Genomic DNA, 143,789 nt, shown 5'->3' with positions numbered 1-143,789 from the left:
ATGTACCTGATCTTGTCAGATCTCGGAAACTAAGGATGGTTGGCTACGTACAGCGTGAAATAAATTATCTACCTATGTACATGATCTCTCAGGGCTTGGGTTGGCGACTATAATCATGTGTTTGGCGGCTGGGGGTATCGTTGTCAGCCGAGGGCAGTGCATCGAAACATTTTTGTCTTTTACTTTGCAACAACCTTGCGTGCCCCCCCTTACCCAACCCACAATGACCAGGATGGCAAAGTATGTTCGAATAACCCCCAGGACCCACACAATGTGAGGACACCCTCATCCAGAAGTTGGTTGACAACAGAGCTGTACATGTACATACATTACAGAAACACTTCACTGTTGCGGTCCTTGCAGCCACCAGAGGCGCCTTACTTACCGTAATATAAAAAAAACGATTCTTGCATAAAATCACGCAATTTATTGAATCGCCGTGGGAATTCATTGTCCTTCCCCTAGTTAGATTGTTCACCTCGGCTGAAGATGTGGAAAACTATCTGGCTTATGACCTTTCCTGTGGTCACCAGCTTAACCGCTGCTCATAGACACATTTTTGAGTGAGTTTTGTCATCTAGTTTCGTTTTGTAATTGTTTTTAACCGTCAGTTAGGTTTTGTGCATTTAGGGTCTGCGGTGAAGTCCACACCTTCCACAGACCCCCTAACACCCAATGTAAACAACTGCGAGGGAGACGATCTGCGGTCGAGTGATTCATCAATGGGCCGCAATGGCGTCATCTTAAATTGTTCCTCGTTTGTCTTCCAAACTATCCGCAACAACTTTGGCATTGTCAGATAAAAATGAGGAATGCGCGCTCGTCCACTGACCCCCATATTGGGAGTCGCGAAGAAGAGGACATGTGATGAGGTGGGCTACGTTCCCTGCGGACTAGAGAGAGGCCAGGGGGATTTCTGTTCTTCCTTATGTGCCCTCGTAAAATGTGACACTGAGTACTTGGCATTTGAAGCCGGAACAAGCTCCCCTCCCCCCCCTGGTATACGGTGTTAAATAGTCGAGGGAATTTCAGGTACTTACATGAGCTACTTGCAAAATGTGAGGCGTTTAGGTTGATGATTTTTTTAACCAGGTAAAAGTCCTTCGCCATAGCAGTGGTGCAGTGATTCATCAGCTGCGCGATGAACCCCCCCCCTCCCCGTGGCGTAAGTTTCAGTTCTTGGCCACGCCTAGCAGCATTGGCGACCAGCCCTGGGCACTGCTGCCACCTTTGCCAATCCGCACTGACAAGCTTGTTCACTTGTGGTTAAACAAATCTCATGATCAGCACTGCATGGGGGGGGGGGCTCCATCCAACAGTGGATTGGCAGCGATTGACAATTAGTGCATTGTTATGAGAAACCAGTTTTGAGATCTTTGTCAAAGGAGCCCTTGGGTGACAAATGTGGACCTGCTTTGCATTAGCATCACTACTCCCACGTGGGAGAGGTTTCTTGTTTTTAATTGAAAGCACAGCCCAAAAGACGAACTCTGACAGGTTCACAGCAAGGCTGTTTGAGCTCGCTGGACTGAGTCATCCAACACAAGTGTGATGCTCAGGGAAATGAGATGTTTACTTTTGTAGTGAAATCCAATGGTTCAAGGGTGTGGCTGATATTGTGCCGCTATAGGCCACACCCTAGTGTGACTTCACCAGGGTGTGGCAGGCCCACATGATATATGTAGACGAGAGAGCATACGAGTATAAAGTAAGGAAACCGCTTTGTCCCCAACACGTTCACACATTTGTATCTTCACGTGCTCATGCACTGTGCAGCTGCACATTGAGGCACGTGTGCAACCTCAAACCCTATGCATACCTGCGGCGAAAATCTTACACCTCCATTCGCAACTACGTCACGATGCATGGTTCACTGTAGGTCACTCCGGACACGTGGGAAAATGTCTAGGTGCATCATTTGTTTTGGCAGACCATTGTTATCCATTTTTTAAATTGCTCACATCCTTTGAATCCACAGATATTAGGAAGAATTGTGGGTTTGTTGGTCTGCAAATTGTTGGTTGAGCCGAGAAGAGGATGGCAGATAGGAGTTATAATCTTTCATCTTGTGTTACAACCATATTGCTTGCTTTGTGGTTTAATTCATTTCACCATCAGTCTCAAAAGTATTGTTTTGCTTTATGCAATATGCAACAATTGTGTTACTTAGCACAGTCCTTTTGGAAGAACGTAACATACAATTTAAGTAAACTAAAGAAAGTAAAAAGGGTTGTGCTTTTATCAGGGTAACCAGTATTGATCTCAAGTTTTTATTTGCCACCATCTTCTCACCACTGCTGCAACAATTCAGCATCATACATCTTAGCACATGTTTTGATTTTATTTTACAAACTCACTTGTGAATCATTTTCCGGTGTAAACCACACATGGTTTCCATTCTTAAGTATCTGTCGCGAATGTTGTGCAATGCTTTTCCATCGCATCTCCTTTGCAGCCCGTACTGTGCAAAATCCAGGCCGGGGGAGCGCTTGGGCCCTGCCCTTCACCCTTGCTTGGCGTTTCTGCCATGGGAACACGTGGAGAGAATGGGGATCACGAGGAAGGCTCCGAGGGCACGCACAGGACGGAGCAGTCGCCCGCGGCCGACCACGCCTCCACTTCCACGGAGCAACCATCCACCGGCCGGCCCGGTGGCTCCCCCGGTGCCGCCTCCTCGCGGACAGCTCAGCCGCAGCCCCAGCCGACGGTAGTTCACCCTCGCAAGAAGCGTCCCGAGGATTTCAAGTTCGGCAAGATTCTTGGCGAGGGATCTTTCTCCACGGTCAGTCTCCGGGGTAGACTAGCACAGAGGACTGTGAGCGACGCAGAAAATGAAAACGCACGTGGCGGTGCCAATGGGATTGAATGTCCTTGATCGTTGCGAGAGGGATCCTCCTATTTAGACAAAGAATCGCAACTATGGGCGGTAAAGAAAAATACATAAAATGAAACGATACGATTGACGACATTTGTAATGTGCTGAATGTTCCGAATATTGTGTTCTCGTAAAAACAACATTTGTATGCCAGCCTTTAAATAGTAGATGACTGTTTTTGCAGTGGTAGAGATGCACAAATCCCAAAAAATGCACCTGTCGTTTAGAAGAAGGTCCATTTCCCAAAACAGCCTATGATTATATATATATATCTGTTATAAGGCAGTGATATTGACAAATGTGGTTAGCTTTTATTTGTTCTGGTGCGCATTACACTTCTCGCTTGCAAAATAGCTGTCTGTGAATGGATTATAATATAAATTAAATAATCAAGGTTATTCCCAGTGTATGCCTAAAGCCATTGACTACAGCTCTGCTTGCCTTTTGTTCTCTTGCAGGTGGTGCTTGCTAAGGAGGTGGCAACTGGAAAAGATTATGCCAGTAAGCAAAGACACGCATGCCAATTATCATGAAAAAAATCCCTTAATGTGCAGTTGGTTAAAATATTACGCAAGCCATGCATACACACTTTTAATTTTAGTTGTGCATTGGGAAAGGGAGACTTTTTTTCCATGGAATATTTACATGGATACTTCTTATCCACATAATCTTCTGCATCTTAGTGTTTAGCACTCTATGATGACTTGGAAAGGCCTTCAACTAGCAGTGGATTCATCATAGCCGACTATGATGATGAGAGCTGCATTACACCCACGTTATATGTTGTCTGCTGTCGTATGATATGTTGCCGGTCCAGTGACCTGTCACGAAAGCTTATTTTACAAAATGTATAGTTTTTTTTTACTCAATTTGCATTAAATCCCTTCCTGGATTTCCCCTCTTACCAATTAGGAAGTCGTGGGTTCTATTCCGTCCCTGACAACTGTAGGTTTGTAGTCTGCATGTTCTCCATGTGGTCACGTCTATTTTTCTCCAGGTCCTCCGGTTTTTCAAACCACATTTAGAAACGCGCGTTTTAGAGTCTTTCGCTGCTCTATATTTCCGTGTGATGAACCACTACGTTCAGCTGCCGTTTGTGGCCAGCTCTCTTCTGAAAAAGAGCTACATAGCTTCGTGGGCCTTCCCTGGTCAAATAACATTGTTGCATTTTAAAAGGTTTTTTTAGACGTTACAAGGTTACCATTATTAACAACTTTAATTTATGTTTTTGCAGTTAAAATCTTGGAGAAGCGACACATTATAAAGGAGAAGAAGGTGCCCTACGTGAATCGAGAGAAAGAGGTGCTTTCCCGGCTGAACCACCCCTTCTTCGTCAAGCTTTTCTTCACCTTCCAGGACGAGGAGAAGCTCTGTATCCCCTCTGCGCCTGCCTGCTTGTTAATGTGACACCGACCTCTGATGTCGATAATTGGGATAGTTCATGACTTGAAAAATCAGGTTGCAGTGGTGGCGTGGTAGTGTAAACACGCCGCACCATGAACCCAGCCAACTTAGTTCGATTTCCAGCCATGGTTAGCGTTGATGGTAACTCGTATAGGAACCAATTCTGGCCCCATCCTTCAGCAGTCTGTGTTGACAAGCATCGTGAAGTTTTGTCAAACAACCGCCACGACTAACGCTGTTTGGGGAGCCCTTCATCTAGCAGTAGATTGGCAAAAGTGTGTAAATTAATACAACTACCACATACCACCTTTGAGTCTTTGCATTCAAATGTGGACTTTTCAATGTGCGTCTTATCCAGAGACTGGTTATTTGGGGTTTTCCGTGCCAAAGAAAGCCTTACATAGTCGCTCTAAAAATAATTGAAGAGGGCATGAGAGACTCCACCCACTGAATAACTCGTTAGTTGCGCAATCAAACACTATTTATTGCAATTGTGCATCCTGATTGCAATCACCCATATATGATGCAGAAAACTTTATATCCGTTGGATACATTGCAAGTAGTCTAGGTCACATGCAAACGGTGCGCAGTACATTACACCCAGGGTCACTGAGGTTTTCAGAGCTGAGATTGTGGGCTGAAGGAAGCGTGGCTGCCATCCTCTCAGCCGCATATCTCTATGGGAAAACGTATTTCTGAGTCTCTGACACAGCAACATTCCCTGACCATAAGGAGTCAGCCCGTGCCTGTTTTTAGTATTTTTAGTACATGGATGCCTTTCACGGCGACATATCTTGCCTGTGACGTAATGCTCATGTCTCAGAAGGAACTTAAAAATACTTAAACTAGGGGGTGGAGACTTTTTTTTCTTCCGTTAATATTAAGACAATTAGTGGCACCCAATTGTAATCTTCTCATTTGTGTGCACTGGTTGTAGAGTGCACAATGTTACATTTTTTTAATGGGACTATAACTTGGCGAACTGAGGCAGACAAGAAGTTATTCTTTGAATGGAGTTACAAAACCGAGACGGTCAATTTGCAGGGAGAGGTGTTAATCCTTACATGCCTAATAATAACGGAGACCCTTAAGAATCTCCACCGTAGACTAAGTAGTAATTATGAAATTACCATCATGCGTGACTGACCGTGACCACGAAAAAGGTGCCACTCTTAAGGTTTTCGCTCAGGACAGCCTGATGGTAAAGTGGACCCCTCGGCATTTTGCTCGTGCAGTGAACTTAACTTGAGCTTCGCAGACTTTGGGTTGAGCTACGCCAAGAATGGAGAGATGCTGAAATACATCCGCAAGCACCGTTCTTTTGACGAGAACTGCACTCGATTCTACTCGGCCCAAATTGTGTCATCCCTGGAACATTTACACAGCCTCGGCATCATACACAGGTGAGAGCTCGTACCGCAGCATGGTCAGCAGGTGTGCATGGGACACTGCTGCTGTTTCCTCGTGTGTAGCTAGGGACATTAGCTAAACATCACAATCCGGGATACGTAACCAACTCAGTCCTATCAATCACCATATTGTGTTTGCACAATCCTGTAAAATGACTTCATAATCACAGTCTTGTGGTGGAAATTGTTGTTGGTGATGGATACGAAAGTTTGGTGGCGCGCACAGGCCCTGTGCTAGTGGTATAATAACATCGATTAATATTGATTCTTGTAATACGTGTTTCGTGCATCGATTTGTTTGTAAGAATCGATGTTTAACGATACAGTTTGTTCTTATGTTAGCGTCTTAATGTGATCACATCACAACTACGTCTCGACACAGTTTGTAAATATATTTCATGGGTTCACCTGACCCCCCCACCCCTGGCCACCAAACATTCACTACTACAATGTAAAAAAAATTTTGTTCTAGAATCGTTAACCTGAATTGCAACAATCCGTTGAACCCTGAGGGTGTGAATTGTGAGAATACTAATGGATTGCCTTTTGTAACATTTTTATTTATTATGCACGGTGTTAGCTTCAGTCTTGTTTGACTTTATAAATCGTGAAGAAGAGAAGCTCCAAACAATTACGAATTATGTAAATAACTCATTTACAAGCTGCATATTACCCTGGTCATAAATCATTTGCTGAGCGTTTAAAATAATTATTGTTGCATATGTTTACTAGTATCATTAAATACGTTTTATTTGTGTGTGTGTGTTTTAGGGATTTAAAACCAGAAAATATCCTTCTGAACGAAGACATGCATATCCAGATCACTGATTTTGGCACAGCTAAAATCCTATCTGATAACAGCAAGCATGGTGAGAAATGTGACTAAATCTTGGGTTTTGGAAAGTAAACTAGTTAGAAACATTTGATATTTTGTTCACGAAACATTTTGTTAAACACCTCGCCTATAAGTTTACGTTAATTAGTGGACACACTGAGTTGCCTCCAAAGAATCTATACCATGTCAAAGAACGGAACAGTTAGCAAGGTTGTCTACGTACAGTGTGAAAGAAGTTCAACATACATATATACAACTCTGGGTTTCAGCCACCCTTGCATAAACCAACTTCTAGAATGTAGTGAGTTTATGGTTTTAGGCCTGTCACCAATGACTACACAATAAATATAAGACTTTGGTTTGGTTGACGTGTAGCAACGCTCTTTACAGGGCGTTAAAAAAGCTGCGACCCTCGTGGGTAAAGAGGCCTACTCAAATTAATGACTTTACAAGTCTGTGACACATTTTGGGGCCATTCTCTTAAACAAGGTGGTGCACTGCCTACTTAGATTTTATGAATGAAATAGCTTTGTCTCTCGGTGTGTCGTCGATAGCACAATTGGATTGTAATTGGGGGGGAAATAAACCAAAAATCACAAACCGCGAGTAAAAACTTAACTACAGTTTTGTTCACCGTATGATCAACCGCAAGTGCCAGCTCTGAAAAGCACAGTCTGTTGTACAATTCATTGGTTCTATAGGTGCCGATCATCCACAATTTTGAACTTTAAAATAAAAAGATTGAAATATAAACCAATGTTTTCCTTGTACTTGGGCAATTGGTTAATCTGACTTTCGCACTGATTTGGTTTGCTGTACGGGCAACTGACCGTTGCAGAGTTCGTCGTTTAAACACTCGCGGAATGGTTTTGCATTGTACGTTGCCCGTTGTAAACCGTGTTGTACTTTTGCCTGACCCCGCCCTGCAGCCCGGGCAAACTCGTTTGTGGGTACAGCTCAGTACGTGTCCCCAGAGCTGCTCACCGAGAAGTCCGCCTGCAAGAGGTGAGCCCACCACAGTGGCTTAGCAATGCCTCGCGGTCACTGGAGGAGAGGCATAATGAGAGCTGCTTGAGTAATCCTTAGAGATAATCTCTCGATGCCATCCAAGTGGTTCGTCGTGTTTTATTACTGCGTTTCTAGATGTATTGAATGCCTAACATGTTTGCTCGATAAAGTTCGTGTTTTTTTGTGTAGAATGCAATGTACACTTATGTATTCGTTGATAAATATTGCTCTTTGTCTCCTAGATTAACAAGAGACATGGCTCATTATATTTAGACAGACATAGCAGTTCAGTTTCATTTATTTGAAATAACCCTGTGAGCCATTCGGCTCTTGATTCGGGTGCAACCGCAACAAACAATAAAATTACAAAATACATTAAAAATTTACGGTATGCAAATTGAAACATCCCCTACAAAAGCAATAAAATCTTCCAGAAAAAGCACCATTTGTTTATGCTGCGGTCAAAAATGTGCAAACAATCCCATTTTGATGTTAGATCACAATAACAATCAATACAATCTAGATTAAAATTTTAAGTATAACTCTATACTACATTAAAAAATCTGGCTAAACTAAACCTTTCACCTCTGTCCACCCAGCAGTAATAAATGTGCACACCTACGTGAAGTTGCTCGCACATTTTACTCCCTATTCACCAACTCAGTCACCAGCGTGGTGATGTATGCACAAATGTCCCCCAAAACTGACACGATGAGGAGAGGTCTCATTGAGCAGTGGGGGTTTACAAAGTGCTTTTAAACTATTACCGTGTTTTTCCAGTCAACTCTTGATAATTATCGGGGGTGGGGATGGGCATGGCCCGAATAAAAAAAAATCCACAGGATAATGCAAAACACATGTAAATTAGGCTTCGCAAACGTTTACTGTGTAACTACGTAAAATGGGGGTTAAGATGTCTTCGTAGGGCATGCCACCTGTTTTTCTTGCTTCCGAAAGCAATCGAATAGCCAACTTGTTTTGTGGTCACATGTGCCACCAAGTCACTGACCCTCTATGAATGAGGAGCAACCCCAGTAAAGATTGTATGCAATTATTTTTTCACAAGCACGGTTAATCAACAACCCATATAATCTGCCCACGGATAATTGAGAGCTAACTGTTAATTATTTTTCAGTGCAAGAATCGAGTTTTTTTTTTGCCCCTGCGCTGCACGTTGAATGGATAGCACCCACAAGGCTTTCCACTATAATCTGCACAGTGTTTCTATGAATTCATCACAAACAATATCAGAAATAATCGATCATTGTACACGCTATTCGATGCTTGTAGTCCTGAACATTTGGTTTGATTTTAATGTGTGAATACGTTTATGCCAAATTAGGACATTTGCCTTTCAATTGGCTTGATAAACGTGCGTGTTGATCCCAATCCTATAGTTCAACGGCATTCATAGTAGCCTTTGCCAATCCTGATTGCGTCGCTTTTTACGGAATGCTTTAGGGGTGGGGGGCAGGAAGTGTGATGTGGAAGAAGGTTGTGAGATTAAAAAAACCTAAATTCAGACTTCAATTGCTTTTTTAAGATGCTTATGGAAAATAGTCCCGAGAGCCATGGGAAATATGCGTGGGCAAATAGACCTATTATTGGGAGAGAAAGAAACCCATTCAAGTGTGATAAGGGTCTATCCTTGACGGGCAAATGATCTACCTTGTGTATTTATGCTGCTTAATTTGGTTTATGCATGTTGCCCGGGACTGAACAGCCCATGCTGATTGATGTGCTTTGCTGAGTAATCTCTGCTCTCTCACTTTGCTTGCAGTTCTGACCTCTGGGCACTTGGTTGTATCATCTACCAGCTGGTAGCCGGTCTGCCTCCCTTTCGTGCCCCGTAAGTTGCCACCCCCACCGGGTGTCTGCACTTCTGACTTTTAACAGTGAATTAGATTTAGACCAATTCACTCTGCCGTTTTTATCAGCCGATTACCTATTCATACGGAACAATTTCAGTGGACATCGAAATGCACCCCCCTCCCTTTAGTATCAGTTATCGAACATTACTGATGTATGTTGTTATCGTAAAATGTGAAATGCTAGATTGATATTTGTTATCCCCTGGCGTGTGGATGAAATTGGACAAACATCTCAATACAAAACTGTCATGAAAAAGAGTGAGGCTTGGTGAAGCTTTACTGGATACATATGTTACTTTATTACTATTTATTATAGAGTGCACCAAATATATTGTGTGTCTCCATGATGTAAATAAGCATTGCCTTCCCCATCTCCGAGATCATGAGTTAATTAGACAGCTTCCTATCTCCTGTGTAAATGGATTAAACACATTGGTTGCAGTGCACTGTCCTATCTTGGGTGAGATTTCATCATTAATTTGGAACGTGTGTCTTGGTTGTTTTGTTCTCAGCAATGAATATTTAATCTTCCAGAAGATCATCAAGTTGGAGTATGAGTTTCCGGAGAAATTCTTCCCAAAAGCAAAGGATCTAGTGGAGAAGCTGCTGGTACGGACGGCCATGCCAGACTATTCTGTTATATACATTGACGCTATTCTACAGATAAAATACTTTCCTAGTATACCTACCCCGTTACATTTCCATATGAATGAGAAATACAAATGTAATGATATATGTGGGATGTTATCTGGTTTACACAGGACTAGGATGGTAGCTGTGTTTGTCTGGTTTCCCCACAGTGAATGTGTGTACATGTTGGTGTCTCTTTGTGCAAATAGGGTTATATAATTACTTGTGTAAATCTGCATAGTTATTGGTGTTTATCAGCACCAGTGTGCTTTAGTACTTGCACATCTGGGCATGTGTTGCAGTGTTTTTGTAGTCTTGTTATTGTATGCGTGTTGTAACGTTTGTGTGTAGTTTCCACGAGCACGTTCGAGTGCGTGTAAGCTGACTTGGCCTTAATCTGTGCTCAGTCAATACTGTAAACAGCCGAGCTCGGCTGACGCAGGGATATTTGTGTTGTTTTGCACCCGGGCTTTTTCCTGTGTGCTACTGATTTACCTGTTTTGGCACAGCCTTCTGACTCGGCCTGCCATGATATGACAATACTACGATGTTTTTGTATGACATAAGAGTCACAATAATTGTTATTCCTATTGAGAAATATTGTCACATGATTAGCGTTTCTCACTTTGTTAATGTTTTCAAATATTTAACAAGACAGTATTAAATGACTACACTTGAAGTTGATAATAATAATTACATTTCTAAACAACATCTTTCACACGTAAAATGAGTGCTTTCTATAAATAATTCCAGATAAATTGTTGTTGGTTATAACGTCATTATATTCTGACAACATTGCATTTCACATAGGGTTATAGATTGCAAAGTTACTCAAACTTATCGCAGGCTTATTTTGAGTCCAGTCGAATAACTTTAAAAGCAATCTGTTTTTTTACCTTGAAGTATATCACAGCACGTAGACAGGACTACGTGACAACAAAGTAACGGAAATTTACATCGCTGTAGTTTGATATTTTACATCGTATGGGGTCCGTTACGACGTCGTGGCAATACCCAACCTCTTAACGCCGCTGCCGCACTCGCTTTAGGTGAGTGACCCAATGCAGCGACTGGGCTGCGACGAGTGCGGAGGGTACCCGCCTCTCAAGAGCCACCCCTTCTTCTCGGAGATCAGCTGGGACGACCTCCACCTGCAGATCCCGCCCAAGCTCACCGCCTACCTGCCCGCCATGACGGAGGACGACGAGGATTGTTACGGCAATGTACGCCGTTTGTTAGGACTTTGCAACTGGTTGCTACTGCTGCTGCCCGTTGTTGTTCTTGTTTCTGCAATTTTATACCAAAGCTGCAATCCTGGTGCTTTGTGTTGTCATAGGAAAGGCAATAGTTGAGTGGTTTCTACTTTGCAGTTCTTGACGCAGTTTTGTTTTGAATCTTTACACGGTGGGCAGCAGAGGGCAGTGCGGCAACATCCATTGGTGCAGTGTACTTCGGTGCGTCCACGTCAATGCAACCAACTTTCACCAATTTGAACCATTGTGGTGAAGTTTGGTCAAATAATACCCTTACGGAGGGGAAGTGTGACTGGGGGCTTAGAAATCCTTCGTTGGTAGAGCAGCAAGTGTGCAGAGCGGAGTCAAGTGAGATGAAAGGCGGGATGGGGGAGGGTAGGTTGAGACGAGTCCATTGAGAGTCTCATATTTATTCCTCTCTTGTCTTATTGAATCCAACAGTGACTAATTTTGGTGATCTAAACTAGCCTTGCCAGCCTATCTGGTCACTTCACTTTGACCTCTTCATTCAGCCGGTCTCTCTCCTGCCTCCCTAATCTCCCTCGTTCAGTACGACGACCTGCTCAGCGGTTTCGGCAACATGCAAGTGGAGGAGACTCAACCCATCCCCATCCCCTCTGTGGCACGGGTGCCTTCGAGCGGCGGCAGCAGCGGCGGCGGCAGCTACCGGGATGTGGGCGTGTCGCCCGGAGCAGGCGGGCGTGCTGAGAGGGAGGCCGGCTCGCTGGGCGTGTCGCCACGCGACGGAGAGAGGGTGCGCACCGGCGGCGTGGAGCAGTACATCCTGGAGAACGAGGATGAGCACTCGCTGGAGCTCGACTTCAACCTGGCACTCTCGCAGGAGGACCGCAAGCTGCTGCTGAACAAGCAGGCCCGCGCCAACCCATGGTACCGTTTGTTCCGATGTAGACACCACGGTGGAGAGTGAGGCTTAGGTCACGGCGAGTTTGGGGATTAAAACGATTTGGATTTCCGTATTTTTAAACACAATTTTGGATGGGAATTTTCTTCACATTTTTGGATCGTTTACATTTTGTCATTATTTAATGTGTCTTAATGCTAATGAAAGGGATCTCCACCCTATGCCGCTGTTGGTGGGGAAACGCATGTGACAACCATGCATGTGACACCTTTGGATCCGTCTGAAACAAAAAAAATCAGAAATTTCGTATCTTGGCCCTAATTTAATATTGCCGACTGCTGATGCATGTAGCTGTCGCCACACTGCCAAGGTTAGTGTGTGTCCTAGCAAGTCATTTGGGCACGTAACACTTCACCTATCTGGCGATTGTTTCTCCCCATTTTATTATCTAATTTTTGCAGATTTGATTGTTTCTCACGTGTACGATTTGATGAGTGTTTTGTGAGTGTAAGCATTGATTTTAATCTGGATCAATGCATTGTTGCGTGCCTAAAGTAAATTAGAAATTGACAACCCAACTTTTAGTTGGCTATATGGCACATCGCAGTAGTGTGCACTTTCTGGAATTATTTGAATATTCCCATGGATATGGAGAAAGTAAGTTTATTCTGCATTCTACTTAGACCTTGCTGATTTCTACTGTCCCCGTTGTGTCCAATATGTAGTGGGTTCAACTCAGTCGCAGACGTAGACTTTGGAGGCAGCGCATTTATTTAGTTCCAACACACGGGGTAAACTTCCCCTTAACACAACAACCACAATCTAGGCTGGTGACCACCCGGCTAACTACACTAGTTACCACGTAACTGTTACTCTGGACCCGGGACCCGAGTCCACGTGCTGGAAGGCTCGTAGAACTGAGATCGGAGACGAAGGGTTGCTTTCCCAGGATGACCAACAACCCTGGTCCCTCTCGGGACTCGGCTTAGATTCTTTGCGGCTCCAGAACCATCGGGAATGACCCGGGTCCCAATCACATGACCCCCCCCCAGCCCCCTCTTGGGGGGTCCCCCTGCCATCTTAACCGGTCACGTGTCCTCCCGGGTCAACCAGAGTGCCATGGCCTCACACGACCCCTTCTCCTTGGGTCGGCACCCACACACACCGTGTCCTGTAGGGCCGGTACTGCACTTCCAGCATGGTGCCATCCAGCGATGTCACTACACATACATGCAAGAAGCCTGCACTCGGAAGGAATGAGCACCTGTGGTTAACGCAATTGACCAACGGGAGATGTAGTTCAATAAAGTATGTGGTGTGTGACTGGAAGATGGGTGATCCAGGCGAAAACTAAGAAGCAGTCAATTAAATAAGCCTCGTACATTATAAAGTTTCTCTCGATCAGCCATTTATGACCCTAAGTGGTGTTTACGGGCAATTTTTTTTACCTTTGACACCATGGGAAGGAGAGTAAAATGAAGGCGATAACGTACGGGTGAAAAAAACGGGAAAGAAAAGAGAAGAGCGAGAATCAGAAATAAAAAATGGGGAGCAAAGGGTCAGGAAAAATGAGGATAGGGAGGGCCGCATCGCTGCACGGAGCAGCGTCTCTTTCCACAGGGGGCGATGTGGGGAGGGGAAGGATTCAGATTGGGGTTGTCCAGGTAGGGCACGTGATTTAGGGGAGGCTTGAGTTATGATGACATAACTAGATTTGTGTTATGTATTTCACACAGGCACCCATTTGTGGAGAATAACCTCATCTTCAAAATGGGCCCAGTGGACAAAAGAAAAGTAAGTGATCTTAGAAGCACCACTGGTGTACTGCCCTTGTTTCAACCGACTCTTAATTCCACTGGATATTTTGTTTACAGTGTTATACCACTGCAGATAATCCCCACTCACCCACTGATCTGGGCTGGCCCTCGCTGCTGTAAACTGTGACGTTTCATGCCCAGCCACCTGTAAGGTGTGAACTGTAGCTGCTATAATAGTTTTATTGGCCTTTTTAATTTCAAATTCAGTTAACTTTTTATGGTTTGTATATTTAATTATGCTTGTTAAAACAATTGTTATTTTTACTGATGACCTTTATGTGCAATGAAGCAGGGCCATTCCCTAAAACGTTGTCGATTAAATGACATTTCTATGAAAGCAGTGTTATTGACGAATGTTGCCTTTTTTGTTTGTTAATTTTACTTGTGCAACACTGCCAACGCAGCATCACGACGTAATTTATCCAGGAAGGACTCGCCGAGTCTAAACATTTCTTACGGAGGCTGTTGCATCGGGTGATTTGTCCACTTCCACCTTACGAGTGTTATCCTTGTTGGAGCAAACAAATTTCATCATCTTACAATGCACCCCAATTTCTGATCTCAAGTTCAAGTTCATTTATTAGGTATAGCCCTGTGAGCCATTCGGCTCTTGAATCGGGTGCAACCGCAACAAACAAAAAACAAAAACATGAACAAAAAACATCTTAAAGTGAATATGTAACTGAGTGCAAACAGAAAATCCAAAAAGAGACAGCAAAATATTGCAGAAAAAAACACCGTACACCAACACTGTGTGCAAAAATCCCAGTGGGATGCAAGTCAAACAACAACAAGAACCACAAGAGAACTTAGATTAAGGCCATTAGTCTAACTCTGTACTACAACAAACAATAGGATAGCAGGAGTGGAGTATGCATTTTTACGCACACCTTTAAATTGACTATCTGAACGCAAAGCGAGTCGTTTGGTATGCCCCGCGTAAACATCTGTTCCAAGCAGTGGCATTCGTGTGCACGTCTGTTGAGTGTGCCGTTGTGTTTGTGCCGCCCAGGGCCTGTTTGCCCGCCGAAGGCAGCTGCTGCTCACCGAAGGCCCTCACCTCTACTACGTGGACCCTGTGAACAAGGTCCTGAAGGGCGAGATCCCCTGGTCCCGCGAGCTGCGACCCGAAGCCAAGAACTTTAAGACTTTCTTCGTACACACAGTACGTGCTTGAGCATCACTCAAGCATAACCGGCTTACAATGGCTTAAAATGTTCAGGACAAGTTCAAACCGAGTTTAAATTAATTTTCTGATGCAGTTGACTAGCAAGAGCATACAAAACTTCCAGTCGTATATATGTATGTCGAACTTATTCCGTGCTGTACGTAGCCAAGCACGCTAATCGGAGGTGCATTTATGCTTTACACCGTGTATGTGCGTTTGCACATTGTGTTCACTGCGTTATTGTGTGTGCACGTGGCCACAGCATGCCTCGGGTACGTACACCGCGCTGTACACGCGCACACACGTGCGTGTACACACCGTTAGGTCTGCGCGCAATACACATCTACAGTCGCCTCCCAGCAATTCTACACACATCTGCGCTGCGTCACAATTCTAAGGTCGTGAATAAATATCCTGGTTTGGGGGTTAACGTGACCCATTATTTATCCCACTATGGTGAATAAAATGAGTATCTGTTTGTGGAATGCTATCAGTGGGTGTGGCTTCTGCCACGTGGATGTGAAATGTGCACCGCTGGCTCTCACAGCCAGCGGGCGAAGGGAAATGCTGCTCCAATTCTTGTTTGAGCAGGGAGATTTTTTGTCGAACAATCATCGTCAGCAGCCATGATCAATCCACTGCTTAATTCGCCATATTCGAAACTTTACCAAATGTGTTAGCGAATGTGGGTTATCAAATTGCGTGAAAACGAATGGCTCAAGGAACTAATGCTCTGCATTGGAGCACAGTTGGTATCGCACAGATTATGGGTTGAATATTGGCCCTCCCACGTAACCATGTACCAAACGGTTACACTACACTAACAAGCACCACAATACCAATTGTTACACTTTCTCACTCGGATGACAGATGGCAAAGTTCGATAAAGCACATATGAATGGGGAAAGAGGAGTTAATCTGCATGATTATATTTGCTGGCGTAACAATATAAATGGAAGATGCACAAATATATGTCCGCACAATGCAGCTCATTTTATTGCAGGCTGAGATTCAATGCAAATACATAAATAAGCAATGCTTTATTAAAATAATTTAAACAACATCTCTGCCTATTTGAATAAAAAGATCCCCCGTATAGCCTTAACAGACTGTCGGGGCAAGTGCTGTTAGCGAGCACCTATAAAGGCCGGCACAGCACACGAGGGGGTGGGTGGCCAACACCACGCCCGGCCGCCTTTGTCTTTCTAGTGGCGATGTTTACACTGCACCAGGTACTCATTTAAGGCCGAGTCGACCTAGGGGAGGCCCAGGACCGGTTCAGATAATCGTCACTGGTGTTTGCCGTGAGCGGGAATCGAACCCGGGTCTCCAGGTTCGTAGTGCAGCGTGCTAACCGCTATTGTAGTCTGAGATTCAATGCAAATACATAATAAGCAATGCTTTTTCAAATAATTTAAACAACATTTCTACCTATTTGAATAAAGACATGCAGACACCCACATTGTTCGTCTTTAGACAGTGTTGCACAAAATCAAGGACGGTTTACTGGCCCTTCAGGCAAATTCACCATCAAAGGAAGCCGCAATATGTTTAGCCTAATCCAACTCCTCACCTCTTTCCAGGGAAGCCATTAGCTAGCCTCGTTGGGTTTATGACCCAGAGTGCTCCGGTTTAATCAATAGACATGTACTTTTAGCACTGTAGCGAGAGCCATCTTAGTGTTCCTGTTACTGCCTTTGTAAATAAAAGCTGTGCGTGTGTGTGTGTGCCTTCCAGCCGAACCGAACCTACTACCTGATGGACCCACGTTGCAATGCCCACACCTGGTGCAAGAAGATTGAAGAGGTTTGGAAAAGAACCTACAAAAACCACCAAAAGCAGAGCAGCAAATGAAGGGCAAATGCGCTTGTGGATGGCCGTGTGTATGTCTAAGTGGCTGCCACACACGTACGTGCACGCTCCCTCTGGGAGGGCCATTAGGACACGGAGTTGAAGATTTTGACCTCAGACTTTCTGCAATCACTGTCCATTACCTCCAAACAGGAGCATGGAGCATACGTGTAATGTACACCGTGGGCTTTGAGCTTACTCTGTCCTGTGGTGCGAGCTTGTATGACTAATATCTGTAAAACACTTAACAGTTTGAGACTGCCTGTTGTGGCCAGACATTGATAGCGACTGTCTCTTGTTTCACTGTGCACACCAGACCCTTGCTGTGCACCCACACACACTCAGCTGCACCGTGGGGGGCGTTTGCGTGCTGCCGCGTTTTTGCTGTGCTGTGATGCTGTACGAATTCACGTGGATCCTGCAACTTGGGGGGAATTTGTAAAGGAAGCTGGGGAAGCCGTTCATGAATCACTGACGTCATGGACGCTTAGAATGATATATTTGGCAAAGTATTGATTTGTTTTAGTTGATATATCTGATTTTAATATGACAATGTAGGCCTTATTTTTTTTTTATTCCCCCCCCTCCCCCCCACTTTTATGTAACCGTGACTGTGTGACTTCAAGATCAGCGTTCCATATTAGAGTTATAGAGAAAGTAGATTGTTTTATTTCACACACATGTTGGGAGACTCAAGTTAATTTTCTGACTTTGTCATGAAACCAAATGTAAACAACACAAGCTTTGCATTTTGCATACAACATGCAAACGTCGTGTAGGAGAACTTATGAAATTCAATACAAAAACAATCTGTAGCTCCCAATATGCCATGCAGTACACTATAATACAACTACAAATCCACACAAAATATTAACACGAGATAAGCTACAGGCATATTGCAGTGCATAGATGGCACACAGTACCAATGAACATTTTAATTGTGAATAATACATATCAAAAATTTACAATCAACCCTTTACAGTAATTAAGCAATTCTAAAGTGATACAATATATAGGCATAGACGTATGTATGACTGCACATCAAATGCTTCTTTTGTATTGTAGTATACATCAATTATAATTAACAAATCATAGTCCTGGAAACACTAAATTTTAAAGCCAGTCTCCTTATTCAAATGCTTTTGTAAACTTATACGATGAATGTTTAACATACTTTCATTTTAAGAACATAAAATACCTTCACATTGGCCTAAGGCAAAATGCTTATTTATAGTTGCACATGTAACAGGTCTGCCATCATTGCTAGGTATTTCTAAGAGAGAAGTCATTGTCATGCACATAAAATACTTGTCTTCCATTCTTTGTAAAAATGTAGGCGGTGGGTGGCACAGCAAAACATTACTAAACACAACCAGTTCCCTGGGATGAAATTTGCTTCAAATTGTAAAATCCTACAATGTGTAATGGTACTCCTCTAAACCTATGCTTGTGTTTGGCTTGGATGCTAGCGAGTGGTGACGTGTTGAATTAGAAGGTGTAATGATGTCGTGTTCGGGAGCGTCTGCTGAGAACCAAACTGTCCATGATGAGTTGGTGACCATCCCACTGCAGCCGTTGCTCCACCTTCCACTATATATTCCAGTCTGCAGAACACAGGGCCGATCCATGCATTTCGATGCACTGGCGTTCACAGGAGGCTTCCAGGTTTGCCACCAATTCCGCCGCGTCTACGCAAGTTTTCTTGTCAATTTGAAGTGCTTATAAACGATATACCGTTAAGTTAAAATGTAGAAAGTGTTCCGTGTAGGCAGTTGAGTGGCAATTTAAATTGACGGGGGGTTGGGTGGGTGGGACTTTTAGGGAAACATGAACCTGTACAGGCATGGCAGTTCCATTGGTAATGAAAGCAGCTCTTGCAGTAATACATTGTTGGACCATTGCTGTTTAAGGCAAATGGGACATACAGATAAACAACAGGTTTCATGATGCTAGCTACTGACGGTCATATGGTCAAATCTGCCAATGAAAGTACACGTGCAAGTTGCTGTTCTTAACGCAGCATGTCTTCATCGCGCCGATTGGATGGGTTCTAAAGTCAACTTTAAAGTGCGTGCACATTCATGGCACACCCGCTGCATTTGACGTGCGTCTGTGAGCAGTGACTAGATCTGATTCGTTAACTTGCGGAGTGCTCTGGACATTGTATGTTTAGTGGAGCAGTGAAGCATTGTTGATGAGAATTTTAGAGTTTGCAATTGTTAACATGTAGAGAACACTTCATATTTTTGACTAAAGTTATTTACTGGCTAATGTTTATTTAGCCATCAGTTTGTGTTCTTGTTTTATTTAAATCTAATATATAAATTCTGTACGGATTCATTTCATGTTCAAGGGCAATGTTGTGTAAGTATTTCAGATGTATAGCCTTTGAATGTGGGTTATTGTAAAATGTCAACATTTTAACCAAGCGCTGTTATGCTTTGTGTGTTTGATTTGTGGTAATATAATTGCGGTGGGATTGTGTTGGTTTTTAGCACTTTGCTTTAAATTTCCCAACACTTGCAGGTTCTCTGTATGATATGCATGTGTTTAGGCTTCATAGTGTGTAATAGCGATATTCAATCGTAAATAAATTGTTTTGTTGCTTGTCAATTGGATGGTCTCATGCAGACGAGCTTTTGTAAAGGTAGCCTTGTGCGTTGACCCAGAAGGTGGGGAATGTGGGATGATGGAAGTTGGTTTGTCCAGCTCTGACGTACACAAAATGACACGTGCGAAGAATATATCACGATAATAGAAGACCAGAGAATCATTCTCGATTATTTTGGTAAAGTCACGTCGAAGGGAAAGAATAAAATAATAAAAATTAAACAATACAATTCTCTCTACGTCTCGACTGCAACACAAGCAACACAATAAATCATCACCTGATAATGATTGCAGTCAAGAAAGCTTTAAATCGAAATTTAAGACCGGAGATCTCATTGTAATTACATCGTGTGTATGGTTATTGCATGCATCATCAGGCAACCCGTCTTGGCTGTTGATGAGACTTCAATGTGAAACCAATTCAGGGTTATGGTTCGTGAAGACGGACGAAGGCATTTTTGTCAAGTCTGAAAATAATTTCCCGTATAATGAATTATTAAACGCTAAATCTATGTAACACCGTTGAAGGCATCCCACTGCGTTCAGGAAAATAGCTGACCTTTATGACCAGGTGTGAGCCAATAGATCTTATTACAAGAAGGCCGAGAAATATGGAGACACGTTTAAATAAATAATAAAATAATTGGCCATGTTACAGTCCTGTAATTATATACGGCTAGTTATTGTATTAACAATGCCTGTTAGATGGATATTGAAATATTGTCAAGTGGTGCCATGTGATGCGCATCAAGTCCGTTAACCACGTGCAGAAGAAGTGTTGTGCCGATCAGGAATATACAAACCAAATCCCACGGGGTTTGCTAACCGCATGTTCTAGCTATATCTTAATACTGGTAGGAACCTCCTGGTTACACCAGCCTACAGGGGATTATTGTGTCCGTCCGTCGTGCATCCAAAAATGGGAGGGGTGGGAAAAAAAAGATGGAAATATGGTTTTAGGGGGGGGGCAGAGCTTTGTGACGTCATTTGACGCCGTGTGACGAAGGGGGGGGGTCAAAAATCGTACAAAATCGCGTGACGTCATTTATGGACGGCCCCTTACCCGCAAATTCAACGATGGCATAAAAATGCAACGTACCGGGCGCGGTATTATCCAGCATTTTATGTCTTATTTGAAGCCACGGTTCACTATCATTGACAAGCCACTAGGGGCGCTAGTGAATAACTGCCGCGGATTACGTAACGCAGCTGTGGCGACGTCACGAGTCGCGGTGACGTCACGCCGATGAGATCGTCGACACGCCTGTAGGCGGTGACGTCATTTCTTGTCCCGCTGAAATCAAATTGGAGCAGTTGTGCTCAATCAGCAAATTCCTTAAATAATAATAGGCGACGTTTTAGACAACGACCCTTATTCATAGCACAAAGAAACAGGCCAGAGAAAAAGGACAATTCGAGTTTGAAATTGCAATGTTACACGGTGATAACAATTGACAATGTCTTCTGATAAGTTTTTAAACACGCGTATGAATAGTTAATCGAATTGCGACTGAGTAACAGACACACCAACCTTCAATAACAAATAAAAACACGAATATTACTCAATAAACTCAACCGAACTAAAAGTTAAATGCAGACGTTTGCTGGCATAGGGGCCGTCTATAAATGACGTCACGCGATTTTGGACAATTTTTGACCCCCCCCCTTCATCACATGGCGTCACAAAAGTCAGACCCCCCCCCCCTCAACTATGACGTCACAAAGCTCTGCCCCCCTCCCCCAAATAAAACATGCTTCAAATCGCTTTAAACTATTGTCATTGTAGTGCGTATTTAATGTGGCGCTGCATTCTGATGTAGGAGAAAACATTTATTACCAAGTCTATTTAATTAAGTAGAACGTGTTTATATTTATTTAAAGATGCGCATTTTTATGTGACGTCACATTTCTCAACCCCCACCCCTTCGTCACACATCGTCACAAATGTCTGACCCCCCCCCCCCTAGGCGCGAGACGTCATTTATATTTGAGGGGGGGCGGACTTTTTGTGACGCCGTGTGACGAAGGGGGAGTTTAAAAAATCGTCCAAAATCGCGTGACGTCATTTATGGACGGCCTCTGAACAAGTACTTATATATCTATGACGGCAAAGGTCACCGTAGATATAAATAAGTTACTGCTCAACCCGAGTCATCGCTGCTTGTTGTTGTTCATCGTTCCGAGTCTCCCCCTCTCGTCTTGCCCCTCGTTGACCAAAACCGCTACCCGCCATTCGCCACCACGGCGCGCCTGTGCCAGGCCACGTGCACGTCCACTAAGTTGCGACGAGTTGGGGTGACGTCATAACCCCCCTCTCCCGCGCCGCCCGTCGGATGACGTTTGAGTGCCCCCCTCGCCAGCGAGCATGACGTCATCCGTGCAATGGCGGCTGACGTAATTTCCGGCAAGTGCGTGCTCGCGGCGCGGTGACGTCATCCCGGCTGGTGGTCGAGGAGGAGGAGGCGGCAGCGGCGAGCGGCAGCAGCAGCAGCGGAGGCGGCGGCGGCGGTAGCGGTAGCGGCATGGCCGACACCGGGGCGCAGCGTTTATTGTTCACCGAGGACCTCGTCTCTGCGGGCTCGGTCTCGGGCGAGCCCAGATACGGAGTCGTCGGCCTCATCCACGGCGACATGAGCAGCGGCGAGAGCTCGGAGACGGACGACGAGGAGAACAAGGCCAAGCCGCTCAAGCGCGGGTTCGTGCGCGTCCAATGGTACCCGCTCGGCAGCCGGCAGGACGCGAAGGAGTGCAAGGTGAGGGGGGGGGTGCGAGGTGAGGGGGGGGGCACGGGCCTGGGGGGGGGCACGGGCCTGGGGGGGGGGGGCACGGGCCTGGGGGGGGGGGCACGGGCCTGGGGGGGGGGGGCACGGGCCTGGGGGGGGGGGGGCACGGGCCTGGGGGGGGGGCACGGGCCTGGGGGGGGGGGGCACGGGCCTGGGCGGGCGGGGGGGGGCACGGGCCTGGGCGGGCAGGGGGGGGGGCGAGAGACGTGGGAGGGGGAGACGTGGGGACACCGGGAGAGACGTGGGGACACCGGGAGAGACGTGGGGGGGGGAGACGTGGGGGGGGGGGAGACGTGGGGTGGGAGACACGGGGGGGGGAGACGTGGGGGGGGAGACGTGGGGGGGGGGAGACGTGGGGTGGGAGACACGGGGGCAGCAGCAGCAGGAGACGATGTGGGTTTCGGGGACACGGGGGAGCCACGGGGAAGACAAGAAGCTGGGGGGGGGGGGGTGCGAGAGAAACGTGGAGGCGCGCGGCGAGAGGCGCGATTCTGTTGGTGGTGTGGCAGGGCCATGCCGAGGGGATAAGGGACTTGGGGGGGGCATTACGGGCGGGGGGGGCATTACAGGGGGGGGGGCATTGGAGGCCCTGGATGAGAGAGATGCGGGGAGACACACGGGGGTGTGTGTGGGGGGGGGGGGCAGACGGCGAGGCACGGGGAAGCGCGCGGGGGAGAGGGAGCCGCGGGTAGGCCCAGGAGCCTGCGGGGAGTCCAGGCCGAGGCGCCGGGCTGGTGTCCGCGTCGTGGGGCCGGGTGGCGGCTCAGCGCTGTTGGCTCGGGGAGCCCGCGGGGAATCTCCTCGCTTGGGAGACGAGAGCCCCGGGGGGGGGGGGAGGGGGGGGGTCGTTGAGGCCGGCACAGAAGCCGCGGAGGGGTCCAGAGTGGCGGCCCAGGCCCTGAGGGCCCGGCCTGCCCCCCCCCCCTAGTCCCCCGTGTTGTGCCGGGTGAGACGCGGACAACGCAACGCCTGCTGCTGCTGATGGATTGTCGGTGATCATTCCTCTTCTTCACAAATGTGATCACAAAGGTGATCACAAATGTGATCACAAATGTGATCACAAAGGTGATCATTCCATTGGATTGTTTTGTTTCTCGCTTCGTCAGGCACCACACAATTGTAATCGCCGTTGACGTCTGTCTGGTCGAGGACCCCCCCCCCCTCTCTACGTACTCGATGACAGGGGAGCGAGGCTGCGTCTACCCCACCCCCGACCATTCTCCATCCACTGCTGAATGTCGACAACGGCCAGCACATCGTGTAGTAGTAGTCGTATACTGCATAGACACACACACGTTGACAGCGGCCGGCCCCCACGTGGGGATTGTTTGACCATACTTCACCACGCTGGTCCCCCGTCTGTGTGGACGATATCCAGGGGGGTGGTTCTGGTATCGGCCGGGGATTGGAACTGGGGTGGGTTAGGTTCGGTGTTGAGTGCGGCCACCACTGCAACACCGCTACTGTCAACTCGTGTCGTGTGCGTTTTAAAGGTGACCTGGATCACACAATGGGAGATCGAATACGTGAAATAAACTCAATACATAAGTATAAATGCAGAAGAATACGTTGGACTTTTTTGGAAATTATACAGGAGTTGTGTTAAGATGTTAAAACACCAAATAGAAACCTTTTGCAAGGAATCACATACTTGCATTAAGCATATGTACTTAGTGGTGAACATGCTAACAAACATGATCTGATAATACATGGCGCATTGTCTTCGAAACTGCTTGGCCTACACCAAGTCTCACCAGTGTCACACCAGAGAACGCCAAAGGCGAATAGTGTAGCAATACACGTACACTACAACACAACAAAAGTTAGCCATACAACACGTGCACAAATTACATTCAAGTTTAAATCAAAATAAGCTACTCTTCTGTAGACGTTAAAATATTGGTGCATGTTTATGCACTTTCATTTCTAATTCATGATTCAAACGCCCGGCTAATGGAATTTTCTTAAACATCCCCAATGTTGGGTCACTCTGAACGAGTCCCGGCTTCTCATTGAAGCTCAAGCTTTGTCATTATAACGTCATTATTCTGTCTCAGTTGTGAATTCATGCAGGGCTTTGTGCGGACAAGGATGATGCCTAACCCAGGCCTTTCAAACGGCCTGGGTTAGGTGAAACCTAATCAATATTCTTGTCTTTGGTTCTTGAGGTTGCGGCGATTCCTCAGAAGTCAGAGTGAGTTTTGGCCCCTCCTGAGATTCTGGAATTGAATCGAGGCAGCTGCCTGTGATGATGAGAGGTGATTGTTGCATCACCCTCATGGGAAAGTCGGTGGACCCCCCCCCCCCTTTGTGGACCGTAGCTCACTGAAACGTATCTCAGTGTTGTGGTGAGGTGGTGTTGTGGTTAGAGTGGTGTTGTGGTTAGAGTGGTGTTGTGGTGTTGTGGTTAGAGTGGTGTTGTGGTGAGGCGGTGTTTGTGCCGAGCTGCTCGTTGTGGTTTGTTCTCGTGAACCGGCGAATGGCAATGGATGGCTCCAACCATCTTCCTACCCACGGCACCTTCACTCACGCACTGCCATGCCTTCACGCCGATTATGTAATCACAGTGGCTGTCGATACCAAATTGCACGTGTCGTTTTTGCAAATCGACAGCAGCGTAATTTGAATCGTCTACTTCTTAATGACACCAGGCACTGCACCATCTCTCGCAGCCCTGGTGGAGGGTGAAGTTAAATGTGTTGTACGAGAGTATTGTGTTTACGCAATGCTTGCTCGCGCAAACAGCAGTCACAGTAATATGCAACGCGTTTTTTTTCTCTCTCTCTCTCTCTCCCATTTTGCTGCTTTGCAGCAAGTTGATGCCAGCGAACGTGAACACCGCTGTTTTACACTCATTGTTTTCAAATTGCTATACAGTGTTAAAAAGACAGGTTGGTTTACCCCCCCCCCCTCTCTCGTACATGTGTACCAGCCCTTTGGCAGTCCCACTGCGGGGTGTGCGTACGTGCGTTGAACTTCTTTCGCACCCTACGTGGCCAACTTCGCCGATCGGAGGTGGATGCCTATCCACGCGGTGGCGTGTCGTCGGAGTGATTTGACCACGTTTTACCAAAACTGCTCGGGGTGGTTTGGTGTCCATGAGGGAGAGATGCCTCGGAGGGCTTCCTGCACCACCGATATAGCCCAGTTGTCTACGTACTGTGCAGAAGAAGTTCAGCATGCGAACATATCACGCTCGCCACTGATGTGATGGTCAGATAGTCGTCCTCTCCCTGTCTCACCCCCTGCCCCACAAATTGATTAATGATTAGTATCTGCATCAATTCGAGTTGATGTAGTTAGTGACGTCTAGGTTTTTTGTGGTTGAATATTTTTGCCGTATCCATCACCAATGAGCCAAAATACATTTTTTTTGCATGCTACTTGCATGCCGTCTGCGTGTAATCGATTCGTGCATCATTTGACGCGTGCATCGTGAGGGTAATAATCAATGTTCATGGATGCATTGTTGCATGACTGATGCGTGATGGTATAATTAGTAATCTGTGCTCGTGTCAAAACCATAATATACTGCGCCAGCATTGAACCATTGCGGCATTTGTTCAGTAAATTTTATCGTCAAGTACTTATATGTAGCAGTAATGTATGGTTTTAAGGTTTTCTTATCTAATGACCAGCCATTCTGAACCATTATTAGCCACTGCTAGATGAAGGCTTCCCCTAACCGTCATCATTCCTCAGGTCCTTTCAATGCAGAACTCAGCGTAGCCACTGCATATAAACGAATGTCATTGCTCAATCTGTGTGCTAGACAATCCTTTTTTCCGTGTTTACTCCTTCGGCTGCCTCCGTATTTCTGAACACCACCGTCCCCTTCTCACCGTAACGTGTCCTGCCGAAAGGCCACTTCCGTTTCTTGACACCTTACTGGTGCATGTATGCGTCTCTCCGTGCCTCCTTCAGCACTTGTGAAAACTGGATCGGTGAAATAAAGGCATACACTTTCAATGGAGAAAACATCAACCGCATCTGAGTGTCCTTGCTGGAAAGGTCATCATAATTTTCAGCGTTGGAAGATAAATTTACACTTATATTGGCCATTTAAATCTCCCACATCCTAAAATGTTTTCTCAATATTTCACTGCACCTTCTATTTCTCCTTTGAAGAAGGCGTGCTTTCAGACACATTCGCATATGTGTTTTTATTTCAGCCATAAGTGAAGTGTTTTCTAACGATGTTTTATTTAGCATATTGACTGGTGATCTTACTGTGCGTGAACACCGACTTGTCTTTCAGCTGAAGCTCGTAGACCGATCTCTGATGCCGAGAGACATCGTCAGACGCGGCGGGAATCAGTTGGTAAGTGCCTCGCGCGGCTCCACGCAACACTGCAGATGATGCATTGAATGTACAACAACATTCCACTTGTGTGGTTGGGTGAATTGTTACGTCGGTGATTATGATCTGAACAGAAGATGATCTGGGACACCTAGTACAGGTGGCAACTGTTAATTCACACATTCACTACACATGCATAGAAATGTGCATATGCCAGATTCGATTACACTGCAGGAAATTATTATCACGAAACACTCTCCTCTCCGTTGTCACCCGCTGAATTTGTTGAAGCAAATTATTCGATTGTACTGCATTTGGCAGCAGTGAAGAAGCAACAAATATCAGAAAGCTCAACACAATTGTCAATACCACTCTGGCCATAAAAGAAGACGTGATGGGTGATGCTTTGGCAAGGGGGCTCTTCATAGCACACATAAATAGGGCGAGAGAGTGAATACGATTTGGATGCTGCACTATACACCATGAAAGCATGATATGAAATAAAATGTGAAAATGTTTTCTGATGAACAGTTTTAAATTGGCATATGAACTGTTACGCGCCTAGTAGATATTTAGCAACGGGTGCACACCCTTTGATAATAAAAATGTACTACGAGATGTTGGCACATTTTTGGTAACCCTGTTGCAGCGTGGTCTCTTGTTTATCAACTGAACGCAAAATCATTAAGCATTATCTGCTTAGCGACTCATCATTCCTGGGCTCGGTTATCATTTCGGTCGGATCAACGAAGCTGTCGAGAAACCTACCGATCTGCCAACCCTCTGGATATACCAGTTATAGTCGCTCGAATGCTCACCGATGGGAGGGACAGAGCAGTGCAAACGAGATCGACAAATCTAGATTTGAAGTTTAATCAAGATTTGAAGATCGACAAAACCTGAGAAACATTGCAAAACGATTTAAAAAACCACAATAAAATAGAGAAACGATTATCGAATTAAATCGTAACCACAAGCAATTATAACTCATAAAGTTTATTTGGTCATGCCCTTGAGCTGTTGTCGCGAATTTTTTTTTATAAAAATGCATCGTCACTCTCACTACAAGTCCCCAGGGCAGAGCTTGATGGGTGGTTTGTCATCGCTGCTCAGTGGAGTCTCATTCACGTGAAGAGCGCCAGCAGCACTGGGGCACGCGGACGCCTTTCATGTTTGAACCAAAAGAAACTGGCCAACCCACTGCCGAGACCCTGTTGCATGGAACAGGAAAGGAATTCACCGACTTGAACCTTTTAATGAGCGGCAGAGACCGAGACCTTGACGTGAAACTCGGCTTCACCCTTTGCCCAGCTGTGTTGATCTTCGATTTAAAGCTTTCGTGACTGCAGGGATTCATCTTCTTGGTTCTTTCGGTAAAGTCACGTAGAAGGGAAGTAATAAAATAATAAAAAGAAAACAATATTATATTATATTATTTTATTATTTTTATTATTTTATTACTTCCCTTCTACGTGACGTTACCGAAAGAACCAAGAAGATGTGTTGATCTTGTCGCCACTCGTGGTGTTTCTGCGTGCGCGGGGGAGCTGTGGCGCACAGTTGCAAACCCGGCCACCTGAGTTTTGAGTTCCCGGCCAGACCTATGACAGCGGCGAGCGAAATATCTCACGCAGGTCTGGGAAAACTCGCCTATAAATAAGCAGCTAACAGAGGTGGACAGGATCTAACCTATACGTTATTTAATCATGTAATTTTGTTACACGAGTAATTGGCACCTTAATTACACAGCTCAAAAGTAATTGGTAATATGTATCTTAATTACATTAGACATACAATTTTGATTTAAAGCTTTCGTGACTGCAGGGATTCATATTCTTGGTTCTTTCGGTAAAGTCACGTAGAAGGGAAATAATAAAATAATATACATATATTATATTTAATAATATAACCAAGAATACATTAGACATGGTTATTTGTATTTTAACTACATTCCCTCCAGCATTTTCTAATTTTAATCCTTTATGTTGATCTTCTGCGGCATACTGCCTGGTGCAGAGTGTACCAGAATCAGAATCTTTATTTAGATTTCAGGAGGAATCTGATGAGCTATAAAACTCTTGTTTTACAGAAGGCCATGAGGGGCGGGTCAGAACGTTACAACAGCAAATAAAAAAAAACGATAGCAGCACGAAGTAAAAGTATAGCAAGATAAGCAAATCACAAGAAATATATATAAGTATCTATGTTTATTTTACTAGGTAAAGCCCACTGAGCTGTTAGATTCTTCTTCAGAAGCGATCTGGCCCACAAGTGTTAGCTCAACGAAGTGGTTTATCGTGTGCAAATCTATCGCAGCCAAATAATCTAAAGGCATGTTTCTACATCAGCACTGGAAAGATAAAGGCGTCGTGACGGTTGGTGCTGGCCACGTCACCCACCAATGGTTTGCTTTGGCCCTAAATAGGCGCTTGCGAACGCCACTTTTCCCAATCCTTCTATGTCGGCTATACGGTTGATGCGTGCCATTTGTGCGTGCTGCAGGAGGCTCAGTCTGGAACTGTGCTGGATGTCAAAGTTTACTGCACCGTTGTGCTGCTCGGATCTGGAGAAATGATCTACCCCGTGAACACCAGAGACCTTAGCTACTTCACGGTGAGTGCGGCAACGCCCAACGTGAACTTTGTCGCTTGGTCAATGGAATGTGTTCTCGTCATCCAGCGGAAGTGTGCCAGAATGAGTGACTCTTGTACATATCCGTCGAGTTAACTCACTCGCCTGGGAATACCGGAGGTCGTGCGTTCGACACCTACCCTCTGTCGTCTGTAGATTTGGAGTTTCCATGTTCTCCATGATCACGTGGATTTTTCTCCGGGTCTTCTGGTTTTTCCCCTCCACATTTAGAAAATGCATTTAGAGTATTTGGCTGCTATACATTTCCACATTCTAAGCCACTTCGTTGAGCTATCATTTGTGGCCAGGTCGCTTGTGGAAAAAAGCTACGTAGACCTTTGACCTTGCCCGGTAAAATAAAAATAGTGAAATAAACTGTAAAGGCATTGCAACATAACCGTACCTGTACGTGGGACCCATATTTTGAATGCTGCTTGAAGCGCGGTGAATGTTTCCTGTTGTGATAGCTGTACACCCCGTGTTTTCCGCTTCTCACGAGCTTCATCGGTATTCCTCAGCCGTATGCGTATGGGGACTACGTGGAGATGGATTGCTGGCTGGGACGTGTGCTTGACGTCAAGTCGCAGTTGATCATCACACTGTCGAATGGCGCCAGGTGAGACTCAACTCAACGCCAACACTGGACACCTCAATCCAGATTTGAAGTTTTCGTGACTGCAGGGATCCATGCTCTTTGTTCTTTCGGTAAAGTCACGTGGGTAGAAAAAATAAAATAAATCAAATCACGACGTTTCGATTGCAACACAAGCAATCGTCATCAGGTGGGAAAAAGACAGCGAGATTTTTTTTTTTCCTCCCACTTCAGCAAAAAAAATTCTTGCTGTAGTTTTCCCACCTGATGATGATTGCTTGTGTTGCAATCGAAACGTCGTGATTTGATTTATTTTATTTTTTCCTACGTGACTTTACCGAAAGAACCAGAGTACTGTACACCTCACCCCCCTGGATCAACTTCGTGACCTTCACGCACGTCAAAACAATTTACCCCCCACCCCGCCTGCGCCCTCAGAATTTTCAATGAATTGTAACGATTGTGAAGTTTTGATGTCGTTGAAGAAATGAATCATTCTTGTGCTCTCCTTTCTAGTCGCGATTGATTTGCCTGCCTTGTTTGTACTGTCTGTGGCGCCCATCTGTACTGTGTGTCATTCGTCTTTGATATATTTTTCTGGGTCAGATCCCGTAAGTAAAATTGCGTGTCGTAAACCCTCCGCCCGATCCTGGCTCACTGCCTGAGGATGCCGGTTGTAACTATCAACAGAACGTCGTACCCATTTAAATGCTGAGGTTTGACCCACGAAATGGATTACAATTCATAATATTGGTTGCAAAAGCCTACCCGTCGGTACTGTTCGCCTCGTCTGAAATCTGTCTTTAATGTACCATCTTGTTGCCCCCGGTGAAGCTTGGGGTTTTTTCCGACAATTACAATTTGCTCCCACATAGAGCCAAACGCTTACTAATGGAATTGGCCAAACATCCTCATCCAGCACCCTCCTGAAAAAAAGCTTACAGACTCAGTCTTGCTCTCCTGGATATATAAATAAATAAAACATGTGACAAGCGACTGTGTGACTAGCTGCCAGCACACGTGTGTGTGTGTGTATAACACGTTACCGACGTGTATTGTTCCATGAGGCTAGTCCACCTCTTTCAGATTGTTTTAAACAATCACTCGTAGCGCATGTACGTATGTACGCTGACGTAGCCAAACCGTGATAATCGGCGGTGCGGGCTGTGCACTGAGATGACCTTTCCCTCACCTCTGGCCACCCAGCAGTGTGGATGGGTAACCACAGTCGATTGGGCAGTTCTCGTGCAGTGGGGTAAAGTGTGGGTACTCCCCCCTCCTTGAAGATGTTTGACCAGCATGGAAGAATTGGCCAAATACTGCAGAAGTGTCATGAGCAAGTAATGGCAGGGCTGCACATCTTAATGTTTGTTAGTTCAACCAAGTTGGTTGTTAATGCCTCATGGTCATGTTTCGGTTTATTTATAATCCTCATCTATGAATAAGTCGCCTACATTCAGGGGGCTGGTGTCATTCGTGCAGGTGCCGGTGTGAACCCAATCTCCTCATTACAGTCCCCTTACTACGATCTGTCATACCTTGACCGTAGCCGTGACAGGCCTCCCGCGTAGAGCAGAGTTCCATGATGCCTCGTGTGGCACGGAGACCTGGGAGCCCATTGCGCTGATAAGCGTGCAAATCCTTGAATGCATTGCTCACACACTGTAATCGTGTATTTGCTATTGTAGCCGCCTTCACCTACCCACTGTGACCAGCGCGGTGAAGTATTGTCCACGACCCACACGGCATGGGGGAGGCCCCGCTTCCAGCAGCAGATTGACAGAGGCTGTCCATGTACGATGTTTGTTAACAGTGGTATTGTAGTTTTAATTTCCCCTTCCCCCCCCCCGCCGCCCCTCGTGGTCTGGTGGCAGCGATTGGGCATGGAGTTGCCATTCACTGGTTGGGCTGCCTGTAGCTACACATCAACTGCAGTGGCGGGCACGGTTACATTGGGAGTCTGGGAGAAGCCTGTAGACAGTGGTGGTGGTGGTGGCAGCAGAGGGAATGTACTGGCTGGCGCCTCGTGATGTATTGTATGGGAGGAGCATTTATAAATAATAAACGATGATTATGATGATGAGTGTGTACTTAAGCCTAGGCAGGTAGCCCCCTCTGCCAAACCCGACCCTAACCTACCAGCCAGACGACTGCCCCTCCACCCCACTAAAACGGAAAGGACTGCGTTCTAAACAATTGTGAGGTCCGAGGAATGACAAAGACTGGAGACGAGTTAATGGATAGTTTAATTGGAAGAGATTTGTCAAATTTTTGTTACGCCATTCTGCATACGAGCCTGCAGAAAGACCTCGGCAAAGATACGCGCAACTAGACCACAAAAGGGTGGCGACTGACAGCCAATGGATTGATAACCTCACAGAGGAGCAGAGTGGTCCCAAGGTAAAACAAATGCATCATCAGGGCAGAGGACAAGAAAGTGGGGATCCTAGGCAGCCACCCAAGCTCTCGCAAAGAGATCGCACGATTGATTAATTTATTTGAAAGGGTTTCAGGAGAATCACTTTGTCAAGCCGTCCTGTGCAAGGCCTTCTGCGCCGAGGTGGCCTGGTGGCTCCGAGGATAGCGCTGGAGCTCTGAGCTTAAATCCTGAGTCTGATCGGAGTTTTCGGCCACCGGTGATTACACTGAGCCGTCAAGTTTCATGAGATGATGCTCTCAGGCCTGGTTACCAATTATTTCACAACATCTATCACAAAGTGTTTTTCACTGAATTGTATTTCTTTAAACTTTTATGATTAACTTTGATACGGGGGGGGGTGGGGAACTATTTACAGAATGTCAAAGTGTGTTTGCTGCACCTTCCTCATACTGGATTTGACGTAATTTCTTAACTTTTAAATGTTGAAATTTACTTTTCATTCGATTACCAAGTTACTCATGGTCCATAGGCAGGAGTAGCATGTGCTCAGCATGACGGACAGTGTGTTGATGTGATTGGTGTTAGTGGGTGTGTTGATGTGTTTGGTGTTCTACTGGTGTGGGGTGTGTTGGTGTGTTTGGTGTTCTACTGGTGTGGGGTGTGTTGGTGTGATTGGTGTTCTATTGATGTGGGTGTGATGGTGTGATTGGTGTTCTACTGATGTGGGTGTGATGGTGTGTTTGGTGTTCTACTGATGTGGGTGTGATGGTGTGTTTGGTGTTCTACTGGTGTGGGGTGTGTTGGTGTGATTGGTGTTCTATTGATGTGGGTGTGATGGTGTGTTTGGTGTTCTACTGATGTGGGTGTGATGGTGTGTTTGGTGTTCTACTGGTGTGGGGTGTGATGGTGTGTTTGGTGTTCTACTGATGTGGGTGTGATGGTGTGATTGGTGTTCTACTGATGTGGGTGTGATGGTGTGTTTGGTGTTCTACTGATGTGGGTGTGATGGTGTGTTTGGTGTTCTACTGGTGTGGGGTGTGTTGGTGTGATTGGTGTTCTATTGATGTGGGTGTGATGGTGTGTTTGGTGTTCTACTGATGTGGGTGTGATGGTGTGTTTGGTGTTCTACTGGTGTGGGGTGTGTTGGTGTGATTGGTGTTCTACTGGTGTGGGTGTGATGGTGTGTTTGGTGTTCTACTGGTGTGGGGTGTGTTGGTGTGATTGGTGTTCTACTGATGTGGGTGTGATGGTGTGTTTGGTGTTCTACTGGTGTGGGGTGTGTTGGTGTGATTGGTGTTCTACTGATGTGGGTGTGATGGTGTGTTTGGTGTTCTACTGGTGTGGGGTGTGTTGGTGTGATTGGTGTTCTACTGATGTGGGTGTGATGGTGTGTTTGGTGTTCTACTGGTGTGGGGTGTGATGGTGTGTTTGGTGTTCTACTGGTGTGGCGTGTGTTGGTGTGATTGGTGTTCTACTGGTGTGGGGTGTGTTGATGTGTTTGGTGTTCTACTGGTGTGGGGTGTGTTGATGTGTTTGGTGTTCTACTGGTGTGGGGTGTGTTGGTGTGTTTGGTGTTCTACTGGTGTGGGGTGTGTTGGTGTGATTGGTGTTCTACTGGTGTGGGGTGGGTTGGTGTGATTGGTGTTCTACTGATGTGGGTGGGTTGGTGTGTTTAGTGTTCTACTGGTGTGGGTGTGTTGATGTGATTTGTATTCTACCGTTGTAGGTGTGCCATGAGCGTGGACGACGCCTGCAAACTTCAAGACGTGAATCCTCACCCAAGTGACTCGGTAAAGCTCTACCAATGTTCACACGTGATCTTTGTTTTTAAAATGTATTGCCATTGCACCACAAGTTAGTGTATGACCTTTTTTTTTTAATACCTGGTGTCAGTCTTTTGAAAAGTCTATCTAAAAGTTAAACGTTAAATGCTTACATTTACGCCCGGGCAAATCATCCTCAATGTCGCAGATTTTGTCAGGATTTCAGAATCCAAGCAGTTTTAAGCCTCAATAACACTTGGATGGATGACTGCATGGGAATGCCAGGTATTGTAGGGTTTATCCAGTGAGGCAGCCAGGTACAATGGATTATTTTACCCGTTTGTGGCCGAGTTTTGGGTATTTCCCGCTTGTTTTCTTGGGTTTTCTCTGGGTGTACCCTGCGTACCTCACACGTGGCAAGCACTCGCAAATGGAATTGGTCAAATGCGTAACCCTTCTGAAAAGTAGTCTGTAAAAGACTAAGACTCTTCTGGGTAAACGTAGACCATTATGATGATTGTTATTATTTGATCAACACCCTCAAATGTCACTTCACTTGTATAATAATTATGTACGCCCCTTTTGGCAATCCACTGCTTGGTGGAAACCTCCCTGCTCTGTGTTTGGCAAGGAGGGTTTGTTTAGCCATACTTCACCACACAGGTCGATATGGGTTGCTGAAGGGGAACGGTGGACCAAGGACCATCTTGGATATCACGTGCCGTCGATGTTAGCCATGGCTGGCAATTGAACCCAGGTCGCCGGGTTTATAGCACAGTGCGCTAACCGCTGCATCACCACTCCCCTCGCTTAAATTCATCATCCTGAGCCCTTTATCAATCTTCTACTGAATGAAGGCCTCCCCAAACCGTCGCCGTCTCTCATGATCCTGCCACGCAAAAGCCACCCAGTACCTGCACACGAGCACATTTAAAAAAAATATATTACATAAATGTAGCGCTTCGAATTTTTTGCCAGCATTATATTGACTGGTTCCTAAATCCTCATTGTTTCCCGAGCGCACGGCATGAACCGGCGTAAACCACTCACTCTGCTCTTTTGTTGCCACTGCGTGCCGTTTCGTTGTGTGCGCGTTGTTCAGGGAGTGTTTTTCAGCGAGCACTCGGGGTTCTACCCCAGCCAGTTGCTCATTGGGCCATCCAAGTCCTTTGCGAACGTGCAATGGTTGTCTGGTGTGAAGCCAGTTATCCGAAAGAAAAGCAACTTTAAAGCTCTGGTGGAGAAGGTAAGAGCTGACCTAACATCCTTCACTAATTATCACGTCGTTCAACATGCCGGCAGCCTTGATTTGAAGCTTTCGTGACTGCAGGAATCCATACTCTTTGGTTCTTTCGGTAAAATCACGTAGTTAGGAATAAAATAAAACAAATCACGACGTTTCGATCGCAACACAAGCGGTCGTCATCAGGCAAAGGAGTCAGCCTCTAAAGGCAAACTGTTTATAAAGGTTTGGGGATGGGTGTAGCCCAAGTGCATCAACAACACCAGAAGCACGGGCGGTGCACGAGTGCCAATGCAGCAGCAATGCCAATGCAGCAACAATGCCAATACAGCAACAATGCCAATGCAGCAACAATGGCAATGCAGCAACAATGGCAATACAGCAACAATGCCAATGCAGCAACAATGGCAATGCAGCAGCAATGCCAATGCAGCAACAATGTCAATGCAGCAGCAATGCCAATGCAGCAACAATGCCAATATAGCAACAGTTCCAATACAGCAACAATGCCAATGCAGCAACAATGCCAATGCAGCAACAATGCCAATGCAGCAACAATGCCAAACGCTGAAGATGCAGAGGGAAATTAACTAGGAAAAATAGACGAGTACCCGGCAGATATGATGGAACAACCATAAACAGTTAAGGTTTTACCTGGTTAATAACATCCTTCCAATGATTACTCAATTTGTATCCAACTTCTCGGTTGAAGTTATGTCTGTTTATGAAACCATCCGGATACATAAACTACGTGACTTTACCGAAAGAACCAAAGAGTATGCCGGCAGCCGCATACAGTTATCTCTCGACTTATCCGTGGGTGGATTATCCGGGTTGCGAGTGAATTAACCCAGGGACCGGTTGTGATGTCACCAACGATGCCTCGAAATGGCGTCGCTGCAATCTTAGCGCAGCATGCGAACAACCGCATGACGATGGTCCAACTTAGGTTATACTGTACACTGTTGGCAGGATTCTAAGAAGTCTGTTGATTTTTTTTACGGTGGAACATATTTCTGTAAAAATTCAAGCGTGAATGTACACCGTTGTCGTCTCCCCTTGCAGGTGGAAGTGGCCACGATGGAAGTGCGGTGGATCACCATGGGTTACTCTTCTGGGAAAGCAGTCTCTTCCATAGACCCTCCGAGTTCAATCGTTACGCAAGAGCTCCTACCAAGGTACCACCATCGGCATTATGCATATTGATACACGTAGCCAAGTGTGAGGCTGGTTAATGCCTTTCATCTTTGTCCCCGGTCAACTATCATCGACACACACACCTAATAATATTTAAGAAGGAAAGAAGACCCTGCCAGTTTATTTATTTTGTTATTCATATTCAACACAGCGACGATGATGATGCTGATGATTATTTTTTGTTCTGCATTGCATAAATTTGCGTCAGACTAGGGACTCCATGTCGAAGAGAGGGTCCTTGCCTGTAAGATGGGCAGTTCAGTAGCATTGCTTTAAGAAATCTGGACTGCTGATGAGACACTGCATATCTTTGCAGGAATTCATATTCTTTGGGTCTTTCCGTAAAGCCACGTAGATATAAAAATAATATTATTTTATGTGTGTAAGAATGTTTTTTATCTGGGAGAGATGGATATGTGAATGAGATGCTCGCTTGTTTATTTTGTGAGTAATATTTAATAGGAGTACCATATTTTTCGATTTAAAGCTTTCGTGACTGCAGGGATTCATCTTCTTGGTTCTTTCGGTAAAGTCACGTAGAAGGGAAGTAATAAAATAATAAAAACAAAACATAATAAAATAATTCTCACGACGTTTCGGCCACAACGCAAGCAGCCGTCCTCAGGTGAAGAAGCTTGGTGGTGTTTCATTCTTCACCTGAGGACGGCTGCTTGCGTTGTGGCCGAAACGTCGTGAGAATTATTTTATTATGTTTTGTTTTTATTATTTTATTACTTCCCTTCTACGTGACTTTACCGAAAGAACCAAGAAGATGAGTACCATATTCTCCAGATTAGTAGAGGCACATTTCCCACGTGTATATTTGACGAAAAGTTGTCGGCGCACGTTATAATCCTGCAGGTGTGTGTATGTGCGAGACCAGATCGGCGTCGCTTTGTTGTCACACGTGGTACAAGTTCTGGATGCATCTTACTTTTTAGAATATGTTAAAGTATTTTATATATTTTTTATCAAAGAAAGCTTTATTTTCATTAATTTTGATGTTTTACCTACGTGACTTTACCGAAAAAACCTAAGAATATGAATAAAAAAGCTTCACTGCGTCTAGAAATTTTTAGTAAGGTCTTGGATTTGTTATGAAGATGACAATTTTAATTTTGATACGTGTTTGATTTATTACATAAGTATTTCTCACAATCCACCCAGGATGAGCATGATGCAATTTGTACAGTTTTGCTGTACTGCTTTTAGCAGAATGCAATCTCGCAGTTTTTATTTCGGTGGCGAGACTGCCGATTGGCCTCGCAGAGTCTACACTGGTCATAGAGCTTACCTGATTCGTAAAAAAAAAAGATGCAAAACATTGGTCCAGAAATCTCACAAACAGACAGATATGAATGTCTTTCATTATTTTGTGGGAGTGATTCGTACCCTTGTCTGTTTTCTCTGACCATCGTCGGATGACTACGTGGTGTCCCACTTATCCTTCGCCGCAAATGCTTCGTTTCTCCAGAATTCAGAGATTAAACTTCTACGACCACGCACGAATGATGATGGGGGAGCGCGTCATGTACAACATCAGCTCCAGCGCCAAAATCTTGCACGGCAAACCAGACAAGGACTTCTTTGATTGGAACCCGCCGTTGAATGAAAATGTTGACGATGACAAGGTAGGTGTCGTGATGGAACGTCGTGAACACGCAAATAGCGCGCATTATGATCGTCGGAGGGTGTGTGAAACGTTACAGTTGCTTGGCGTGCTTTTGTGCTTTTCTCACTCTCGATCGTGCTAGCCAGACTCAACTTGCTTAGCTTCCGAGATACGACCACATTGTGAGGGCATTTCTTGTCGTTTGGTTGTAACGCGAGTGTGGAGCACGGCGTATGTTGCTGCGGTTGCACGTGGCAATCACTGTGTAGTTTACAGGAGCGGGCAGTTGTGAATTTATATTGTCGTGTGTTGTTGCAGAGCGAAGAGCTGCATGTGGTGTGCATGTCTCCCAGCAACTCGGCGAGCCGGCTGGCTGGAGACTTGGCTGCCGCGGACGATGTAAACGGTGAAGGGAAAGAGTCCACGGTGGAAAAAAACGATGAAAATTGCGAAGATATTGCAGACGAGCAGCGAGGGGCCTTTGGGGAACATGAGGTTGCGCTTGGCGACAGGAGTCTAGTTTGGGAGAACCACACCCTGAGCATCTCCAATGACTTGGTGACGATTAGCTGCACGCCTTTCTGCCACAGTTTCTCCGTTGACCACTTCACGGAGCAGCCAGGCGGGCGGGCGTTGCTCGCCTACCTGCACGGGAAGAAGGAGGAAGACGAGCAGCTGCCGGTGTTGCTCCAGAGCTTCGTCAAGGAATACTTAAAAAGCAGAGTGGCGGGCAACGAGAATCACGTCGTCGTGCGCGAAGCCGCTCGCAGCGACGGCGCGGTGGTGAACGACGACGGTAAGAGGCAGGGAGAGAGCGACGGCATGTTCAAACCCGTCTCCGGCTCCAAGAGGGCCAAGGTGTCCCCGACCGGACGCACGTCGGAGCTGGAGGACGGCGAAGCGGATTGGACGGACGAAAGCGACGAGACCAGTTCCGTTTCCTCCATGAGTTCCACGGCATCCTCCCAGGGCTGGCCGCCCGGCAGAAGGAAGCAGCCGCTTCCGCTCAACGTGAAGAAGCTCAAGAAGAAGATGAAACAGAAGCGCAAGCCCAAGGTCACCCGTGAAATCCGTTGTGGTGACAGGTGAGCGCGCGCCGTCCGTCCGGCGGAAGTGCGTGGCGCTTGAGCCAGGAGAGGTGCCCGCATCCCGTGTAACTGACTTGTTTGGCGAGGTCGCCGCTTGAACACCGTGAAGAAATCGACTCCTTTTGAAAGGGCTGCCCAAGGCAATGCGTTGTCTGCTCATGGTTTTTTTAAAGTTCCCATCAGTAAATCCATTTTACGGAGCTTTATGGGCTGTCTTTTCGTGACCCTCACATGGCATGTAACTATCGTATAGTGGCAACACATGGACCACACCTGCCTGCCGCCCCCCATCGTTGACTCTCCCCCTCCCGTGGCTGAACACGACAGGCCCAGACACAATAGCCCAGTGTTAAGGCAGTTGGTGGTGGCAGTCGTTGGCATCGATAGTTGCCCGGACCATTTTATACGTGAAAAAAAATGCCTGTCAGTTTCTCACGGTCCTGCAAATGCCATAATGCATGGGCGCCGCAGTGGTGAGATGTTATCTGCTTGGCATGGTACGCAGGAGGTTGTGTTTTCGATCCCGTCCCTGACTCCTGCTGTATATTTGGAGTTTGCATGTTCTCCCCGTGGTCGTGTGGATTTTTGTCCGGGTCCTCTGTTTTTTCCCTTCACAATTAGAAACAACATCGCCCGTTTAGGAGTATTTGGCTGCTAAAAATTTGCACGTGATAAGCCACTTTTGTTGAGCTGTCACTTGTGATTGCCAGGTCGCTTCTGAAAAAGAGCTGCGTGGCTCAGTGGGCCTTACCTGCCAAAATAAAATTAGTTGATCGTTTTTTTTTTATTGTTTCCATCACACTCCCGCACACGAGCCAATGCCATCGCTCCATCTCTGTGGCGGTCACCCCCTTGGACGTGCTATCTCCTTTCCTTTGGCTGCCACCACTCCATCACGGTGCTTCTCTCTCTCCGCCATCGTACCTCCCCGTTCACAGCACGCGTCCTAGTCTCGCCACGTCAATGTGGGGATGCTTCTGATTTGTGTTTGTTCCCCGACTATCTCGGTGTAATTCACAACGTGAATAACCTATCTACGTGACTGTACCGAAAGACCCAAAGAATATGATACTGCTCTTGTACTAATACCACCCACGTATATTTTTACTTGGACATTAGCCGACAACAGTCAACTCACGATTATCTGGAGTGGAAATACAAATCACGGGTTATGCACACATGTAAATATGTATTGTTTTATTACGTAGAATGGTGGTGATGATGATGATCTAGACCGGCAGTGTTGTTTTCATTGTTTCTTAAAGTGATTGGTCACTTGCCGGTGTGTTTGTGGTCACTTGAGTACCGAGACACAGATGCGCACAGAGCGAGGAGCAGCTTGTATAACTAGAGACCGGATTACATACCTTTATTCCGCATCCACGGAAAATCCATCCACGGATAATTTGGAGTTGGCTGCTTAAGTGAGTTTTTTCTTCTTCTATTGCTGCTGTAATTAGCGTCTCCCTCTTGCATGTTCCAGGCTGGCAGTGGAGGTGGTTCACACCAAGACGTACGCGGACGTGATGTGGCAGAACGGGCAAGTGGAGGTCAACATCCGATCCAATGACTTGATTCCTGTGCAACACATGGATGAAAATGAATTCTGGCCTGGGACATTTGTTATGGACAAACGAGGTGAGCATCGATCATAGACGGACATCCGATGTCGCGTTCGCAGCTCGTACGTCGAATATGGTGGGACGGTGGTGGGTGTGCGCGCCCGAATTGCAGCGCTGTGGAAATGAGGGTTGGTGGATCGCACAAATGTTGCGAAACTCCCTCCCTTGTAGGGGGCGTCGAGGTGCCATACCCTGGCATGCCAGAAGTGTGTGATACATGAAAGTGTGTGGACTAATCTTTCCATCTCGATTCCCTATGGAATCGAGTGTTGCCCCCTCGCACTTGTGAGTATTTTCCGAGTGCTCCGGTTTCCTCCCACCTATCTATTAACATGCATTTATTGGCTGAAAACATCTTTATATGTATAGGACCACACAGCTTGGGCAATTGTTACCGGCTCACCGCCTTGACTGTCTACCCGCTGGTCTGTGATTACTTGGCAATTGTGAGATGCAATTTGCATGAACGCCACTTTTTCATTCTTGTTTGTAAAAAATCGATTATTTAAAATGGTTGCAAATTATTTGTAATGTTACATACATCGGTTTGTGCATCGATTGTTGATTGCCAAGAATCGTTTCTGCGTCTATGAAACTTCTTTTGCCAGTATCAAAAAAAATGTGAAAAATAAGAATATATTTGACCCTTTCTGACAAGAAACCAGGTGTCAAGATATTGTCCTTTTGGCGTTTTATGGTCTAACACTGGTGATGAGACAAGGCCATGAAGCAGGCTGTCTCTGGTATAGGCCAATCCGTTTCAAAGAAAATGCGTATATTATCAGAACATGTTTGTGTGCATGATTTGCCAAAGGTATGTGTAGTTAATGCAGACTTGATGCTTTGAAAAAGGTATCTATTTGGTGTATGAATCGTTTATACAATCAATTATAGATTCCAAAAGTCACGTAATCAATAATCGAATGCACTTCACATGCTGTAATGGTTGAACTGATAGGCAGCCGAGAGTGTTCAAACCGCACGGTGCATTCCCATGCTGTTGATCACGTGACAATCCATGACGTCCAATATATTAAAAAAATCAGTTCCACCAGTAGATCACGGCCTCCCCACACACCGTATTGGGCGTGAGATCTTGCTCGGCTATACTTCTCTGTGCTGGTCAGTGCGAGTCGGTGAAGACGCGAGGCCTAGGACCGTTTTGAATATCAGTCGCCGCTGACGAAAACCATGACCGGGAATTTAACTCAAATCCGTCCGGTTCTCAGCGCACCACGCTAATCGCCATGCCACGTTTCTACCCAGCCACCACTGTCTACGCAGTTTTTCAGTTTGTTTACAGAGTTGTCAAAGTCCCTGTCGTAAATGTTCCGCAGAGTCAAAGATCTATAACGAGCCCAAGGAAGTGTACGGCGTGGTCAAGTCTGCCGACCACAGGGGTCGAACCTGCTGCATCGCATGGTACACCTTGGATACGGACCGCTTTGGCATGAAGGTGAGAGCCCAGCGTTGACGTGTATGGTACCGGCATGCCCCTCCCAGTTTTTGCCAGAGAGCTCTTCACGTGTTGCTGCCTATACATTCAACACATTTGTGAAAAGTTGTCTTAGACGTAATGTGATTGTACCGACGTGGGAACAGATGCTGTTCACGTCCAAGTGTGTTTCTTCGTCATCACTATCGTTATCGTCATCATGTTAAATCTGCTACCGGACGAAGAAATGAAGCGAATTGATAATTCTTTACAATCGTGCCCCACCGATTCCATGTTGTTTGTCAGAGGATGCAATGTACAAGTGGATCCGATCTAAACTCGTTGGGCCTCACTGCAAAACGAGTTGTGGAGCACGTGTGAGGCATTGTGCTTTAGTGGCAGGAATACTATAAACCTTCCCCATATGGAGTTTTCAGAGTGGGTAAGGCAAAAAAGATTGTAAATGTTGTGGGTTACTAGTTCAGCACACCGGTGTGTTGGAGAGTAAAACCCAATTGTAAATGTTGTGCATTTACTCGCCAACACATCCGTGTGCTGAACTAGTAACGAATTGGTACGTTTTGCTTGCGTGACAAACCTCACTAATTGCCTGTGTGTGTTCGGGTCGTGGCGGGTTTAACGACACATTTATATTTACGCGATCTAACCAAAAAAACCCCTCTATGGACAGTAATTGGTTGTCGTTGAAACTGTCTCTCTTGGAATCTGTTCACAGGACCCGGAACTGCTTCATCATGAAGAGGATGTCAGCGTTTACGATATCTCTGACCACGTAGACTTTCAGTTCCAGATCTCCGACACCGTTATCCGTTTGAGCAAAACCGGGATGATAATCCCAACCACCGAGGAGGTAATTGTGCAGCCGCATGTGCGTATATATATATGTATGTGTGTCGTATATTAGACACGGATGCTGTTTTCAAATTGTTTTTTCTTCGTACAAGTGTTACTTAACATGACTGAGGAGATGGCTTGTGATTTAATAAAGCAATGAAGTATTGGAAATATAAATGCCTTTGTTACTACAGAGGAACGTATTTAAATTGTGATGAAGGGAGAGACCAAACCCACAAATATTCAAAAATTGTGGACTAATGTTTTGAAATATTAGGAAGCGGAGTCCACTTCCTACCATTTCCAAAAATTACTCCTGTGATCCGTGAGAAAGGTCATGAATAAATACAGACTTGTATAATTTCGGCTTGCGGTCGACTACCGTGCCTGTGGTCTGTGATAATCACGGATAACAGGAAGAGACTGGACTCCGATACAGTAACTTGCCGACCTTCCCCTACTGGACATGTGTGGAAAAAATGAACTTCATAGCTCATCAGATTCCTCCAGGATAAATAAAACATTCCGATTCTGACACGCTCAACGTGTTTCAACCAGAACTTGTTTTCTTTTACATTTGCCGGCACTTACATCGACAGCCTTGGTTAAGCTGGCTCAGGGGGAGTTGCAAGGGACGGCCTTTATTCGTAATTTCACGGTCGTTTGTCAAGCCTCCCCGCTTGAATGGTGGTCGTCTCCCCATGCCCTGTGGGTCGTGGGGGTTGCTTGTTGGACCTGCTTCACCATGCTGGTCCTTGTGGCTTGGTGAGGCAGGCCGGAGCTGCTCCAGATGTCGCCCATGTTGCCTGCGGCCGTGAATTTAATTTTAAGTGACCAGGTTCCCTAACCCCATTGCACCGTCGGTCCATGGTATATATATATACCATGGGGAACTGTAGACCTGGTAAAAAATCTTAAAAAATGTATTAATGACGATGGCAGGATGCATGTCTGCTGTCGTCCAATTAAGATGTTTTACATATTATATTTGTAATTGTTAATGGGCAGAGGAGCGTAATTCCGTATGTGTTCTTTGTTAACCTCTTTCAGCCATGCATTGGGCAAGTTGTGAACATGGACGACTCTGGGAAAGTGAAGGTGCGGTGGATTAACAACACTATCTCCAGCTTGTATCCACAGGTGAGGTACATGCAGCAGCCTCCCTCAATGGCAATTCTTAATTTGCTACGAATTCATGAAGTTCGTAAGCGTCTTAACGTTGCATTTGTTCACTGTATTGGTCCACTTCAAATGACACCTTTTGAATGAATACGTCTGTGGCCAAATGTAACTATTAAGAATGAATAGGAATCGGATGTTCCTAAATACGTGTAGCCATTTATGCTGGTGCAGCAGTTTATGTGAATATAACACGTGGCTTTCCGCATTCAAGAAAGTGTAAATCGTACAATGAACATAATCTATTAGGAACTAAACTTTCATGTAGAGTTCTGTTGCTTTTAGGGACTTGTTATACACTGTTGAAATTGATCAAAGGGGTTGTCCAAAACTTTTGAGATAGAACCAGAGCAAAAATCAACCATTGACGAATACACAAACGCATTCCGCAACCGCTGTTTTATTTATTTGGCTATTTATTTATTTACTTATTTTGCGCCCCCGCCTATCAGGAGCTCTTTAAGGTAAACTCGGATTTCGAGGACTCCGACCTCGACTCGTTGGAGGAGGAGTGCGAGGATGATTGGAGCGACGACTACGACAGCTGGGAGACGGACGAGGATGGCACCGAGACGGAAAACCAAGCGCCGGCTGCCACCGTCGAGGACCAGGCCAGCGAGGGCCCCGCCAATGCGGTGCCCCCTTCTCCCGCAGCCGACAAGCGCTCCAAGCCCCAGCAGCACCTCTCCGAGGCGGAGGCCGACGGCTCGAAGGGCGCGTCCGGCGGTCGTGCGGGAGCCAAGAACCCCGAAGCGAGCGCCAGGGAACCAGCCGGAGCCGAATCTGGAGCCACGGCGTCCGCGTTGAATCGGGCCAGCATGGATTTACCGGAAATTAAAGGTGAGGCTTTGCCTCTTCGATCTAATCAGGATGAGAGATTTGTATTCGTACGGCACTTAAACGTGGCAACTCGGAGCGTCCTTGCATCGTGGCGTCTCCTCTCCACCAATTCCAGTGGCCTGCTGTCGTCTAGCCAAGGGGACTTTTGCGGTGGTAGCTGTCACTGAGTGGCGTAGGGTGATGGCAGCAGCAGCAGCAGCATCCTGCAATGGGCATTAGTCTGCCAGTAGGAGGACAAAATTGCAATGTTTAGTGTTTTTTCACACGTACGTCATCAGAACTGGAACAGGGTTAACATCTCCCCACCGCCCAACTTAACTTGCGCTCATGTCACCTCGCCTGCAGAGGCGACGGTGCGTCTGCTGGAGAGCCTCAAGAACATGACGGTGGAGCAGGTGCTCGTGGGCTCGCCCACCACCGCGGCGCAGCCTTGCCCCGAGAGGCCGAGCCGCGACCACAAGTTCCTCAACGACATCAAGAAGCTGCAGGAGCTGCTCCGGAAGACCATGGACAGCATGACGTCCGCAGAGGACGACGAGGAAGCGGAGAAGCCTTCCAATGAGGCGCGATTGCATTCACTACGACACCACACACACTACGCTGTACGCGAGACACCATGCTATACACTCCACACCACCATTATACACTACAATACACTATTATATACTAAAATACGCCATATTCTTGGTTCTTTCGGTAAAGTCACGTAGAAGGGAAATAATAAAATAATATAGATATAAAACAAAAAAAATTCTCACGACGTTTCGACTGCAACACAAGCAGTCGAAACGTCGTGAGAATTTTTATTTTTTATATTTATATTATTTTTTTATATTTATATTATTTTATTATTTCCCTTCTACGTGACTTTACCGAAAGAACCAAGAATATGAATCGCTGCAGTCACGAAAGCTTTAAATTAAAATACACCACTCTACTAACTTGAAAACTCATTTCTTTAGAACTGGTTTTTGTGTTTATTTTGTATGTCCTTCCCCCGCACATCCGATGGCCACAAATGATAGCTCAATGAAGTGGCTTATCACGTGGAAATGTATTGCAGCCAAATACTCTTAAGCACATGTTTCTAAATGTGGAGGGAAAAACCGGAGGACCCGGAGAAAAATCCACGTGACTACGGGGAGAGACACATGCAAACTCCAAATATACAGCAGGCGTCAGGGTCGGGATCGAACCCACGACCTCCTGTATACCAGGCGAGGGAGTTAACATCTCCTAGCCACCGTAGCAGCGTAAACCACTGGGCCCTCATTTACATTCATCATCATCACCAACATCACGTTGGTCAGCAATGCAGGCTGGTGAGATTTCTGACGGTCGTGTAAAACTAAAGCTACCCCCTCCGCGTCTTCTTGAACGGACCCCCTAAACGCCGACTGCGTTTGCCTTGCAGAAGGAGGAAGCGGCGGTGTTCAATCCCAGCAAAACGGCCAGCGACGCGCCCGTGCTGTGCGAGTGTCGCGGTGCCCAGCCCGGAGTGATCCTCACCAGTGCACAGGGAGAAGTCTTCTCGGTGTTCGAGACCGCCCCAGGTAAATGCGGCGGCGGAGCGTCTTGAAGAGACGCGGAGAGAGAAACACGCGGGATCGGGCGAACGGCGTCATTTTTTCAAATGAACCGCGATTCCTCGCTGATGGCTCGTCAAGGAATGTAAACCGTCACGCGAACTCCGGTCATCATCGCAGCAGCAGCGGCCTTTGGCTGGCCATCGAACAGAGATGGTGGTCACCGCATCGCGGCGCTTTCGGATGCGCTTCTGCGCCATCTGGAACGCTCTTTCTGCCGATATTAAGGAAGCCACTGGAGCCATGTACTTTTAAATCATTTGGATTGAAACTCATTTCTTTAGAACTGCTTTTTGCGTTTAGTTTGTTGTCCTTCCCCCACACCTCTGATTAGCGTGGCTGGCCACGTACGGTGCGAAAAAAGTTGAACTTACACATGCGTTCTCAGTGGCTGGTCAGTTTTTAAGAAAGGCACGCGGGCTTGGGCAGGACACGTCTACGCAAGGGACGGTGGCCGACGGTCAAGGATAATGGCAGCCTAGGATTGTAAACTCAAAACGCGGCGGGGGACGTCCGCCGGTTAGATGGAGCGGTTTAAATCGCCTCTCGAGCGGGTGCCGGGCGGATTGTTGAATTGTGGGATCCTGAGAGATGGGGGGGGCGGCCCCTTGGGGGACGGTGTTCCTCCAGCAGCTGGATTGACCGTCGCCGATGATGATAGCAACTGAATGCTTGAAGCATCTCCAGACAACTGTGTTTAGGGAAGTAATACAAATAATAATTACCCTCCCTATACTCTTTGGTTCTTTCGGTAAAATAAAATAAATCACGACGTTTCGAGCGCAACACAGGTGGGAAAGCATGGTCTGCTGCTTAGGCAGACTGTTTTAATAGGTTTGAAATGGGTGTAGCCCAATGGGTCATAAAGAAGTGGCCGGGGCCAATGATGTTAATGTGAGAGATTAGCATGTAAATGTAAACTAGGAGAGCGGCCTCCCCTATGTTTGATGGCAATTTGGAGGATGGCGTTAATCATGGATTAGAATTTAGATTTAGACTGGAGGAATAGAATGAGCTATGATATGAAACTTTTTTTTACGGATGTCCAGTAGGCTCCCTGATGCCACGTAGGTTTAGCGTCCCAGCATGCTGGAACCAAGGCCGCACTTTGAGAAATACCCCCGCGTGTTGTTGAATCCTCCGTTTGATTTCCGTCGCCGCGAATGTTTTAATCGGCGCACGTTTCCGCTCTCGCCGTAGACTCGCACATGTTCAAGAAGACCGAATTTCAACCATCGGATTCCAAAAAGTTCTTCGGCTCCGTCAGAAAGGAGATGGCGCTGCTGGCAACGTCGCTGCCAGAGGGCATCGTCGTGAAGACTTTTGAGGACCGCATGGTGCGTCCTCCCATTCCACGCTTTCTCGTTAGCGCATTTGACCGAGGGTGAAAGGGGTTCATCCGTGAGCTCTTTCTGCCTCTCCATTCGTGCATCGGTACCTCCGTCTGTCCAGCCTGTCTGCAGCGGGGGGGGGAGGCGTAACTCTCGTACAGATATGACCCATTATGAACGAAACTTTAATAAAGATGCTTTGCTATTGGGGACATAAAAAAGATATACAATAAATATGTTTCAGAAATTCTCAATACACCAGTGGATGAATGACATCCACACTGCATGTTGGTCATGGAGAGGTTATTTTTTGGTTATACCATACTTGTACATGCCGGTCAGTGTGGTTTTATGAAGGGGAGGAGGGCTGGACCGGTTCTGACGTGACGCCAACTCGGGTCTCCGAGTTCACAGTGCAGACGCTAACCAAGCTACCACCATTCAATTTGACCGGTTTTAATTTGACACATCGTGCACTTCGCTCAATGCTTTTGGTCACGGGAATATGGTGGTACCCCTACGATTCGATGAATAGTGCTAATTGTAAAGTGGGGGTGGGAGGAAGGGAAGGTGGAGGAGGAGAAGGGGAGGTGGTGGGGGGAGACAAGGAGGGGGGGAGACGGGGAGGTGGGGGGGGGAGAAGAGGAGGTGGGGGGAGAAAAGGAGGGGTGGAGAATGGGAGGGGGGGGAGAAGGGGACGCCTGGAGAGAAGGAGAGGCGGGGGGAGGGAGAAGGGAAGCCGGGGGGGATTTGATGTAAACTAATAATCCCATGCCCGGCCGTTGACACGTTGTGTGTGTTGTTTCACAGGACCTGTTCTCGGCGCTGATCCACGGCCCAGCGAGGACTCCGTACGAGGACGGCCTTTTTGTCTTCGACATTCAGCTCCCCGCCATTTACCCGTCCTGCCCCCCTTCCTTCCAATATCTCTCCCAGTGCAGCGGCCGCCTCAACCCCAACCTCTACGAGAACGGGAAAGTGTGCGTCAGCCTGCTGGGCACCTGGGTCGGAAAGGTATAACGCTGCTGCACGTGTGCACGGGCTCCAGCTGAAGGGCTTTGTGGAGTTCGTTTGCGTCCACGGCAGTTCGGCTCGGATTGCGGTTCGGGCACGGCGGCCGCCCTGGTTAGTAACGGTGGAGGGGGGGTGCGTTTAACCAAAAATGCACGCCGTCCGTTTCACGTTGGACGTCGGATCCCCCGCGATGTGATTTAGTAGCATCGCCTCCTTGCTGGTAGAATATCCCCCCGGCTCTCCACCCCGCTTAGGCAGGCCATCGCTGCGTTTCAACTTCTGCTGAGTGGAGGCAGCTGTCACCAGTGTCACATGGGCGAGACTGGAATGGTTGAGATGAGATGTGATGATGCAAGGCGATTTTGAGCAGTGGTCCTGTGCATGCAAAATCCCTCCAATCCACCACCATCTATCTACAAGTGGACGTGGAAGCCCTAGCCAGAGAATATTTCAACGACCTCATCCACTTGGAATTTCATTTCTTGAGTGTCTTAACATTAGTTACTTTGTGGTTTGAAAAGGTGTTTTTTATTTATATTTGTGGATTTTCTTCAAGTCTGTGCCGTTAAGAGGGTTTAAAGTAAAACCTCTTGTTGTTCGTTTAACACGTAGGCTTTCGTTACCAAATAACATTTTTTGGGTTAGAGATTTTTTTGGGCTTTGATTGCGTAAATTTACACGTAAAACTACGCGATCCAACCCAAAAAAATCTCTAACCCAAAAAACCTCTAATTGTTGCTTGTTGTTTTTTGCACGATGTTTCAGGGAACGGAGAAGTGGACTAACAAGTCAAGTCTTCTTCAAGTGCTGATTTCTATCCAAGGTAGGACCCCCCCCCCCCCCCCCATGAGATGGTGAACTCGGCCGTACCGTTGTTGCAAGAAGGAATCAAATGTCCATTTGTAGACCACATGCTGTTGTCATTTAAAGTTCATAGCTATGGCCTTTATTTAAAATGTATATAATTTTTTAAAAGACCACGTTTTGTAAAAGCATTTATATTTTATGTTACACGCTAATCCATTAAAGTATCGCCCATTATAAAAAATATATATATAATGGCAGGCTAGTTTAAACTAGGTCAATAGAACAAGCTGGGTGGTGTGACAATGTTGTTCATACGAGTCGCATCCCTCTAAGCCTCAGCACGTCCGCCACTGGCGATGGCGAGACGCGCCTGGAATGGAGATTCGTGACCGTTTTGAACCTCCGCCTGTATCATGTTCGTAGTCCACTTCGTGGGGGTCATTTAGTGAACCGTGCTATGGAGAATACCCAGTCTTGCAATAATTTGTACGGTGCCCTTCAAAACTAAACGTCGAAATGCCCCTCGCTTGATCTTCAGGGCTCATCTTGGTGAACGAGCCGTACTACAACGAGGCGGGCTTCGAGAGTGACCGAGGCCTGCAGGAAGGCTACGAGAACAGCCGCTGCTACAACGAGATGGTGCTCATCAAGCTCGTGCAGTCCATGACGGTGCTGCTCAGCCACCCGCCCGCCGTCTTTCAGCACGAGATCCGCGAGCACTTCCAGACGCGCGGCTGGCGCATGCTGCACCGCCTGCAGGCCTGGCTCGACCTGCACCAGCTGCTGCAGCAGCAGCAGGAGAGCCTCGCGGCGTCACCGCTGTCCGCCGAGGACCGCGCGGCGCCGCCCGCGCTCCAGCGGGGAGCGTCCCCGCACGGCGGCTGTCGAAGCGGCAACTCCGAAGCCGCCGACGCCCAAGTTGTGGAGGACGACTGCGCCATGGAGTGCGACTCCTCGGCCGGCGAAGGAGCCGTCGGCGGTGCCGTTGGCGGTGCCGTCGGAGGAGCCGTCGGCGGTGCTGTCGGCGGTGCCGTCGGCGGAGCCGTCAGCGGAGCAGTTGGCGGTGCCGCGGAAGCCGGCGCTGCGTCCACGCAGGAAGAGGGGGATGCCGAGGAGGGTGCCGGAGCGGTCTTCGGTGGCGAGCCGACGGGGGAGAGGGCGCGCGCCGAGGGCAAGGCGCTCGACAAGTCGGGCGAAGAGGCGGAGAGCGCCGTGAAACCCAAGAAGCGCAAGAAGAGCTACCGCACCTTCCTGCAGGGGAGGAGCGGCTACCCCGACGTGGGCTTCCCTCTCTTTCCCCTTTCCAAGGGTTTTAGCAAAAGCCTCAAGACTTGTCTGCAGCAATATCAGTCCATTCTGGTGTCCTTGGGCATCCCCGACAACATCGTGGGCAGGCCAGAGAGCAGCGCGGCACGCACAGACGCGCAGATGGAGACGGAGCCGGTACCAGAACATGAGCAACGTGACAGCGGCAGGCATTAACCGTGTCCCCCCAGGCAGCTTTATCGGTCCGCTATCAGATTTACCAGGAACGCAAGACACAAACTAAAATATCAATGCATGTTTTGAAAGGTCACTAAAGGACGGTGCATCGTTAAAAAAAAAAAAAGCCGAACGTGGTTTGTGGGATACCTCAAGCAGAGCTCTCGTTATTAAATTCCCAGTTCGATCGCCAATGTTTGTACGTGCGCAAATGTACAAATTCTCAGTAATATTTTTACTGTTGAGGAAAACAAATGGGAATGTGTTGATAAACCGCATTAAAGATTAAACGTGAAAAACATGGTAAACCGCTTGTGATGCCTGTTATCTGAATGTCACTTTCTGATTATAATATTTTTTTTCTATTGCCACAAGCGTGTGTGAAATACTTATTGAAATGTGTTGCCGATTGTCATGGAGCGCACAAAGCTTTGCGTGCTTAGACGGCACAGTTGAGCCGACGTCCGTGACCAGGGTTCATCCTCACAATAGTGAAGGGGCGGTGGGCCTGTGGGTCACCAGCCTTGAGCGCTGAGGCAGCCAGCACCGCTGAGAACCTGGTATCTAACTCGGTTCTCAGGCGTCTCAAGCTGCGATGGCATCTGCCCTGGTCACAAGCGCTTTATTTTGGCGAAATTCTCGCTTTTGGAATGACAAATGTCACTGACGATCACGCAAAACAAATATTCCCATTGCAGGGAGCGTGAGAGAGTGGGTGACCCCTCTCGTATAAAGAATGAAAACGCGACAGAATTTTTCTGGAGCAACGAAAAATCTCTTCCGTCGTCAATCCTGTGACACGGCCAAGCGCCGCATTGCAATGTTTGCGATTTAATTAATCTCGACACAAAGATGCCGAGAGCACACATTAAGAATACATTTTTGGGGAGGGGGGTGGGGAAGTAAAAAACATTGGAGCCTTGAGTCACTTTTCTGGAGGCGCGAGGTCCCGAGTATAATGACTGGTGTCACCCAAGCCGCTGATAGATTTTCTCTTGTGCTTGCGTCACGGTCATCGATCCAACCGTGACATTTACACGATCCCAATTTAGCATGTCAGAAATCACGGCGGTGGTGGCGCCGTCGGATGCCTGACATTCAGCACCGGAGGTGGCGAGGGTTTGGTGGGTCGAACAAATGTTGTGAAACTCCCTGGCACGTGGTTGTCCGGAGTGCCCCGTGCCCTCCAACCTGTTCCATCTGCACGGGATCGATTATTGGACCCATCGCACGCGCGGCTTTTTCGCTGGGTGCTCCAGTTTCCTCCCAACTGTAAATACTCATTAATTGGCCGATAACACCTTCAAATAAATCTAGATGTAGGATCGCAGAGCTTGTGGAATTGGGCACCAGCGCACGCCGTGGCTGCCGTTGCCGCTCGACCTGCACTCCCTCGCGCCTCCCGAATTGTTCTCGCGTCGGAAGCGAGCGGATGCCGCGCGGAGCGTTACACGTTGGAAGTTATTACAATAAAGAGACTGAAAAATATATATGCATTTCTTTTTGAGGTTTACAAGGCGATGATAACTTTGGGACAAAAAAAAAATGACATCTCCGTGATGATTTTGTAATCGCTCCCATGTCGCTGTCGTTTCAGGTTGCAGTGCGGTGTCCGTTCATAAACAGTGATGCGCCATGAGCACGCCTCGTTTCGCGTGTTTGTTCTCCACATGCGCACTGCGACTCGTCACCACCCCCCTCCCCCCCCTGGAATCGAGCGCACCGCTGAGTGACGATCCGTTCGTTGCTCCTCCGCACCGCGGAGTGGATGGGTGTCCCTTGACCGAGTGCACGTGGAATGATGGGGGGTGGGGGGGGCGGCGTTCGTTGTGTTGGGGCTACCACCGAGTAAGGGTCAAGGTTCATATTCACGCCCGAACGAAAAGGAGACAAAATCGCAGTCGGCCTTTGCGATCAGGAGAACTTCTGGCGGCGAATTCACCGCGGTTCCTCTTAACCAAACCTCGGACCGAGCGCGATCGTTGCCAACTCGGAAGGTGACCTGCGTGGTGGAGCCCCATGGATGCGAGTTTAGACCACGTGTTGATTGTGATGTGTGAGGGGTTGCCACCTTCGGGGGCACAGCTGCTGTGCAACTGCCAATCATCTCAGCCAACCCATGGCACCACCTGGGTCTGTCCTGTGACCTCTCGTTGAGCCTTCGACACTCCACGTGGCCTCAATGTGCACCTGGCCTGGCACCAGCTACGTGGTGACATCACCGCCACTTAGCGGCGATGGCGACTGTTGTTGCTGTTGTGAAACGTTGACTCGATATAGAACTAATGGTTATGAAAATGGCATACGCATGCTTTGGGAGAATGAATGAAAAACACCGCTCGGGGCAGCTGATGAATTCGCACCGCAGGAAACGCAAACATCGCCCCCTGGGGTGCACAGAAGGCTGTACAAGCTTAGGGAGCTGAATGTGCGCCATTCCCAACGGAAATTGTAGATTTGAAAGTTTGTCCGCGAGAGGAATACAATATTGGAATGAAATCGCAGTGTTTTAGAAGTTCCACGGCACTTTATTCGATAGCTTAATAGGCGTTCCATATGCATGATTAATCCATTTTAAATAATGTTATGCAAAATGGGACCTTTTTTGGCAGTATCAAAAGTATGAAAAAATAAGAATAGATTTCGATTTAAAGCTTTCGTGACTGCAGGGATTCATCTTCTTTCGGTAAAGCCACGTAGAAGGGAAATAATAAAAATAAAAGATAATAAAATAATTCTCACGACGTTTCGGCCACAACGCAAGCAGCCGTCCTCAGGTGAAGACCAGGTCTGTCGGGTAGACAGACCTGTTTTATTTTTATTATTTTATGATTTCCCTTCTACGTGACTTTACCGAAAGAACTAAGAAAATAAGAATAGGTTTTACCCTTTCTGACAATATAACCGGAGTTGTGTTTAAGATGCTCAAACACCAAGCAGAAACTTTTTGCAAGGCATCAAGTTATTATATTCGCCACACATGCAGGACGTGTGGTGAGCATGCGAACACACACGTGGCTCTGATCATATTTGGCACGGTCTTTGAAACTGATGGACCTACACCTCGTGTCGCCCGTGTCAGAGCGTGCTCGTCTGCGTGTTCACCACAAGTACTGCATGTGTGGTGAATGCAGTCTTCGGTTCCTTGCAAAAGGTTTCTATTTGGTGTTTAAACATCTTGACACAACTGTTTTATTGGCAGTATTTTATTTTCTACCCACGTGACTCTACCGAAAGAACCAAATAGTATGGATTCCAGCAGTCACGATAGCTTCAAATCGAGATTGGTAAAACCGATGTTTAATGTTTTATACAGTATTGTCTATTTCCAACTTGGATTATACAAAGGTTACCCATAAATGCCTCCTTTATCTCCCAGTCACTTTTGATACGAACTGCTACAAAATGTAACATTCATCCTTGAGAATGTCACAAACGTTTGGCTTGTTTTTTTTTACGAGTCTACATTTTTGTTTTATTGTTCTACACAATTGCATCGGCGTGTGGAAGCATGGGACCAGAATTCCGTAACAACGAAAGAATTTCGTCTGCGTCACGTAACCATTCACAACATCCGCAACCTCCGTGTAGTTTTGTTTTAATGTCGCCGAACTAATATTCCGGTTTGCCGAACGAATAACATTGAGGTCGCGCTCATTACACACAGGGTGCTTGCCACAAATTAACCACAATACCTTGCCGATCTCATCGAGTAGCATGAACCATCGCTTGAACTCCGGTCGTCATGCTCGCAGCAGCAGCAGCTAATGGGTAGCCATCAAACAAAGACGGTCACCGTAAAGCGCGCTTTCAAATGCGTTTCTGCGGCCGTCTGGAACGCTCTTCCGATATTCGGAAGCCGCTAGAACTATGCACTTTTAAATCATCTCGATTGAAATTAATTTCTTTCGAGCTGATTTTCGTGTTTGCTTTGCCCTTCCCTCACACCTCCCATTAGCACGGTTGGCTACGTATGGTGCGAAAGAAGTCCGAGGAATACGATTGGCGAGTGAAATTTAATTGGGTCCTGAGACTCCACCCTTAACCGACTCGCACTGGTCACAGTGGTGAAATGTGGTCAACACCACCCCATAACCATGACGAACGCACACAAGGTGGAGAGGGCTTTCATCCAGCAGTGGATTGACAAAGAAGTCCAGCATACATGCATACTACATGGGCAGAAGTCCAGCATACTACATGGGCAACCGCGTGCTATGTGAAGGACCTCTTGAGTATTTATACAGTGGATGTGGCAGCGGTGTCTATTGCAATGGGCTCAGGAGAAATGGCCTTTAATGTGGTTTGGCATTTATCATTTTGGAGCGGGGCTGTAAGCCATCTCGCATTTTAATCAGATGGCTTTCACGTGAATGGCGAAACGTTTGCATCAGTTCACGCAAAAAAAGTATTGGATGAAAAGAGAAGACATTGCTGTTGCCGTATTGTGCAAGCCACTGACCCGTGTTGGAGACAGTTTTACGATGGCAGTCCGAAAAGCGATGTTGCGTTCTCCGTGAAAACTTCAAACCACTAAATGTAAACCACATGGTTCGTTGACTTTTCAACTTATTGCTGTTAAAATATGGCGCCTATTCCGGTTTGGTTATTTATGTATTCTTAAGCTCGTGTTATTGACCAACCCAGAGCACAGAAGACCGTGTGACGGAACACGAGAGAAGGTGATTTACAGGCAGCTCAAGGCACAATTGTGAGCATAAGCTCGCTCCTCCCGTCGTGCCTTGCACGCACACGTGACATCACCACACTGTTAGGTTTTTTCGGTAAAGTCACGTAGGTAAAACATTATAATAGAAAAAATGAAAATAAATCAATTAAATCACGACGTTTCGGATGCAAATTATTTATTTTCATTTATAATTGTTTTCTATTCTTATTTTTTTCCTACGTGACTTTACCGAAAAACCCTAAGAGTATGAATCCTTGCAATCACGAAAGCTTCAAATCTAGAATCACCACACTGCTTGGATGATGATGATGCACGCAGCACTGCATTAGACCAACTCCAACGATTCCAAAACGAAGACGCGACTAGTACTGTAGCCTGCGCTGCTCTGCAATGCGTCGTGGTGGTGGTGGTGATGGTGATGATGGTGGTGGTGGTGTCAACTGGAGGAAGAACACCCCACCACCACCACCACCAATCTCAAGGTCATAAGTTGCCATCCCGGTCAGGGCTTGAGTAGGATCACTCGGTCCTTCATTCCGATCACCGCATCGCGCGCTTTCAGATGCGCTTCTGCGGCCGTCTGGAACGCTCTTCGCTCCGATATTAGGAAGTGATTGGAGCTACGCACTTTTAAATGATTGAGATTGAAGACTCATTTCTTTAGAACTGTTTTTTTTGTTTAGTTTGTTGTCCGCATCTCCGATTAGCACGGTCGGCTACGTCATGGCTATATTATCCAATAAATAATCACAGTAACAAGCACTGTGCCTAGGGCCTATGAAAATTACATTTGAGCATGTTTTTGTATGATACAAATGTTTATCAAGATATCTTATTGAATAAATATATTTATATAGCAAGGATAAGCACAGTGTATGTACAAATAGGCAGAGTGGTGTCAATCGTTTTTTTATTTTTAAGGTGAAAGGTAAATTAACACCGGAGATGAACTTTGACAGATTTTTTTCATTGCAAACTTATCAACATCTTCAAATGGTGATATTCGCACACACTCATTCTCAATAGAGAGCGGAGCATAACTACCATGACCACTTTTATGGAAGGTCACTGGTGGTTTGTACTTTGCGTCTACTCAGTCTCGCCGTGCAAATGGAATTCCCGCAACTTGGCTTGGGGCTTCGAGCATGAGGATGAACTTCACCCGGGCTTGTTTTGAGCGGAGACTTTGAGTCTCCTTTTTGTTTTGCCGGCGTCGTTCTCTCTCGCGGCGGCAGTGGAACCCTGAACCCTGAACGGCGCTCGCACGCAGCACGGGGGATGAACGGCGTCGTTCCTCCATCGGTGGGGAAAAATAAATCAACGAATCGCCAAACTGCGACTGTGGTAAAGCCGTGGACTTAAAGCTCACGTGACTGCAAAAATTCATATTGTTGGGTCTTTCGGTAAAATCACGGAGATAGGTTCAAAGAAAATAAAAATAAATTACAGAAAAAAATATCATTTATACTTTTCACCTACGTGACTTTACCGAAAGAACCGAAGAGTATGGATCCTTGCAGTCACGAAAACTTCAAATCTAGAAATAACAGAAAACTACGACGATTTAGATCGCAACGCAGGAAAAAGGGGGGTTAGCTTCCAAGGGAAACTGTTTCTAAGGATTTGAAATGGGCGTAGCTTCGAAGCGAACCCCCCTTCTCCTGAAGACGGCCGCTTGCGTCGCGATCGAAACGTCGTCGTTTTCTGTTATGTTTTATTATTTTCTTTTAACCTATCTACGCGACTTTACCGAAAGACCCAATAATAATTGGTAAAGCCCAAACCATCAAACGCATCACCGACCAGTGGCGCCATCATCCAAACAATCCGCACAGCGTCTCCTGCCGCTTTGCATTGGTTCAAGGACCTTAACATCCAAGTAGTGACATGATCTGTACAAACTGTTGATTAGAGGCCATACGAAAGAGGAATTCTCGTTTTCTCTCTCTCCAACTTACCGTGCGTTCCATTTGTGCTCTAGCTATCATGTCGCGTGATGATTCTTTGACTACTGTATTCGGATATCCCTGCAGAGATCAAAATGTAGCTTCACTCCGTTTTTAGGGAGCGGCCCTCTGGAAGTGGACAACCCTGAACTAGTTCCGAGGCCCCTGTCATTGTCTCTCGTCGACACTAGGGGGCAGTGCGCCTTCTAAAATAAACTTTGTTATTTTATTTGACCAGGTAAGGCCCACTAAGCTATGCGGTAAAGCTCTTTTTTTCATAAGCGAATTGGCCACGGCAATGTATAGCAGCCATATGCTCTAAACGCGTGGTGTTGATTCTAAATGTGGAGGGTAAAACCGTGGAACCGAAGAGAATAATCCACGCGACCACGGGGAGAACGCGCAAACTCCAAATATACAACAGCAGGCGTCAGGGTTGGGATCGAACCCACGACCTCCTGTGTACCAGGCGAGGTCGTTGACATCTCGCCTCTCGCATGCCCTGGCGCTCATCACGAGTCCTCGGTTGTGATTCAGCCGCATTAGGTGAACACACAAATGTGTAACTGGCGACTGCACCGAGACCACCATCGACTGCTCCTCTTTATACTGGTACGAACCTCTTGGTTCCACCAGCCCACAGGGGATTATTGTGTCCGTCCGTCGTGCACCCAAAAATGGGAGGGGTGGGGCTGGGTGGGGAGGGGCTGGATGGGTGAGGTGGGGAGGGGAGGGTGGGGAGGGGCTGGTCACCCCGTGGTGCCCTTATAAAACTCAACGTTTAACCTACTCACGCCGGCTTGTGCCCACCCTCACAGTCGGGCATATTTGCGGAATACACCACGCCGCCGTTGACCCTGGCCATTGACCGAGCAACCCAACGTTCCTACCAGCTCCCTCCGTAGCAGGAATGTGTTATTTGATAACCTGCAGGTTTTTGGAGGCCCGAGGCAATCTGCCCCCCACCCTCCATCACCGTGGTTGCCTGTCAGCACCGCGATCCCTGCGGAATTACCTGCGCAGTGACGTCATGTCGGTGGCAGTCATGCAGTGACCTCATAACTGGTGACCTCGGGGTCCCAACACCACCGGTCAGACGCTCCTGATGACGGCCGCTTGTGTTGCGATCGAAACGTCGCAGTTTTTTGTTATTTTCTTTGAACCTATCCACGTGACTTTACCGAAAGACCCAAAGAATGTGAATTGCTGCACTCACGAAAGCTACAAGTCGAGATTTGAGTTGAAGGGAGTTTGCATCTGAAGTGACGTCATTCCTGTGGTATGTGGTTGATGATGTTGAGGAGGGGGGGGTGCTTCTGAAGTGACGTCATCCATGTAATGTTGGGCTGGGTGTGTGGGGGGTGGTCCATACGATTACATCATGCCCATGGCGGGGGGCGGGGGGGGTGCCTCGCGCAGTGACGTCATCCATGTAATGTTGGGCTGGGTGTGTGGGGGGGGTCCATACGATTACATCATGCCCATGGCGGGGGGCGTGGGGGGGGCCTCGCGCAGTGACGTCACGCCGGTGGTGGGCTATTTAAATGTCCCCACGTGTGGAGGAGGGTGCACATCTCTTGCGCACGCTCGAGACGACGTCTGGCTCGGAGCTGTCATTGCTGATGTGAAGTTCTCTCTCTCTCTCTCGTTGGACAATTTTAACAGTCCGATGTGTGCGCCTTTACGAGTCGTGTTTGTTTGTTTTTGATGTTCGCGCGCCGCGCGTGAAGATAATGTGAATTATTCCGGTGGGACTTACACATTCGAAAGGTGAGTACGCTACGCGCATGGTCCGGTTGAGACTCCACGACGCAGGTGTTCGAGAGCGGCGCGGACTTCCTGTGCAGGAGATTGCGTGCGGATCTGTCTGCGTGGCGCAGAGGTTCGAGTCGAGTCCATCATCCCAGAGCACAGATTTGTGGAACGCGAAGAATTGGACGTTCTGTGGATGTGCTCGCCACGGCCATAGCAATGTGGAATTTCCACTGCTGGCTCGGGATGAGCACACGGCTCCGTGCCTGAGTCCGCTGAGACGCCGCTTTGCATGTTGTATGGACGTTGTATGGACGTGTTGTGAACTTCTTTCGCACCGTACGTAGCCAACCGTGCTGAACAGAGGTGCTGTGAAGTGTTTGAGGGCTGTGTGTGGTGTGCTTCATGCAGTGTGGGGAGCGGTAGTTTAGCGGTCAGCGCTGCGCTACGAACCCGGCGACCCGAGTTCGATTCCCGCTCACGGCCAACACCGGTGGCGATTATCTCTGAACCGGTAGCTGGGCCTCCCCTAGGTCGACTCGGCCTCAAACGAGTACCCGGTGCGGTGTGTAAACATCGCCACTGGGGGAGACAAAGGCGGTCGGGCGTGGTTGCTGGCCACCCACCCCCTCGTGTGCCACGGTGCCGGCCTTCATCGGTGCTGCTACTCGCCCACAGCCACTCGCCCCAGCAGGCTGTTCGAGGCTACACGGGGGATGTCACACGGGGGACGTGGTCCTGACTCGCCTGGCACAGCGAGAATGAGCAGTTGTTGGCCCGTGCGCGGCCACGAGCTGCATGAGCCGAGTGCGGCGTGGCGATCGTTGTCCCCTCGGGATGACGCGGCTGCTGGACGTGCCCCGTGGGTCCCGTGGGTACCGTGGGGAGAGGTCGTCTCCATGAACGGACAAACAAAAAAAGAAATATTTTTAAAAAAATTGTGTTTCAGAACAACTGCTTTTTGTGCATTAGTTTGCTGTCCTTCACCCGCCTCCGATTGGCGCGGTTCGCTCCGTGCGGTGCGTCAGACGAAGTCCCACAACGCGTGCACGGACACACGAGCCGGGAAGCGGACGCAGAGCGCTGGGCTCATAGCGCGGGGTGCTCCCCGCCTCTGCTCAGTGTAAGCCGGAGTAGAGAACTTCTGATGTAAAGCTTTCGTGACTGCAGGGATTCATCTTCTTGCTTCTTTCGGTAAAGTCACGTAGAATGGAAATAATAAAATAATAAAAATTTAACATCATAAAATTTCGATTTAAAGCTTTCGTGACTGCAGGGATTCATCTTCTTGGTTCTTTCGGTAAAGTCACGTAGAATGGAAATAATAAAATAATAAAAATAAACCTATTAAATAATTTCGATTTAAAGCTTTCGTGACTGCAGGGATTCATCTTCTTGCTTCTTTCGGTAAAGTCACGTAGAATGGAAATAATAAAATAATAAAAATAAAACATAATAAAATAATTCTCACGTTTCGTCTTCTCGACAGACATGTTCTTCACCTGAGGACGGCTGCTTGCGTTGTGGCCGAAACGTCGTGAGAATTATTTTATTGGTAAATTTTTATTATTTTATTATTTCCATTCTACGTGACTTTACCGAAAGAAGCAAGAAGAAAAAAGTGAACATCTGGTCACGGTGGCCAGATGTTCACTACCTCGCCGGGTGTGCAGGAGGTCGTGAGTTCGACCCCGACCCCTGACTGACGCCTGCTGTGTATGTGGAGTTTGTGTGCATGCTCTAGCCGTGGTCGCGTGGACTTTTCTCCGGGTCCTCCGGGTTTTCCCTCCACATTTAGAATCAACATCACCACGCGTTTAAAGTTATTTGGCTGCTAGAACTGTCCACATGATAATGATGATGCACGGAGACACGGAGAGAGAGACACCGAGACGACACGAGAGACATTGAGAGATGCACGGAGACACGGAGACACGGAGAGAGAGAGACCGAGACGACACGAGAGACAAAGAGAGAGATGCAGGGAGACACGGAGAGAAAGCGGCCGCACAGTGATGGTGAGAAAGACAGCGAGCGAGAGAGAGAGATACACAACAGAGACACGGCGAGAGGTCGGGACAGAGGCACGAGGAGATAGACGCACAGACACAGCAGGACATCGACATGGCGCGAGATCGACATTCGGGCAGAGAAGAAGACGCTGAGAGACAAACGCAAGACATTGTGAGATCTAGGCAGAGAGACAGAGACATGGGCAGAGAGACACGCAGACCAGCATGGAGAAAGGACAGCAGCAGACAGACACAAGGGATAGCCACGAAGAGAGGCTCGTCAGACACGCGGAGAGAGCTGGACGCAGTAAGACAATGTCGAATCATGAGAGACACAGAGACGCACAGAGACACAGAGATGTGAGCTGGACGTGTCTCTCTCTCCGGGTAACACGGAGAGAGACGGAGATGTTCCAGATGCATAAGGAGAGAGACGCTGAGACAGACACGGAACATCGGGGGAGCCTAAAATAACGAGGTTTTTCTCGTGCACAAAGTTGAGGTTTGCGTTAAAAAACACACCAACAACACTGAAAAGTTGTTATTGTTTACAAGAATTGTTATTGTTTACAATAGTTGTTATTGTTTACAATAGTTGTTATTGTTTACAAGAGATGTTATTGTTTATAAGCATTGTTCGTCTGTGCAAGAGTTGTTATTGTTTATAATAGTTGTTATTGTTTACAAGAGTTGTTATTGTTTGCAAGAGCGGCGCCTTCTGTGCCAGCTGCGTGTTGAGATTTGGAGTCCAAAGCGACAGTCGGAGAGAGACGAGGAGGCGCCGTGGCGTGATCAGGGCACCAATTCAAATCAGAGACCCCCGTGTTGACCGTCTAGGGAGGCTGAGTGAAGTTGCGGCTGACACTCCCACGGCTCGAAGGGACGGTGGCTTAGGGACAGGACTGGTGACAGAATAGCAGCCAGAGAGAGAGAGAATGCGTATTTGTACATGATGACAACTCCTCCTCCTTTTAAGTCACAAACGAACTACGTCTTGGCTCGCCAAGAAGCTCGCTCACAGGAGCCCCCCTTTGTATTTGCAAGTCAGGCAGATTAAAGGCAAATTGCATTGTTCTGACTTGTATTGTATTGCACCTTCCTGAGTGCTTGCCTGGGATTAATGCCCCCCCACCCCACCGCCCACGCCCCCCCCCCGCCCGTCTCTCGTGAGCGAGGGGCCGCCTCTGTGACCCCGGGTCACCGGCACTGCCCTGCACGCGCTGCTCTGCCAGCTCGCCTCTTTCGAGCAATGAGATTGTATGCCGGTGTCTCTCTCTCTCTTGAGTACTCGCCTGGTTAGGCAAAACAATCCGCAGCTTGCGCTCTACTGCGGAGCGCAAGAAGATGGTCCCGTCCTGATGGAGCAAAGTACATTCTGTTGAGTGCCACTTTCCCCCATTATCTCTCTCCATGTGGATAACAAAAAAACGGATTTTGTTTTTATTGACCTACGCATTACATATCGAACAGAGAGAGGGCCATTGCCTACAAACATCTGGCAGTTCACCCGGCATTGGTTTTAAGCCAGGGCTCGGTAACCAAAATAACAAGAAGAGACATTTTTTTAGAATTCGTAAACAAAAAACAATATTTTAAGAGCCGCAACGCGCGTGAATAACATCACGCAAACGACCGCGACTCGTTTGCGCGATGTTTTAACGCATTCTAGAAGGTGACTCGCTGCAGCGGCAATGGGCAACCGTGCATGGCATCCCCGTGTATCCCATTCAGAGCTCGGTAACGGGTGCTCGCTAACAACGCGGTCCGCGCTGACTAAATAGGCGACCTCTGTCTGCAGCGTGGGCCATGGCGGACGACCCTGCCCTGGAGCAGACCGCGACAGACGCCGCGCAGCCAGAGACGGAGCCTCTGCCGAGCCTTGGACGCAAGCAGGGGACCGCAGCAGCGTCGGCGGGAGAGGCCGCACAAGCAACCGAATCGTCACCGGCGACGGCGGCGGCGGCGGACGACGCGACGACACCTCGCGACGTCAGCGGCCGCGACGACGCTGCCGCCGCCGCGGCGTTCCCGCAGAGCGAGCAGCGCCGCCAGCGGCTGCAGCTGCTGGCGGCGACGGGCGGCGCCGACGGCTCCTGCTACAAGTGCCTGGTGCCGTTCAGCGCGGCGCTGCTGGTGAGCGGCTCCGCCGTGTGCGCCCTGGCGTACGGCCGCGGCGCCCACGGGAGCGCCGTGGCGCCGCTGGGGCTCGGCATGCTGGCCCTGGGCGCGCTGCTCGCCGCGTGCTGCGCCGTCGGGTGGGCGCGGCACCGGCGGCGTCGGAGGGCGAAGCTGCGCCGGGACAGCTTCGCGGCGCTCGTCGCGGGGCCCCTCGCCGCCGGTGCCGCGGCGGACTCGCCCAACGCCGCCGGGTGACGGTCGGCGCGGGGGGCGGGAAGGTCGTCGCCGGCAAAACTTCGGCGTACGTGGAACGGAGGTTGGCGCTGGACGGCTTGCAAGATAATCGGCGCGGATGACGAACATGAAGATGATGATGTTGATGTTGATGATGAGGACTTCCTCTCTCTCTCGACTCAGCCCATGGGACCCGGGTCAGCTCCTTGGCTACTGTCACTGCACCTCGCGTATTCCACAGCAATCTCTCCCTCCCGCTGCCCACGCTCTCTCTCTCTCTCCCTCCCGCTCGCCGCTCCCGCACACCGCCAATGCGGGTGTAAAGTTACTCCACTCGTGGGGAGGAGCTGTTGGCCCACTCTTCCACGCTGCTCAGACATATTGGTAGCGGTCGGAGTGCCCACACTTGACCCTACCACACGCGACCTGACGATCCACCGTGGGCAGTTGCACCCATTTCTACCGCAGGATGGGCAGAAGCGGGGGAGTTAAGCAACGTGCCCCAATTGCTTTCGGCCGCCGTTGTCACCGCCGCACGTATGCGTGTGTGTACGTTGCACTTCTTTCGCACCGTACGGAGGTGCTGCCTAAATCGGCGACCTTTGACTGTCTGCAGTGTGGGTCATGGCGGATGACCCTGCCTGGCGTGCCGGTGTAACGGTTAGCACGCTGGACTTGCGGTCCAGAAGTCGCCAAAGTTGAGAAACGCTTCTGTAACGGATGCCAGGGCCGTGCGGTAAAACATCGAGGTATATCGGAGACAACGCGTACATTGTCTCCCATAGACCCCAGTGTTAAAGTCTCCCATAGACTTCAATGTTAAAGTCTCCCATAGACTTCAATGTTAAAGTCTCCCATAGACCCCAATGTTAAAGTCTCTACCCATAGACTTCAATGTTGAAGTCTCCCATAGACTTCAATGTTAAAGTCTCCCATAGACTTCAATGTTAAAGTCTCCCATAGACCCCAATGTTAAAGTCTCTACCCATAGACTTCAATGTTGAAGTCTCCCATAGACCCCAATGTTAAAGTCTCCCATAGACTTCAATGTTAAAGTCTCCCATAGACTTCAATGTTAAAGTCTCCCATAGACCCCAATGTTAAAGTCTCTACCAATCGACTTAAATGTTAAAGTCTCCCATAGACTTAAATGTTAAAGTCTCTCATAGACTCCAATGTTAACGTCTCCCATAGCCTTCAATGTTAAAGTCTCCCATAGACTTCAATGTTAGGGTAGGATGATGACCTTTCAACAAGAGCATGTGGTGCACTGCGGAGCGTGAACAGCGCCGCAAAGTCCAGGCCCAGTTCTGGGCCGAACGGCTCTTTTGTGGATTTCGCACACAAAAAACTCTCTCGGAGTGACTTCGTGAAACATTAAGGTGGAAACAAAAAACCGCATAACAATGACAACACAACAAATGACACGCCTAATATTGTGTTCGGGGGACCGCAGACGGGAAGGGCGTTGTGAGCAGCATATTCATCGGCGCGCGCGCGTGTTGCTAAACCCCCCGACGCAATATATACACGAACCTGTGCAAGGCGACGAGGTGTCTAAGTCGACTGGTCTAAACGGGCAGTTGAGTCGACTGCGTATTTGTCATCAATATCACGGGAGACGGAGGAGGTGGTGTGGGGGGGGTTCTTTCTTCCTCCCTCCGTAGAGACGTAGGATTTCGTCCGAGCCAAGAACCGTGATCCACATTTTAGTTTTTCGGGTGAGGCACATCTCGGTAAATACGCACCGTTGGGCCAACATTGGCATTTTCGTTTGGAAACGTTGGCCCAGCGTTCGTCCCTGTTTACTGTGATGGTCGTTTCCCCCGCATGAGGATCTCAGCGGCTTGTGTCCGGTCATCGAACAAAGGCGGTGGTCACTGCACCGCGCGCCTTCGGATGCGCTTCTGCGGCCGTCTGGAACGCTCTTACTTCCGATATTAGGAAGCCACGGGAGCTATGGCACTTTTACATCATCGAGATTGAAAACTAATTTCTTCTAAATGCTTTTGTGTTTAGTTTGTTGTCCTTCCCCCGCACCTCTGATTAGCACGGTTGGCTATGTACGGTGTGAAAGAAGTTCAACAAACACACATCAATCTACGCATTAAATGCTCCTAACAATGGTTGTTAGTTATTAAGCCACCGTTGAGGAGCTTCCTTGGTCAGATTTTGATCGATACAACAGCGCGTATCGATAATGATAATTATATCTGTGTAAACATGACATTCTTGTCGGGTGGTTGATGATAATTTTGGCGTAGAAACTACCGCCACATGGCCCGAACACAAAGACAAGTCCGGATCGCACTTTTCCGTCTTCACAGATCAGTTTCAACATGGCACTTCTTAATGAGCTAAATATTCATAGAAAAGTACAATGATATTTTATTTGTCTTATATGAATCTGCATACCATACATACGAGTATATTTTGGTGTAATCTTACTAGATCGTTTGTATAATGTAATAAATGATTTTTTTGTTATTATTTTGCTGTTTATCCTTTGCCATGCGTCCGGTGTTTATGGTTGTAATGAGGTCTTTATTTAAATATCGTTTAAAAAAAATCCCAATTATTTTCAAATCGTGCTGCTGGCATCATGCATTGAGATGAAGGCAGCTTGCGGTGCATCAACCTGTGTCACAGACTGTCCCCAGATGTAAGCAAGTACGCATGTTGACCTTCTTCCACACCGTACGTAGCCAACTGCTAATCGGAGGTGTGGATGTCATCTATGATATATTGAGTTTCTTTAAAGGCGGTGTTATTGGCAAATGTGCTGTTTTTGTTGTTGTCAATTGTGTCCATGTCGTGTTGGCCATCGTGGTGACATGCGGTGACATTCCCCGAGAACGGGCTGCACGGGGACACTTGTTCAATGGTTGGATTTGTGTTGCCAGGTCGCTTCTAAAAGAAGAGCTCTAAAGTTCAGTGGGCTATACGTGTTAAAAAAAGGATTGAAAAATGGTATGTCGACTGAGGTGCTATTTACCTATCCCAAGCGTACATTGTAATTTTGTCCCCTAACAGTGCTAAAAAATAATTATATAGTATACAGGTAGTCCTCTACTTAGGATGGGGATGCGTGATGACGACCCCATCGTAAGTCAAACATATCGTAAGTCGAAGATGGCCCAGCCTACCCAGGATTCTTAAAGAATGGTGATAATTTAGCAAAACAGAGCAATTTACAGTACCGTACTGTATAAACTATATACTGTATGTATTTATGAATTACAATACTGTATTGCACAGTAAACTTAAAAAAACAAGGTAAATTCTGAGCCTACCTAGATGAACTACAATTTAATAGGAAGTTTTTTTTCAGGAAACAATCCTATCTGCATCACACAAGGCGGAAGATGCGCGAAATTTTAAATATTTTACAATTTTGTCGTATCACCATCGTAAGATCGAAGTATCGTAAGTCGGATCATCGTAACTCGGGGACTATCTGTATTTCGTCATGCGAATTAACCTGGAAAATGCTACAATGTCAGCGAAACGAGTGAGTCGGCAAAAGGAAATACCGTCATCTATTAATTACAAAACGCTCCAGAGAGATTGTACCAAAAACCTGCCCCCTATGTCAATAACGTGAAACAAATCTGGCCTCGCACACCTACCAGGTTATCAGAGGCACCCCCCGACGCCTGCTTTAATATACAAGGGAGATCAAGTGACCCGTGAAATCCGGAGTGTTCAATAGCGTGCCCGCTGACTTGTTGAAATTCGCAGGGAATGCATCGGCCAGGTCAAAGTGCAGCTGAGAATTCCGCAGTCCATGGGGCTGTGAAGGTTCATGGCCTTTTTTGTGAAACAAAAATTCCATGGGGTCCATATAAAAATAACCGCCATTGGGTTCGCCCTCGCCTTACTGGGTGGGTGGGTGGGAGTGGCAGTGGCAAGGTGGTTGATGCGCTGTGCTATGAACCCACAAACTGAAGTACTCAATCGAACTCCGGTCATCCTCGCAGCAGCAGCAGCAGCGGCTTTTGGATAAGCATTTGACAAAGACGGTGGGTACAGCATCGCACACTTTCAGATGCGCTTCTGCGGCCGTCTGGAACGCTCTTCCTTTCGATATTATGAAGCCACTGGGTATATACACTTTTAAATTTAGATTGAAAACGAATTTCCTTAGGACTGCTTTTCGTGTTTGGTTTGTTGTCCTTTCTCCCGCATCTCCGATTAGCACGGTTGGCTACGTATGGTGTGAAAGAAGTTCAACATACACACATACACGGGTAATACGATTGGCGAGTGAAATTTAATTGGGTCCTGACACTCCACCCTTAACCGACTCGCACTGGTTACAGTGGTGAAATATGGTAAACACCACCCTATAACCATGACGAACACACGCAAGGTGGAAAGGGCTTTAATCCAGCAGTGGATTGTCAACGGGATGTAAATTGTTATGATACAGATGCGTGCTTTTTTGTAACGAGACCAGCAAGGGAAGATAAGGTTTTGCAGTGACGAAGGCAACATTTCAAAGTGGCAGAACGGTTGGAAAGCGACCACCCCCATCAGTTGCTCTGCATTCCAAAGAATCCTCCCCACGTGACGCATTTCAAAAACGCCAGAGGTTCGTTAAAGGCAATTGTGAAATTCCTCATTTTAAACGCTGCTCAAGAGATGCTCGTTCTACGATTTATTTCGCCCGGCGTAAGATTTTTCAGACGTTATAAATGGATGGATAGATCTTCTTGGTTCTCTCGGTAAAGTCACGTAGAATGGAAATAATAAAATAATAAAAATAAAACATAATAAAATAATTCTCACGACGTTTCGGCCACAACGCAAGCAGCCGTCCTCAGGTGAAGAACAGGTCTGTCGAGAAGACAGAGTCTGATTACCTTTTGATTAGAGAAGAGACTTTGAGATGGACAGACGAGAGAGCAATTTTGTTTGATATTACGTTGGTTAATGAACCGATGTTTACTGATTTCAATTGGAGCTGATATTTGATGCATCATTTTAATAATGAACCCGATGGCACTTGGGTTGCCTGGGTCTCTTCAGCGTTTACTGTACGGCACTTAGTTTACGTATTGCCTGTCACGGCCCCTGGTGCTCCTCTCGGCTTTGTGGAACTCTGAATGCGACGGCAAACCGCCCGTGTCCCGAAGGGTAAAAAACGTCTCCTCTGGCAAGACCATCCCAATCACACGGAGTTCCAGCATTTAAGACGGGGGTTTCGGGCATACATCGTCATTCATAATCAACGTTTTTGGGTTAGATCGCGTTATTTATAAATGTGTCGTAACCCTCCACCACCCGACACGGCCAATCAGCAAAAAAGTGTCACGTTGACAAAAGACAAAGCGTCATATACTGCAAGTTGTGGTCTGTAAAAGGCACACGCTGTGAATAACAATGCCATCGTGCCGATAGCCATTGTGGGCCTATGTTGCAGCATTATCGATCAGCAATGGATATCAAATACCGTGCATTATGCTTATAACCTTTGCACACTTTGACTTTACAGCGCTATAAATCTTTTTTTTTAAACGACAAACGAATATCGTACCATGACTATTCGGCCGCTATAAATTTCCACACGATCAGCCAACTTCGTTGAGCTATCATTTGTGATAGCCAAGTCGCTTCTCAAAAGGAGCTACTCAGTGGGCCTTACCTGGTAAAATAGTTTATATCTCTTTCGTAAACAAATCGATACATACGCACGCACGCCTCTAAACTGCTTTGCGGTTTTTAAAATAAATTGCGGCCTCCAAATCTGCTCGATCTCTCTGCATTGGCGTATCTAATTGCTGTGCTGCAGAGAAGGTCCATTCCCCGAAACGTCGCCTGTTATGTATACATTTTTTACCTTTGAGGCAACGTTGTTATTTGAGTGTGTTTGTAGTCGTTGTCAATTGTGCTTTTGTACCAACTGCTACAGAAGAAGCAGCAGCAGCAAGTAGCATCATTCACCAAAGTGATTTGCATTTTTGCCTCGAAGGTGAAAGAAAAACCTCTCATCTGGCAAGAGCCTCCAGGCCACGTGCGCCTCCTGGACAGCGCGTGGTTTGAGTTTCACGCGGCGCGCTCTCTCATTGGTCAACGGTCGCGACTTCAGCGGCTGGGGGCGGGGCGTGGGCAGAGGGTGGTCGTGGGCGGGGTAGGGGTGGGGGGGGCAGTGGGGGAAGGGGGGAGAAAGTAGGCGGAACCGGATCACGAACGGACCAATGGGTGACGAGCGCATCCTCGCTGGGCCACGCCCACCGTTCGAATCGCCAACGGATGACGTCACCGCTAAAAATAACGACTCCGCATTCAGCAGTAGTTGCCGCCTCGGCTGAAGCGGAACGCCGCCTCGCTACCTCCCCCCCTCAACTAAATTACTTAAACATTTATACCGTAACATTGTTTAGATTTACACTGCGTTGTTGTTGTCGTCGTCGTTGCTTCGAACGCCCTTGGTGATGAGGCGAGAAGGTGAGTTCGAGAGTTGCGTGTCGGCGTTCGGACGCCGCTGAGGTGGGCGAGTCAAGTTAATTGGCGGTAAAAAAAAGAGTTTTGGATGTTCGCGAAAGTTGCGATTCGTGTCGCGATTCGTTTATTTATTTAGTCGGCCGTGTTTTAAGAGTGAAACAAAGCGTCGTATTCACGCGGGTTACTCATAAATAAAGTTTAATTAGTTTTTAACAGTAGCGTACGTTAAAGGCGAGGCCTGCACCGCAGCCCGCTATCGCCTGAACGATGTATTTTGAATGAACGTGTTTGTAAATTACAAATGTATCGTTAATTATTACGGAATTAACTTCCGGCAATTACCGCGCCTATTGATTACGTTAAAAAATTCACCCGCCTCCCCCCCCCCCAAAGGCCGCCAACAGCAGTCACCCAATGTGGTTCATGGATCCCGCCATACGACTGTGGAATGGTCATCGTTGGTGGCTCTGCATGGGGGATTGAGCGGGAAAGCTCTTGGCTGAGCTTCTTGAGGTTGTTGAAGGCGGGGGGCGATGAAGCCGTTAAGGGAGATTAACATCTCGCCTCTGGGCGAGTGTAACTCAACATCGAAATGGATGAGAATCCGTTGAATCTCATGGCATCCATTGAGAGTCATTTGTCAATCCACTGCTGCGGTCAGTCTTGGAGGTTGACATACTTCACCACTTGGGTCAATGGGGGTGGTGGGGAGGCCAGGTATGGTTCAGATGTCACTCGCCCGCCACTTCTCTTAGTCGTGGCCGGGAATAATCTCATTCAAACGTAGCCTTGTTTAAAAGTGTCTTGAAGTAAATCAACATTGAATGAGCACCATTGTATCACGTACGTGTATAACCGCTGTCTTTACCCAGCGATACCCTCTAACGCCAATGACCAAACCGACCTGAATGCCTGTGATGTTTTCAAATTTGAAAAGCCAAGCAGGTTTTAGCCTGTCCTAGTGCTTGGTACGACCGACCACTATGTAAATAGATCGTTATAATAGGCAGCCCGTGGGGTCTACGTGGTGAGAATCGGTGGTTCGTGCCCGCGGCAGCCGTTGTACTTTGGAACCCGTTCGACTTAACGAAAGGAGCCTCGGGAACGGAACCCCGTTCGTGAGCCGAGGACTGCCTGCCCTTATATGGACGCTCGTCCGTTTCCTTAAACACCACACTGAATCACTTCACCACGCTGAATCACTTCACCACACTGAATCAATTAACGACCCGCAACGGCGTGGATAGAAGGACCCCCCCCCTCATCGCAGTGGATCGATACGCAAGGATGGGGTGGTGGGGGTGTGCACGTGCAAAGTTAAATATTGACAAAACCAACACCGCCTTGCTACCGTGTTGTTTACCTTGGGAGGAAAACAATGTATAAACAGCGGCATGTGATTCGTAGCGCCTCTGTGATAGCCCTTCATAAGAAAGGCGTTAATTCAAATGTACGAATTTTTTTTCATGCGTAGTTATTGCCTTGTGTTGTTAACCCTGTGTTTCACTCTTACACTAAGGTGTTGTATTTGTTCAGGTGCATTAAACAGCGTGGATAGCACAAACTCACGTAGCTTCCTATTTACATTATTGTTAATTCACGGGGTGTTTCACTTAAGTTGTTGAATTAAACTGGCCGCTGTTTTAATATTAACAAAAATATGATTCCGAATGATGGTATTTCATAATTTTAAAACATTTCGCCCGGAGGTCGCAAAGTGCTATACATAGCTAAAAACAGAAATACGCTTTTTTCAGAAAAAGAGTAACACAACCCTAATTAAGAACGCAGGCTAGTGATGACACAACACGCAAAGGACTGCTCGTCTCAGTTGCTGTGTGTTCTGGGCCGTTCCACGCGGCCACCCGAGTTAGAAATTACGGTAATGATGAACAAAATACGTAAAGTGTCTACCAAGCACATCGTGACGTCGCTAGAGTAACTTTTTTGTTTGAATGATGTCGGTATATTGACGTCACTACAATTATTTTTAAACTAAACTTTTCCCCATCTTAATGTAGCATTATTGGTGTTTTCGTAGCCAGTCCGGTGGCAGTTAGTTAATACTCTTTATCCACGTGACGGCCTAGGTGAATACAAGATTAGACGTATTCCATTTTCTCCCAGATTATAAGATGTCCCGTGAAATAAATCGCATCCTAAACGTGTGCCTGCTATCAATAAAGTTATAGAAATCTAATGTCTCACGCACACCTACCAGACTACACGTAAGATTGTATTATAAAACATCTAATTCTTCCATACTCTGTGGGCACTCAGTCGGGTAGTGCCATCTGTTTTAGGAAATAATCACTGGCTGCCACAGTTGTGTTGCGTAACAAGTCACGGTGTCTTCACTTTTCCACAAGCATCTTGTGCGGTCCTTGCCTTCATTGGTGGCCCTGAACCAGTATCAAACTTGCAAGTCCACATTCCTGTTGGGTCCGTAAAGCGGACATCGATAACGGTCCACCGATTCATCGACCAAAATCACTTATTATGCTCATGATACGCGCATCAAATTGTGCGTGTTAAGATGTTATTTTTTTTATTTGTACATGTGTAGTTTCACCCTCAAGCCTTCAGCCACTAGATGCAAAGTATGCTTGGCAATGATAAAAAAAACGTCTTAAATAACATGGCAACCCTGAAATGTAACGTTGATCAAATCACATGGTGCAAATCATCCATCACACGCCTCGAGTAAGATGAGCACCTCCTGGTGCGGCCGTACCACTTGGTTGAAAGGAGTGACTCTCCTTAGGCGAGATTGTCCCCCCTTCCCGTCATAGGAATGTGGAATTTTCCCCAGTGCCTCAGGTCCACCAGTGCTAATGAACGCAGCCTCGCACCTATTTGAATAATGTTTTACGAACCACGAGCCCTTCTAACTTTAGTCATTTTGTTGTCACTCTCTTGCTTGCAGTCATGCCCAGCTTCCACGTCGGCACGCGATGCCTTGTAATGGCGCTCATGTCGAAGCCGTGGCAACCCAGGCTCAGTCTGCTGGAGCTGCCGGAGGATGTGCTCATGTGCATCTTCAGCTACCTGCCCGTCACCGACCTGCTTGCTTTCCAGGCCGTGAGTACGGTCCCCTCCCTGCCCCGCGTGACCACTGATTGATGTGCTCCTGTGGCCAGCCGTGTTAATTTAATCCGCCTTGTACTCCTGGGATGATAACATGTAGAATTGTATTAATTATTTTTATTTGGGTATTATGTAGTCGTTAAATGCTGACTGCTAACATTTAATTTTAACAACGATGGAAGTTTTCAGCCTTGAGTAATCAGGAGGTGGCTGCCATTTTTAAAGGGGCCCGAGTAATCGACCACCCAAAAAAATGTTCTACAATTTTAAGTCAATTTATTAATTTTCCCAGCGCTCGTTATCTCTCCGGCTGGGTGTTACGGTTAAATTATCCCGGTGTGGTGTGCCGCTTGGTGTGCAGGCCCATCCACAGCTGCGGCACCTGGTGGAGAGCCATCCCAGCGTGTGGGCCAATCTCTCCTTCCAAGGGGTGTGGCCGTGTCCAGACACCATTCAGCTTTTCCAGCGGTGAGTGGCGACACACACCCACCCACCCAACCATTTCTTAAGGCTACGATCCACTGTGGCAATTTTATGGCAATCATCGCCAGCTATGGTTGACACAGTATTTATTCTTGGACATGTGCGAAAAAGAGCTTAATAGCTCATCGGATTCTTCAAGTATAAATACATATTCTGATCCTCATTTCCTCATTGTAAAACAAAACATTTTTTTAATATAAACAAATCTGATCGCATTTCCTCTCTAACTTCCAATCGGATTGCATACTGTTCAAGCTCTCTTAAATTGAAAGAAATGGCTGCCCCAAGTTTTGGTACGAGTGGATGTGGAAGAGATGGCGTCGTGTGATGGTGTGGTGTGATGTGATGTTGTGGAATGGTTGTGTATTTGTGTGATGTGTGATGGTATGGTATGGTGTGTAAAGATGGTGTAGTGGTGTGGAGATATGGTGGGTGTTAGTGTGGTGTGATGGCGCGTGGTGTTTTGGTGTGATCATGTGCTTTGATGGTGTGGTGTGATGGGTCAAGATACGCATGATGGGACTGACCTATTTCAGAAGATTAATTTCAGCTACGCACTACTGTGATGGGCTCAAGAGAATTCTGCCACTCAATTGTGTTGCCTGCCAAGTTTCCAAAGACGCTCGTGGTTAATGTGTTGCTGGTGTTGATTGCCGTCAACGATTGCCGACGTGGATCCTTGCCTCTGCAGCGTCGATGTATCTGTGCCTTCTTAAACCTATCAGCTGGACATGTAAGAGGGTAGGCTTGTGATCCAGAGATTAGTTGGCGGCAGGAGATGGTGGATCGTGTAGAGGGTTGGGAAACTCCCAAACCCGCTGGGTTGAGGTGGCTGGGATATGACCGAACATAAAGTTGGGTTGTGAACCCCCGTTTTTGTAGAGCAATGATTCTGCATCCACACGCACCCGATGCAGACCCTTCCACTCCCGTTGCGTGTTGTTGTACCTGGTACGGCCTGAATAAACGGCACGTCTACACGACCATTATGTAAATGAAGCTGGAATTACCCGGATGTGACGTCAAGAATAGGGATGGCAGCCATTGCTTACAAAATGAAACGTGTTTTGCTGATGTTGTGATGGCGGTTGTGCGCAAACACAATTCGCACACAAACAACTACATATTCATCAATAACGCTGCCTTACAGGAAAATATATAACAGGCTATATTTTGGACACTAGCCCATATAAGGTGTGCTTGCAGCAGTGAGTGCTAATACAATTATCCAGGTTAGATTGTATTATGCCTCAAATATAGGTTTTTAGTGGTTAAATCAATGCCTATTGTTAATTTTTCACAAATTTGATGGATTTCGGCGATTTCAAGTGAAGTAACAAAATCAGCAAAATGTTTATTGAAAAATATGTACAAAAATGTACAACAGGGAACTGACGCAACCACTTAAAACACAAATTTTGACTTAACTTTCGTGACTGCAGGAATTCATATTCTGTGGTTCTTTCGGTAAAGTCACGTAGATAGAAAAATAAGAAAAAAATAAAGTGAATAAAAATAATACAAAATAAAAATGAAGAACACTAAAAACATTTGACGTGTAATTATAGCTGTACATGTCACCTGTATACTTGCATTCAAGACAACGCTATTACATAATCCATTGCGTCACGTTCTGGTAAGATTCGGGCTGTATTTGAGGGTAGCCCGACTCTGAAGTCGGCCGTCCAGCGTGGCTCCACACCGGCTGGTCCAGCTACAGCCCCAGAATGTGATAGTGTGGCCATCTCAGACCCAGAAAGTTTCAAGTTTCATTTATTAGGTATAGCCCTGTGAGCCATGCGGCTCTTGAGTCGGGTGCAACCGCAACAAACAAAATATGAACACAACATCCCAAAGCGACGACGCGTAACAGAAACTTCCTGGAATAAACCAGCAAATATCCCCCCCCCAAAAAAAGTATTAAAACGCTGTGTGAAAAAATCACAATGTGGTGCAAGCCAACAACAACAACCATAAAACAATTTAGATTAACCATATGTTTTTAAAATCACTAAAATAAAGCTAGTTTCAGAAGGGCCTGAAACCAGCCAGCTTTTAAACACGCGTGTGCTATGCAGCGTCAGTTTTAACTCCCTCGTACCTGGTGGGGTGTTTTTCCACCAAATTTTCTTCCCAGATGCAAAGCACTCTTTAACGTGGACTTGTCCAACCTTGTCATTCTTGCAGGACCCTCTTCTTATTCAGAACCTTGAGTGGCAGATCATTTTAGTACTCCTTATACTCTTGCATGTAGTCTGTGTTGTGAATATTGAAGTGAATATTGATTTTGAAAAAATGTTTTTACATCGTGGATGTTTAATATTCAAGACTCCTACAACCTGACCAATGTCAACTTTTTTAGGGTTAAGTAATTAATGGTTTAACCTCCTTTCATGGTTCATGGTTGCTTCATGGCAATTGTTAGATATTTCAGTGGTTTTTGATTTTGTGTGCCTGGTGTTTGTATTCCTGTTGCGTTGTGCAGGGCGTCCAACTGTGGAAACTTTGAGGCATCCGTGAAACTTGCCCTGGCCTACCTCTACAATGAAGGCAGTGAGTGCCACTCAAAGTTCTGTAGGCACCAACGCTACATTTCGCGTGGGTGTAACGAACAGGTCATTATGCACATTGTGTAATAGCAGTGGAGGTCCTCTTAGCCACATTGATTAGGGAGGTACTGTTTGCAGTTGATATTAACAACTATCCATGGGAAATCTCCTGTGTAAGTATGGATGATCGGAGCGATAGGCTGCTGCTTCAGGTTGACTGCTTTTTCGCGGAACGGCTGTAGATAGCAGCAGTTGTGATTTAAAGTCTTGGACAGATTACTCCTCTGTCTGTGAAATGGCCATGTAAAATAGGTGCAATCTGTCCTATGGCTAAAGGGAGTTTCTGCATATAGTTTCTGGCCACGGATAACAGGCACTATGGATAATAAGTATTGCAGATAATAGCGGTCGACTATAGTTTACGGAAAGCCTGCAGCCAATCTGTATTTTGTGCCCACCACAATGGCACAATCGAATAATGAAGCTGGATTCATGGTCGGCAGTGAAACGGTGAACCGTTACATACCTAGCAAGTTTGTAGGGGACATCGTAAACATTGCAGTGGTACCGTTTGATTTTTGTTTTTATTGATGAAACCCAAAACGGATTAAACATCCGTTTTAGTTATCACTTCCCTTCTATCAAATATTTTCAAGTCCTAATTTCCTGTTGCACGACCGTGACGCTAAACACGTTTAGCAAGAACTAAAGCTGTCAAGTGAAACGTTTGCAAGAGAGGAATCTTGTTTGTGTGTGTGGCGGTGGCGTGTCGCAGTAGCGGTGGCGGAGGAGAGCCGGCCAGAGCGCAACGGGCGCAAGGCAGCGCACTACTTCAGCCGCGCCGAGCACCTGAGCTGCGGCAACGTCGGCATGGCGGTGCCCTTCGTGTGGATCTTCATCCGCCCGCCGTGGTCCATGAGCGGGGCGTGCTGCAAAGCCGTTGTCTTCGATAGCCTCAAGACGGAGTGCGAGCTGGCAAAGGTGAGGGGTTTGGAACTTGCCCACGATGAGACCCAGCCAGTGACATTCGAATGCAGATAAAGAAAATGCGGTCGTGATCTCTCGTGACGGAGGTCCAATATCCTCTCACAGTATATTGTAAAAGTTTTTGCTGGCTGCCTGGCCACGCGTCACTCAGCACACTTTGCGACTGGCTGGATGCCATGCACCACCCAGTCCGCAGAAGGAAGGGGGCGTGCGGATAACCCATCACGCGGGTGGAGGAGCGCGGTGGGGGTGGACACCGAGGGGAAGAGCGGGGGGTGGGGTTGGGGATGCACCGGGGAGGGGTGCGTGAGGAGGGGTGTGCCAGTGGTGGGGGGGGGGTGACTGGGTTGATCTGTGGGTTGTCGCCCGCGAGAGAGGGGTCCTGAGGGTTGTCGCCAGTGAAAGAGGGGCAAGTTGGGGGCGGGGTAGAACCATTGTCCAACGACTGGTACATTCACATCATATACTATATTGTAGTTTGGTATATCAGTTTGGCTGGCTAATGGGATGGAGGGACGGTGGATGGTAACGTCCAAGGACGTGCACGTTGCTAGTGTGTGTCTGTTAAATGACATCCTGTGTTACCAAGTGCTTTTACTACGCACGGTGCCGTTGGCAGATCTTTACTGTTCCCTCGCAAGTGAACAGTTTTTAAATGCCAGCAGTCGACGGTGTAATTAGGTAAAGTCAGGTTCACTAATGGGGATTTTTCAAGCATTTTGGAACACATGAAAGGCATTGTATGAGTTTTACTTTTTTACGACCAAGTTAAACCCCGTATTTATCCAATTTCAGTATGATGCTTTTACTTGTATGAAGAAGTTGAGGATCATTTCACAGTGGTCATGACACTAATGTCTTTACCGTTGTCTTGCAGACCGGTGGTGCTCGTCTGCTGTACTGCCTAGGAAAGGTTCTGGGATTTTTTGATGTAAGTACTTTGTTTGCAGTGTTGATTTTGTCCGATAAGAACTCTAGACTCGATGTTGAGGGAAACATTCTAGAAATTTTCAACGCCATGCACTTTTCATTAAGTGCCCTGTTTGTGAAGCAATATTTCCATACGTCTTTTATGCTTCGGATGCAACTTTTGATAGTATTCCAGCACGTTTGCTGCTGGCGTTGGACACGTTAAATCTGCCTTTTTTTCGGCGATCCAGCACTCGAACCTGCGTACGCTTGCTGGGCATGCATAAGACACCCGTGTGCCTCTCTTCCAGGATGAAGAGAAGAGAAGCGAGGCGTTGCGGCTGTTTGATGCGTCCGCACAGCAAGGCTCTGTGCTCAGCGCCTATCTCACGTGGAAGTCGAGGCATCGTTCAGTGGTAGGCCACAACTTTTCTTCATTTGCCAGTGGTTTTTCGTGATCTATACATGTTCGTGTTTGCAGGATGGCGAAGTGAGATGTAGTAATCACTTGCAATCTGCCTGCCTCGCCTTAGTAGAAAAATGTGGATATTTGTGTGTATCTATGTATTATGAGCTTGTTTCCCACGTTTATTTATTTAGAAGCGGGAAAAAGGAAAGCTAATACATTGGCGGTCTGGATGATTTCATGTCTCTACATATCAAGCTGATTGTGTTAAGACCTTGAGGGTAACACTATTCTGACATGATTTGGGCAGGTGTAATATTCGAGGGTTGTTTTTCAATCAAAAGTTATTCTTTAATTCCCTTTCTCGGTTTCACTAACCAGCCCGTTGCATTTGTTTCTCCTCCAGGCCTCAGACCCAGGCCGACTGCTGCAGAATCTTCGAAGGCTCAGGGAGTTTTCGGACCGTGGCTGCTGGGAGGCACAGGTGTGTGCACTAGTGGCGAGGCGCTTTCAGCGATCGTCGTTTGCAGATGTTCTACGGATAACATCTAGAACTGCGTATTCACTGTACAGCAGAACCCCAGTAATTCACAACTCGCTCAATTCTTGACTCCCCCCCCCCCCCCGTCAGTGTGCGATGAGGCTTTGCGAAGGGAAATATTTTTTACACCTTTTCAAACGTAGCTCTATAGGGAAGAACAACGCTGCTGAGAGACGGTGAAACTCCAGATTGTTTAACGTCGCACGGCCTAGCCATGCAGACTTCACCTGGTTGCCGAGGGGATTGTGCGTTTGTTGGACTTGGATATCAAGTCACAAAAATGCAAACAAATACATATGGCAGATGTTCTGCATTTGTCCGTATGGAAAATATGGGAAACTTGCTATAATCAGCAATTTGTTTGCATATTTTTTTGAATTTGGAGAGTATTCTCTCCCATATCAAAGCGGATTATCTGAGTTGTGCCCAATTGTCCTTCCCCACCCAGTTACATTCTCACTGTTTGAATTGATCACATTGTTTCCATCACAGGAACGCAAGCCAATTGCATTATACACACACGTCTAAAATAATTCATTTGCGTGCATGCCTAATTGGATGCGTGCATACCAAGCTTCGCAATAATCGTTTTTTAAACAACGCATCCATGACATGCCTTAGAGGGGTTACCCACCGTCCCATACAAAACCACAACTTGCGCGGTCTCCCCAGGTCTCGTTGGCGGTGGCCCTGGCACAGGCGTGCACGGGCGGGTGGCTCATGGACCCCGAGGTGCCTGCGGCGCACCACTCGGTGCTGCGCTTCTTCCAGTCGTCGTCGCCGACGCGGACCCACCGCCTCTACCGGGTGCAGAAAGGCATGAACGAGAACATGAGGTGTGCGAGCTCCCCCCCACCTCATCACGCACACGTCAGCGCGGCATTGCCGCCACCTCCACTCGCCCGCCCCTCCCCCAAGTGGCGACAAGCCGCGTCCTGCCGGCAAAGTGGGCATCTTAAGTGCCGGCGTGGTTGCTGTGCCACCCCCCCCCCCCGCATTGTTCTCCGGAGCGAGAGTCATTTTGTTGATGGGAAAGGGTGGCCGCTGGCTGCGAGAGGCTTTGCGGTTTTTGTGCGGGTGGATGGGGAAAGCGGCTGCCCCCAAGTCCTTTGGTCGGAGCAGATGTTGGTACGACCAAATGTATCAGTAAAGTCACGTAGAAGGGAAATAATAAAAATAAAACATTTAATAATTCTCACGACGTTTCGGCCACAATGCAAGCAGCCGTCCTCAGGTAAAGACCAGGTCTGACAGACGCTGTCTCCCCGACAGACCTGGTCTTCACCTGAGGACGGCTGCTTGCGTTGTGGCCGAAACGTCGTGAGAATTATTTTATTATGTTTTATTTTAATTATCTTATTATTTCCCTTCTACGTGACTTTGCCGAAAGAACCAAGAAGATGAATCCCTGCAGTCACGAAAGCTTTAAATCGAAATTCAAATGTATCAGATTTATTTAAATGGCTAATAACAGTGCCTTATTTGATAACCCACTCATTTACAATGTGTTTGTTTATAATCGCACTTCACTGTTATTGGTCACGTAAAGAAATTGCAGCCACCAACTGAAATATCTGATCTCGGCGCATGGGGCTCTCGATGCGAGTTTAACCGTGCGAGCTCAAGTCGGCGGGACGCTGATGCCAGCACCGGCGTCGTGCAGCTGCTTTTAATGAAACGTAAATATAAGTTATTTATTATCGAGTAGTGAGTGCTGGAGATTTAACAATCTTTCCTTTCCACGATTTTGAGAGCATCGTCACAATTTGAATCGCGAATCAATTGTTTTGTTGTCCTTGTGAAGCTTGGAGTCTGCATTGGCTGCAGGGTTTCAGTTACCCAGTCACACCATACATACATGAATCGGAAATGTTTTCGCACAACTGTGTGTGTGTCATAATGATGGTAAGAATCTATTTTTAATTGACAAATAGTTACATGGGGTTGTCTGATGGGTTTTCGGGTTCTACTTCATGTTGGGCAAGATGTCCAATGTCTTCTGAGGAACTTCAGTTTTTCTTCAGTTCTCTGGCAACTTCTTTAGTTCTTCATTGCCTGAAGAAGCTCCGCACATGGCGGGAAACGGGCGTCATCCTGTACGCCACGCGGCACAAACCGACGGCACATCAGAGCTACAAAGCACAACTGCGAAATCCGACGTGATTGGTCACAACCCTATTAAGGGCCCTCTCCTGCAGACCGATTGGTCATGCTTTGGCGTAGAGGTTGGGCACTTATCTCTCGCCGGGTGATCGACGAGTGATCGCCGCTTGTTGACGGCTGCGGGGGTTCGCCGCAGGTACCTGCTAATCGACTGGCTGGCGGAGGTGGTGACCACCAAGGAGCTGTCGAGTGCGTGCCTGCACACGACGGTGCAGTGCCTCGATCGATACCTGCTGCAACGGCCGGTCGAGCGCTCAAAATTGCAGCTGCTGGGCATCGCGTGCATGGTCATCTGTTCACGGTGAGCGCGAGCGTGTGACGGACCGGTGAAACCCTCTGTGTGGGATCTCACACGCTGCCTCAAGGGCGAGGCTCGGGCCATAGCTCTTGGATGGTCACCGTTTGTCCTTAAAAAAGCTCCTTTGAGGTGGGGAGGGAGGGCGGTTTGGGGGGAGGGGGTGGGGAAGTTTTCTTTATCCAAACTTGTGGCCTATTCCTCTGAAGAAGTGCTTAAATTTGGGATGGTTGTTATGCTGTTCTGTTGAGACCTAATTAGGGTGAATTTAATTGTTCATAAAACAACTTCCCAAATAAATTGTGTATAGCCCTGGGCGATTGCATCTTTTAAAATGTATATCCACAGGCAACGTGATTGTGTGAGCCAGCGAAGAAGTGATGGGGCATGGGTACACAAGCGTGGCAGGCACGTTGACCGACTGCCGCTTGCGCCTCTGGTCGTGTTCGTGCAGGTTCTTGTCTCAGGATATCCTCACGATACGCGAAGGCGTGTGGCTGACGGACAACACGTACAAATACGAGGACATGGTGCGCATGATGGGTGAGATCATCGCCGTGCTACGGGGACGCATCGTGGTAAGTTCAGCGCGCAGTCGCCAATCCTGTACTCCGGCGAGATTAGAAATGGGAGCGGCACGTGTTTGATGCTGCTAATTGTGTTGGTACCAGATGACTCTCTAGGCTTGGATGTGTCGCGTGCCGTTAATCAACATTTGACGATGTTCTGTTTTCTGTAAAAGTCCCCAGGGAACTAAAAAAAATGTTGATGGATAAATTCTGTAAATCAGAATTCAAATAGTAACATTAATCGAGGCTATATGGTGCCAGGCTATCCCAGCACTCGTTATTGTTGTAGGGATTTCGTTTTCCTTTAATTTACCCGCCGTTAGTACCGCGAGGTCTGTGCACAGTGGCCTTTGTGGTTATGCCGGTGGGTGAGACGATCAGGCCGAGCGGGGCACTGTTGCCTGCGACGGGCGGTGATGGTTCCCCGGTCCGCAGCGCTACCGCTCGGCCGACACGACAACTGCGTGCTTGTGTGCGTGGGAGCGTCTTGTCGGTTAGAGGGAGGACTTTTTAATTGGAGCGCGATCTCAAGTCAGCTGTACAGGGACTCAAAAAAGGGGTGGCATTTAATTACATTTCCAAAGTTTGTCGAACCGTGCTGATTGAAGAACTTAACCTTGTAGTCCGAGTCTATAATACGTGGTATTCAGGGTGATATCTGAGTACATTTCCAGAGGTTTTTGGTTCATTTGTGAATTCATTCCAATACGGATACTTCATTGCAGACGGCCGGTTTACTTTCCGCAAACAATCGGGCCTGAGTTAGGCCTCATGAGATAACCTCCGAATGCTGTGTCGTTTTCTCTCGGTACTTGTGCGAGTCCACGGGGCCAAAACGTTCCGTGAAGGGGGGATGACCTTTGCGTGACTCGGGTAAACAACTTATCGCCTCGTACGTAATGCTCCCGGGGCGGCCGCTGTAATCACGCCAGCCGCAACTATCGCCTCGCTTCCTCCTTCACTCTCGGCGCCCGCCGGTCTGATCCCCCCGCTAATGGTGGCCTAATTTCCAGAGGCACGGCAAGGAGAGAGAGAGAGCTGCGTGCAGGCGAGGCGGCGTTGAGAGAGGAGGAAATCCAAATGTCGCGGAAACGATCGGTGGTGCTATGTGCGCCGCCGGCCCGTGTGTTGTTGAGCGGCTCGGTCGGAAGTGTGTGCGCCGAGCGCTTGCTCGCTGAGCTCACCCACGTTGTCCGCGGAGGGTTTTGGCAGCGTTTTAGTGGCATTTTAAATTAATTCAGCTGAGATGATTCGCCCTGTGACCGAATCTTCCGGCATGCACGTACGTTGAACTTCTTTCGCGCCGTACGTAGCCAACCGTGCTTATCGGACGGAGGTTCTCGACCGTGTCTGATCTCGGAAGCCAAGCACGTTTCAGCGTGGATAGTGCTTTGATATGTGACCGCCCTGCACAGCAGGTTAGTATAGGCTTTGGGGCTATCTGTTGGGCAATGTAGCAGCATCAATTGATGTTTTGTACTTCTAATCGCTATGCACTCAAATGTCTGCGTTTGATTCCTGGTCATGGCGAGCATCGGTAGACCAGTGATGTCTGAACTGTTGCCACCCAACCTGACCGCCACCAACGTGAACCGACCATTGTGGTGACGTACGGTCACATGACCTCATTGACTCGCACGGTGTCGGGGATGAAATCAGTCCAGCAGTCGAGTACCAAATGTGTTCAAGTGTAATCAATCAGCGCGGGGTTTCCACCTTGAGTGTTGCATTTTTCAGACGACATTGACAGAATATGTTACCACCTTGAAATCACATTGTGTTTTAAAGTTTAACAAAACAAGGTGGTTGTTTGCAACAAAAATAATAATTAAATATCCTTGGTTTGAAAAACAACGCCTGGAGTGGTTTTTAAATGGCATAGATTTTTTTTTGCGTGCAATTATTTTAAAGTAAACAAGCTCTCTTGTAAATGCTGCCAGGCTGCTCGTGTTTCCTGCCATTACAACAATTACCCTTGTTTGTGTTTATCTTCTTGGAGATAAGGCCATTGATGTAAGCCCAGCTTTGCAAACTCTGATGTAATCGCTATTACCCAACAGCACATTCTGCAGGGAATTGCAACATTAAGGAGTTTTTTTTTTCACGTAAAAAGTCCATTACAGGAACCTCTACCACATTAAGGTAATGTGTGCGCAGGGCTCATTAAAAAAATAGGACCTTTTCTGGAGATTTTGCTCGTTCTGCAGTGGGACAGACAGGTGGCAGCATTTCTCCTTTTAAACAGTTGATGATATGCTTGACGGGAGGTACAGATTCTTACGTTACAGAAAACCGACTGGATATCGGCCTGCAATGCACCTAATCGGCAGTAGAATTCTCACGGGTCTGGTTTGTATTTCTGTTTTGTGGCAAAAACGGCAGTAATTCTGATTTGTACTTCACGCACGAGCCCCACCGGTGGCGCCGTGCGTGCGTGCGTGGGGCTGCTTGTGGGTGACCGGGCGGGCGTCCGACGCTGCCCTCTCGCTTGTTGTTTCACACTGCCTCCCGTGCGTGCCTCTTGTTCCGGGCGTGGGGCGTTATCACCCTGCCTCCTTCTTGACGTAACGGCGCAGGATGTCGTGTTGTGCCTGAGCAGCTGGATTGCCGGCACTGCGATAAGCGCCACCTCCGGCTTCGCTCGCGAGGGCCTCCTTGTTTGTGTTCTTTTTTTTGGGTTTCGGGGAAAATTACCGACGGCTTCGTTTGAATGCCGTTTTTATATTTGCCGTTCGTTGGACCGCTAACGATGCGGCAGGACTTGTCTGCGCCCAAAAGGCGAAAGTGTGTCACGGTGATGTCCTATTAAGATCAACGGAATTTCCTGGTGTGATTTTTTTTTTCCGACCCACCTTTTAAAAGCCACACATTTTTCCAAAAGGATTTGTGTGTCCCTAAGTAGGTTTGGTATGCGGGTACAAGGACCGCACTGCACACGCAACATTTCTATCCCGTAGCGTTTTATTTCGGTTGCACCCATCGAGTCTTCGATGAGTCAACTGTTAAAATCCTCCTCTGGTATAGAGGAGCACAGTTATTTATCATTGCTTCACCGCCTCAACAAGGTTCACGCTAATTGAATGTGATGTGAATAATGCAACCATATTGGTAGTTCATCGGCGGTTAATTAAGAATTGATTATAATACACTCACGGTGCATGCATCAAATGATTGTGCATATTGGCATCGGTCATAGTAGTTTTGATGATATAGTTTTGTGTAAACAAAAATAAAACTTGCTTGGTTATAACAGAGAAATATTACCTTGAATCGTTAACCTTAATCGTAATGACTAGTAGATTATTGAGATTTAATCATTAATTGATTGTTTTATTTCTCTTCCTCAGTGGCTTTGTATTATGCATTTATTGAGTGTCAGAGTTTGTTTTTCATGCGGGTTGTCGAGTAAGCCCTGGAGCAAATATGCCTCAATTGACGAGTGCCATGAAATGGCGCCACCTAGCGACAAAGGCTCGTGTTTTGGTGGCATGCCTCATAAATTGGCGGTGGGGCGAGTGCGTATAGGAGGTGGGGCTTGTGCATGTAGGAGGTGGGGCTTGTGCTTATTGGCGGTGGGGGCTAGTGTTGGGTTGACTGAATGTGGTGCTTTTGCCGCACGTTGCTTGGCAGGCCCCCATGGTGCTGGAGTACGTGCGCGTGCTGCTGGCGCTGGAACCTCTGGACCCGCGCGCGAGCTGCACGCTGAGCTACGTGTGCGAGCTGTCGCTGCTCTTCACCTCGGTGACGGCATACTCGCCCGCGCACCTCGCCGCCAGCGCCTTCCTGCTCACGCGCATCCTGCACCGGCACGGTGAGGAGGGATGAGCCGCCCGTTCTCGCACCGCGAGGCTTGCACCAACACACTGGCGCACTCCTTGCACGCTGGGAACATCGTACTGTGGCCTCCCACAGTGATAAGTACACGCACATATGCACGTGTCTTACAGGGTGTGATCACCTGCCACACCCTGTAACATACTTGGTGGTGCAAGTGCTGTTTGCGAGCGTCTTTTTGAGGCTAGCACAGCACATGAGGGAGTTGGTGACCATCACCTCGGCCACCATTTTCTCCCTAATGCTGATGCTTACACACTTCACTAGGTACTAATTTTAAGGCTGAGTCAACCTAGGAGAGGTCCAGGACCACTTCATATATTTGTCGCCAGCTCTTGGCTTTGGGAGGGAATCGAACTCGGGTTGCAAGGTTGGTAGCACAGTGCGCTAACCACTACACTCCATTTCCCCACTGACACACATACACAGCTTAGAATGTGTGATGTTTCTCCACAGTGACATGCAGACCCCCCATTAAATATACGTGCTGTTCTTCCACAGTGACGCACACAGGTGCTTACAGAGAAATATCACCGAGGGCTTTCACTGCTGTCTTCCCAGCCAATCTGCAGGGAACTAAAACCAAACGTGGCCTCGTTCTGTGTTCCCTCCGCAGCCGTTCTCTGGAGCAAGAAACTCGTTGACTTCACGGGGTTTTTGCTGGAAGACCTCATCCCTTGCACACTGCTGCTGCACAAACAGTGGTGAGTGGCGCCACCGCCGAGGTTTTTGCGCTTGTACTGCGTAGCCCTCGGGATGTGCTTTTGTGCTCAATGTTGTTCGGTCTTCCTCGCAGCGGCTTTTGGCTGGCCATCGAACAAAGACGGTTACCGCATTGCACGCTCTTCCTTCCGATATTAGGAAGCCACTGGAGCTTACGCACTTTTAAATCCAGATTGAAAACTTTTTTTCAGAACTGCTTTTTGTGTTTAGTTTGTTCTTCCCCCGCATCTCCGATTATCACGGTTGGCTACGTACGGTGTGGAATAAGTTAAACATACAGTGCACATGATGTCCGATGTTGAGCTCCGTGTGCTGGGAGATTATTCAGGAACTTAACGGTGCAGCGTACGTTCTCCCTCCGTTGACGATGGTGTTTAATGTAGGCCAGCCGATCGATGTTGGCTGTCGACGTGGAGCGAAGTGTTGCACCATGTCACCGAACGACACGCGGGCATAACTCGAAAGGGCATCGATCAGAGTGGCGTGTGTTTGTCCGAGTGAACGGAGGCGGTGTTTTTCACTCCGCGGTGAAATTCGCCTGCTGCAGCTGCTGACGCAGTCCTTTTTATCCTCCCCCCTCCTCCAGCTTCCTGGACGAGGTTCCCAAGGACCACAGGGAGGTGTCGCTCGTCGCTGTGAGGCAGAGGTTCTCCGACGATCGTTTCCAGCGAGTGAGCGAGGACAAGGTGAGAGCCGCCTCCCGTTTGTTACCCCTCGTCCGTTAATTCCATCTGTGTAGCGTCCCTGTTGGTTGGCCGTGTAACGGTTTGTCAACGCATGCGACGGACGCATCGAATTGCACGTGACGCAAGCGATAATTATTGATGATAGTTGGTAATTCCATGCGCACTTGGCATTGCGGCAAAGCGCGCATGGAGATTGTTGCAAATGAAATTGACGAATGCTCTTTTTTTGGGTCCGTTATCAAACTTTTGCGCGTTCTAACTGGCGTGCGGCGCCGTGCTCTTGCAGGTGCTGGACTACTCGGAGCTGTGCGCCGTGCTCGGCGTGAGGGCGGAGCCGCTCTGCCTGCTCCTGCCGAGCGTCTCCGCGCGGACTACCGAGTCCCTGCCCTTCCTCACCTCCCCCCCCCAGCGCAAACCCAAGAGGTGAACGTCACTTTTGGGAGAGAGATTCCCAGCAGACAGCAGCTCGCCACGGTGGCTGTGACACGTTGACGACCTTGCCCGGCGGACAGGAGGAGGTCATGGGTTCGATCCCGACCCTGACGCCTGTACATTTGGAAGTTTGCGTGTCTCTCTCTCTCTCACTATGGTTGCGTAGATTTTTCTCCGGGTCCTCCGGTTTTTCCATCCACACGTAGAAACATGCTTTTAGATTAATCAGCTGCTATTAATTTCCACATGATAAGCCACCTCACTAGGCTATCATTTGTGATAGCCAGGTTGCTTCTGATGAAGAGCATTATAGCTCAGTGGGCCTCACCTGGTACGATCATAGTTTTAGTTTATTATTACGGTTACTGTATAGGTTGGCCCTGGTAGTTCTCGGATGCGTTTTCCGGTTGTACCGTGCGATGTTCGGCCTGATGTCGGAAACGAGGCGTGGTAACAACCTGTAAACACGCCGGAGAGCGCCTTCACAAAGTGGACGTTGCAGATTGCTTGGTCCAATTATGTCGGCCGGGAGAGAATTTTTTCACTACATTGGCTTAAAGTCGTTACATTTATTGACAGCTACTTGTAAATGTTTCCACTGCCAGATCGAGGTCAACCGATGCTGTCGTTAAAGGCCAACCCACACTTGTCAGAGATTACTAGAAGCTAAATGGATATTTTTCCGTGTGAGTTTTTGTTGTTGCTATCCTTGAATCGGTCTTCACAGTTTAAAATCATCGATTAACCACAATCCGATGTGGGTATCGGTTTGTAGGCACGCTAATTGTGAACCTTGAATGTGTGTTGCCTTTTCGTCGTCAATGTCTTCATCGTTGGAAATGCTTAACGTCAAACTATATTCTTGGTTCTTTCGGTAAAGTCACGTAGACGCCCTTTACGCAGCAGTGGATTGACAAAGGAGCAGTTACACGTGGACACATTTTCCTTTTAAGCGCATTCCTCGGTTAGTTTCACACACACCGACAACGACCGCAGATCAACGACGGGGGGGAGGGGGGGGGGGCGTGAGTGTAAAGCACACGCACGGACACAGCTTTCGTGGTCGGGGCTCGCGACTCGAAACGGCCGCGTCTCGTTGTCTTTGCGGCAGGCGCCGAGAGGACTCTGAGCGCGAGAGCCTGGCCGCGACGCCCATCATGGAGCTGTCGTACCACGCCGAGGAGGAGGAGGGCGGTGGCGCCGAGTGGCCCGACGCGGGAGGCGAGCACAACGTGAACGTGGGATTCGACGACGACGATGCCCTGTCCACGCTGTGCGATGACGGTGAGACGGCACACCGGCGACGTGGGCCAAAACTGTCGTCCTGTACAAGCAGGTTTTCTACGTGGGGGGGAGGGGGCTGCTTGTGATGGACAGAATGACCCCCTGACCCTGCGGATTAAATGAGTCACAGACGGTTAATATTTTACAATGTAACGCGGTTTTATTTCAAATGAGTTGAGCAACTTTCCATGTTTACAAAACGGAAATGTTTCTCTTGAAACGCCAATTTCTGGTGTCGTTTTCTGTGATTAGGGCATTCTTTTCTTTACATCGGTGACCAGATTGTAGCCGTCTGCGAATGTAATGGTTTTCCATCACATTTAGCTGATTTAAAGTTAAATGTATTCACTGCATCCCGAATGTAGTTATTTGCCAAACTAAAGAGAACATGTACATTTTTAACCTACGTGTTTGTGTGTAGATCAGGATTTTTTGGAAGGACGTTGGCATTTTAATCTATTTTGTAGATTTTTGTGTTGTTACACTTTCTTCAAACAATGGATCTCGCTTGAATTCAAACAATTGAATCGTAAACCCATGAACAACTGTGCTCTGCTGCCTCTTCGTTTCAGCCGACCAGTGCTTCTTGGACGGGTCGATCAGTTCGGAGACGACGGATGTGCTGTCCAACGCCTTCTTGCTGCCCAGCGACTGCAGTAACATGGACGTAGACGACGACAATGATGACGACGACGACGAGGAGGAGGAGACGGAGAACGTCTGCGAATCCCGTCACCTCTCGGAGGCTTGCGGCTTCCCGTTTGACGACACGGCGGCGCGCCCAGAGTGGGGAGCTTCCCGCCACTCTGAATGCTCCGCGCCTGGTGCGAGCACGCCCCCGTGGCTGCCGCTGCCGCCGCTGCCGCAGTGGCCATCGATGGCCGCCACGACCGCCCTCGGCCGCCCCCCCCCCGTGCCCCTCGGACTCGATCTCCGATCCGTCGGGACGGAGCCGCGTCGCGGCGGTCGTCCCGGCGAACCCCGACGGCCCCTTCGCCTTCAGGACCATTTTGTGCAACGGCGGCCAAGGGGGCGGTGGGGAAGCGAGGCGCGGTGGCGAGCACAGGCAGCGGGCAAAGAGGAAGAACACGACAAACCACCTCGGGGTGGAGAACGCTGACGTTGCTTCCTAGCACGCGGAGGCGGGAGCGCCATGCCGGCGACGCGTAAACCAAAATTGTGTTGATGGTGTGTGTGCGTGTGTGCGTGCGTGTGCGCGTTTTCGATTAAATGAAAGTGCATTGAAAATAGTACAAGAGGCTGGCAGGAAACTTCACCTGGATTCGGAGAGCGTGACCTGTTTACAAATGTTTTTTTCTTTCTCAAAACCACCAGCGCGCACGTGTTTGGAAATCGTAGCTTTATTTTTTGTATGTATGTGCTCTGCGAGTCCAGTTGCATTTCATGTCATGCTGTTGGATAACTACATCTCAATAGGATCTGTTACGGCGCCAATGGTGTGCAAGCTAATGAGACCGCTGGTAGAATATCCAGTAGATCAGCACCTATAACCACTAAGTAAATTGACAGACTGCTTGCCTGCTCAGACCTGAAGATTTTTTTTTGCAACCGATGAAAAAAAAAAATTCAGAACCATTTTCCTTACACATTTACCGATCTTCATTTTTCTCATTGGAATTGAACGATTGGCACGTTTTTGCAAAGCCATTACGTTTTATTCCTCGACAAAAAACATCAACAGATCTGCACTGTGCCAATACTCAGGACAAACTTGTATGGGTGCAAGCGGTGGAGAGGGATATGGAGTCTTGCGTTTTGGGATGATAACACAATCTCAATGATCGTGTCTCCGGCTCCAGTTCTCGAACGTAGGGATCTGCCGAAGTTTACGATTAAACCTACTTGACGAAAGGGATGTGATGCTGTAACGCTTCAAATGGTTCAATGCGCTTGAAAATGTGAGCAAAATATGTAATGTGAACTATTAAACGTATTAAAGACTGCCCCTCCCCGAGAACATTGGGGATTTGAGCCATTGCTACTAATTGAAATAAATATATAGAGTGTACAGAAGTAAGAACTTAATCTGCAGAGCAATGCTGGTACCTCCTCCTGCACATGTTCCTGTCTTACAGATGAGCAAGGTTGAATTAATGGAGGTGCCTTTGCTGAGGTAGAGCCTAACTAACGTGTGTTGACCCTGTTGAAAGGGTAAGCTGAGAGCCTTCAACTAAGTGCCTTGAAATGATGAATCGTTTCCGTGTTTAACGGTCGAGGGGACGAAGTTGAATAATGTTGCGCTGCTCGGTAGGTCCGAGTGGCCACAATGGAAGTGCTACCTAGTGCCATTTGCATGAGGTTGAGCGAGTGACATTGCTGAAACCTTGCCACTCTTGAAGTTGCTTGGAGCTCTCTCATGTAAAGCATTGCATGTGTGCAATGAGAATTATGATGGTGTCTGCATCGGTGCAAGATGTCCATTTTCCAAAATGGTGTGTGTATATATATGGCCTCAACGTGCACGGAGCCTGGCACAAGCGTCGTGGTGACGCCACCGCCACTTTGTGGCGAATGGCGGCTGTTGTATATATGGGGTGCTGCGTTGGCCTTGGGCGCACCACTTCCTCTGGGCTTTTGTTTTCGGTTTGGAAAATAGTGTCATCTGGAGAAGTTAAGTCGTTTTTCTAATTTGAAAGTAACTTTTTTTGTTAACCTCTAAATATTCTCCCGATTGCATTTCGAGCTGGGTGAATGTTTAGCAAGATTTTTTTTTCCTCGCACAAAATCAATGCGTCCAATGTGTAATGTTACAATGTTGCATTCACCAAACCTGTGAAAGCATTTAATGGAATGGGCATGAGTCTCATGGGTGTTGCTGCTTGCGCTGGTAACGATGCCCTTGTTTTGGTATTTATGTTTTAGTATTTTTTTTTTACATGTCGAGTTTTTCAAGAAATGTTATTGTCTCCAGGTATTTAACATAGGCATCGATGTTCAAAGTCAATTTCCTTGTGACGTCCACAAAATAAAAAAGCACTGTTTGGTTTCTGTTTACTACTCGTGCTGTGAACAGCTGCTTCGGCTCAAGGACGATGGCCTCAGCAGTCACCGCAATCAGTCTGCCTAACAAGTAGACGTACACCGGGGAACCACGTGTGAGTCGGTCCGTGAACCCGGTGATTGGAAGTGCAAGTTTTATATACGATATTAAATGGGTGTATGTTATGAACTCTTGTTTTGAGCATCCTCGTATCGTGGTGACTCATTAAGTATTAACCCACACGCTGTCGTACTGGCAGGAAGTGCTCTGCTCTCTCTCAATGACTCAATCGTGTCACATCGCAAGGTGAAAATGTGCTTTGTCCGCATTGCTATATCAGCATTCGCTTCAAGATCACTTGCAAGTCCTAGAATGAGTTGTCCCCTTTTCGGCCTTGACTTTTGAACAACCCTTGTGAGTAAAATTTGGGGAATCCTGACTGAGCCTTTCATGGTTGTGCTGCCAAATGTATTGCGGTTTGAACTTTTTTTGTCGTGAATCTTGTCTGGCAGCTACACGCGGGTTAGTTGACAGCTGTGAATGAACTTGGTTGTGATGGGCCGTGCCTGCTGAGCAATTGTTTGGGGGTCGTCTCCCACCTCATTAGCCGTTGATGCGGCTGCAAAAGGAAACTACCTCTTTGTGTGGGGGTCTTCTGCGCAGAGGAACCTGTTTCAAGAGTGAAACTTTGTGAGGCGATTCTGCTTTCACAGTCGTGCACAAGCCCAACAACATGCCACCGGTTTGATGAAAAACATTCAATTGTCACATCTGGCTATGCGAACACTTTATTGTTTGGCATACCTAGATGATCTTACCCAAATTAAACCAGTTATGAATCTTTATAATTGGCCGTGAACACCTACGTGTGATATAAACAAACACGTAAAAAAATAGACATGTTTGTCCATAACATCTTAAAAGTAAAACTATTTAGTCGTTTGTGTTGTGGGCAATGGGCCATCTCCGTCGGACACTGAGGGGCCAGAGTGATAGTCGGGTCATGGTTAGAGTCTGCACTCTACACCATGGGGTCTGAACCTTAATTTAACATCAACAATTTTTCCTGATGAACAATTTTAAATTGGCATATGAATTGTTATCTCATTTTAGATATCGTCTAACAGACAAGCTTAACGGAAAATATTTCCACATACTAATTTGTATTCAAAGTTAAATTACAAAATGTTTCTGCTATATGGCATTCTAGGTAGTCATGTTGAACATGGTTTAGATAATTACAAGCATAATCAGTCATCCTTAACCCAATTATTATGAGCAAAGACTCAATTATTTATATGATAAGTGGGCCTAGGAGAGAGTCACAAAGTGGGTTATACTCGTGGATTTGTGAACCACACTGCAGCAGGGCTACCCACAATGCAAAGTGCCAGCAACATCATTGGCCCGTTTAAAAAACGTGAGAACGATGAGTTGCAGGAGCTTACGGGAGTCGTACAGCTTGAAACCTTCAGCTTGAAACGTTGATCATCGCTGATGTATTACAATGCGGTGGATTATGATGACCTGTTGGATAGTGAGTTCTGCGGTTTGCCGTGCTGTTAACTCTGTTTTGTCGGGAATGATGCCATATTCTCCTGTGAAATATACAATCGCCGAAACAGTCATGGCTGTTTTGGAGCAGGCCATGTGGTGGGTGTCTTGATATCGGCAACGTTTAGAAAGGCGCAGTGCTTGGGTAGAGAAGAGAACTGAAGGTGCCTTCCTGAATCGGTATTTAGGTGTTGGGGTGGCAGCACTCAACACGCTGTATGCTGAGACCCTCACCAGAACAAGCGGATTGAGGAACGAACTAAGTTTGGCTCCTCCAACGTTGCATTTTCTTCCAGTGCCGGGTTTTTATCGCGATGAATTTAACCGTGAACATTTGGGAAAGTAACAATGTGTCCTTGTTGATGGTGAATTCCGGATGAAATCACGCAATTACCTTTAGTGGCGTGTATGTAGCTTAATTTTATTACGTCTTTAACATTTCGCGTTAAATGCATTGCAGCATTATTTTTGGTGTTTCAGTATTGAAGGGAATGACTCCAAATCGGTTTAGAGATGTTTTAAGTACAAATTTTGCTGGTGATCAAGTATTAGTCTCAAAGAATTGAATGGCCGCTTTGTTTTGCCATTACAAAGAAATGAGAAGTGATTCTGATCAGTGATTACATGAATACAGTTTTATAAATTATCAGCACTTGTTTTTTCCAATGCTTGGTGCTTGATAGTTTCATGTGAACCCTACACGGTACGGTTGATTGTACGAATCACATTTTGTTGTAGATGCAGAAGCATAATTTGGGTGAAGATTGCGTCGCAAATGAAATTATACATTTATTAGACCCATTGCTGTTAGTTTCTGTTTTACCAAATTTGCGAGCAAACGGAGATTTCTCTCCTCCTTGCTCGGTTATCTTTCGAAAGGAACGAAAACATTTATTGGTCATGCTTTGCTCGATAGACAATGTTGCTTTTGGGAGGCAGCTTCGTGCACACGTTTCTGCTGAGAGCATTTAAATGCAGTATTTATTGGGTGCTTGCAAGTGTCGGGGAGAGTGGCAAAGATATACAAAGCTTAGAATTAAAACGGTACATATTTACCCCGGTGTAAATGTTATCTCAAAGCACAACAGCGATACATGTATCTTAAACATTGACTTTATTTTCCCATTGGACAACTGCCAGGGACTTAACTGAAGCTGCAAATGCCACTTGAACAAATGTTAATGTTTCACAATTGTTATTTGAGTCTCACCACTGGTGTTTGCCATATGGGGATGAATTACATCTTATGCAAAGCTTGAGAAAGAGCTGAAACAGCATGTTTACATGTTTAAATTACAAATGTATGATTTGAGTGTGTGATAATGCAGTTGAGGGCAGTGCTTGGTTGCGGACATGGGAAGTTTTATAGCCGAGTGTGTAATTTACCATAATATAGTTGTACTTTTAAAAGTACAATAAGTTGCAAGAGGAGAAAACATAAGTTGTTATTTGAAAAAACAGAACTGATGCAGAGGATAATAAAATCTAACTTTTAGTGCCTTTTTAAATGTCACGACGAAAATAATAATTGGTCGCATGTAACAAATTATCTGCGTGTTTTATGTGGGATTTTGTACATTGAATCATAAACTGCTGTAAAGAACATTGCTGTGCCTTGGCTGCTCGTCATTTTGTTGGCCCATGATGATTTGATTGCAGGTTCAGCCCCAGCAGTCTGTAAATATTCCACGGGGTATACAATGACCTCTTGACGGGTTGATAAACTGGTAACATTTGGCGTTATGGTTTGTAACTATACAGTGTGTGCAATTGCATTGTGCTTTCAATAACATAAAAAAATGCTAAATGTATATCATTGCAAAAAGACAATTTTGACGCATCTTAGAAATACGGTACAGTACATTTTTAGCCTCTGCCCAGGAAAATCCATTGACTGGATGTTTTGAGGAGGGCCCTGCATTTGGATGTTTGGCCAAGTTCAGTATTGCTGATGGTAGGAAAGTCACGGACTCGACAGTAGCGTTCTCCGTTTCGAGGCCCATGGGCCACTGGCGGCCTCTGGTGGCCTTTCGTGCGGCCCCTGACAATACACAGCACGTGACAACGCCACCACCATCATCATCATCGTGCTGCTTCTGTCAAACGCAACAATGGTCTCAAATGTGTGGCGTCCTTCGCACTGCTGATGTCTTGGTTCTTTCGGTAAAGTCACGTAGAATGGAAATAATAAAAATAAAACATAATAAAATAATTCTCACGACGTTTCGGCCACAACGCAAGCAGCCGTCCTCAAGTGGAGAGCAGGTCTGTCGAGAAGACAGTCTGAATGTATTTCAGACGTGAGAATTATATTATGTTTTATTATTATTTTATTATTTCCATTCTACGTGACTTTACCGAAAGAACCAAGAAGATGAATCCCTGCAGTCACGAAAGCATTAAATTGCTGATGTCTTATCGGCGAAAGTGCCCCCCCCCCCCCTCTGGGAAATTAGTGACGAACGCTGCTCTACACTCGAGCTCAGAAACATTGTTGCTGTACTGCCGTCCCAACCTGATATTATCCTCAGGCAGTCGCCCAGCTAAGGGCTCACCAGACTCGAGCCTGCCTCGTTGCTGAGATCCAACAGGGACGGGCACAGTGCGGAAACAATTTTGGTATCCTAAAAAAAACTCTTTGAAAGTGTTTTTATTCGACTTGTGATATCACACGCGCCAGCACGCGCGCACGTTTTTGCTCGCGTTGAACGACATTTGCACTTCCTGGTGAACGTGCATTTGACCTCCAATATCAGGTCATTGAAACATGAGAAATAGTTTGAACGTGAACAGTGCAACTTTTCACTCGAGTATCACATTGTCGTGTTGCTGACATTTTGTCCAAATGGGGGGGTGGGGGGGGGGTCTGCTTGCTTCGAAGCTGCTTATGACAAGTGCCCTTGCGGTTACAGAATGTGCGCGTTAAAATAAGACACTTGGGACAAAGTCAAACATTCCCCCCCCCTCGCTACAAGTTACCGATTAGTGCGGCCAAGATGCTTTACGGCGACGGCTACGTAGTGTCAGCGGGCCGGATGTGGTCGACAATGTCAGATAAATAACAAGCTTAGCAGCAGTAATCGACGGACGTTTATTAACGAGGTTCTACGATTAATCTAACAGTGCTGTTTGTTGCTGGCTGCGTTGAGCCCTTTTTTTACACGCTTTTATTTAACTCACTTTGTTGTATCCTCATGTTGTAACCCAATATTACCTACTTCCCAATGTGGTATCGACTGCAAACTTGGTATACTTATGTCATACTGATGACAATATATTCGATCATAATTTTGTTTTAAACAATCTTTTTTATATGTTATGTTTCAGCTAGGGTCTAATTGTTCACGCTCAACTAACGTTGGCTGTAGTTGCCCACAGTCCCTTCCCTTATGGCAAGCCTCGGGGCCACTTCCTGGAGTCGTGGAGTTCTTCCATTACTAGTCAATTTCATAAAAGCGTGTTTAAAAAAAAGTTTTTTAAAATATATATTATTTGGCCTGTGCTCAGCAAGTGATGTAACGCACAAACACGCACACGCATTGGCATTTTCCACGTCTTGGACATCACCAACAGAATATTTTCTTTTCAACTGATTGGTCCACACCAGAGACAGCTTTCTTTTGAGCCTCGTCTTAGTTTGGTGTTTTAACATCTTAACAGCTCTTCTCATATTTTGGTACTGGCAAAGGAGGTCCCATGATGTAAATTCTCATCCCGAGCTCTCAATACTCACCACGCACCCACAATACCACCCACCACAACACCACCCACCACCACCCACCCACAACACCACCCACCCACAACACCACCCACCCACAACACCACCCACCCACAACACCACCCACCACCACTCACAACACCACCCACCCACAACACCACCCACCCACAACACCACGCACCCACAACACCACCCACCACAACACCACCCACCACCACCCACCCACAACACCACCCACCCACAACACCACTCACCCTCAACACCACCCACCCACAACACCACCCACCCACAACACCACTCACCCTCAACACCACCCACCACCACCCACAACACCACCCACCCCACTCACCCTCAACACCACCCACCACCCCGCCCACAACACCATCCACCACAACACCACCCAGCACAACACCCACAACACCACCCACCTCACTCACCCACCCACCACCCCGCCCACAACACCACTCACCACAACCCCGCCCACAACACCACCCACCACCCCGCCCACCGAGGCACCACCCGGCCCCAGTGACGGGCTCTGTGGATCCGGGTCCCCGCGTCAACTGATCGCGCCCGGGGCAGGCGGGCTATAAGCGACACCCGAAACCACCACAACAACAACAACCACAACAACAATCACCACAACAGCAACCACCACAACAATAACAACAGCGACAACAACAACCACCACCACCACAACAACAGCAACCACCACCACCCCACGAAGCCGGGGCCTGTGGGAACAAAGCTGGGTTCGCTGGGGCCGGCGTCTCGCATGGCGGGCGGCTAGGAGCGGGGGAGACAAAGGCGGACCGTGGCGACATCGCCCCCCGCTCTGTAACGCGCTGCCGCCACGGCGGTGAAGCAGGAGAAGCAACAGCAGCAGGGGCAGCAGCAGCAGGAGGGGAAGCAGGAGGTGAGTGTGATTCGGCGCTGTTGTGTTCAGGTCACAGGCGACGTCGCGGGGTGACTGGGGAGGAGGAGGCGGCGTTGTTTGTGGGCTCTGCGTGAAGAGGCCAATGCTGCCCCTCCTGCTACTGCTGCTTCTCCTACTGCCCCTGCTGCCGCTGCTGCTGCTTGTGGTGGCGAGGGGGTGGAGGAGGAGGGAGACGCGGGGACAGAGAGAGAGCGGCTCGCTTCGTCGTCCACGACATCGCAGGCGTCGTGCACGACGCGGCCTCCTCCTCGCCACTGACACTGCTACTACTACTCGTTTAACAACAACAACAACAACAATACTACTGTACTACCACTACTGTACTAGTACTACGACTGTACTAGTACTGACACTGCTACTACTGTACTACTACTGTACTACTACTGACACTACTACTGGTTTAACAACAACACTACTACTGTACTGCTACTACTGTACTGCTACTGTACTACTACTACTGTACTAGTACTAGAGGCAGTGGGTGTTGGTCACTCCCGGCGTTGAAGCTCTCCGCGTTATATTTACATTTGCTCAGGGCTGGGAGGCTCGTTTTAACCATACTTCACCGCGCTGGTCAGTGTGTGTGGGGTATGTGGGGTGGGGGGTCCACACATCGCTTGCCACTGATGGTGGCCGGGAGTCGAACTCTGCTGGCCTGGCTCGTAGGCCAGGGCGCTAGCCACATTGCGTTGCGTAACAATGTGTAGGGTGGTCCAGATGTCTCGTTACCCCCCTCCACCTCCCAATATAATCATCTTATAAGCAAGTGGGGGGGGGGGGGTCACAAGACATCTGGACTGCTGCCCTGTTGTAGGGCAGTGCATGTCACTACACACTGTACGGTGCCGGGTCCCAGCTGTGCCGGTCGCCGTGTTGACGACTCAGCCACAGTTCGCTGTCACGCCGCGGTGGTGTCCTTCATCACGCCGTGGACACACTCATACAGCAGCAGCAGTGATGGTGGTGGTGATGATGGTGGTGATGATGGTGATGATGGTGGTGGTGATGGTGGTGATGGTGGTGGTGATGATGATGATGGTGGTGATGATGGTGGTGGTGGTGATGGTGGTGGTGATGATGGTGGTAATGGTGATGATGGTGGTAATGGTGGTGATGATGGTGGTGATGGTGATGATGGTGGGCACATTGCTCGCTACTGCTGCTGCTACACAGCCGTGCCCTGCACTCTGCTGCAGGGCACTGAGTGGGTGAGCTCTTGTGGGACAGGACGCCGTCGTGGCAAGCTGGACAAAGGCGTTGTGTTGTGTGTGCTGTGTTGTGTATGCTGTGTTGTGTATGCTGTGTTGTATGTGCTGTGATGTGTGTGCTGTGTTGTGTGTGCTGTGTTGTATGTGCTGTGTTGTGTGTGTTGTGTTGCTCAGGTTGTGTTGTGTCTGTTGTGTGTTGTGTCTGTTGTGTTGCCCAGGTTGTGTGTTGTCGGAATGTGATGTAGTTAATGATGTTGATGTAGTTGTTGATGTAGTTAATGATGGTGATGTACTTATTGATGGTGATGTAGTTAATGATGGTGATGTAGTAACCAATTGTTGTTCAACTCCTGTTTGTCGTCTAGCATCTGCTGCTCGGGCCTTATTTGGAAGTCTTCAACACAACAAGAGTCCAGACGTGACCAGCATGGCCAGACTGTGGCAGCAGTTTGGGTTACTGCTGTGGAAGAACTATGTACTGCAGGTAAGGTGGCTCGTGGCAATGTGTGTGTCTCATGGGCAGCACTTTCGCTCTTCGTGGGCGGTGAATATTGTCCACGTGCTTTGTGCGGTTTTCCGTCGCTTCAACAGACCCCCCCCCCCCCCCCCAAAAAAAACCCCGAAATATTTGCACAGTCAGCCGAGGTCGACCAAAACTGCGGCGTTGCGTCCGCCGATAAAGTTCGGCACAATAGCGCCGGTTCTCGGTACAGAGCGATTTCTGTCACTCGAACACAGAATTCTCCGCACTGTCAGGGTCAAACCCATACAGGTGGATACCCTAAGTGTGTGTGTTCGAGTTAATTTTGTATTTACCAAGTGAGACCTCAAGAGACACCAGGATAGTCGTATTTACAAGAGGCATGCAGGAATTATTGGTTAATGCAGTACAGCACGTGTACTGCCGCTGTGTGTGTGTGTGGTTAATGCAGTACGGCACGTGTACTGCCGCTGTGTGTGTGTGTGGTTAATGCAGTACGGCACGTGTACTGCCGCTGCGTGTGTGTGTGTGTGGTTAATGCAGTACAGCACGTGTACTGCCGCTGTGTGTGTGTGTGGTTAATGCAGTACGGCACGTGTACTGCCGCTGTGTGTGTGTGTGGTTAACAATTTCCCCCCGTGGTTTATGGTTAATGTGGCTCTGTACAGCACTTGCAGTGTCTGTTTGGTTCGTGTGGCGCAGATCCTGTGCTGTGGTGTGTGTGGTTAACGTGACGGCACGTGTGCTGTGGTGTGTGTGGTTAACGTGACGGCACGTGTGCTGTGGTGTGGGTGGTTAACGTGACGGCACGTGTGCTGTGGTGTGGGTGGTTAACGTGACGGCACGTGTGCTGTGGTGTGGGTGGTTAACGTGACGGCACGTGTGCTGTGGTGTGTGTGGTTAACGTGACGGCACGTGTACCCGTCGTGCGTGTCTGTGTGTGGCAAAGGAGTGGTGGCGGAGTGGGCAGTTGTTCACACTCGGGAACAACAACAACAACTTTGGTCATTGGTATCTGCCCCTGCGTTTCCCGTCCTCAAGATCATGCCAGCCCAACAATAATCACCTGCTATTGTATGTCAACGCCATCACTGTGGTGTCAAAGGTGGCCAGGTGGTGCAGTATTGGCCACACACCACCCCCTCTCCTTCGTGTGCTGTGCCAGCCTTAATAGGTGCTCGCTGACACCAATTGACACGTCTGTATGGGTTCAATGGAGTGGCTTTGTTCGGTTGACACAAAGGCGGTGTCGGGTTCCCACTGTAGCATCGTGCCCCACCACCACACTGGCTGCGTTTGTGTTGGACGTCGAAGACGCGCAAGTTGCCCGTACTATAGTTTGGTTAAGCTGAGATGTTATGTAATTATAATTACATCAGTACTTGCTCCTTGTTAGGGTGTGTTGTGTGCTTGTGAGACGGAGTTCATGGGGGTCACATGACACATTTGTTGGTACCATTAGAGAAGGAAGAACGTAAGTTTTGCCAAATGATTACATCTCGAGTAAAAGTGAATTATGCAACAACACACTTCACTTGTATTAGCCATATACACAAACTGGTATCAACTAAATGTTTACTACCTTTCGTGGAACCAAGTTCTGTTCTGGGATTTCTGTACAGTGTACACCGAAGAATACTAGAGATTGATAAAAACAACAAAGACGCCACCTTGGAGTAATATATAAGGAATATTATGGGGTGTACAGTGACCGGTTCCTGCCAGAGGAATGTGGAATTGTCAACATTGCAGACGGAGATTAGGCTGCCCTATGCCGGCTTGGCTTTGTTTTTAGTTTTTCTGGAAGAGAGGACTGAGCCCTTTTCGCGTCACGCCCGGGATCGCAACTCCCCATGAGGGTAGGAGTCACCGCACATTGAATCTTCGTGTCACGGTGGCCCAGCGCATTCTGTCCCAACTAACTCGTAACAGTTCAACACGTCGTAGGCTTTCTCGACCAAAATTATCCATAATAGTGTTTTTTTTGGGGGGTTAGATCCCGTAAATACAAATGTGTCGGTGAATCCCGCAGCCAATTCATGAGGTTTGTCACATCAACAAAACGTGCCAATTGGTTACTCGTTCAGCACACCCCCGAATGTGTTGGAGAGTAAACCCACAACATTTACAATTCGAGTACTCTGATGTTTTGCTAAGGGTAATGATCAACTTGTGAAAAGCAACAATGCCCTCGTGAAAATGTATAAAGTTTAATCATCAACTAAAGATGCACTGAGTTAACAGATAAACGAGATGTTCTCATTTTCGAATTGCAATAGGAATAAAAGCTGCCATGCCACACTAACTCACATCGACCAATCCACTGCTGGATGAAGCCTCTTAAATGTTTGCACTGTTTTCTGTTCAGCGCCTTGAGGTGCAAGTCTAAACTAAAACGAAACTAAACTTGTTATTTTACCAGGTTAGGCCTACTGAGCTGTACAGCTCTTTGTTTAGAAGTGACCTGGCCACATATGATAGCTCAACGAAGTGGCTTATCACGTGGACATTTCTATCAGCCAAATACTCTAAACGCATGTTAATAAATGTGGAGGGAAAACCGGAGGACCCGGAGAAAAATCCACGCGACTGTGAGGAGAGAGAGAGAGACACGCAAACTCCAAATATAGAGCAGCAGATCATCAGGGTCTGGATCGAACCCCACGACCTGCCGCATACCAGGCGAGGTAGTTAACATCTCGTCACCGCATTTACACGCTCCATGAATCTAAACGTTATCGCGTGATGATGGCCCACACTAACAGGGTACAAAGCACCCATTTTCGAATCCGGTAATTTTGGATTAAGAGTGAGAAGTACCGTTGCACAACAAAAGGGCTGCTAATCTTTCGCGAAGTTCAAGTGGATTCCACATTGGAATATCGTTGCCAAGTTCGGGTTGGAGTTGTCGCTGTTTTATATGCTCGGTGGTCTAGTCCAAAGCCAAACAAGTTGGTATTGATAAGGCGCTGACTGGCTGTCTGCAGTCCCTGCATCTCTGTTCGGTTTACCCCATCACCACGCTTCGCTGTAGGCGTACAATGAGCGAAGGCTTACGGTATTTGTCCCGATTATATTTTAAGGAAAAAATGAAGGGGGGGCATCTTGCAGTCCGCGGGCTGTGTGTTTTCACGTTTGTATAGTACCAACAACACCCAATACCTCGCACTGAACGCAATATGTGGACCGCAGTATGTGAACTACACGTCACATTTCAGTTGTAAGCGTAGGAATGCGCGTAGCGATTTTGTTTGCACAGCTTGAGTTCGCATGATGGGACAAACTCATGGGTGCACATTGGTGAAGGAGCGGTCATTTGATTCTCGGGGCCCGTTGGCGGTCGTTCGGCAGCGTGCACCGATAAGCTTTAATTTGTTTTGGAATAGTTTACTAAAGATTCTCGTTGAGAATGTTTCTGTTTTTCTTTGCTCCTTTGAAGCTGTTATTTTTTTTTTAATTGGAAGTTTTTGTACAGTAGTTCACAGTAACATTTATATGCGGAAGCCTCTGGTTAATGATTACCCCCATAAGTTGGCAATAAAGCGATTTGTTTTTATTTTGTTATTTTGGTGATCTAGGCTGCTCTTGCATTGAGACTTATCCTGGTCTCTTTCTCACCTGGTTAAATAAATTAACTTGAAACCGCAAACTTGGGGCCGTCGAAATTGGAGGCTGATTGACCCCAAGACCTAAACCTTATCTGCAGTCCATGGTCAAAGCACGGGGAATGTTCATTGCGGTCATAAAAAGTGCAAGGTGTTAGTTAGAACAGTAATAGATTAGTGGTTGGCAGCTAAAGTTTTTGTTTTAAGCGGGAGGCTTGTGTTACGCAAATACATCAACAGCCTCAGACCGTCTTCTTGGTTCTTTCGGTAAAGTCACGTAGAAGGGAAGTAATAAAATAATAAAAATAAAATATAATAAAATAATTCTCACGACGTTTCGGCCACAACGCAAGCAGCCGTCCTCATGTGAAACCAGGTCAGCGTCGCCTCGACTTCCCTTCTACGAAGTCGAGGCGACAGCGTCGCCTCGACTTCCCTTCTACGTGACTTTACCGAAAGAACCAAGAAGATGAATCCCTGCAGTCACGAAAGCTTTAAATCGAAATTTAGCCTCGGACCGGTTCTCGAGTACAAAACGGTAGAAACGCACAGACACGAGACAAATTGCAAGCACAATGTGTAACATCAAAATCATCTGTATCCTCCAGTGTTGCAGGAGGATATACAACTACAAGGGTAATTCTACGATTTTGGACGCACATTGGAGACGCTTAAAATCTGTGGGTCATCGTTAGTGTAAGTGGGAATATTTCATCAGCCGTCTCGGACTGTCATTCGGAGAGAAATAATTTGTTCACCTTCTGCTCATAAAAACATCACGGTGTCAGGCGTGCCCAGACAAACTGACCTTTTCCCATCCATGCTGGGATGGCGATGGAGTGCATTCGGTTCCGCATGTGTGTGTGTGTCAGACCATTCTCGCGGTCCATAAATAAGCCATAATTTCCAAAAAACCCTGGATACTTTCTTTCAAAGTGATAGGCCTTGAGGTCTACTTGCTGGAACTTGTCCGCAAGTCGCTGTTCGTGTTTTCGTGACCTCCCTATTGGCCAGGTCAGAGGTGTCTCCTAAAACTTGCTGCGACATTGGGGGTGTCGTGTGGGGCAGAGAAGCCACCTTAATAAAAACACGCTGTGTAAGACTTCAAAATGTGTCGGCGTTTATGGTCTGTCTGCAAAGACTCATAGAATAAGGTCGGAGCAGCTTGACACACACACACACGCACACACACACACACACGTGTGACGTGTGACGTGTGCAGCCAAAGGTCAGTGAGTCGGATCGCGATTTTATTTGTTGATTTGTGTTTGGGAGGCGATTAGTTCCTTCTCATTTCAAAGCTGCTTAAAAGACGTTTGTTTTTCGTATGGTTTTATTGATCAAGCTCAAACTACTTTCGGATTGCAGTTCATTCATCATGAACACCTTCATGGATATAATATATCGAGCAAACTTGATAGGCATTAGAAGTTGGCTTTCATAGCCGATGATTAATATCCTTACAAAGCTCTACTTTTTAATTCACGCAGTTGCTGATGTGTGATGCGTGTTGTGCATTGCATGATGCGGGGTGAGTGGTGCCTTCTACATGGTATGTAGCGTACGGTACCTGGTGTGCGGAGTGGACCACATGCTGCATGGCACGTGCTGCAGGCTGTGTGGAGCATAGTGCGCGAGGCCTGACACACAGCATGTGGTGCAGAATGCATGTGTGTACGTATGTTGAACTTCTTTCGCACTGTGCGTCGCCAACCGTGATAATCGTCAAGGAGCGTAAACCATCATCACGTGGACTCCGGTCATCCTCGCAGCAGCGGCTTTTGGCTAACCGTCGAACAAAGCTTGTCACCGCATCGCGCACTTTCAGATGCGCTTTTGTGGCCGTCTGGAACGTTCTTCTTTCCGATATTAGGACGCCACTGGATCTATGCACTTCTAAATCTAGATGGACAAAATCATTTCTTGAGAACTGCTTTTTGTGTTTAGTTTGTTGTCCTTCTGCCGCACCTCTGATTATTGTGGTTGGCGACGGATGGTGAGAAACAAGTTCAACATACGTACGTGGCATAATCGAAGGTGCATGGCGCGTGGCACACCGCGCTTGGTTTACGTCGCATGCAATGCGGTGCGTGTTCGTGTGTGTGGCGCGTGTTGCGTGAGCAGAAGCGCCAGGTGCTGGTGACGCTGGTGGAGCTGGCTCTGCCGGCGCTCTTCGCCGCCATTCTGATCGCGATCCGGCAGCGCGTGCCCGAGTCGTCGCACCCCAACGCGACCATCTACTCGCCGCTGTCCTTGTCGCACCTGCCCGAGAGCCTCATGCGGCTCCACTATTATCAGTTCCCCGAGTTCCGCGACAAGGGCTGGTTCCTGGCGTTCACCCCAGCCAACGTGACGGCCGTCCACGATGTCGCAGAGCGCGTCCAGAGAGCCGCCACCGGCACGCTCACAGGTGCGCCTGCTCTGTGAACGCGCGGCCGCCCCCCCCCCCCATCCGCCCCCCATCTGCCCCCCACCTGCCCCCCTGGCAAGATGAGTCCAATCGGAAGCAAAGTAGAAAGTAGGCGCTTGAAGCATAGGATTTTGGCGGTCTGGGTTTGCGTCTGTACCCGGTGCAACGTAGAAAAGGGAACGATTAACGAGTGCGCGCCGTGATGCGTGAGCGCCCGCTTGACTCGGTGTGCCGCGCGTCTCTCCGCAGCGCTGCCGTTCGATTCGGAGGCTGAGCTGCTGGCCTTCATCAAAGCGGACAATAGGTCGGCGGAGAACGTCCTGGCAGCGATGGTGTTTGAGAATCGCTTCGCCCACGCCGATGACCCGCTGCCGGAGAAGGTGAGCATGCGCCAGGAGTGGCCCGTTAGCGTCGGTCGCCTATCCCTAATTAAACTAAAACTAATGTATATTTTTTCCTTTCCCTTTGCCAAGTAAGGCCCACTGAGCTATTTTAGCTCTTTTATTCAGATGCGACCTGGTCACAAGTGACTCAACGAATTGGCTCGCGTATCATGCGGACATTTATGAGCAGCCTAATGATCAGAAGGACACACGTGTTGATTTTCAATGTAACGGTGCCACGCGGTTCTGTGCATCGCCTCCCCAGGTGACGTACTCGCTCCGCTTCAAGTACAGCCCGCGCAACGCGCCTCTCGACGAACAGAGCCAACTCAACCCCAACAGGGACAACGACTGGATCACCATCTTCCTCTTCCCCCTGTTCCAGCTGCCGGGCCCGAGGGAGAGACACATGAAGGATGGTGGCACGCCAGGTGGGGTGGCGGCCTTCGTCAGTCAGGCGGTCGGTTTAGCAGTCAGTCGGTTAATTGTTGAGTTCGTGAATAAATTGGTCGGTCCTTTCAACGAATCAATTGATTGGTTGGTTAATCGATGAATTAGTTGCTCATGCAATTCATCGGTTCTTTAATCAATGGATTAACAAGTCATTCAACCAATTAACCTGGAAAACAATTGATCTTACTTGGACTGAATCAGTCAATGATTCAGACAATCATTCAATAATGCAATCAATCAATAAAAGAATGAGTCAGTGAATCAAGCAATCAATTGGTCAGTCACGTAATAGGTCGGCTTAGTCAGCGAGCCACACCGCCGAAATATGACGCGTATAATGTGACGAGGTTTTTTGTAAGCCCCGCTCGTGGCGGCCGGCGGTGGTGAGTCTACAAGCAGCTCACCTCAGCGGGTGCTGGTCGACCGAGCGTACCACAGCATCACCGTGGAAACGATGGCAAGGTACGGCCTGTGCCTGCGAAAGTTACAGCGACGCCTTCTTGACCCCCCCCCCCCCGCCGTTGCTGGCCTGCCAGGTTACTACCGCGAGGGCTTCCTTGCGACGCAGCGCTTCATCGACGAGGCCATCACGGCGGCGGCGGCGCAGCGGCTCGGCCGTGCGGCCCCCTGGGTGGCCGTGGAGGTGCAGCGCTTCCCGTACCCGCCGTACCGCGACGACATCTTCATCCTCGCCATCCAGACGCAGCTGCCGCTGCTCCTCATGCTGAGCTTTGTGTACACGGCGCTGAACATCGTGCGCACGCTGGTGCACGAGAAGGAGAGCAAGCTCAAGGTGGGTAGGGGGGGGGGGTGAGCGGCGTTGGGGTGTTGGGGTGGTCGCGGCTCGGCGAAGTCGAGGATCGGAGGGAGTGCGGCGAGTAATGGCGCCCAGATTGCGCCAGCCGGTTAAAGATTCATTTTTGTAGGTTGTCGGCCGTTTATGCAAAGACGTCAAAATAATGTAATCGCGTTACTTTTAGGCTCGTGGAGCGTTTCGAACGAGGATTAAAGAACTAAATAGATCTAGAAAAGATAAAAATGAGAGGGTGAAAATGGGAAAAAAAGAATCGATTATTGAATTGCTACCCCTCAATGGTGACGATTCATCAACCGCGTTGTGATAATTCGTTAAAATAAAGTGTTCAGCAATCAATTATTGTTAATAATGTCGCGAGTGTGGCGCCTCTAGTGGTTGCAGGGGTGGAGCGAGCGGCTCCTCGCAGTCGGGAGGTTGTGACTTCAAATCCTGGTTATGGGGGTTGACTCAGCCCATCATCCTTCTGAAGTGGATAAAATCAGTACCACTTTGCGTGGAAGTCTACAGTGGTTGTCCTGTGGATAGACTCACCCCTGGTTTAGGAATGTGGAATTCGCCACCACTGGCTCTGGGCTCTAACCAGACTATGAGCACTGCCTTGATTCCATTTAAACGTTATTACTTTATTTATTTAATGGGCGCAATGGTGGCGTGATGTTAACTACCTCGCCTGGTATGCAGGAGGTTGGGAATTTGATCCTGACCCTGACGCCTGTTGTATACGTGGAGTTCTCCCCGTGGTTGCGTGGATTTTGTCTCTGGGTCCTCCAGTTTATCCCTCCACATTTAGAACCATGTATTGCGATGATTTCGATTATTTTGCTGCTCTAAATTTAATCATAATGTTGAGCTATCATTTAATACCTCAGTGGGTTTTACCTGGTAAGAATGAAAAATTGTTTGGTTTTATTTGTACATTTTTGAGTTATTTGTTTGCTTATCCAATGCTTTGCATTCCTGTCGTGTTTTTTAATGTGTTTGTTGTAACGCTCGCACCCCGTGCCCCTACTGGACATCTGCGAAAAAGAGTTTTATATTTCATCGGATTTCTGCGGTATTAAGAAATATTCTGACGCGGCTTCTTGCTCGTGTGAGTAGCAAATCACTTTGCCCCCTGTGTTGATCTCGGTAGCCTGATAGCGTGCCGTTCAAGCGCAGGCGTTGACTGTCCGTGTCATGCCGCCGTTGCAGGAGTACATGAAGATGATGTGTCTCAGCAACTGGCTGCACTGGACCGCCTGGTTTCTCAAGTTCTTCATTTTTTTCCTCATCTCCGTGTTTTATATCACCGTGCTCTTCTGTGTCAAGGTGAGACTCGGGTGGCAACACGGCTCCTGGCAGGCGTCCATGAACGTGAGATCACGCGCACAGCTCGTTCGTTTGCTAATCCACTGCCCCACGGGTCACGGGGGTCGTTTGAGCAAACTGTCACCACGACGGTCAGTGAAGGAGTGGAACGTAGACACGGCAGCGTATGACATACCTGTCAGCCCACACGGTTCACTCCGTATTCTTGTGCAGGGAAATTGAGTTTTCAGGTCCATACGGCGTACAGCCGTTTCAATACGGGCAACAAACTTTCTTCTATTTTTTTGTGTTTCTCCCTTGTGATGGGACTTTGTAGGACGAACGTTGAGATGTATAAGAGGAACGAGGTGACCAATAAGGTCTGAATTGGTCTGTAATAAGGTACGGGTTGACAGCTATGGTGTATGAGTACAGTACAACAATGTATTATACTGCACCGTCATCCACTGCCGACAGCGTAGCACCGCAGCAGAACTACAAAAGCTCGTTTCATGCGTGGTCGTTGCCCATCCATGCACTGTCCAAGCTCAAGCCGGCTTAGCTTGCTATGAATAATTCACCCAGCATGTGGTCTGTCTGGTCTGTAAACATCAACATTTCATCGCGCAGGCCTCTACCATCGCTTGTTTTATTCCACACAGACGAAGTGGAGTTTGTCTGGATGAGAACCGTAATGCTCCATCAAAGAGCTTATTGAGTTGAGGTCTTAGATATTATGTTTAGCATATCATTTTAACTTTTCCGTTGTAATATATACAGTAAAAGCTTGGATTGCGAGTAACTTGGTCCGCGAGTGTTTTGCAAGACGAGCAAAAATGGTAAATAAATATTAATTTGATAAACGAGCGAGGTCTTGCAATACAAGTAGTACGTGTGTACGCTTTGTCTGCCGAGCGTCACGTGATCACAACTGATATACGAGCGCTTTGGTGTACGAGTGCTTTGGATTACAAACACGTTTCCGGAACGAATTATGCTCGCGATCCAAGGTTTTACTGTATATAGGCACACTGGTGTGCAGGCGTAATCATGGCTTTATTGCACCAGTACAATTGAGGGTAGGGTGTGCGTGTGAGCAGTGTTGCAGTGGTTCACACTCTGTGCTACAAACCTGGCAACCGAAGTTTAATTCCCGACCATGGCTAACATCAGCGGCGAGTGATTTCGTAAACGGTCCTGGTCCTCCGGTAGGTTGACTGGGCCATAAATTAGAATGTAGCGTGTTGTGTAAACATCAGCGCTGGAGAGACAAAGGTGGCCGGTTGCGGCCACGGCCACGTCACCCTTGGTGCATCCTTGCCGGCCTTGATCGTAGCTTGATAACAGAACTTGCCCACACAGTCGACGCAAGCTATGTGAGAAAATGGTTTATTTAAGAGCAAGCAATGTGGCAAATCACTCTTGGCCCATCACTGATGAAATCAGGATCAGAATATGTATTTATACTGGAAGAATACGATGAGCTATGAAGATATTTTTCACACATTTCCCGTAAATAAGCCTCGCAGCATCACGACGCACACTTTATTGACCACATAGCCTGCATATGCGATGCATAATTTAACAGATATTTTAAAATGTACCAAGTATTTATGAAATTAGCAATTTATTTAGTGACGTTTATCACCACCGCTCTGTAAGGGCTGTGCGTAGAAATTTCTGGCCTTCAGGGACGAATGCAGTCCATCGTTTTGCTTCTGCAAAACGACAATTGAATTTGAACGTGGACGATGCAATTTATTTCAAGGAGAAGGCAGGTTCATTGCTGCAAGGCTTCTGATGACGGGTTGTCATTATTAAGACTAAGCCACCACAGGCATAGGTATGTACGTTGAACTTCTTTCGCGCCGTACGTAGCCAACCGCGTTTATCGGAGATGCGGGAGAACGACAACAAACTAAACACTGAAAGCAGTTTTAAATATTCGAGATGGTCAGATCTCGGAAGCTAAGCGGGCGTTGAGCCTGGCTAATGCTTGGGTGGTCGACCACCACGGTGTGGCACTTGTTGTCGGCGTGGGTCTGTGCGGTGGCCAGGAGGCGTCTGTGCCGAGTGCCGTCGCCTCGTACGCGCGGCTCTTCTCCCAGGTCTCTCGTTCCCTCCCACGCCTCAAACGCTCGTCGGCCCTTTCAACGTTCCGACACGTCCGCAGGTAGCATGGTGGGTGGGCGTCCCATTCGCCGGTGAATCTCGGGACGCGCAAGCGGCTTGGGGTTAATTTTATTTAGAGAGGCATAGCGCCGCTGTTTTTAAAGACATTGTTACTCACCGCAGAGAACTGTAGCAACACGACCGCACTCTACGATAGCTGGCGCCAAGCTGTGCCACACACCCTGCCTCGTGGCCTTCTACTTCTGTTGAGAATCGATTTGATTTGATTTGGAATCGATTCCGTCATTGGAACGGAATCGTAAGAAAAAACTGATGACGTACGTCATCGAAACAGGAAACGCTTAATGGGATTGTCGAAACATTCCAATGAGGGACCCTTTTGAAAGAGAGTCTTGAGACTGTGAGGTTTCCCTGGGTAAATAATTCGAATTTGTTTAAAATATTTGGGGGAACAGTGCGGCTCAGTTGTGACTGCACTTCATGATAAACCCAGCGGCCTGAATTCCATTTCTAACCCCCGGCTCACATCAGTGATGATCCTGGAATCACTCCCCACTCCCCTCACTTCAACCCACAACACTGGGCAGCCAGCCTCGTGAAGTATAGTCAGACGGACCCCCATTATCAACACTGCATGGGGAGGCCATCATCCAGTCGTGAATTGACAAACAGCCCGTGAACTATTACCAAGTACTTAAGCGTAAATAGTTGGCATTCATCTTCCATTCCTCTGCTGTTTCCATAAGCATCAGCTGTCCATACCCGTCCTATTGACCACATCACATTGTTTAACTTCGGACACCCAGCCCTTGTTTTCTTAAACCTTTACACTCGCAAACCTTTACACTCGATAACCTTTCGCCTGGTTGCCTGCATGGCTGCATGCTTCTCTGCGTATCTTGTTTACACACTGATCTGTGTATATCCAGCGAGTGATAATCTGATTGTTGTTGTCGATGTTTGGATGGCGTTGGCTGTTAGGCAACAGCCTTTAGCGAGACTCCCATCTTGAGTGTTTAAAATCGGGAGGCACTTTTCTTCGTGGACACCGGTTTTCCTGCATACCAGGCCCCACGTGTAAAGTGCAGTCTCCAGCTATTAATCCACTCCATCTCCCTGGCCTCTCTCTCTAAGTATGAGCTACAAAGAAGAGCCATTGTCCGAAAACGTCACCCGTTCTCAATGTTTCCCTTTGACGGCCACAGAGTTATTGACGAATGTGTTGAGTTGTTTGTTATTTGTGTTTGTGCACCGCTGCCAACGCAGCAGCAGCAGTAGCAACATCACCACGTAATTTTCCTTTGTGCTTGATTGGTGTGAGTGAAACAAGTGGCCTGTCCTACCCACACGTGCACTGGAGGGGATTATGGGAGAGTGTTGGAGTGCAGAATAGGTTCTAGAGGACAGGACCTTGTACGGCTACGTCTGGCATGCATTTGAATTATCTCACACATTATTCTTTGCACGTAATAATTCAAACCGGAGTTTTATCCCATGTACTTGCCCAGCTGTGTGGAGTGGTGGCGCAGTGGTTAGCACACTGCGGTATGAATCCAGCAAACCTGAGTTAAGCCACTTGGTCGTGCTGTCATTTGTGGCCAGGTCGCTGCTGAAAAAGAGCTACTTAGCTCAGTGGGCCTGACATCTGCTAAAACAAACAAACAAAAAGTTATATTTACAAAAGTTTCCAGCTAACTACAGTGCCGAGTGATAGCTGAACCGGTCCTCGGTCCTACCTTTACTGACATCAGAATCAGAAGCTTTATTTATTCTGCAGGAGGAATCCGATGAGCTATTAAGCTCTTTGTCACAGATGTCCAGTGGGGGCAGGAGATAATTCAATATCCACTGACCAGGGTGGTGAAGCATGGTCAAGCAACCTTCACGACTGCCATCGTCTGGCGAGGCCTTCATCCAGCAGTGGATTTACAAAGGATCGTAGAACATTAGGATTATGATTATAATTCTGAGTTTTATTCACAGCTACGTTTAGTCAATGAACTGTATTGAAATAGACACGTCAATAAAATCTCGAAGAACCGGTATGTTGGAGATTCCACTGCCAGTTGCTGTCTTTAACTGCTGTGCTGTAAAGTAGAACTTCTAAGTATTCACGTAACACCCGGCGTCTTTTAATAGGCGACTTTAACGAGGCAATATAAAAAAAGCACTTTTCCACCAAGAACCAACCACCACCAAAGTGTATTTTTTGCAAAATATCTCGACTACTTTTTATTTACCAGGTGGGGCCTGCTGATCTATAGAGCTCTTCTTCAGAAGCGAGCTGGCTATCACAAATGATAGCCCAATGAAATGGCGTATCACGTGAACTCTAAACGCGTGATGTTGATTCGAAATGGGAAGGGAAAAAACCAGAGGACCCGGAGAAAAAATCCACGCGACCACGGGGAGAGAGAGAGAGACACGCAAACTCCAAACATACAGCAGGCGTCATGTCGGGATCGAACCCACGACCTCCTGTATACCGGGCGAGGTAGTTAACATCTCGTCACCGTGGCGCCCTTATCACAAACCTCGTGCTCTTTACCCTTAACCGTGCCTCTTATATTATTCACCAAGGTTGCCAGCGGTAATATCAAGACATTTTGACAGTTACGCAAAAAATAGCAACGATTTCATCACAGGCCGAGCATTCCTCGGTCTGTTGACAGCGTACAGGTGGCCACTGGAGCACCTCCTGCAGAAGCGGAGCCAACAGTGGCGAGCGTGGCACCTTTCAGGAAGAGGGGAGGGGGGTACGTGGCTAGGCATGTAACACATCATCGATTCAAATTAGGAAATAGATGAATTTGTCGAACCGTATGCATTTTTGGATGTTGAAATTCTTTCGCGCACCGTACGTCATCAACCGTGCGAATCCGAGGTGCGGGGGAAGGACAACAAATGAAAAGCAGTTGTAAAAGAAATATAGCTTTCAATCTAGATGATTTAAAAGTGGATAGCTCCAGTGGCTTCCTAATATCGGAAGGAAGAGCGTTCCAGACGGCGTGCGATGCGGTGGCCGTCTTTGTAAAGTTTGTGTACAAACCTGCACGCATCACCTTCACGTTGATGGGAAGAACGCGACAGAGAAAAATAAGGCCAAACGAATGAAGCCGTACAAATGAGGCACCACAGATGACAAAGTCAACAGAGATGAGATCGTACAAACAGGACGGTACAATGGAGGCAATGCAAACAGCACAGTTAAGAAACGGTGAAGGGTCGGGAGCCTCCAGCACCCACGGGTCATACCAGGGCCGTGACTCCCATTTCGAACGATATTCAGATGTTTATCCCTCAATGCGCGAGCATCTTCCCCACACGAATTGCTTCACTACGGGGGGGGGGGGGGGGGGGGTGGTGCGATAGTTTATTCCACGTGGCGACACCTCGCGCGGTGTCTCGTCTTAGCGGCGTCACCGCAGGAGGCTTCACGCAGTGGCAGAAACAACTGACGTGCGTGCCGTGATGTTTGGTGATGCGGGGGGGAAGGGTGGGGGGAGCCTGCAAAAGGTACGGTATCGGAAAGTCCGATTCGACCCTCGCTCAACAAAAGGGTTCTCCACCCCTTGGCTTTAATTGAATCGCGGCTTCGGCGGAATCGATGGAACGGTGGCGGTGGGGAAGGGGGGGGGGGAAGGGGGGGGGGGGGAGGTGGGGGTTGGGGAATCGTTTCGGCGCCCTGGCGAGGGACGGTGCGGAGCCGCCGCGAGCGTGCGTCCTGTCGCCCCTCGCAGGTGGGCGAGCGCGGCGCGGTGCTCAACTTCAGCGACCCCACGCTGGTGTTCGTCTTCATCCTGGCCTTCTCCGTCTCCACCATCTCCTTCTGCTTCATGATCAGCGTCTTCTTCTCCCAAGGTGAGCGGGCGACGACGCCTCTCCCGGCGGCGCGGAACGCGGGAGGAGCTTTCGGTGAAGCGGATCCGGCCGGCGCCTCGTGTAATTCGTGTTCAACGTCGCGGTGATTTCCTGCTCGGACGAGCACCGAGGCGGTGCTCGTATCCTCGTTACACCCCTGAGCCAGCGGTGGGTGATTCCACATTCCTATGGTGGAATGGGGGGGGGGGCAAGGCAATCCGGAGGACGACCGCTGTTGACTTCTGCGCAAAGTGGTAACTCATTTTATTGATTTATTGCTTGAACAAATGTTACTGGATTATGATGGACTGGAAGCCAATAGGAATTTGGGCAATTTCTATTTATTAATTTATATGTGGAGACACCACAAAGTGCTTCTGTTTGCCACTGGCCCCAGGCCCTGTTGGTGCTTGTTACCTGGGGCAGTTTTACGATCGTGGCTGTCTGTCGGGTCCATGAGGACAACTCGTAGGATTCTTCGGGTTCACTGCAAATGCCAAAGGCTCAGAAAATAGAACTGTGGCATGCAAACCTGACACAAGACACAAACACTGCGTGCAGAGAACAGGACACAAGATACAAACACTGCGTGCAGAGAACAGGACACAAGACACAAACACTGCCATTCAGTTCACCAGTGTCGTCCGCTGGCCATCGTCCCTCTTGGCGGCGTCTCCATCCCCGCGGGCGCTGATTCACCGCCGCCCCTTTCCTCCCCGCCGCGCTCTCTGTTTCCACAGCCAACGTGGCGGCGACGGCGGGCGCCTTCCTCTACTTCTTCTCCTACATCCCCTACTTCTTCGTGCTGCCCTGGTACGACCAGATGAGCCACGTCCTCAAGATGTCCTCCTGCCTCATCTCCAACGTCGGCATGGCCATGGGAGCCCAGCTCATCAGCATGTGGGAGGGCAAAGGTGCGGATGGATCCCCCTCCCCGGTGCACCCCTTGACACTCACCCACCAGCCCCGTTGGCCGGACAGATTTGTTACCTGCCGCTGTAATTACAGCGCTGCACACTCCGGATTGATCGCAAAAATAAGTAGAAAATTCACAACGGTGCAAACAACAACCGTAAAAGATTTTGTTACTTGATTAGAATCGTGATCATGAATGGTGGCTTCACCAGTTGACTTACAGTGTGGTGGGGGTGAATCACTGCATGGCTGATCTAGACAGAGAGACATTATCAGCGTCACCATAGTCAGCCACGGCACGTGGCCCTGCTGAGTTAGGCCTCCCCGCACCGTCGCCATCTCTCGCGGTCTTCTCGTGCACGGTCCAGCCAGCACCGGTGCGCGAGCTGACCTCATCGCTAGAGCGCCTTTAACTTGCGCTAGACGGCAGGGCCGAACGTCGGCCTGCCGCGCTGTTCGCCCGGCGTAAGGCGGCGCGTTGATTGGCCGGTGCGTCGTGCGTGTGGAGCTGGTTGCAATCACCAGCGAAACGTCACGGCGCTCGAATTGTAAATGTTGCGTGTTTACTTTCCAACACACCGGTGGTGCTGAACTGGTAACGAATTGGCGCGTTTTGTTTACGTGACAAAACCTTAACCAATCGGCTGCGTCGGGTGGTGGCGGGTTTAACGACACATTTACATTCACGCGATCTAACCCAAAAAAAAAAAACCTTTACTACGGATAATATCGTTCGCCAAAGCCTCTTGCTACCACAACTACGACTACCACGTGTCAACCTGGCGTGCGGTCCCCGTGCAGGCGTGGGCATCCAGTGGCACAACCTGGGCGAGAGCGTGAGCGTGGACGACGGCTTCACGATGGCGCACGTGCTCTTCATGCTGATGCTGGACGCGGTGCTGTACGGCCTCGTGGCCTGGTACGTGGAGGCCGTGTTTCCCGGAGAGTACGGCGTGCCGCAGCCCTGGTACTTCTGCGTGCTGGTAAGGACCCCCCCCGCCCCCCGGGTGGCCGCCCGCTTGCTTTGCCGCGCTGGTTGCTCGCGTTGACGTGGTCACGCCGACCGTGTCTGCTGGAGGTCATTCGATTTCCGCAATTGAAATGTGAAGTTGCGCTCGTGATACGCGTGCTGAATGGTGGCGATTCATATTCTCTAACATTTTTTTCTTTGCATTCATATCTGTTTTAAATAAACCTTACTTAAAAATATAGTAAGTTTTAGAGAATAAAATGGGGAGGGGGGGTGGTCCCAAGACATCTGGACCACCCTGTAGATTCTCCGGAGATTTGTATCACTGTAGACTCCAAATGCACACACACCCATGCCTTTGAGGCCTATATACAACTGTTGATGATGCATTAAATTGTATTTGTATGATTTCAAATGCTTGGTGTTTTACCAATGTGAGCTATATTTTATAGATTGATACCACTATCGATTTTGCATCAAACTTATTTCGTGAGTTCATCTGTGACTGCGAATCATTGGAATGCATCCATCGATTTATGATCCTGACCCTTGATTAATTATCCACTTGTGACCCTGAATCATTACAATTCTAACAACCATGGCCCTGAATCTCAACTGTCCATAATCAACGATTCATAAAATCACGACCTCGATTTTATGACAATTCACAGACTCTTTGAAAAAAATAATTTGGTTTTAGAATTGTCACTTCCCCAGCTTCCCCCGTCCGATACTCGAGCTGTCCACGTGAGCCATGTGTGCGGCGACGACGGAACGTTGACCCGGCCGCGTGTCTCCACCGTGCACGGTCCCAGCCGTCGTACTGGCGCGGCACTCAGCGCACGTACCACGTGTCGGCGGGCGACGGCGAAGGAGAGGGTGACGCGGAGGGCCCAACGAGCGAGTTCATCGAGAGGGAGCCCCTCAGCCTCGCCACCGGCGTCAAGATCCAGGGCCTCCGGAAGGTGCGCGCACAAACCCTGCTCCCGCCGCTGCAGTAGAATCCCAGCCGTGTCGGTAGGAAAGCAGGGCAGATGCGGCGTGCGGACACGTCAAGACAATCTCGTGGAAACTTTCTGGCGCTCAACCGCCCCTCCTGTGAATGCTCCGTGGCTTGGTTGGGAAGTTGTTGTGACTGTGCTCTGGGATGTGCAGTAGACCTCGTGGACTCATTTCTTTTTTATAAAAACTTTTTTGTTGTTTGTGCTTTTTGTTATGGTGTTTATAAAAAATGTTTAATCTTGCTTGGTAGTAGCAGGGATTTAATTTGTTTGGGAGTGGCTTCATCCGGGATTTTATGTAATTCATGCACGGCGTTGCGGGATGCTCTTGGCATGACTGACGATGTATAAGATGAAAGTATTATCATTGTTGTGAACGGTCTCGACAAATCTTCGGCGGCCCCTTGCGTGTGACCTCTGACCTGGGCAGGTGTTTGGGAAGGGGCGGCATGAAAAGGAGGCTGTGAAGGGGCTGACGCTGAATATGTACGAGGGGCAGATCACGGCGCTGCTGGGGCACAACGGCGCCGGCAAGACCACGACGCTGTCCATCCTCACAGGCCCGTCCCTCTCTCGCGCACGCACGCACACACGTGCACACACGCACGCGCGCACGTGCACGCACGCACGCACACGATCATTCAACAAGCACCTGAGCAGAGCAATTGTACCCAAACAGTGATGAGCAAGAGACTGACACTATTTGGACGCATGTGTAGGATGGACAACGACGGGATAGTTAAACAGTGTGCTGCTGCTGCTGTTGTTCGGAAAAATGGAAGGAACCAGAAAAAGAGAAAGACCTCACAGAGAATGGCCTGACGACGATATTGAGAAGAGATTGGTGTCAGAACGATGTGGCCAGAACGATGTAGACACAAATGACGAAATGTGCAGTGCACACCTACGAGCTATATGTCCATGGATCGTGACGATGACACCATCTAGTTAATGAGTTGATGAATATTGCTTCCCTGTAATACTTGTTTACACGGGGGAACCAATATTTGTTCCCACCAGGCACATTGTTACCCCCGATTAGGTTTTGGTGCTTCCGTGGATCAAACAGATGCCAACCAATAGTTAATCATTACTTGAAGCAAGCCTCGGTAACTCTTTTACAATCAGATTGGAAAGTGTTTTTTCTACAATTGAGGTTTTAGTTAATAATTCATGCATGGAGACACGTAAAGAAATGACCTCGTAACAAAGAAATAAGGAAACTACTAACATTCAGAAGGGAAATCGGTGTCCCCAAATATTGGTTCCTATTCTGAGAGAACGTTTTGTCGCTAACGTTTCGTCTCTAACACTGGCACCACTGTCCAGGTGTGCATTGTCCAGCGCCTTGTGACCTCCGGGTGAACGGCATTTGTAGAAATGTAAATCATTATTAGTTACTAGCTGTACTACCCGGCTTCGCCCAGGACTTGGATTCACCACGCTCGGCCGCCTTTGTCTCCTCAGTGGCGATGTTCACACACCACACCAGTTACTCGTTTGCGGCTGAGTCGACCTAGGGGAGGCCCAGGACCGGTTAAAATAATCGTCACTGGTGGTGGCCGTGAGCGGGAATCGAACTCGGGTCGCCGGGTTTGTAACACAGCACACTAACCACGACCACTACGTGCGGGTCACGTGCCAGATGTGACGTCACAGCTCACTTGCCGTGCAAAAAATCTCTGCATTATTGAGCTCCCCCCCCCCCCAAAAAAAAAGTATATTTTTATAATGTTTGCATGGTGTACAGTCTGGAAAGTACCCACATGGCAACTTTGCAGTGTGTTGCATGTCGGGAAGTACGCTACACATTTTGAACAGACACACATAATCACAACTTTGCCTTTTATATAAATATGGAGATTATGACAATTCCGAGTTTAGTACCTTGACGGAGCCGTGCGTGACGTCCGCGCAGGCCTCTTCCCGCCGAGTGGCGGCACGGCGCTCGTCAACGGCTACGACATCCGCTACGACATGACGCTCGTGCGCAAGAGCCTGGGCCTGTGCCCGCAGCACGACGTGCTGTTCCCCGACCTCACCGTGGAGGAGCACCTCTCCTTCTTCGCCAAGGTGCGTCCGCCGACGGGCCCAGCAGCGAGTGGAGGAGGGAACGAGATTGTTGCAAGGAGAAAAGAAAGGAGAAAAAAAGATTTTGATTTAAAGCTTTCGTGACTGCAGGGATTCATATTCTTGGTTCTTTTGGTAAAGTCACGTAGAAGGGAAGTAATAAAATAATTATTTTTATTTTTTATATGTTTATTATTTTATTATTTCCCGTCTACGTGACTTTACCGAAAGAACCGAGAATAGAAAAAAAGATCTTCAATCTGTTTTAAAAGCGTTTGTCATTCGGTTTCACACTTTGATTTTTCCGACCAATATTATCCATAATAAAGCGTATTTTTTGTGGGTTACATCGCGTGAATATCAATGTGTCGTTATGACACAAATGTGTCGTTACACATTTATGACACCTTTATATTCATGCGCCCTAACCCAAAAACAAACCTTGTTTATAATTTCTTCTTCCCCATGCAATCCGATTGGAGATGAAATATCTGTTCAGATCTCACGGAGCGGTGTAAACCTCCCGTGTTTGAGAACGGCCCGTGGAAGCTGATATCGCAAAGCTACCTCTGACTGTTGTCGACTTGCCCTGCATTTGAGAGTAATTTGTGTTGCAAAGGCTGCGAAATTGAAATGTATCGTTCCATTAGCATGGTTGGCTACGTATGGTGCGAAAGAAGTTCAACATGCATACAAATTGAGCGCTGAACCAAATTTACCGTGAGGATTTTTTTCATGCAGTCATTGGTGACCGAGCTGAAACAATCAACTCGCTGCGCTGAGGTTTAATTGCGGACCGAGGGTTACAACCCAGATTCAAACCCGGGATCTCGATGAGTGCCAGCTCAGTGATCTGCAATAGGGGTAGAACCACCGCCGTTACTCGCCAAACGTTCGCCGGGAAGTTGCCCGACTTCACTCGAGCTTCGGCCTCGTTGAGTTCGTCGTGAGACCGCTCCGGTCCCGCGCGCGTGTTGCCGCAGCTCAAGGGCTGCCCGTACGAGCGCGTGCCGGACGAGGTGAGCGCCATGCTCGCCGCCCTGCAGCTCGAGGACAAGCGGAAGGCGCGCGCCTCGGCGCTCTCTGGCGGCATGAAGCGCAAGCTCTCCATCGGCATCGCCTTCATCGGCGACCCCAAGGTGCCAGCGCCGCCGCCGCCCGATCGTCATCGTCCACATCGGTTCACTGCACCTGCGCGCACACAATGGCCGATTTCATTGCTCCATCTCCGGGGCGGTCGTCCTCCCGGGCGTGTCCCCTCCACCCCCCCCCCCCCCCATTCTCTTTAGCTGCCTCTCGGTCGTTAGTCTCGACCGACCCGCCACCATATCTAGGACGATCGCGCGGGTGACTTGAGAAATCGGCATGTGAGCGAATGAGTAAATTAATCGGTGAGTGTGGGTACAGGTGGTGCTACTGCTAAATTAAGTGCACATAGCCCGGTACAAACACCGTGGTGACGTCTTCGTCACTTAGTGGCGAATGGCGGTTGTTGTTGTTGCTGCTAAATGAATAAGTGAATGTGCGAGTGAGTACATGAATGATTGCATATCCAGATGGTGCTACCAGACAAATCAGAATCAGAAAATGAATTTAGACTGGAGGAATCCGATGTCCACATTCCAAACGAATGTGTTACGAAACGAACGAATGAACTGGCGACTAAACGAGCGAGCGTGTCCGCCAGGTGGTGCTGCTGGACGAGCCGACGTCGGGCATGGATCCGTGCGCTCGCCGCGCCACCTGGGAGTTGCTGCAGCGGCAGCGCGCGGGCCGCACCGTGCTGCTCACCACGCACTTCATGGAGGAGGCCGACGTGCTGGGGGACCGCGTCGCCATCGTCGCACACGGACGCCTCCAGTGCTGCGGCTCGTCGCTCTTCCTCAAGCGCAAATACGGTGACCGCCTGCCCCGGGGGCACGGGGGGGGGGAGTGACCGTCAGCCCCGGGGGCACGGGGAGGGGGGGAGTGCCCATCAGCCCCGGGGGCACGGGGGGGGGGAGTGATCGTCAGCCCCGGGGGCACGGGGAGGGGGGGAGTGCCCATCAGCCCCGGGGGCACGGGGGGGGGGGAGTGCCCGTCTGCCCCGGGGGCACGGGGGGGGAGTGCCCGTCTGCCCCGGGGGCACGGGGGGGGGGGGGAGTGCCCATCAGCCCCGGGGGCACGGGGAGGGGGGAGTGCCCATCAGCCCCGGGGGCACGGGGGGGGGAGTGCCCGTCTGTCCCGGGGGCACGGGGGGGGAGTGCCCGTCTGCCCCGGGGGCACGGGGGGAGGGAGGGCTAATTATGCCACAGGGTACCAGTGAGGAGGGAGTGCCTGTCTGTCCCTGGGGGCACGGTTGGGGGGGGTGGGGGGGACGATTGCTCGTCTGCTCCGGGGGCAGGCGAAAGCCGCCGTGTTAAACTAAGTTCAACGTGCAACATGCATGAGCAATTGAGCTGTGCTGTAACCATTCTGTTTGTTGTTGTTGTTGTTAATAAACGTATCACGAAATGCGTGGTTTTCTCTCGTCCGCAGGGGCCGGGTACCACATGGTGGTGGTGAAGCAGCCGGAGGCGGACGTCGCGTGGATCTCCAAGCTCGTGCACAGCCACGTGCCGGAGGCCAACCTCTCCAGCAACGCCGGCGCCGAGCTCGCCTACATCATGCCAGCCGACACCTCCCACAGGTGCCAGCCCCCACCGCACACGCTGCCGCACCCCACCACCACGGCACCGCACAACGCCGTCGCACCCTGCCACTGCACGCCATCGTCACACCCCACCATCGCACCCCACCATCGCACCCCACCATCGCACCCCATCATCACGCTCCCGCACCCCACCATCAAACCCCACCATCGCACCCCATGTCCAGTGTTGTCCTTCCCCCGCACCTCCCATTAGCACAGGTGGCTACGTGAGGTGCGAAAGAAGTTCAACACACGCACACGTACCCTACAACGCACTCCATTATCCCACTACGGCATTTTACCATCATAATCAACGATTTTTGGGTTTAGATCGCGTTATTTATAAATGTGTCGTAACCCTCCACCACCCGACACGGCCAATCAGTAAAAAAAGTGTCACGTTGACAAAAGACAAATAGTTCACTGCTTTAGCCCACCGGTGTGTTGAAGCGTGAAACCACAACATTTACAATTTGAGTACGACGTTTCGCTGGTAATTGCATCCAGCATCATCGGGCAATTCGCCAGAATGGTGAGGCTCTGCTGTGTCTCCCGTTCTTATATAGAGCAGCAGCAGGGTGACGTCATCATTAACTCATTAACTCATCAGGTGCAAAGATTTGAGGGGGGGGGGGGTTATTGTAATTATATACTTGATTAGTAATAAGGCTATTGTTACGATGCGAGTTGTAGATTAGTAATCATTTGGAATGTGTTCTATTGTGATTATGCTACATTAATAATCAGTTAGTGCTTGTTTCCCTTATAAGGAATTGTAATGCATCTTATTTAATAATACGCTTCCAAGCCGCACTAAGCCTGTAGCTGTCTGAGCGATTAAAGTTATTTCTGTTTCTCTCAATCTCAATGGATTCTCTAATTAGTCTTTGCCAGTAGTAACTAGTTTTACACAACACTTCAACGTTGTCAAAATCAATTGAGTGTCCCTGTTGGCAAGCATGTTCTGCCACTGCCGACAGTTGTGTTTGCGATAGTTTAATATTTCTCTGGTGTTCTTTTAGTCTTACACTAACGTTACGCCCTGTCTGTCGGCAAATTGCCCGATGATGCTGGATGCAATTACCAGCGAAACGTCGTACTCAAATTGTAAATGTTGTGGTTTCACGCTTCAACACACCGGTGGGCTAAAGCAGTGAACTATTTGTCTTTTGTCAACGTGACACTTTTTTTACTGATTGGCCGTGTCGGGTGGTGGAGGGTTACGACACATTTATAAATAACGCGATCTAAACCCAAAAATCGTTGATTATGAACAATATTGGTCGCGAAAGCCTACGTGTTAAACTGATTTTACCATCATACTTTAACATCGCACCCTGCCATCCATCACACCACACTACCGCACTCCACCATCGCCGCACACCCCACCATTGTATTACCACACCCTACCCCCGAAACCCCACTGAGCCGCACACGGTATATATCCGACCTCAGGACGTGCCCACCATTCCCGTACAGCGATATGAGACGAGGTCATAGAGTTGCTGCTCTGGAACTGGGCCTCCACCTGGGTCAACCCACCCTGAGATGAGCGCCTGGTACAGCGCGTGAACGTCTTTGTTGCTGCTGCGTGTTTGTAAGTGAATGCTCTCCCCGGGCCCAGGTTCGAGGGGCTCTTCACGGAGCTGGAGCGCCGGCGGGACGAGCTGGGCATCAACAGCTACGGCGTGTCGGTCACCACCATGGAGGAGGTGTTCCTGCGGTGAGCATGGCCGCCAGGGGGCGCGGCTACCACGGTGGTGGTGGGGGGGGGGCCCCGGGGGGGGGCCCCTTGTGCCCACGCCGCCGAACACGCTGTAACGCCAGCGTCTCGATGACTAACTGCGTAAAGGTCACGGATGTATTTTTTTGAGTAATGATTTCCAATGGTTTATAAGATTCTCCTGATTTGTTACCAATCATTTGGGGAGACCACCCATTACAAAAAGTAATGCGTCAACATGGAATCGCACCCTTGATACTTTGCAAAAGTCAAAAAGGCAAACTACATTGTGGTAGAAGATTGGTGAGGGGGGGGGGCGATCAGGGAAGCGTGGCAGGGAGAGCAGTACTGTCTGGGACGAAGCAACTGGGGCCAAACACCCACAATGAGCCCATTTAACAAATGGGCTCATTCATTAATCGTAGAAAACTACATTGTGGTAGAAGATTGGTGAGGGGGGGGGGCGATCAGGGAAGCGTGGCAGGGAGAGCAGTACTGCCTGGGACGAAGCAACTGGGGCCAAACACCCACAATGAGCCCATTTAACAAATGGGCTCATTCATTAATCGTAGAAATCTCATTCAGTGAATGACATCCGTTAACCAACTGAGTGGTGCAGTGTTTGTTATGAATGATTATTATTTGTTTCTTTGATATTGCGCCCTACATTCTGGGGCATCTTCTCAGAGCGCTTTACATCGCATTGCAAAGGGCACCCCCAGTGGCAGCTGTCCCTGTGGGCACAAGGTGACTCACCACCTGGCCTGGTGAGGGGCATTAATCTGGCAGTGGTGGGCGATGATTGCTTTGTAAGTTACTAATTGAGTAGTCGGTGGGTTAATTTTAATAAAAAACTTGGCAAATTTTGACCCTGACACCGGCACGCGATGTCCTTCCCTCGCAAATGGCATCGAGGGATCTCGAACGTCTACCGCGAAGCAGACGACACTTTGTCGTGGTCGGTACGCCCCTGGCTATAACCGGGTCAACTGCCAGATTTGAACCTTGAACCTCTGCAGCAGCAGGCGGCGAACGCTCGCCTGCCAGGCCGTGTCGGCACCCCTTTGCTGTCGTGGTTTCATTGGACGATAGCGGCGGGGCCGGCTCCTTGTGTGCGTCCGCGCCCCTGCAGCGTGGGCAAGCTCGCCGACTCAGCGCTGGACGCGCAGGCCAGGCAGCTGCCGCACCTGCACTACCAGCACGAGCGGCGCATGCATGACTTGACGGCCGAGACCGACAGCATCAGCGCCTCCATGGACGACACGAGCACCCTGGTCTCCGAGGACCTGTCCAGCATCAAGCTCAACACCGGGGTGCGTGAATGGGCCGGGTGCCGCTGAGAAGCCTGGGTTGGAATCCGGGTTTCGGCCGCCCCCTGCTTAACCTGGGATCCCGTGTGCGGCGAGTTGTGAGGTGGTCGGGCGGTGGCTTTTGAGGTCAACTCGCACCGCAGAGACCCTGGGCTTCAGCCACCGTGACCTCGCCTGGGATGTCAAGTGTCGCGAGTTGGTGGTCTCAGTCTCGTCACCAATGATTGCGTTTTGTAAAATGTTAAAACTGGGACAAAGAAAATCTCGATTTTCGCAAATTTTCTCACAGATATTACTGGCACAGCCTTATTGAAGCCACCGTTATTGTCCCAGCCAACCCAGGACGCCACGGTGGCGAAAGGTTAACTACCTTGCCTGGTATACAGGAGGTCGTGGGTTTGACGCCTGCTGTATATTTGACGCCTGCTGTATATTTGGAGTATGCATGTTCTCCCTGTAGTCCTGTTGGATTTTTCTCCGGGTCCTCCACATTTAGAATCAACATTCGTTTAGAGTAACCGGCTGCTATACATTTCCACATGATAAGCCACTTCGCTGAAGCTGTAATTTGTGACCAGGTCACTTCTGAAAAATAGCCGTATAGCTCAGTGGGCCTTACCTGGTCAAATAAACAAAAATAGTTAATAGTTTATGGGACATTTAGTAACTTAATATACGCGTCCCGTTTTTCCGCCCCACGTTCTCACCCGCGCCCAGATGTGGCTGTTGCTGCAGCAGTGCCGCGCCATGTTCCTCAAGCGCGCCGTCTACTGCTGGCGCAACTGGAAGGTGATGGTGGCGCAGTTCCTGGTGCCGCTCATCTTCACGACGGTGGCACTGGTGGTGGCGCGCACGCTGCCCGGCCCGCGCGACTCCCCGTCCCTCGACCTGTCGCTGGCGCGCTACGGCGCCCACGTCACCGTGCCGTACGCGCTGGCGCCCGGCGCTGGGCCGGAGGCCGTGAGCGTCGCCCTCGAGTACCGGCGGCAGGTCGCAGAGATGCGGACGGCCACGGCCGTGTTTGTCAACGACGATGTCAAGTACCCGGGAGGTGCGGCGACGCGCGGGGTTCTTACTCTCTCGTTTCCGTTCGGGTTCATTGCATGAAGCTGCAACCCAAAGATTTAGACGGCCTCCATCTGACAGTTGCATTCCTTTTTGGTGCATTCTTTGTGGCTGCATGACACAAATTTGAAGTATGTACAGTATGTGGAACTTCTTTCGTGCCGTACGTGCAAATCGGAGGTGCTGGGGAAGGACAACAAACTAATCACAACAACAAGCAGTTCTAACGAAATGAGATTTCAATCTAGTTTTAAAAGTGCATTGTTCATGAAAAAATGTAAATGCACGCAAAGCGGTGCGGCTTAGTAACCTTGTGTGCCCACCGCCACTACGTGATTTGTGTCGCGTGCCGCCCCTAGAGATGTCAAGCGTTCGAAATCAAGACCGTGCTTGATATACGCAATGTGGTCATGTCACTTGACATGTCACGTTTGTCTCTATTATTATTGCTCTCCGAGACGAATCCAGCGAGCGGCTGCGAAAAGGAAGCAGCCGTTAAGCAAGCGGTGCGGTTCGTTCTCCGCGTTGCAGGCGACATCTGGGACTACCTGGTGGACAATGCGGAGGCGGAGGGCGGCTCCTTCAACACGCACTGCGTCGTGGGGGCGGCCGTGGCCGGAGCAGGAGCGAACGGCAGTGGCGGCGTGAGCGTCACGGCGCTCTTCAACGGGCAGGGCTTCCACACGCCGGCCACCGCCCTGCTGCTCGTCGACAACGCCCTGCTGAGGCACGCCGTCGGGGCCAACCACTCCATCTCCGTGCGCAACTACCCGCTGCCTCGCAACGTCACCGAGCGCGCCATGGACCAGTTCCACGAGTGAGCGCCGCGCCACGCAAAAAACCACCACCCGTTCATCCGTCCAACCATCCGTCGTGACAAGTCAAACGTAGGATTAGTAAGATTATTTTGCCGTTAGAAATTTCCACATGATAAGCCACTTTTTGTTGAGCTGTCATTTGTGGCCAGGTCACTTGGGAGGAGGAGTGGCTGTCCTCCTCCCAGCTCTCGTCTCTCGCCCACTCACTTGGGAAACTCTCACAAGCAATTGCATTTGGAGGCTTGCCCCCTCTTTTCTCTCCGCCTAATGAAGACCGCTTGTGTTGCAATAGAAACGTCGTGGGTTTTTTGCTTTTATTATTTTCAATTTATTAATTTTTATTTTTTATCTACGTGACTTTACCGAAAGAACCAAGAATACGCTGTACATACAAATCCTTTATCCCGCCCCCCCCCCCCCCCCCCTTTCTACACCTGACCTCCCCGACTGTGCAGGGGCCAGACGGGCTTCGCGGTGGCCTTCAACCTCATGTACGGGCTGGCGTCGCTGGCGAGCACCTTCGCCCTGCTGCTGGTGACGGAGCGCGCCACCCGCGCCAAGCACATCCAGCTGGTGAGCGGCGTGCGCGCCGTCTCCTACTGGCTCACCGCGCTGCTCTGGGACCTCTTCAACTACATGATCCCCTGCTGCTGCATCCTGGTACGCGTCTGCCCGCGTGTTGGCACGGTTGGCTACGCTCGGCGCGAGAGCAAGGAGTTGAACGTGCGCACGCGCGCACACGTTACACCGCCTGCCCCCTTGCCGGCACTTGACGTCGCCCACGCGGCAGCCGCGGGCGCGACATTGCACACGCGGTTTAGTGTTCGCGGTTCTCTGCACGTGGTTTAGTGAACGCGGTTAAGCTTGTACGTGTCTCTGTACGTAGTTTTGAGTTTACGCGTTTTTCCGTATGCGGTGTTTAGTTTTACGCGGTTTTGCCTACACGCTTCTACGTCCATCGTTTAGTTTTACGTGGTTCTTCGTAGCCCCATTTTCTGCTCTTTCTGTTCGCGTGTTAAGTGTTGAAAAGTACGCAAAAGAAATGTGGAAGAGGTGCATTGTTTGGAAATAGACTGAGAGACAGGAAGAGGAACCCGTGGATTGGAGAACGTACGCAAGTTAGAGAGATGCCATATTAGCTGTTAAGAAAAGTAAGTGAAGTTGCAAGAATGCATGCACGTGTGTGTGTGTGCGTGCATTTGTGTGTGTGTGTTTGCACGTATATGCGTGTGTGTGTATATATGTATGCACGAGTATGCGTGCACGTGTATATGTGTGCATGTGCAATCGTGTTTGCTTGCTTGCGCCGTGCGTGCGCGCACGCGTGAATGAGCACGCTTGCATGCGCGTGGTTGCGCGTGTGTTTGCGGTGTCCGTGCGTGCGCGCGCGCACACACATTGACACATACAGTGACACACACAGGTCACACACATGCACGTGCGTGCGCGTGGTTGCGCGTGTGTGCCCCGCAGCTGGTGTTCCTGGGCTTCGAGGTGAAGGCGTACACGGCGGGCGCGCACCTGCTGCTCGTGCTGCTCATCCTGCTGCTGTACGGCTGGGCCGTCATCCCGCTCATGTACCTGCTGCAGAACTTCTTCAGCTCCTCGGCGACCGCCTACACCCGCCTCAGCATGTTCAACGTCCTCTCGGGCACCGCCAGCTTCCTCTCCGTCAACATCCTGCGCATTCCAGGTGCTCCCGGCCCTCCGGGCGCCTCGGCCCGTCCACTCCGGACGGCGCCGCGCTCGCCGCTCTCCTTTGCTCGTTAGCCACTTCGTCAATTTTCTGGGTACATCGCACGTTTATTGCCGCGAGCGGGAATCGAACTCGGGTCGACGGGTTTTTTTCGTTGCGCAGCCCCTGTGGTATCGCACCCGAGGTGAAGTAGTTCTCGTTTAAACATTCCCACAGCTCTTTGCGTTTTCCGCCTTGGTCATTGTGCTGTGTGCCCACAGTCAACGTAAACTTACGCGCGTGGCCTTTAGCCCTGGGGGCCGCCCGCCGCTGTCAGGGTCACAGCATCTCGTCTCTCCCCTGCGCGCAGAGCTGGGGCTCCTCGATCTGTGCCACACCCTGGACAAGGTGTTCCTGATGCTGCCCAACTACTGCCTGGGCCAGTCCCTCAACTACTTCTACGAGAACTACCAGTTCATCCAGATCTGCAACAGCAGCATCCTGGCGCAAATCCTGTGCCGCAAAAACAGTGAGACCCGGCACCCACGCGGTTCGCTTCGAGCAGCGGTTCTTTAAACTGTCGCGCACGCGACACCTGGGGGTGCGAGATGCCCTTTGTGGGGGTGCGAGACACGTCCAGATGTTTTTAGAAAGTAAACCATCGAAACACAAATTGAGCACGGGCACGTAAGTACAATTCATTTGCTTCATAAAACCTGTGTATTTTTTTTACATGTACGATGGAATACCAAAGGGATGCAAGGCTGCAGTAAAGATTAGCAAGCACTGGTTTATACCGAACCGATTCTTTCACTTGGTGTGGGGATGAACATTCTCTAAATTCTCACTGGGTGTGTGCCGACTTAACAGCACCACGACTGCACATTCAACAGCACTGAGCTGATACATTTATCCAGACTCAATTTGAGTCTCGGTCTTGGCACATGCACCTCGTGTCAAACTGACGCATCCTGCGTCATGGTCCAGCAATAGCGCTTTCGCCCCTTGTGACGGAGGTTGACGGTTCGAATCCTAGAATCTTAGCGGTGATTATTACTGCGGCGTATAATAACCACAATAATACTACTGACTACGTGCCTTCTTCTTCAAACATCCCCTGATGACATATGCAAAATCTCAAAAACTCAAACGAGACTATTTTTATTTTACCAGGTAAAGCCCACTGAGCTCTGTAGCTCTTTTTACCAGAAGCGGCCTGGCTATCACGAATGATAGCTTAACGAAGTGGCTCATCACGTGGACATTTATAGCAGCCAAATTACTCTAAAACGCGTGTTTCTAAATATGGAGGGAAAAACCAGAGGACATACAGACTCCACACGTACTGGTGTCATAGTTGGGATCGAACCCACGGCCTCCTGTATACCAGGCGAGGTAGTTAACATCTTGCCACTGTGGCACCCAAAAGAGTGTCGGTCTATGTGCACCGGCATCAGGAGACTAGATTCCAAAATAACCCACAAATCATTACTTGCCGTTACTCACACAGCAGCAGCATCGCTCCCCCCCACCCCTGTCCTGCCACCTAATGTCCCAGCTCACTCTCACCAATGCGGCTCTCTCCTGGTCTTTCAAGTTGTCACCTGGTTACACGAAATGAACTTGCAACTTGAACTCGAAGCTGCTTGTTGACGTCGACGATGCTGGCGATGAGTGCTTGTGTATGTATGTTTGTAAAAATTTAGATGATGATTTAAAATTGCATAGCTCCAGTGGCTTCCTAATATCAGAAGGAAGAGCGTTCCAGACAGCCACAGAAACGCATCTGAAAGTGCGCGATGCTGTGACCGTCTTTGTTCGATGGTTAGCCAAAAGCCGCTGCTGCTGCTGCAGCGAGGATGACCAGAGCTCACGTGATGATGGTTGACGCTCCTTGACGAGCACGACGGCAACATGTTCATGATGTCGTCGCCGTCGTTCCCCTCCCCCGCCCCTCACCTCCCGCACCGCGCCGCAACAGACATCACATACCAGCTGGACTACCTGGCGTGGCAGCCGTACGGCGTGGGGCGCTACCTGACGCTCATGGCCGTGCAGGGCGCCACCTACCTCCTGCTCGTCTTCCTTCTGGAGCTGAACGCCTTCCGCAGCGTGGCGCGGCTCTGCCGCAACCTGTGCCACCGCCACCCCTGGGTGAGTGTTTCCCGGGCCGCGTGGATCTGGAGATGTTTTTTTTGTTTGATTTGTGTCGCCGCTGTTATCAGACCTCTGCTGCCGTGCGGTCGGGGCTCGGAGAGATCCCAAAGATTATTTTGTCCCACGACGTGATCGCACAAATTTGCGATAAAGATAATTACAAAATCAAAGAAAGTCACCATTCAGTGTCGTCAAACTGTTGCGTGCGTGCGTGCGTGTGTGCGTGTGCGTGTGTGCGTGTGTGTGTGCGTGTGCGTGCGTGCGCCGCAGTGGAGGGCGCGCGACGCGCAGGTGCCGGTGCAGGAGAGCAAGGAGGACGAGGACGTGGCTCGCGAGCGGCTGCGCGTGGCCAGCGTCTCCGCGGCCGTGCTCTCCGAGCAGCTCGTCGTCAAGGACCTGCGCAAGGTCAGGAGATGCAAGGGGGGGGGGCTGGGGATCTGGGGCCCTGGCGAGCGGCGCTTCTCTCAGCCTTTCCTGGGATCCATTCACCAGAAATGCGCCCGGTCGTGTCAGATCTTGGAGGCTGAAGCTACGCAGGCTTGAGCCTGGACAGTGAGCGACAGGTGTTATAGGCTGTGGGGTTAACGTGGTGGTCAGCAGAGGGCGGCGCGGCATATTCCATTGTTGTGCTGCAGTTTGGGTCTCCCACGTCTGCGCTGCCTCGGCCTTCACCGTCTGGCGCTGACCAGCGTGGTGAAGTATGACGAAAGTAACTCCCGCGACACGCAGGGACGTGGGGAGCCCCTCATCCAGCAGTGGATTGGCAAAAGGGCTGCACGTGTGCGTATACCATGACAAAAACACAAGTAGATAAACCTCCTTTCTTAAAAACTACTTGAAACTATTTTATTTTACCGGATAAGGACCACTGAGCGACATAGCTCTTTTTCAGAAGCGACCTGGCTATCGCAAATGATAGCTCGGCGATGAACGTGTAGAATGAACCTGAACAGTGAACCTGAACAATCACGACCACCGTAAAAGGAACGACCGTGAACCGTGAACGGTGACATTGAGCGAGCCTGAGCGATGACCCCGAGCGATGACCCCGAGCGATGACCCCGAGCGATGACGCCGATGACCTCCAACAGGTGTACGGGGTGAAGAACCCGCTGGTGGCCGTGGACGGGATCAGCATTGGGATCCCGGCGGGCGAGTGCTTCGGCCTGCTGGGCTTCAACGGCGCCGGCAAGACGACCACCTTCAAGATGCTGACGGGCGAGGAGACGGTGACGTCGGGCGACGCCGTCATCGGCGGCTACAGCATCCTCACCGACATCCGCAAGGTGAGCACCGCCGCCGCCTCCTGCCGCTTCTCGGCAAGGATGCGGCACCCGGCTCCGGCGTGGTGGGGGGAGGCGTGAGGCGAAGAGGGTGGTGAGGTATTCATATTCTTAGGTTTTTTCGGTAAAGTCACGTAGGTAAAAACATTAAAATTAATAAAAGTAAAATAAAATAAAAATCACGACGTTTCGGAGGCAACACAAGCCTCCGTCTTCAGGTGGAACCGTTTTATTAATTTTAATGTTTTTACCTACGTGACTTTACCGAAAAAACCTAAGAATATGAATCCTTGCAGTCACGAAAGCTTCAAATCTAGGGTGGTGAGGGTCGAAGAGGGTGGTGAGGGTCGTAGGTGGCGGCGAAAACGTTAGAGGCGATGAGCATGGCAAGTTAGGGGGGTAAATAATTATTTTGTTTATTTGCTTTGACGCTTTCCAGCTGAGGTTGAAAGCGTTTGCGTGTTGGTTCTGTCTGTCCTTATCAGAATCCTTATAAGAAAAAAGATTCATATATATATTTTTTATACTAGAGGAATGCGATGAGCTATTAAGCTGTTTTTCACAGATGTTCGGTAGTTTTCACGGATGTTTGGTAAGGGAGGGGGGGGGGGGCGGCACAATAGCTCTGATAAAGGCGATTCAATGTGAACTCAACTTTAGCATCAAGTTGTGTTGCTATTTTAGAGACCAATTGAAAACCGGCCTAGTGGATGAAATTATTGCCCACAAATTGGATAACCAAACCAGTGCTAAAATAATACTGTAAACGCGTTTTGCCCTGACAGCTGTCGGTTGGCTTCCATAAAGACAATTGAATATTTCCTACGTGTGTTGTGTAGCATTACATCAGCCATGCGAATGCGTGATTCTTCTTACTTGCCATGCAAATGCCTGATTTTTCTTCATTCTTTTATATATGGATCGGAGCGATCGCAACAACCCTTCTCTCCCTACTCGTCCTGAATGGACAGTCAACGATCGACATGTCACACTTCCACTCTTGTGATTTGATTAATTGTTTTAGGATCCCAATTCAATAAAAAAATCTCTACACTTTTCTACGTTAGTAAAAGGGGGCATCTTTAAAAGCGAGAGTATTTGCACGGCCCTGTTGCACACAGCGTGTACGAATCTAAACCGGTGACATTCTGCCACGTGCAATTTGATGCGTACAAAAAGTGAGGGATATGATTGATTTTTTTTCTCTGATGAATCGATGCGTCGACACGTACCGAGTGGACATAGACGTTGCTATGAAGGCATTTCAGAGGTCTTACCTTGGGGTGACACACTCAAAAGAGTCTACCCCTGCCGGGGTTCACACTTCTTAGGTCATCACCGTTGTAAACCCCGATCCGTATTTATTTTCTCTCGTTGAAACTGTGCAAGCAAATTCCTCGTTTGCGGTATCAAAGCGAGACACCGGGCTCCAGGAACTTTTAATGTTGGCTCATGGCCTGTGCCGTCAACCAATTTTATCGGCGTGAGATCTCCTCTGCGCGACACCGATGTGCACGCATTCATGGCGGGATTTTAATTTAGCTTTTTGTTCGACTATTGATTGCATAAGTTAAAAGTTTTGAAATAACACGTATGTATGTATGTTGAACTTCTTTCGAACCGTACGTTATCGCCTCATACGGTCGGTTGGTTACGGACGGTGTGACGGAACTTCAACATACATGCACACAACCGTGCTGATCAGAGGACAACAAACTAAACACGAAAAAATATGCACTTACCAGGCGACCCAGGCGGTACCTGGACACGGAGATGGACGCTAACGATGACGACGACGGGCGGAGTAACGTCATCCCGCGTCTTGACTGGAATCGCGGTTGCGCGCGTGTGTGCGAGTCAAGGTGCAGCAGCGAATCGGCTACTGCCCGCAGTTTGACGGGCTGCTCGAGCACATGACGGGCCGCGAGACGCTGTGGATGTACGCGCGCCTGCGCGGCGTTCCCGAGCGCCTCATCCCGGCCATGGTGGACGACGCGCTGCGAGCGCTGCTCGTCGAGGCGTACGCCGACAAGCTCGTGCGCACGTACAGGTGGGCCACGCACGCCACGCACGCCACGCACGCCACGCACGCCACGCACACCACGCACGCCACGCACGCCACGCACGCCACTGCGGCCGCTCCGGGGTGACCAATAGGGTGTGAATTGGTCTGTCATGAGGTAGGCGCTGATAAGCGGTTTACAGCGATACCTTCGTGCATTGCCACTTCGTTCTGTGCCCTGGAACCCCCCCCACCCCTTGTCTTACCTGACGATCTCCCGCCGTGCCGTGGCACGTGCCCCGGATGGCGCCTCCTCACCGACGCAGCGGTGGCACCAAGCGCAAGCTGAGCACGGCGGTGGCGCTCATGGGCTCTCCACCCGTCGTGTTCCTGGACGAGCCGTCCACGGGCATGGACCCCGTGGCGAGGCGGCTGCTGTGGGACGCGTTGAGCCGCGTGCGCGAGGAGGGCAGGGCGCTCGTCATCACCTCGCACAGGTGTGTGCGTGTGTGCACGTGTGTGTGCGCGTGTGCATGTGTGTGTGTGTGTGTGCGTGCGTGCCTGTGCGCGTGTGTGTGCGTACACGTCATGAGGCGGCCGGGCGTGGCGCTGGCCACCCACTCCCTCGTGTGCCGTGCCGGCCTTCATAGGTGCTGGCGAACAACACTTGTCCCGACAGTCTGTTAAGGCTATACGGGGGATCTTTGTTTCTTTATACGTGTGGCCCCATATGTGTGTGCACCTGCAAATGATCATGAATGTGATTAATTTTGAGTAATTATTATTATTATTACGATTGACCTCATCTCAATGTTTAACTGCAGACACCAAACCCTTGACAACTGCACGTGATTGATTCTGGAGAGGCCTTCATCCAGCAGTGGATTGACAAACACCTGTACATGTTGGCTGGATTATTATTGCCATATCAGAGTGTATATAAGGAATATTACGTGGTGGAATTGTCAAGTTTTGAGCACCCCCTCCCCCCCGTTAAAACGCTGTCCGCCCCCCCCCCCCCCCCGTCTCCTGGCCACGTGCGCTCCCCAGCATGGAGGAGTGCGAGGCGCTGTGCACGCGCATCGCCATCATGGTGAACGGGCAGTTCCGATGCCTGGGCAGCCAGCAGCACCTCAAGTCGCGCTACGGCAGCGGCTACACGCTGCTGGCGCGCATTCGCGCCGAGCAGGCCGACACGCAGCCCTTTAAGCACTTTGTCGAGACCACCTTCCCCGGTAACGGAACGCCGGTTTCACGGTTCGCGTCTCTTTCGATCGATCGATGATTTAAATGCCGCGGGCGCGTTGCGGCGACCTCGCAAACGAACGCGCGGAAAGTATTGTACGTAAAAGCAAACGAGTACAACTTGGCGAGTAAATAGGGGAGGGGGGTGGAGGAAGATTTGGAGGGGACTGATAGGGAAACGAGCGACGAACGGCAGATGGACCACGACAAAGGTCGAGTCGACACAATGCCAAGCCACGCACGTCCGGAGGGGGGGGGAGGGACAGCCAACGGAGGGTCCTCAGCACCAGCAGAATGCTGCCGGGGAAGTCGGGAGAAACTCGATGTGTCAACAAAAAGTAAATCAGAAAAACGCTCATCGTGGGAGCCCTGCCTTAACACAGAGACACAGAGATAAAATGCAAAAATCCAATCGGCTGATGTTTTGGGTAGCGTGGCACTTCTTAGGAGCGGAGATAAATGGCGTTGGAATTAACCAGCATGGTGACGTATGGTCAAACAACCCCCACGATGACACAACACTGCATGGAGATGCCTTCATCCAGCAGTTGATTGACAAAGGCCTGTAAATAATAATTACTTGTATACAGGATACAGTTTTATGTCTGTCTTAAGGACATTTACTCTGTCCATGTAATTGCAGCATGTGATGGATTTGTGCGTATCGAGTTGGACTGAGGTAAAACTGGCATTGCCATCCATTCGTATAAAAATCAATTACCCCGAAAGTCTCATCTCGATTTGCTCTCGCGAGATGCAGCTGACCCAAGTGTCAGGTTACAGAGTACACAGTGCACCGATTGAATGCATTCCTGTCAACCCATGCGGTTTACCCAGTATTCTTGTACAGGGAAATTGAGTTTTCAGGTCCATACAGCATACAGCGCTTTCAATAGGGCAATTTTATTTTGTCTGTTTGTGTTTCTCCCTTGTGATGGGACTTTTTAGGATGAACGTTGAGATTTCTAAGGGTACGGGATGACTAATGAGGTTTGAATTGGTCTGTAATACGGTAAGGCACTGATAAGGGGTTGTCAGGAATGTAAACGTGTGTTTCCAATGCAGATATCACGTGTCACGCAACATGATGTTTCTGTGTTCTTGATTTTACGTTACGTCTGTCGTGTGGGGGTTGTTCCTTCCGATTGCAGGCAGCATCCTCAAGGACCAGCACCAGGGCTTGGTTCACTACCACCTGACCGACATGGACATGAGTTGGGCCCAGGTACACACTCGGCAGTCGTCCAGAACAACACGGTTGACGGCACTCGCGTCGCGAGCACTCCTCTAAGCTGTCAACGCTCGCAAACCGATCCCAGCCACGGCTGACTTTTGAGTGGCACGTGGCAACCTTCCAACTCACCGTTGTCGCCATCCTGTAGTGACCAAGGGCGGTGATGCACGGCGAAGAACCGGCACGGCACGGGGGAAGCCTTCATCCAACAGTGGATTTTGACCAAGAGGCTGAACATTGTTTCATTATTTTAAATAATAGTATGCACTGTACAATATGTCATGCTTGCAAATAGGCAATCCAAAAATGTTGGGATCCTGTAATCGCAATGTTGTAAAGGATGGATAATACACTGTAACATGATAGCAAATGTCATGTTAATAGCTTCAAAAAGTCAAAGAGTCTCCACTTGTTCGCCATCGTTGTCAACACATGCCTGGAATCTTCTCCAGGTGGTTTCCAGAGCCAGAGTCTCCAGGGCAGCACATTTGTTGTGGTTTTGTGGCAAATTCTCAGAAGTGCTAAAAACATTTTTAAGCACCCTGTACGACTGTTGCTTTTATATAACCTGCGGGTATCAGGAATTGCGGTATCTCGGGTAGTGACAGCAGCAGCCAAGCCACAGCACCAGAACACGACCCCACTGGTGGATTTTGCTGCTTCTGAAAAAGAGCTAGAAAGCTCAGTTGGACCTTACCTGGTAAAATAAAATACAAAAATTGGTGGATTCATCCCGCTCATCCCTCGTACGTGTCCCCCCGCCAGGTGTTTGGGATGCTGGAGAAGGCCAAGCGAGACTACTGCCTCGACGACTACTCCATCAGCCAGATCTCCCTGGAGCAGGTCTTCCTGGGCTTCGCTCGCTTCCAGCGGCACACGGAGGAGCGCCCCGAGTGACCTCCCCCACCGCCGCCCCCGCGTCACCGCAGCCCGGGAAACAGCGTCTGAAGATCCTCGTCGGGAGGGGCTGGGCTTGTTTTTGGCGAGGGCGCTCGATCGATCGCTCGCTCGATGGGCGACAGGCTGCGTTGCCAGCAATGCCCGTGAACCCAGGTTTAAGCGCCGTCCCCAGCCATCAGGGCGACGCGGCCACCACGCCCGTCGTCACCCACTGGAATCGCCGTCGCCGCAACTCTCCGTCCATTCACGCGCGACGACGGCTGTCGCGTTGTTTGCACTGCACGATGACCTCCGCTCGACAAAGAGTGTTTCCGTCTTGGGGTCCGCGTATCCTTTCCGCCGACGGCGGACGCAGTCCCGTTCTTTTAAAATGAAAATGAATTTCACTTCGCGTGAGAAGCATGCAGGCGCGCACACGGTCTACTCGTGCATGCCACTTGCACTTTCATCAGTAGAAGTGCCTGAGCGTTTGCGATTTGAGCTGTACATCGTTTTCCCTTGCAGACGCCGGTGAAAGCATCGTTGATTTCTCACGCTCTTGTCGCCACTTAACGCGTGCAAGCGTGAATTCAGCCATCGCTGGCAGGGTGGACATGAAGTTACGTTCGTCGGTAATTATGTTGCAGATCTCAGATATGAAAATTTCAGTTACTTTTTCTCATATGGTCGTCATACTGTAAATTCCAGTTTTTTGTTTCAATATACTGATATATATACGTTTGATGTTACATGAACAGATGTCTTCTATAAGGTATATTTTGCACACAGTTACTTAAAAAAATCGATGATAGATAAAGCAATTTTAGCTACAGTACTCACATTACTGTCTTGCTTCCACGTTCAGGTTTTGAGGGAATGCTGCATCTGAACCAACTCCCGTCAAAAGGATTGCGTTATATCCGTGCACGCATCATGAATGACCTCGGTTTCACAGCGTTCTGCTTTCATCACACAGCTTGGGAACACATTTGTAATGAAAGCTGCACTTTTGGCATTCTCTCGTATGCGATCGTTTATAGCTCACTCCCTCTCACCTCTCCACGTTTGCTTTTAAACATTGCCAGTTTGGACTGAGTTTATAATACGCTTGCGTCCAAGCCAGCCCCCCACGTGGACCCGAGGAGTTGTGACGTTGGAGCCATTGGCTTTGGACGTCACCTCTCGTCATTGCGTACGAGAGCCCACCGTAATATCGCTGCGTTGACCGCATAGCACGGCTGCTACAACACATCGGGCTCTCTCTGAGCAGTTGGATTTCGAGCCCTCCTTTGATCAAAGATCGAATCAGGGTGATGGATTTTGTGCGAGTGCCGGCTTTAGCGGACCAGCGTCCGTTCGCATGCCGATGGCGCTGTGGCGTCACCTGCATGTGAACGGAAGTGTCAGGAAACCCAGCGGCATTTGTTTAACGGGGCTGCACCATGCTGACGCGAAGCAGAAAGTCGAAATCGGTCTGCTACCGCAAGCTATTGGAAAAGATTGATCCATAAGGCCCCGCAATCTGATTGACCAAAATGTCATCTTTACACGGGGTAAAGCAGATCGTTGTTTGTGTGCACATAATTTTTCTGTTATACATGATTGGAGGCCGGGCTTCCAACATCAAGAGTCTCGCACGGCCTTTCAGCCCCCAGCTCTTGGCTTCTGCTCACCTTCGTGGCCGTGGATGGCGTTGTGGGTGCACAGCGCTCGCCGCCCAAGTCCGTGGGTCTCTGTCATTCCCGTAGAGGGGGGCGCGCCTCCGAACGGCTTCGATGCGCAACTCGCCGTCTCGGGAATTGTCCTGCTGGGTTCGGGCACGAGAGTCCGCATTGACGCGTGACCCGTTTTGTGGCCGCGCAGTCAAGAGGTCGCTCAAACCGAACTTTTTCATTTCCTCGCATTCTCCGCCCACATTGAGCCTACACAAGACACGGCTTCAATTTGGCGATTGTGAGGTTTTTGTGTTGAGTATACACTGGTGTGGGGGGCTGATGATCTCAAAGGGAGCTATCAGGTTCTGTGTAAATACAACTGTGTGCCGTGCAAATGGGACGTTGTTGTTACAGCCTTGGGGATTTAGGTTATTTCCGTGCTCGTTGATATAAAATATCGTTGCTTTTTCCATTTTATATCTGGTGGCTTTTGTCATGGGTTGAGCTTGTGGACCACTATTAGGTGAATTTGGCACGTGTCTTTTTTTACCAAAATCAAGCACTCAATGCAAATAGAAAATATACCGTGTTGTTTTTCAAAAGAGAATTTAACAACAGCACACATGTTTATCGATAATGGACTTAAGAGAGCTTCAATAAGTAAATACGTCTGATATCAACCGTGCACACAAATGCAAGTCAAAGTGTTGGATAAATTACTTAAAATGACACTTGAAAGGTCGATGTGTGACCGCAGTGCAATTCAGGGGTGATGCTCAATTCTGGCCGCATTCCGTTCATTTGGTCTGCCGACCCGTGCCCAGAGCGCCGAGCGCAGCGAGCAGTGCGTTCGCACGAGTGCAGCCGTCATTCGTTTAAAATCCCTTCTAAAACCGAAAGCCACTCCGCAGATGTGACGCTTGAGAGAAGCCCGCAGTGTCGTGGGAGATCCTCCACGCGGCGGACGCTCTTCCACTCTCCCCACTGCGCGACCGAGCCGTATCGGGCGCCGTGCCGAGCCCGGGTCGGCTCAGGGGGAGCGGCGGTGGGGTTGTTTGTCCCACCGCATCTGCCGCACGCGGCGAGCAGGTTGAGGGGTGCTCGTAGTTGACGCTGTGCAATGGTGACGACATCACCACTTCTATTTTAAAGCATATGTACTTTTATACGTGTATATCGGAGCGTAGAACTATTTGATTTCATTGAGCTGATTTATTTGGGCTTCATGTCTGCCAGTTCCTTTGAGACCAGGCTTCCCAAATTATAATTCTCGTTTCCAGCCGTGGTGCCGGGTTTTTTTTAAAAATAAAATACTGTTTATGCAATATCTTTAAAAATAAAATTTCATACAATTGCGGAAAATTGGTGAATTGAAAATGTGGACCATTGCACGAAAGAGGACAAGCTTAGATGAGCAAGTTGATCTTGGGGGGGGGGGGGGGAAGCTACCTGTGAACATTCAAATACTGTACACATCTAATACAGGCCTGTGCAAGGCTGTGCTTAAAGTTCCAGACGTGCCCCCCCCCCCCGGCTTGCTGACACGTGAAGCTGATTTTTCGACGTTAAAAGGATCGCGTCCACCTTACGTCGATGCCGTGCGCGTGCAAGTGGCGAGTTGCGTGCGATTACTTGAAAGCATCGCCGTCGGGACCACTGGGCAGACAAACGAAACTCAAAAAAAGTCTCGATTGTGCATCTGGGCCAAATAAGTGTGGAGCCAGTGGCGTTCCGTGTTGGTGGCCGTCACTCGCACAGTTCGCCCAACGCGCCCGAGAGAGAGGAGCGAGAGAGGAGCGAGAGAGGAGCGAGAGAGGGAGCCGATCTTTGTGCTTTCAGTGGAACTCGCGAGCTCAGACCACGGTTGTGGTCGGCAGGGCCAGATTCAGTTTGATGGGGGGGGGGGGGGAGCTGCCTGAGGGGTGTTCTAGTTGTGGGGGGGGGGTGTCTTCTTTCTATCTTCAATTTCTTACCTTTTTTTCATCATCACCTATGCCCGGTGCCAAACACTCCATTGTTGTCATTCAGTGTGGTTATTTAAACAGAACAAGCTTAAGACAATTATTTTAAAATGTGTCACATTATTTGGTGGAGAATACACAGCGGTGCTTTGACTATAATTATATCAAATTGCCTATAGGATGTATGACATGGATACAGTATTGCATTTAAGCCGTTATAAAGCAGGACATTTGGGGGGGAAGCGGCCCCCTAAAACTCCGAGGTTTGAGCTCCACACGATGCGTCACAAACCCGCCGACTCCTCATTCGCTCGCCTGTTCTAAGACCAACGATTGGGGAATAAAATATAACTTCTTTCCTGCCAAGGATTTTCCATGCATAACCATTTGAGTTGAGCCCTCTCGGGTGAGGCGTGGTGGGTCTTGCGTTTGTTAGTTTTTGTTTTTACTCGGTGCTGTGGAATGTCTTGCAATGAAAAGGGATTTAGCATTTAACGAAAGTGATTGTACATATGCAGACATATCTACCTTGTTGGTTTGTAGTAGCTTACTTAGCCTGAAATTGTGATTTGTTTTTAATCTGGGTGGTTAGCGTGTGGCAAGATTTTGTTGAAATGTTTTTCCCCCCCACTAAAGTCTCTATCGAATGTTTAATCGTGACCGATGAGCGGACATGGCAGACATGCCCGCTTGGCATGTCCCGATCCCGTTCGAGTCTGGCCCATTGATTTGGTGAGATGAATGGGATGCCATCCTAGGACGGTGCACATTTCTTCTCCTCCACGCTCGGTGGGGAGAGACTGGTGGGTGGGACAGAGTGAGAGTGACCGTCAGCCACAATGAATTTTGTTCCAGATCCGTCCTGCCAGCTGTGTGTGTCCAGCACTGAATATTAATAAGAGAGGCTAACACCATTCAATGGGTATTTTAACAGACTCGGCCGTTCAGTCCGTTCGAAGGGAGAGACGTCTGTCGCTGTGTGGACACGTCGCCCCATCTCGATACGTGACCTCCCGCAGCGAAACTGCGCTCACTTCGGTTGGCGATCGACGTTCGGACGACGTATCGGAGCGAACCGCGACCCTAAAAAGGAATAGCACTGCCCACGTGGTGTAGCCCCCCGTGATCCGTGGGTCAAACAAATCACTCGAGAGCGTTTTTTTTGTTGCGAATGCTGTCGCAAAAGGTCACACGTTTGGCGCAACGGCCCTTCGCTGACTGTGTGTGATGATTGATTTGCCATTCGGTGTTGTTTTGAATGAATGATGGGGGGAGGTTCGTGCTCTCTCAAGAGGCTTAACCCAATCTGCCCGTCTTAACCCGAAGATGGCATTCCATTTTCTAGTCGCATCTTTGTTTTGTATTCGATTGCGGTTGTGTGATTGATATGCTTCTCGTTGTTTGGCAATTTTTGTGTTTCTTATTTGCAAAAAAAAAGTTTCAAACGGTTCTTGTTTAAATGTATGACTGTCCTTGATTGATAATGGACTTTAAAAATCTGGGTTGATAACAATGCAGGTGTGCGGTTCTGCTTTGTTGTTTAACTTGTTTAAAACCATTATTTATAGTCTTGTAACAAGAGTAATTTATAAATTACCTTTTAAAATATACAGTCGTGTTATGGTCTCCATTAACATATGTAATATAACTAATTTGCATGAAGCTAAAATGAAAAAAAAACACACCAGCGAGAGTCGGAGGCGATAGAAATGTTGATATACAGTACAACAGGTGATGTGTACACCCTAAGTAATTAGTTTGTACGTCTATACTCGACGCAGAAGATACTTGGCTTCGATCGTCCGCGAAGTTCCAGGGCCACAATCC

At 48.6% G+C, this 143,789-nt stretch overlaps 4 protein-coding genes across 4 annotated transcripts in view; all 4 read left to right on the top strand.

Moving 5' to 3' along the window:
• Positions 1-19,596, top strand: part of PDPK1 (3-phosphoinositide dependent protein kinase 1) — a 23,917-nt gene extending 4,321 nt beyond the window's left edge. Inside the window, exons 2-14 of the mRNA XM_078610795.1 lie at positions 2,456-2,782; positions 3,334-3,376; positions 4,110-4,247; positions 5,538-5,682; positions 6,460-6,557; positions 7,453-7,528; positions 9,312-9,380; positions 9,915-10,011; positions 11,082-11,255; positions 11,836-12,173; positions 13,884-13,941; positions 14,977-15,129; positions 16,870-19,596. Of these exons, the coding sequence (XP_078466921.1) occupies positions 2,456-2,782; positions 3,334-3,376; positions 4,110-4,247; positions 5,538-5,682; positions 6,460-6,557; positions 7,453-7,528; positions 9,312-9,380; positions 9,915-10,011; positions 11,082-11,255; positions 11,836-12,173; positions 13,884-13,941; positions 14,977-15,129; positions 16,870-16,986 (1,833 nt within the window). The 3' untranslated portion in view covers positions 16,987-19,596. The remainder of the gene's footprint in view (positions 1-2,455; positions 2,783-3,333; positions 3,377-4,109; positions 4,248-5,537; positions 5,683-6,459; positions 6,558-7,452; positions 7,529-9,311; positions 9,381-9,914; positions 10,012-11,081; positions 11,256-11,835; positions 12,174-13,883; positions 13,942-14,976; positions 15,130-16,869) is intronic.
• Positions 19,597-22,019: 2,423 nt separating this feature from the next.
• On the top strand, positions 22,020-52,972 carry UBE2O (ubiquitin conjugating enzyme E2 O). The gene is made up of 20 exons (XM_078610787.1): positions 22,020-22,346; positions 26,635-26,697; positions 29,179-29,289; positions 29,826-29,923; positions 34,006-34,069; positions 35,145-35,288; positions 36,351-36,463; positions 37,957-38,113; positions 38,413-39,179; positions 40,666-40,820; positions 42,142-42,260; positions 42,976-43,110; positions 44,145-44,234; positions 44,726-45,113; positions 45,459-45,676; positions 46,528-46,666; positions 47,900-48,036; positions 48,841-49,044; positions 49,810-49,867; positions 50,390-52,972. The coding sequence occupies exons 1-20, from the start codon at positions 22,116-22,118 to the stop codon at positions 51,331-51,333; spliced, it is 4,335 nt and encodes a 1,444-aa protein (XP_078466913.1). The 5' UTR covers positions 22,020-22,115; the 3' UTR covers positions 51,334-52,972.
• Positions 52,973-70,332: 17,360 nt separating this feature from the next.
• Positions 70,333-95,640, top strand: CCNF (cyclin F). The gene is given in 18 exon segments (XM_078610793.1): positions 70,333-70,535; positions 73,459-73,613; positions 73,981-74,087; positions 76,588-76,655; positions 77,427-77,632; positions 78,516-78,569; positions 78,859-78,963; positions 79,360-79,437; positions 80,167-80,330; positions 81,794-81,958; positions 82,407-82,530; positions 86,152-86,332; positions 86,972-87,059; positions 87,665-87,764; positions 88,051-88,187; positions 89,308-89,480; positions 90,053-90,387; positions 90,389-95,640. Coding segments are annotated over 18 exon segments (2,478 nt in total). The 5' UTR covers positions 70,333-70,522; the 3' UTR covers positions 90,614-95,640.
• Positions 95,641-98,248: 2,608 nt separating this feature from the next.
• On the top strand, positions 98,249-143,572 carry ABCA3 (ATP binding cassette subfamily A member 3). The gene is made up of 31 exons (XM_078610786.1): positions 98,249-98,669; positions 100,264-100,382; positions 106,109-106,394; positions 106,644-106,774; positions 107,043-107,208; positions 107,767-108,023; positions 109,239-109,355; positions 115,208-115,328; positions 116,069-116,242; positions 117,045-117,226; positions 118,029-118,178; positions 118,645-118,774; positions 120,133-120,287; positions 121,268-121,423; positions 121,972-122,182; positions 122,802-122,952; positions 124,580-124,678; positions 125,811-125,991; positions 126,706-127,039; positions 127,585-127,870; positions 128,327-128,531; positions 129,345-129,564; positions 129,917-130,075; positions 131,528-131,700; positions 131,974-132,108; positions 132,795-132,989; positions 134,849-135,036; positions 135,315-135,485; positions 136,039-136,223; positions 137,385-137,458; positions 138,233-143,572. Exons 2-31 carry the CDS (start codon positions 100,326-100,328, stop codon positions 138,362-138,364), a joined length of 5,181 nt encoding a protein of 1,726 aa, XP_078466912.1. The 5' UTR covers positions 98,249-98,669; positions 100,264-100,325; the 3' UTR covers positions 138,365-143,572.
• Positions 143,573-143,789: the final 217 nt, after the last annotated feature.

The sequence above is a fragment of the Lampetra planeri genome, chromosome 35 (genome assembly GCF_965212315.1).
Source record: "Lampetra planeri chromosome 35, kcLamPlan1.2.h2, whole genome shotgun sequence".
Lineage (NCBI taxonomy): Eukaryota > Metazoa > Chordata > Hyperoartia > Petromyzontiformes > Petromyzontidae > Lampetra > Lampetra planeri.
The sequence above is the reverse complement of the archived record's forward strand: the minus strand, read 5'-3'. Positions and strand labels throughout refer to the sequence as shown.

Coding starts and splice junctions, on each gene's coding strand:
- UBE2O (XM_078610787.1), top strand. CDS start 22,116: ATGGCCGACACCGGGGCGCAGCGTTTATTGTTCACCGAGGACCTCGTC. Junction 29,924..34,005: donor ACACTGTCGAATGGCGCCAG/GTGAGACTCAAC, acceptor CTACCGTTGTAG/GTGTGCCATGAGCGTGGACG. Junction 49,045..49,809: donor TGGGCACCTGGGTCGGAAAG/GTATAACGCTGC, acceptor ACGATGTTTCAG/GGAACGGAGAAGTGGACTAA.
- ABCA3 (XM_078610786.1), top strand. CDS start 100,326: ATGGCCAGACTGTGGCAGCAGTTTGGGTTACTGCTGTGGAAGAACTAT. Junction 117,227..118,028: donor CCTGGTACTTCTGCGTGCTG/GTAAGGACCCCC, acceptor GCACGGTCCCAG/CCGTCGTACTGGCGCGGCAC. Junction 135,486..136,038: donor CTCGTCATCACCTCGCACAG/GTGTGTGCGTGT, acceptor TGCGCTCCCCAG/CATGGAGGAGTGCGAGGCGC.